The 121,896-nt window shown below is 41.5% G+C and overlaps 4 protein-coding genes and 1 non-coding gene across 6 annotated transcripts; 2 read left to right on the forward strand and 3 right to left on the reverse strand.

Moving 5' to 3' along the window:
• Window positions 1-15,858: 15,858 nt before the first annotated feature.
• Window positions 15,859-31,732, reverse strand: FASTKD2 (FAST kinase domains 2). 2 transcript variants are annotated; one of them, XM_037166023.2, is made up of 12 exons: window positions 31,527-31,729; window positions 30,012-30,834; window positions 27,913-28,016; window positions 27,130-27,238; window positions 26,720-26,843; window positions 26,280-26,419; window positions 24,993-25,165; window positions 20,366-20,529; window positions 19,298-19,510; window positions 18,811-18,895; window positions 17,072-17,186; window positions 15,859-16,069 (listed from the first exon to the last, which is right to left on the reverse strand). In XM_037166023.2, exons 2-12 carry the CDS (start codon window positions 30,729-30,731, stop codon window positions 15,950-15,952), a joined length of 2,067 nt encoding a protein of 688 aa, XP_037021918.2. In that variant the 5' UTR covers window positions 30,732-30,834; window positions 31,527-31,729; the 3' UTR covers window positions 15,859-15,949. The 2 variants fall into 2 exon arrangements, with proteins under 2 accessions (XP_037021918.2, XP_053512506.1); XM_053656531.1 differs by lacking the exons at window positions 15,859-16,069; window positions 17,072-17,186 and adding an exon at window positions 17,193-17,914 and having other exon boundaries at window positions 31,527-31,732.
• A 153-nt stretch (window positions 31,733-31,885) lies between these two features.
• MDH1B (malate dehydrogenase 1B) lies at window positions 31,886-49,559 on the forward strand. The gene is made up of 9 exons (XM_037165916.2): window positions 31,886-31,949; window positions 36,195-36,307; window positions 39,648-39,782; window positions 39,975-40,117; window positions 41,613-42,109; window positions 46,077-46,218; window positions 47,512-47,675; window positions 49,021-49,160; window positions 49,467-49,559. The coding sequence occupies exons 1-9, from the start codon at window positions 31,928-31,930 to the stop codon at window positions 49,557-49,559; spliced, it is 1,449 nt and encodes a 482-aa protein (XP_037021811.2). The 5' UTR covers window positions 31,886-31,927.
• An 11,164-nt stretch (window positions 49,560-60,723) lies between these two features.
• Window positions 60,724-60,860, reverse strand: LOC128626602 (U4 spliceosomal RNA). The gene has a single exon (XR_008390569.1). It is a non-coding gene; the product is annotated as a U4 spliceosomal RNA (small nuclear RNA).
• Window positions 60,861-62,412: 1,552 nt separating this feature from the next.
• Window positions 62,413-106,315, forward strand: DYTN (dystrotelin). The gene is made up of 12 exons (XM_037165888.2): window positions 62,413-62,431; window positions 69,223-69,297; window positions 71,888-72,089; window positions 73,835-73,920; window positions 74,422-74,522; window positions 80,176-80,247; window positions 80,499-80,662; window positions 84,062-84,173; window positions 85,660-85,808; window positions 100,511-100,670; window positions 102,703-103,207; window positions 106,212-106,315. The coding sequence occupies exons 1-12, from the start codon at window positions 62,413-62,415 to the stop codon at window positions 106,313-106,315; spliced, it is 1,749 nt and encodes a 582-aa protein (XP_037021783.2).
• A 2,950-nt stretch (window positions 106,316-109,265) lies between these two features.
• On the reverse strand, window positions 109,266-113,720 carry FAM237A (family with sequence similarity 237 member A). The gene is made up of 2 exons (XM_037165937.2): window positions 113,309-113,720; window positions 109,266-109,405 (listed from the first exon to the last, which is right to left on the reverse strand). The coding sequence occupies exons 1-2, from the start codon at window positions 113,718-113,720 to the stop codon at window positions 109,266-109,268; spliced, it is 552 nt and encodes a 183-aa protein (XP_037021832.1).
• Window positions 113,721-121,896: the final 8,176 nt, after the last annotated feature.

A 121,896-nucleotide genomic window follows, 5' to 3' on the forward strand; every position in this document is an offset into this window, starting at 1 on the left:
AAGATGTAAGCACGTCAGGAACCCGGATCGACATAAAACGATCACGTGCAGAATAATCAGAGAAGTATGGCGGAGAAGCTCCAAAAGGCCGAACTCTGCTTGGTTTCCAAGTCCTTTCTGTTTACTCATTTATTCCTTTATTTGTGCACTCAGCAAATATTTACTGAGAGCCAACTCTGCTCTGCTCAGAAAAATAAAGGAAAGCATCAGACATGTTTTCACTCATGAAGACCTCTCTGATTCACTGGTGAGGATTATACACCCCTCCTTTCTAGTCCTAACTGCATCTAAGGGCTATGGGAACACAGAAATGGCAAAGACTAACCACACATGGGGCAGCAACAGCCCAGGGAATGTGTTGTTTGAGCTGCACTGATTAGGAGCTTTCCAGATGGAGAAGAGGTGGCAGGAATTGTGCAGAGTAGAGAGCATGAGGAAAGGCTCAGAATGATGAGACTGGAATGTTGGTGATGGGCTCCAAATGAGCACAGCATGCCAAGAATGGGGACTAATGACCAAAGAATCTGGACAAATGGGTTCAGGGTTCAACTCACCAAGATGCCATGAGTGTATAAGCAATGAGGAGACCTGAACATTTTCAATAAGGGAGATCCGGGTTTTAGACAGGCCCCTTAAGGAGTAGCAGAGTTGACCAAAACAAGTACAAATGGTCAAAGTCACCGACATGTCCAACACAGCAGACCTGAAACCCTGTGGATTCAAGGGCATGGGACACCTGCAAAAGGAAGGCAGAATCCACCCGACTCCACAACTTCCTGAAGAGTGAGAAGAAACTGGAAAATTATCAGCATTACCTGAGAAGGTGAGCACACAGACTACATGGTATTCCTGCCTCCCCAGCTTGGCCATACTACAAAAATGTGGTCGATTCCCTCCACTCTGAGTAACTCACACCAGATGCTGATGCCCTTGTGCTCTTCCACAGCTTCAGCCCCCAAAATCATTTCTTTCCAGAGGTCAGGCATATGGAGCTCATTAAATCCCATACGCCAACATCTTAACTGTGTAAAACTTTATGTCTGCAGTGCGATTTAACGTTGAACTTGATTTACGAAGCATTGTGTATTTTTAGTCGTGGGATGACAGACGGCTCCTCCGTGAGCATAAAATATGCTTTGGGCCAATAAGGAGGACCTTTGACCAGAAGCTGGAATTGGAAATCTGGGCTTATGCTAATCATTTGTAAAGAGCCTCACATCCTAGAGAGGGTCTATCTGACCACCCTGTTCTACAGATGAGGAAACCAAGTCTCAGGGAGCTAAATGAGAGGCAGGAAATTGGGACTCCTGGTGTTCAGTCCAGTGACCTTTCTTCTCTTTCCCCTTTCTCCCTGAAGTTCAAAATACAAAAAATAAATAAATAAATAAAATAAAGAAAGGGGAAGGGGCCTTTCTCATACACGATGAAATCCCTTCAAATGTGAAAAAAATGACCCATGTATCATGTATTGGCACGTCTATCTCCCAGCAGAAAAATGAGAGAAAAAATGATGACATTTGTTTGAAGATTATTTGTCATCTGTTTGATTAGTATAAAGTTATCTAATATATTACACATGGCTCTGGGATCAGATCTGAAGGGCTGAATAACTCTTTCAAAGTCACATGGTGGGGACGTGTAAGTCGGTTGGGCCTCCTTCATCTGCAAAATGGGCACAATAATATGTAACTGAAAGCTGAGGTTTTACTTAATTAGCTGTTGAGAGAAATGCTTAAAAGACAGGGGCTATTATCATATTTTAGATATTTGGATTTGGAATCTATTAAAAATAGATTCCCTGGGAGACTCACCATATATTTTTTCTCATGATGATGTCATTGTTCAAAATATGTAGTGCATTTTTCTTTGGGAACTGCCTGCAGACCTGGTTTTACATTTTAGGAGAAAATTATCCCCTTGTGCCTCTCTTGTGTCCAGAAAGGGTGTGACTGAGTGTTATCAACTTCAGCACAGTTAGCTATGAAGCACTTTTGTCCATGCTTGGAAACAAAGACAAAAGCCCAAGTGTTGCGGTGACTGAGGATATTTAAAGGAATTTGCTTCCTCTAGTCGGGGGGCAGGGGGACACATTTTCTGCTGGCTGCGTCAGGCCCAGAAACCTTGGGAAAGTCCTAAGTCACGGACCCTAACTCGGTTCCAGAGTTGAGAAGACAGAAAATGGGGGCGTTGATGACGCAAGGTCAGCCCTTGGGAGGCTAGAATTTTCTGGACCTTTTGAGAGAGAAATACTGCCTCTCAGAAAAAATTACACATGGATTCTCACGGCCAGACCACTGTGTGCTGGTGATGTTTAGCTCTCATGCGGTGTGAGGGCTGGAAGGAGAAGGCTTGTGAGAGCCCTGAGCCCTCTCGCCCTTGAAAGCAAAGCAGCCTGCGGAAAAATAGAAGAGGAGCCCTGGGCCACTCCTAGCCCATCCTCACAGGAAATAAGGATTAACTTATCCCCTCCCTGGTCCCCTTGCCCCTAAGCCACACACACACACACTACACTCATACACACACACTACACACATACACACACACACTACACACATACACACACAGAGTAGCCTCCCTGCCCCCGAAATTTTCAGTCCAGGGTTAACATCTTGCCTGAAACAATGTGCACCTCAAACATGTTCACTCTTGGCGTTGTTATCATTATAATGCTATCATTACAATGCTGGTTAATCACAAATAAAACAATAAACAACGAAAAGCCTCCTTTCCCTGGTGAGCATGAATAATTGCAGATGAATGCACCTTGCTTGGGCCCCTCACCGTGTAACGTTACACGCTATTATAAGCAGTACTGGAGGATGTTTTATTGCGAGAGATAATTTTTCTAATTGTCATGCTTATTCCCTTCAGATTCCAACCTCATCCTGAAGGCCCAACACAGTCACCTACAGGGAGTTTGCAGCTCTTGCCTGCAGCAATAACCCTAAAGTGAAAATGAGGAACCAAGCAGGAGAGGGCAGGGATGTTTCTTTACCAGCTGCTGGGGGCGAAGGAGCAAGGGAAAGAAATCCCGGGGGTCCCCTGACAACGTAGTCTGCAGGTGGAGGCTCTTTCCCTCCAGGGGAAGTGCAGGGGGCTGGAAGCAGCTGGATTTTGTTCCCTCGCCTGCCCACCACCCCTCATGCAGCCACGATCTCCCAGGCATATACTGGAGCATTTTTTGGCCCCACTGGGCTATTAGAATAGCCTCGTATCAGGTACTGAAAAGTCTATCTACTGATATATTCTTGAAACAGTCATCTCTCACCCAGTATAAGGGTCGCTTCTCCATGCTCAGTCTCTTCCTTGGCTGTTGGTCTACCTTGTCCGTCTTGTCACTCATTCCCTGTGCTTGGTCTGATGCTAAGGGAATGAGGCCAGGATGGAGGGGCGGGGCAAGGGGTAAAGGGGCCAGGTCTATTCACTGGTGACCTTGTATTCTGTAAAGATGCCTTTTATGTGTAAGATGTGCAAATACTGGCTCCTTCTCACATGAAGGACCTGTGGGGGTTCCTAAGAGACCCCCAACTACTCACCCCCCTTCCACTAGCTGCAGCTCTCACACCAGTGTCTCTGCCCTGGCCCCCCGAAGTCCTCCCCCACCCCACGCAACGCACTCTCAGGCTGCCCGAGAAGACCCTACATGGCCTCTTTCTGCAGGTTTGGTAGGAGCAAGTCCTCTAGGGCGGTGCCTTTCAGGATGGCTCAAACTCGCCACCTCCTTTGTCATCCACTTAATCTGTGAGAGACCTTGTGCGTCCCTGCCTCCTGCCTCCCCGGCAAAGCCTGGCAGCCTGGAGCCCTCTTGTCCTGCCCTCTACGTTTGCTCTGCTCTCAGAAGCAGCTCTACGAAGCTGCCTGCCTTTGGGTTGTTCCAGGCCAGAGTCAGGATACTGTCTTCAGGTTCCACATGTTCAAACAGTTCACATCAAGCTCTCAGAACACTTTCGAGTTCAGGTTTCTGAGCGTTGTCGCTCCGTGAATTGCGGTGCTAGTCTCTGAGTGAACAATGACTCCAATCCAGCAGACCACCCTCCCCCGCCCCCCCCAGAGATGGAGCCACCCCCACCCTTCCTCCATACTCTGGCTGCCCTGCATGGCAGGTGGCTCTAGCTAGAATTACAGATCATGTTTTTCTTGAGACTGTATCAGCCTTTGACTCAACTAAAACTTTCAAGCATAGCATCCTCCTCTGTCATCATTTTAGGCAATCTGTGGAGATAAATTTATGATTTCATATCTATAGCACATTCAGTATGGATTTTAAGGTTAATTTGAATACAAAATTCTCACATGTACAAGTTTATACTCATAAACAGTATTTCCACAATACTCGAGTCAAAGATGGTTCCTATATATACGGCAAAATTCTTCTCTGATGAATTCAATTTAATCCTGAAAACTTTATCAACCATCCCCAGTGTATGATACCGAACACATTCACAAATTCTTATGCAATGAGTGAGTAGGTGGATGGATGGATAGATGGAGGGATGAGATGTTTTTAAAGCACCGAACTTAGGAAGGGAGCATGGAATTAGAGATGGAGTTGGTTTCTTGTTCTTCAGGATAATACCTGCGACCTTGGAAAATGCCATTTAACCTCTTTGTATCTCAATTTCCTCACCTGTAAATAGATCTACTAACCCCTGAGACCTGCTGTGAGCATCAGATGAGATCATCTTGGAACTCTGTCTCCACCTGCCACCCTGAGCAGAGGGAGGTGTGAGCGGGGCCGGGGCAGAGGCACTGCCGCCCCGCTGCTGCCCTGAACAATCTCCACGTTTCTGTGACTCACATTTACTACCTGCAAAATGGACATTGAAGGGCTTTTCCTCGTTTCCTCGGAAGGCAGTGCGTCAGGGCATATAGGAGGTCATTTGGTTTCAAGCAGCAGACCTAGCCAGCTGTACAACCGTGGAGCAGTCATGAAAACCTCTGTGCTGCAAATGATCGTGACTTCATGGGGTGGTTATGAGAATCGATGTCTTAAAGTAGGGCACTGCCTAGCACACAGACAATGGCACTCAGACTGTACAATCATTAGAGTCAACAGTGTCCAGTGAGTGTCCAGGGGAAAGTACCATGGGGTTACCTCTCCCTTTATTGCCTAGATTCAGTCATTTCTGAATAAGCTTAGTTGCTATGGTTACCTTCCAAAGACACCACATTTGAAAATGTGTTGGGAGATGGGGATTGATGGCAGAAGGCTTTAGCGGAGGACACAAAACAACTTCAGCAAGTGAGACATTTTAATACATGTGAACTCTTTCCCTTGGAAACCAAAGTCGCACTTTTGCCAAAATGGAAATGAACTCAGGACGTTTCAGAAGTTCCGCGTTTGGCCTGCCTCCTTCCCCCCTCACCAGGACCTCAAAGACAGGTACACCTGGCCCTGCACCAACTCCTGAGCATCGCAGTTTCCTCCCGCAGGAGGATCTGGCCATCTGAAGGATGTCGGTTGCCAGACAGAATTCATCAGATTCACTTCCCAGATGCTATCGCTTCTGATGCCGAAAGAAAAATAGGTTGCCCAGAAATTGAGGTTGGAAAGGACGAACATAGCTGAGAAATGCACAGTGACACACAAAACAATAAAGGACTATTCTTGTTAAACTCATTAGCATATATATTTGACTATTCCCGGCGTCTTTACATCCCTCAAATCCCATTCTCAGTCCCTGGAGGGGCCAGCACTAATATAATATCCCAGGCTAAACTGTCCCCCACAGCGGTGTTATAAATGGTATTCGATCTGTCAAAATCAGTCTATGGCTCCAACAGCGAATGAATACAAGTTGGCCTGAACCCGCTTCCTGTTTCCAACTACAGCAAACCCAATACCCGATGGGGCCTCACGGGCAAGAGTATTGTATACTCAGTCGTACTCAAAAGACTCTTTCTTCCTGGTCACTTTTTCCCAGACGTCCCAGGGAGCTGTCCTGCTCTTATTTGAAATTCAAACCAGAGGGAAGTCACCTCTAAAAATACTGGTTCCCACCTGCATTTTTCACGATGATGCAGCGCCACCTAGGGGACCTTTTTGTTCATTTCTCACTACTCCTACTACAAAACAGCTTTTAAAATGTTGCAGCGTCCCACCCCGCTAACAACCACCTCCCTGCATCAGCCTGAGAAAGTTACAGAAGCATCTGTGCACACCCTTTTCAAGATTCCGCTCCAGACTTACCCTCAGCTGAAAACCCTGGCTGATTAGCTTGTTACACAGTGTCCACTGCCAAGTGTTGTGCTTCACATTTACAACCGTCATGGAAATCTTGCTTTACTATTATAAGAACTACCAGTTACTAAGCACCTACTACACAACAGGGCATAAATACTCATTTCTAATGCACAAAATAGTCATTCAAATTGGATATTAGCATCCATGTTTTACAGACGAAGAAACCAAGGCTCTGGGATGTTGAGACTTACCCAAGATTTCAGAAGAGCTTTTCCACTGTAGAATGCTCTTTCTTTACACTCCGTTGCACCTATATACACACGAGGCTACTCGTTTTAATGACAGTAAGTCAGAACATTCAAATAAGTACCATCTTTCAAAGACGTCACTTTGAAGTCTACACTGGCGTTCCAAGGACTAATGCTCATAACATTTCTGAGTGTCTGTTGTGGGAACTTCCTGCGGAGCTGTAAGCCCAACACGGCCCTGTACTTTGGAGGCATGTGGTGTGTTCAACGAGAACATGGTGGAGGGGCCACAGTGTCGAGCAGTGTGATTTTTTTCAGACCCCTCCTCTGCAGATTTTGATTCAGAATATCTGGGACTGGGCCAGGAATTTGTGGTTTTGAGCACACAAGTGACTCTAAACACAGGGAAGTTTTAGAACTACTGTTGTCATTACACTCAGGAGTGAGGGGGTCAGAAGGACATAGGCTTATCTCACTCTGTCTTTTTTTTCTGATTGTACATCCCTAGGAAAGGCATTTAATGCCTCTGAATATGTTTCCTCCTCTATAAAATGAACATTAATATTTAATAGCCACAAAACTGTTGTGGTGAGGACTGGATGAGATTATGGGTGTGAAATGCTAGTACCGTGCCTGGCATATAGTAATAAATGGTCACTGCAATTGTTACTTCATCACCCCCTCAGTTTATCAGATTTGCCCTGTGTTGGTTTTTGCTATTTCCAAAAATTAAATACATGATGAAAGGATCTGAGGACATATAAGTATATACTACAGACATGTTCTTATTTTAAAAATAAACAACTCAAGACTCTTAGGAGAAGAGAAGATAGATAACAGATAAATAGATACAGAGATATAATTTTTAGGATAAAAAATATTGCAGAAATGAGAAACTAATTTTTAAAACAGTTTGACGCATAAGAGAATAACAAGTTTCTTGGGGGAAAAAAACACTCAGCACATTGACAGAAAAGGTGAAAGCAACCCAAATGCCCATGGATGACTGAGTGAATGAATAGAAAAATGTGGTATACACATTCAATAGGATATTATTCAGCTTTAAAAAGGAGGAAATCCTGCCATGCACTACAACGTGGATGAATCTGAGGTCAGCGAAAGACGCCATCGCACAAAAGGATGGACACTGTGTGATTCCACGGACACGAGGCACCTGGAGCGGTCACATTCACAGAGACAGAAAGTCGGTGGTGGTTGCAGGGGCTGGCACAGGGAGTGGTTGTTTACTGGGCACGATTTCAGTTTTGTAAGATGAAGAGAGCTCGGGGCTGGGCGCTGGCCATGGCCGTGGGACAAGGTTAGTGTGCTCAATATACTGAACTGTGCACTTAAAAAGTGGTTAAGGAGGGTGGTGAATTTTATGTGTATTTTTATCACACCTTCGAATTTCTAAATAAAGAACTCCCGCTGATATCAAAATCACAGGTAAATGTGAGTTGGAGAGATGTCCCACTGGGTTTGTGCTTTGAGGACAAAGAAAGCCACATGAGGCCCCAGGGCTCAGAAATCTGTGCAGCCTGTCCTTTTCTGAGCAAGTAAATTCAGGAGCACCTTTCCATCCACATTCCCCCAAATGTGGCCAGCACTGCCTTGGTCACCTCTGTTTTTCTTTAAAGCTATGTGTTCCCTGAAGATCACCCCAAAAGTACTGGAAACCTGTTCTGGTTGAACTCGCCTGGCCTGGGGGTGCGCTTGGAGAAAAACGGCTGTGACTCGGAGCGCCCTCAGGAGACACCGGGGGGGAGGGGCCGAGTACTCTCAAAACACTGCGCCCTGCGCAGAGTCCCGCACTGGGCACCTGGGTGGGCGTCGGAGGCACTGCCTGTGCATGGGACCCTGTGGGACCCGGTCCCAGCGGTGGCCTGCGGTGGCCGGGCAACAGCTGGGATTCTGCTTTTCTTGAGCCTCAACCTGGTGAAGAGGGCATCGCCCCTCTGTTTCCATTCTCTTTTGCGGATTTTCTTCGAGGCTGGCACTTGATAAGAGTAAAGAGATATTTTCTGATGAGTGTAAGCAACATCGAAGTACTTCAAAGTGTCCAAAATAGGAAAGTGTCAGCTTTTCGTCAAACTTAAAAGTTATGACAAAATTAAAGTTCTTGTATATTTAATAAATTCCATGTATTTCTCCACTCACTGCATTATTTTCCTAGTAAAAATCAATTTTATGAGACAATTGGACAAAGGTGTAATGCTATTCTCCTTTCTCTCTCCAGGATGAGGTGGGTCTTGGTGTAAAGACGTTGTGTGAGTTAGAACTGGCAGAGTCGCAAACGGGCAAGTGCAGTGCAAATGGGGAGCAAGGAGATCGGGCAGAACATAAAGGCGGGTGGGCTGGCTTTGTTCTACGCCCACCAGAAAGGCTGTGCTGCTGCACAGTTTCTCCCCGGAGAAACTTCCGGGGGAGGTTCGTGTGGAATCAGCTGACGGCGGGCACGGCTGTGCCTCGCGGTTCTTAGTAACACGATGTGAGTTTCTAACCCTGAGTGCAACTCTTTGGAGATAAATTCAGAAAGTTTTAGAGAAAGGTATCCTATTTTTTGGCTCCACAACATCAATAGATGATAGATAGATGGTAGATGATAGATAGATAGATAGATGTAGGTTATCTTCAACAATCAGTGGTCAGATAACAGAAACCCTGTGGTTTAAACAGAATGTGCTTGGAGGTTAACTTCTGGGCATCCACAGAAGCGCCTGCTCCCCTAGCCATTGGAAGGACTGAAGAAGCAGCCTGTAGTCTGAGGTCCAGAGATGATTCTCGGACCACCAGCACAGAACTGGCTGTCCAGCAGAGCAGCTATTTCTGCTTATACCTGGGAAACCCAAAAGTCGTGATAATGCTGCCCAGAGGCTGGTTCCAGAGCCACACTGCCTCAGCCACAATCGTCACTCACCAAACAAGTGCCCACCACACCACACCCAGGGACTTCTGTTATCGCTTTCAGAAAAACCAAATGTTGCATGATTGATGGCAGAATAGAAAAATATGGTCTCCATCTTAACTGGCCTTCTTAATCTCAAGCGCATACATCTGCTTGGAGGAAGCTAGGTCACACCTAGAATTCAAGCTGTAAGGGGGCTTGGGAAATGTAGAGACTTTAGTTTTCCGGGCCCACCAGCGAGCCAAAGCACAACCATGTGCCACAAATGGGTTGCAAGTGTGTCAAGAGATACCGACCTCCTCCTCCTTCTGGGCAGCGACACAGGCTGAGCAGCCAAAGCCAACCTGGCCAGTAACCTCCTCACCTAGCAGTCTCTAGAAAGTAACCCAGAGTGGGATCTGATGGTTCACCCCTCAGCTCCTGCTGAGGACTATGGGAAGCTGACCTTCGCTGCTCTGCTGTGATGTGTTGTGTGAAGCCAAGAAGGTACCCAGTCACCTGAGCAGCTACTTAAGAAACCTGCTGCTGAGCAAGCCCTGGACCATCAGGAAGAGGGACAATCTGACTGCTGAATAAGGTCATGATGAGGTGCGGCCAGCTGGGGCTTGGGGAAGGCCAGCCCCGCCCATGTGGAGCTCCAGGTAGTGGCCAGATCTGTCTTATGTGTACTTGTGTGTGTTTGCTCAGAGACAGCCAAGCTCTTCCAGCACAACACGACACACACACACACACACACATGCACACGCTCTATAAACTGGAACTTCATTATTATTTTAAATATTCCCTTGACATGAAAAATTTCAATCACCTTTGCGGAACCACTTGCATTGTCACAAACAACACCACCGTCACATTTGTCACTGACACAAGAAGGGCTGCTGGGCTCTAATTGCCACGCTGAATTTTTCAATGGTTTTAAAAAGTAGCATAAAATTGTTTTATCAGCTACTAATGTGTCAGCTTCTTGTCAATCATGGCTACTAAGAATATGAGCCCTGACCAGTGTGGCTCAGATGGTCTAGCATTGTCCCGCAACGTGAAAGGTCACTGGTTCAATTCCCATTCAGGGCACAAGTCTGGGTTGGGGCCAGTTCCCAGCTGAGGCTCATGCAAGAGGTAACCAATCCATGTGCCTCTCTTTCTCCCTCCATACCCCTCTCTCTAAAAATAAACAAATAAAATCTTTTTTAAAAAAATTGGAGAACCCATCATTAAACTGTTTTGATCAAAAACTGTACATTAGCCATTTTAAGCATATCACTTGATATTTAATACTTATGTCTAGAAAATAAGATCAAGCTTCTCATTAAGGAATATTTTAATGTACTTGTGAATTTTATACAAAATTAATATTTAAAATATTCTCTTACACTTTGTATTTAGCTAATTTTAGCTATTATATCATATAAAGAAAATATAATGTTTTGTTCTACTAAGCTCCAAATTAATATTTAAAATACTCTCCAGCTTAGTGCCATAAAAACACTATAATTTTCTATGTGCACCATGACATATAAAAAGTAGGGCTTGGAATGCAGTAGAATGGACCAATTTGCAAGATATAACACAGATGCTCATACACAACAACATATCATAGTAAATCTAAGCAAATCATTTACATCTCTACTTGTCCATTAACATTCTAAGCGAAGGATAAGGCTCTTGGCTCCTTTCCTTTTAAAATTAGGTTGTCAGCCCTGGCTGCTGTGGTTCAGTAGATTGAGTGCCAGCCTGAGAACCAAAGGGTTGCCAGTTCGATTCCCAGTCAGGGCACATGCGTGGGTTGCCGGCCAGGTCCCCAGTTGGGGTTGCACGAGAGGTACCACACACAGATGTTTCTCGCCATCTCTTTCTCCCTTCCACTCTCTCTAAAAATAAAGAAATACAATCTTTAAAAAATAAAATAAAATTATCAGAATTTAATTACATGCACCATCCACCACCACTATTGTTCCAGCCCATAAAAAAAAAGAAATAATTTTCAGATCATACATGCTCTCCCTTTGCATATTGTCAAATCGTGTCCGTCCTTCTCTGCACCACTCTGAAAACCCAGCCCCCCAGCCTCTTCTCTCTCCACCCTCCTCTTATCCTCTGCCTTGGGCCTTGTCACAGTCAGGGCTGTCTTCTGACGCAAAGTAATGACCTCTTATCTTGTAAGCAACCTGAGAAGCTCTCTGTCGTAACTTCTTTACAACACCGCCCCCTCCCCCAGGCCCCATCCCAGTTTTGCATGCTCATTAACCTCATAGAGGTTTTCCCTAACTGCTGAAACACTGTTCAGGGGATCAAACATTAGAAATGCCTTGTTTTCCAATTTTAAGTTTAATAGGTAGTAGTCATTCTTGAAAATATGAAAAATAAAATGTAAAGAAAGTGAAAATCCCTCGCAATTCCATTTTTCCAGAAATCCCACTCTCTACATTTTCATCCCTTCCTTTTTATTCACCTCTATGCACTCTTTAAACTGCACTTTTTACAAACAAACTTTGAATCCTAGTGGTTAGTGTTTGCTTTTCCATTTGATATGACTATAACGTTTTCCCGTGTCATTAAGTAAACTATGGCACATCCAGATTATATTTTACAAATATTAAAATTATTTCCTAGAACACTGCTTCTCAAATTTTAATGAGCAAACGAATCACCTGGGATACTATTAAAATACAGGTTCCATATCAGTAGGTCTGAGATGGGTCCCAAGATTCCATGTTGCTAGTATCTGTCCAGGATGAGACAGATACTGCTGGTCTGCAGACCACACTCTGCAGCATGGGCTTAGAAGACAGATACATTCCATTAGTGATGGACATTTAAACAGTTTTCAGTGTTTGGCTCTTACGTGGTGAAATGCCATCATTGGAGTGATAAGAACCCTTACACAGAATGTAGGAATAATACAAATATTTATCAAGTTATACTATGCATACAAAAATGATTAAAAATCTAATTACTGGTCAATGTGAATGGATATCAGTATTTTCAAGACACTGGATGCTCATAGACAAAGGACATTCCATAGGCACAGAAGGCAGATCGGTGGTTTCTGGGGAGCAAAAGGCAGAGAGGGAGGAAATTTGAGGAATGGTGTATTTGCTTATTGATTGTGATGATCTCTCCATATATATACATATATATGTACACACACATGTACACACATACATATATACACACAGGGTCAGGCAAAAGGAATGCCTGCTTGAGTGTGGTTGGCAAGTGATAATAGGGGTGTAATAATTTATAGTTTTAATTTGAACATTTCACCTAAAATGTCACATGGTGTGCTTGCGTGTGATATGGTTATGTTACAGAATCACATGCTTATGATTTCGTAATAAAAGGGGCATTATTTGTGCCATACCATCTATCTATAAAATTGGTGAAAACTTATCAAATTGTATACTTTAAATATATGCAGTTGACAATTATACTTCAATAAAGCTATTTTTTGAAAAGGGGACACAAGCCACAAAGTGCACTCCAGCAGGGTCGTGCTAATTTGCGCTCTGCCAACGGCATGTGTGAGCGCCTGCCTCATCACAACTCTGTTGGCACTGCGATTCTTAAAGAAAAAAAAACCCTGCTAATTTGAAAGGCAAAATCATCTCATGTTTGAGTGTGCGTGTCTTTGATTACTAGTAGACTGAAATTTTTTTCATGTTGATCAGCTCTTTGCTCATTTATCTTTTGCAATGTTTCTTATCAATAATAGGAGCTCTTTATTTAGACATGTCATAAGTATATCTCTTATTTCTCCCTTGACAGTTACCTTTGTGTGTACTTGATGTAATTATCATACACATTGACACTTTCAACAAGTTCAAGAATTGGAAAAATTCAACACTGCTCTAAATGTGTGTAAACAAAAAAAGCTTATTTAAGTAAAAGATAGAATTACACCCCAAAAATGTAATTCTTCTACAATCACCTAATTTCTTTCACAAAGTGGATGACTCAGTGTAAAACTACATCAGAAGCAAGCCATATACATGATCAATTAATATCTTTCGTATTCACTCTTTTGGTTGGTTAACATAGTAAAACTAAAAGGTTTCATCCTTTTGAAAATGGAGATAGTACTAAGATATACAATATTTGGTAATTTCAACAAGAGCAGTCAGAACTTGGATTTATAAACTCCCACTTTTTGCTTACTTATTGCCTCGTGTGAGAAATGAATGCATAAAATCAAACTGGGTTTGTGTGGTTTGGGATTTTTTTTTAGTCAATTGAATAAATACCAGAAAAGGAATATATTTCCCTGTTCTCCTGAAGTGAGGAGTCAATCTTTATTTATGTTAGTAATCCCGAGAAGACATGTATTATTATTTAAACTGTGTTCTTGACTCTGCCCTTCCAGTCTCCGGGGACTCTCTTAGACCGGGAGCAATGAAGAGCACTAATCCCAGTGACACCGGGACAAGAGCAATGCTTTGGCTGGCAGGAATGCCCATTGGCACAAATTCAGGAAAACTACTTCCACGAAAGGTAGTTACAAGTATTCATAAACTGGTCCAGTCCTTAAAGTATGAGTCATAATTAGCCATTAGAAGAAACAGATGCAGGCTTAAAATTTAAAGAATGAATCTTAGTTTCTTTCTCCACAGAATATTTTCAACTCTTGTTCTGAAGTGGGTAAGGGTTAAATCACTTGGCCAAACTAGGTGATGTCCAGCCTGGAACCAGAATGCAGATTTCCTGAGACACAAGCCAAAGGGCAGTAGAGGGGGAAATGGAGCGGCCATGAGCGAGGTGGCTGAGGTTCCGGGAAACTAAAAGTCTTTGAATTTTAACTTCTGCATCGACAGACTGAGGGGGTGCACGGCATGACTGCTTTTTCCTTTCAGCACTAACCTTTGCCAAACTCAGGCTGGATATGCAGCTAAGACCTCTGACAGGCGCAGTCACGTTGCTGGAGGGTTTTTAGTGGGGACCCTCGACTACTTTTCTCCCTCATAAGCCCACGTCAGCTCAGGGTCACATGTTAGCCCTGCCCAACTATCTGTGTAGCAATGGCAAAGAACTTACCCACATATTAGAGATAAGGGAATGAGGGACCTAAGAGAATCAGAAGAGCAGCTCCATCTAAATGAGAATTCATTAAGATCATGAAAAGAGAGAATACATGTGACTACTTAGCAGTGCCTGGCACAGAGCAAGCTATCCAGTAATTGCATGTCTGCACGTTTGGGGTATTTTAGTCCATCCAGGCTGATATTAACAGAATACCACAAGATTGGGTGGTTTATAAACAACAGATTTACTTCTATAGCTATGGGAGTTAGAAAGTTCAAGGTCAAGGTTCTAGCAGATTTGGTGTCTGGTGAGGGCCCCCTTCCTGAGTCACAGGTGGTCACCTACTCACTCTGTCCTCACATGGCAGAAGAGGGAACTCCCTGAGTTCTTCTAATCCAATGCATGAGGGCTCCACCGTGTGAGCTAACCTTCTCCCAAAGCTCTCCCTCCAAATACCATCACACTGGGGGTTAGGTTTCAACATATGAACTCTGGGGGAGTGTAAATACCCCATCTTTTGCACGGGGATAAAATAATACTGACTTCATGGTGCCCGGGTTTCACAGGTGAAACTCGCTGCATCCCCAGTGAGCCAGACACAAGTCAGACAGTTGTACAGCAAACTCGGACATGTATTTCCCCGAGTGAGTGAACAAACATAACTGAAAATGAGTCCTCAAATCTGACACACAACACAGTCCAGCTATATATATATTTTAAAGATTTGTATTTATTTTTAGAGAGAGAGGAAAGGCGGGAGAAATGTGTGTGGTTGCCTCTCACATGCCCCCTATTGGGGACCTGGCCTGCAACCCAGGCAGGTGTCTGACTGGGAATCGAACCGGGAACCATTCAGTTTGCAGGCTGGCACTCAGTCCACTGAGCCACACCAGCCAGGGCCACATAGATCATTTAGAATAGGGGGCCCCTGCCCCTGGGCCACAACCTGTACAGGTCCATGGTCTGTTAGGAAATGCCTCTTGATGCCCTCAACCCCACCCAAGTTTCGCCTCCTGAACCACATCCCCCCATACCCCACGCCGTGGAAACCAGTCCCTGGTGCCAAAAAGGTTGGGGACCCGTGGTTTAAAAGACTTTACGAAGTAGCAGGAAGGGGAAAGAGGAAGAAAGAGAAAGGAATGACCTCAATAACGGCAGGAGTTCTGGGGCTAGCAGCCCACAGCCTATGAGTTTCAATAAACTCGGACTCTTTGCCATCTTGTTACCTCACCTGTGTTTCTCCTAGTGTGGCCCACAAACCACCTCCGCCTGGAACCTGACAAATGCAGATGCCCGATCCTCACCCACTTCTAACCTGCTACCTCACTGATTCTTACAGTCTGCAATCTGAGAACCTGGTCAACTGCTATGTGGCCACTGCTTGAAACGTGGTCAGTGTCCTCGAACAGCCCAGATGATAACATCTGCCAGTGATAACATTTCTTCCACTCTTAAAATTAATTTTAATAGGGAAATAACACTTTTTGTTATGGTGAGCAGTCAAGTAAACCCCATTTACAGTTGAACTGTAGTCTTTATTAAAATTATTTTACAAACTTACATCTGTTTCCTAATATAAAAACGTTGTTTGTTACTTTAACATGTGCTTTGAAAATTAACATCAGCAGTAGAAGGGGCTTCAGTTGAATAGATTTCAGACTTCAAAGATGTTACTGCGTCCTTCATCTCTAGTTTTTCCATCTCCCAGTTGTTGACCTTGCCAAAGAAAGAGGGAAATAATCAGTTCACAAGAAAATGATGACACATAAAATAAAATCTAGTTTCTAAATCCAAACATATTAAAGTAACATCAAGCTGACTGCTTTTTAAAAGCAAATGTTATAATTACACACATCTTAAAGGCTTCGTTAGACTGTACTAGGGTAGAAGAAGGCTCTAATGCTGAAAATTATAAAAACTTGAAAGGTCCTCTAAAGAATACAAAAATTCCTTTCTTGGGGTAATTATCCCTAGAATATATATTAACAGTCAATATGAAAAAAAGGTGTTAAATGGCCGCCCAATAAGAGAAAGGGGCAGTCTTAACCCCAGAATGCACGGTGATCCCTTTCTGAACACTCAGGTACCACGATGAGGATCAGAGTGTTTATGCTTCACACTGTGTACAGGACCGAGTGGCCTGTGGACAGATCCCAACATTAACATGAACATAAATTTCCTCGAGAAGTTCTGGCTCCGTGCATCTGGAGGGGCTGTACAAGAAAAGCGAACAGGGAGGACTCACGGACACAGACAGCAGTGTGGGGGCTGCTCGGGGGAGAGGGGAGGTAAGGAGACTAAATGGTAATGGTAAAAAAATACAATAAAGATTAAATCAAGGAAAAAAAGGAAGAGAAAAGCCGCGGTGCTCGGAATCAAAATGAAGCACACGGGGACGAGGAAGACCCATCCTCTTGTGCCTGCCCAGCTTTTTCCGGGGCTGAACACCCTAGAGCAGCCTCACACTGGCCCGCAAAAACAAAACTTTAACAAAAAGTACTAAAGTGACCAAGGCTAGCATTTATAACCCCCTTAGGAAACGACAGTAATCGTTTAAGTAGAAGCCCAATCATGTACCAGGACACGATAACTGAAACACGTATTTCGACACTACCGACAATTCCTCTGAGATCCTGGTAATCAACTTCAACTTCAACTCCTAGCAGAACACACGTCAACGTGTCACTGAAGGATCTGCCATTTGCACTTTTTTCTTACCAAGATCACATGAAAGCCCATTGCTTTCAAATGGCGCATTTTCATAGCAAGGAACCCTCTGGGGTGGGTTAAATCCAAACAGTAAGTAGATCTAGGAACACAGAGTACAGCTAACCTGAAAATAAAAACACACAGCATGCCAACAGTTACTAATGGGATCACCATTCACGGTCCTGCCTACTGCTGTTCCTCGGAGACTTCCGGGTTTCGCTCTGCACTGACCGCCGCCCTCGCCGTTCCCCACTGTCTTAGTCCTTTCCTTCCTTGTCACTGGGCTTCTGGAGACACTCCACCAGTACATGAGCACTGCTTCAGGAATCAAAAGCTTGTAAAAATGCTTCACACACCTATCCCTCAATCATCTTTTAGGGTGTCTATGGTCCTGATAAGGAAAAATTTCAAATATGAAAGCATCCATTTTAAGGTTTTGCTAATCTCTGAGTAAATATAATTATTTACACCACTAGTAGAAATACTGGTGTAGATAATACCAAATGGTAAATGCTCTTCTTGTACAGACTGTCTCCCAGAGAGACAGCACGTAAAGACGGAACAGGCAGACCGAATACACAAATGAAAACACTAAAAGACAAGCCTGAGAGAGATACAATCTGCACGTGTAACAGAAATGTGGGATATGTAATGTGATGTTGTCACTGTTCTTGGCCTTTGGGGAAAAGACATTTGCATCCCCACTGCCTCTGTTACACTCTGGCTGTTATCTGAGATAACAGATAAGAGGAAAAAAATTATATTTTTAAAGGGATGCTCAGATTCCTCACTTCTCAGTACCTCAGGCTGCAAGCTACTATGTTACGTTATTCTGCCAAACCAGAGCAGGCCCTGAAAGAGAAAAATGACCCTTCAGCGGCAAAGCCTTCGTGGGAGGGGAGACGGCACCACGCCCGCCCGGGAAGAGGGCGGGTGAGTGAGTCGGGACGCCCGGCCGGGGGCAGAAAGGAGCGCTCGAGAGCTGCCTGGGAGCGCAGGGGGGCGGGCAGAGGAGGGTGGGAATCCTCCCAGATTTTCTCTGTACCTCTCTCTGCCGTGTGCAGGAGCATGTCCTACAAAGCCATACGGGACATGAGTGCGCTGGGGTCGGGGCCCACGTCTGACTCACGTTTGTTGACCCACACGTGTCCCACAGGGCCCAGCGGAACCTTTCCACGAAGGCTGCTGACCACCGGCCAGGCCCAACACGAGCGCATGCACCTGCTTCACAGGACTCTCCCATTGCCCCAGAGACGCCCGATTTGCAGTGTGTGGGTCAAGGAGACAACAGAGGACTGACTTCGACACGGCTCGACCCGTATACAACACAGCCTGATGAAAAGGCCCAAGTTCCTCTATCTTCACAAAAGTCTTCGTGGCAGAGAAAATATTTACTGGGCACCTGATTTTTGCAGATGCCTGAATTCTTTATAATCACCATTGCATTCTTGTCAAAAGTTTGCACTGATAGTTTCAATTGTGTGAACACTTGTTTTGAACTGTTTAGCTTTGAAACTTAATTCATAAAATTTGCCTATTTCATTAAGTGGCCCATCTCCAGACCAGTCTTCAGCCACCGTGCCCACACTTAACACCTAAGGAGCAGATCAGTGGTGAGAGGTCTCTTGGTGTGTTACAAGCTCCACAGAAACACAAAGTCTTAGCATTGTTACGGCTATTTAACAGGAAGTCTTTGAGAATTAAGATTTAAAATAGGAAAGCTCAGCAAATGAACAGATGTACGCGACCTTTGAATATCTGTAGAAGTTACCACATTCACATCAGAAAGTGGAAGCACTTGACTCCTGTTGGAATCCATTATGATCTCAAAATCTGAAAGAAAACAACTGATATTAATTTTTCAAACATTACTCAAAGTGATTTTCTATTTCAAAAAACCCTCCTACTACCAATAACGATGACGGCAGCAGCTAAAGCAGAGTGAGCTGACCAAGTGCCAGACCCCGGCCTGGATTCTACATGTGCAATCCCACTGACTGGTCACAGGAACCCCGGGGGGTGGGTACTGCTGTTAGTGCCATTTTACACTCCAGGAAAGGGAGGCTGGAAGTGGCTGAAGCCACAGCACGGGCAGTGTGAGAACCCAAGCCCAGCAGTCCACCTCCAGAGCCCACCTGCACCACACTGAAATGCCACGGACAACGCCTCATCTTTGTCAGAAAGAGAAGAAAACAAACAAAATAAAACGGCTGGAAATCGTATCAAGTCCCATACCGATGTAATAGTTATGCGGCAACTGTACATTTTCTGAGAAGTACCCCCTTCCCAGGAGGCTACTCAGCACCTCGGCAACCTTTGCATTTGGGTGCAACGGTGTGGACGGCGACGATGGCAGTGCTAAGTCTGCGGCCTTCTGGTAAGGAACGTCATCAAGCTTTAGACAGGCGGCCAAAATGTGAAGCTTGTGAATGTTCCTCTCCTTGTTATCTACAAGAGAGAAACGTGTACTTAAGAAAAAGCAGTGATGCCACGATTAGGAAATGGTACAAGTGCACCTGCGTTCCCGTGCCCTGAGTACCAGGAGGGACCACTCTGCATCCCCTAGCTCCTGCAGTGTCCAGATCAACGCTCTGTGTTTGATCGTGGTTTAAGGTCTAACATATCTTTCCAGGTGACTCAGTCTAAACCCTTCCCTGAGGAGATGAAGAAATGCCCAGAAGGTTAAGACAGCTCACGGTCAACTAAAGGCGAAGTCCCCACCAGAATCCAGGTCTCCTGTGTTCCACAGTGTGCACCCCCCAACTGGATAATCTGAAAAATCTAAATGTGGTGCTCCTTCTTCTAAATTCAACTTCGTAATTTCAAACACTGTCTTTGAAAGAACTTAAACTAGTGTATTCTCAGACACACTGAATTTTGTACTTACAGCCTGTTAATGCTTTTCCTTGTTCAAAATCAACAATTTGGTTCCTACAGTAAATAATTCACTACTTAAGTAACTGGCTGGTTAACTGATCTAACAGACTGTGCCTTTAGTACAGGCCGTAAAAAACAACATATTTATAATTGAGAGAGTTGCCTTAATTTGGCTTCAGAGGTGGCACCCGAGGGTGAGGAAGTACAAACACCTCAGCTCAAGGCATAAGGTGTAAAGGAAAGGAACGATGATGATGTGTTTCTTGCTGCTGCTTCTGCACGACCTCGGACTTCGCCGCCACTGCTGCTTCCCCCAGCAGACTCTGTTCTGCACATTCTAACACTGCGCCAACTCAGCCCCATTCAGAGTCACACAGGAGCCAGGGGACTGCTCATTTCAGGCACCGTCGGGCACTCACACCCCACCTGACATCAGCAGCTCGTCGACAAGGTCCTGTTGGAGAAGCTGATGAATAGGAGCCAAGGGAAAATGGTTCATCAAGCAAAATGAACACACAGCACTCAACAGGTTTTCCGAGGAGATGTGGTGGAGACAGCCAGTCAGAGCGCTGGCTGTGACGTTGAGGAACCTTCAGGGCAACAAAGAGAAGTCAGCTTTCAAGTGAAAAGGGGAGACATGGTCATGGTAGAGCTGGTGAGGTGCCACAGCACCAATGGCTTTGAGTCCAAAAAAAAAAAAAGATTCAAAACCAGGCTTGAAATAACTATTCACACATTTTTTAGGTCAGGTGGCTGTATCATAATATATGTGTCTCAATAAAAGTTAGCTATCATTGTCTTGCACAGGGTAAATGTTTTACCCATTCAATTCCTATTAAAACTCTACAGGGTATGTATTATTACCCTCATAATAAAGATGAGAATGCAGGCTCAGAGAGGTTGAGTAACTTCTCTGAGAAAACACAGCCAGGAAGTAGCAAGGACAGCACTGCGACCCAGGCTGTCAGGCTCCAGAGCCTCCAACCATCGGGCTAGACTTTTATCATGAGCGCACCCACAAGGCCTGGACCACCACTGTGGTTTTATAACCAGTTCATATCTTCCAGCTGTCAATATTCCGATCTTCAAAACACCCTGTCTAATCCTATCACCTAGTGCAACAAAGCCATTACGTACAAAGAGAGGAAGGAGCAAAATTAGGGAAGGTCACTCGTCCGGGGTGACACTGCTCCACTGCTCATAAACGGCACCGATACCCCTGGAAACCAGGCCTGCCTGGCTCTCAAGGCATAAGCCGCACGTCCTCGTGGAAGACAAGCCTGAGCACATGCAAAGTGCTGTGGTCGTGCAAGGACAGGAAGTAAACAGCTAGCTTTGGGGTAAGGAGGATTTCAGTAAGTGGCAAAGACCAGGAAAGGGAAATCATGTGAAAGTAAGCAAAGAACCTGAGAGCTGAGAGCGCACACTTTTGTCCTGTGGGGATTAAACAGCTAGGCTGAAGCGCAGACAGGTGACTCGACAGCAGGGCCCAGTGGGCCCTGAAGGCAGCCCTTACTAACAATGAGGCAGTAAATGATGGTGTCTGAGATCAACTGGGAGGTCTGTGGGTGGGAGCAATGGGTGAGCGGGCTGGGGCAGAGGCAGGCTAAGTAGGACTTGGGGGCGGGGGTTAACAATGTGACTGCTCTGGAGATACCAAAGGGGCAACACCTACTAACAGGACGATTGAATTTGCAACAAGAAAGGCTGCAGGTGGCTAAGTCTGGAGCCCCCGTGGTGACCACCTCTTCCAGCCCCTCTCACTCTGCTCCCGATGCCTCAGCAACACCAAACCACGTGTTGTTCTCTGCACGTGGTCTGCTGTCTCTTTCCTCCCTGACTCGAACATGGAGTCCTTCTACTGAGAAGTTCTTTTCTGCTTATCTTCTAGGATCTGCTCAGGTACCTTCTCCTCCAGGCAGCACTACTGGGCATCCACCTGGACCCCGCACTTTACCACGCTAGCTTCTGGGCACTTCCCTCCTCCGTGTCCCTATGTCTGGAACAAAACCCTAGAACTCCAACTACCTGTCTGCACTACCAATTACACAGGATCCTCGGGCAAGAAGGTATGTCTTATTCGTCTTTGCACCTGAGCGCTCGGCACACGCTGTCTGACTAAATGAACAAATAAACTTAGATGAGGACAGGAGGAGAATGAGTCAAAAATGATGATCTAGAAACTCACCAACTTGTACACATTAAATAAGTACATTTTTTTACACATTAATAATACTTCAATAAAGTGATAAAAAAAATCACTTTGCATGGTGGTTGGTAAATAGTAAATAACTGACCAAAAAAAGGAGCTGACTTGCAGGGTCACTGACCATGAGACACCTGTGGGACCCAGAGACCACTGCAGTCCACAGGGTGCCAGGTCCAGGAGCACACGAACCACCGGAGATAAGCCCCGATCAAGAGAAACCAAAGGACTGAAATAACAGAGTTAAAATGTTAAAGGCTTTCTCCCTTAGGTTTGAAACCTGGAAGATACTCTGGATTTAACATGCCTTCCTTCCCCAAATCCATCATATATCTAAATGATTCATGCACAACATGTGGACATACAATGTGTTCCACCAAATTTTCTACCAACTTCCTAGCTAATGCATTTGGCTAGTCAACTCACTCCCTGATGCTCTGAACCACCCTGCTTTTAAAACCTTTGCCATTCCAGCCTGAGGTCCCTCCTCCCTCCTCCTCAAAGCATCGGCTACCTGCCACTTCCCGCCCTCCTCAAGATGTGCAACACTTGCCTCCTTAACTGGACAAGGACGGAGAGGGGACACAAACTTCCTTTCTTCAAACAGTCTCCAGAATACCAAATTCAAGCAACTGCATGTTCATGGGCATTCAGAAAATTCTGACTGATCAGTCTTGACCTGAGTGGTAAGTATAGGGCTACCAAAAGGGGAAGAGGAAGAGAAACAAGTAGAAAACTTATTTGAACAAATAATAAAGGAGAACTTTCCCAATCTGGAAAAGGAAATAGACTTCCCGGAAATCCAGGAAGCTCAGAGAGTCCCAAAGAAGTTGGACCCAAGGAGAAACACACAAAGGCACATCATCATTACATTAGCCAAGATTAAAATGAAGGAGAGAATCCTAGAAGCAGCAAGAGATAAGGGGACAGTCACCTACAAAGGAGTTCCTATCAGACTGTCAGCTGATTTCTCAAAAGAGACCTTACAGGCAAGAAGGGGCTGAAAAGAAGTATTCAAAGTCATGAAAGGCAAGGATCTGCATCCAAGATTGCTCTATCCAGCAAAGCTTTCACTTAGAATGGAAGGGCAGATAAAGTGCTTCTCAGATAAGGTCGAATTCAAGGAGTTTATCATCACCAACCCCTTATTGTATGAAATGTTAAAGGGAATTATCTAAGAAAAAGAAGATAAAAAACATGAATAGTAAAAAGACAGCAAACTCACAGTTATTAACAACCACACCTAAAACAAAAACAAAGCAAAAAACTAGAACAGGAACAGAACCACAGAAATGGAGATCACATGGAGGGTTAGCAACAGGGGAGTGAGAGGAGAGAGGGGGGAAAGGTACAGAGAATAAGTAGCATAGATGGTAGGTAGAAAATAGACAGGGGGAGGCCAAGAGTAGTGTGGGAAATGTAGAAGCTAAAGAACTTGCGACACATGGACATGAACTACAGAGGGGGAATATGGGTGGGAGGGGGTGTACAGGGTGGAGGGGAAAGGAGGGAAGGAATGGGACAACTGTAATAGCATAATTAATAAAATATATTAAAAAATAAAGAATAAAGGGTAAATTGCTGCTCAGGTTGACAGTATTAGTCAAGAAAGTATTGGAAGAACATGGAAGGCAGCCCCATAAGAACCAAGCTAGGGAGCAGAGGCAGGTCAACTTTGGGGACTCTGGTCCATCTTTATTACTGTACATGCCTATCCTGTGCCAGATTCCATGCTAAGTCCAGAAGTAACAGAACCTGGGTCTGCCGCAATAGAGTTTTCCAACCGAGGAGCAGAGGCAGACTTGCTGACGAAGGATTACAGCCGAAGTCAAGGCTTCGCTGGGGACTTGGATATGACAAGCCCAGGGGCTCTGACGAGACAGTTGGGGGGCACAAGAAACGCAGTATGAACGGAGTGTTTCTCTCCCATGGAGAGAGATGGCCTGCTGCAAAGGGACAGGCATGTGACCCAAACTCAGTCAGATTTCCTCTTTGAGAAACCTGAATCTTGAGGGAAAGCCATGGGGACAGAAAATAGTTGAAGTCAAGTCACATGAGGGCAAAGAGAAGGCGGCGGTGGGGCTCCTGCCACGGAGGCTCTCAGAACTGCCACTGTTGGGCCCATCTGGCCTCTGCGGCCTGTACTTTTCTTTTTTTTAACATCTAACAATTACCGCATGCCAGGAATTGTTTGAAGAACCTGACGCAGGTTAACTCACTTAATCCTCACAACAACCCAACGTGATTTAGAAAGAAGTCTTTATTTCTTATCCCCATCAAACAGATGAAGAAACCGAGACAGAGATAAGTAACTTGCCAAAAATGAAGTAGCTCAGGAATGGCAGAGCTAAGCAAGATGCCTCCACTCTTCTAACAAATGACACTGCACACGCATTTCTCGTTTCTAACAAACCCTAACTGACCTAGAGAGGGAGGGACGAGGTACTGGGCAGTATGTTTGGGGAACTGCTGCATTTAATAGCAGAAATGCATGGCTAGGGGTAAACATGAAAACAGAAAGCAACAGTTTGGCACCAAATGAATCGTTAGGTTCAAAACTGAACTGTGAACTCAGGAGCTGAGGGAATAAGCTGGGAAAGTTTGAAATGATGACTCCCATTCATTATATCATAAATGTATCAGAAAGAACAAAGGAATAAGCAAGAGAGAGAAGAAAAATAACACTCTGTGTAACTTCATAAATAAAAATACTGTTTTCATCCATGACATGGGCAATGGCCATGGATGTATTTACCTGTAATAACTCACTGACCTTGTGATGATTTGTAATCTTTTCTACAAACACGTTATGGGGCAATAAAGAAGTGAAAAAAGAGCAGTACGTACTCTTGGGTCTGGGACCTGTGGAGGTGATTCAGAGAAGAATACACATGAAGAATAGAGACAAGGCTCTTCACGTTCAGAAAGCCGGGTTTATCCACTACTTTCTTCATAAATAAGTCCATCAAACCAGCATGCCGAAAGGCAAGGTTTTCAAATAAAATGAGGAGAAAGAGAACCTTAAAAAAATGAATTGAGGAAGAACTTTGTAATAATTACAGTATGCTAGTAGGAATTTATTTAGATCTCAAAAAATTTAAACAGCAATAGAATTGGCCTAAGAGAATATTCCCTAAAAAAGGAACAATTATCTTTTTTTTTTTTCTCACAAAATCTGTTTCAGTCATTTTTGAGTCAGGTATTAAGTTAATAAGCAACCTCTTTTTATAAGCAGAAAGCCAGAGGATACAGTGGCTTCTGTGTTTCCATTTCATTAAAAATAGAACCTATCCTACAGGCTTTTCATTTAATACACCCGAAGACTACTCTACATGTACCTTCTCTGAAGTTTGTTAAAGTGACCAACTCAGTAGTGAACTGCTCCTCCTTCCAAACCTAGACACTTCCTGGAGTCTAGCATCTAAGTGGTAACTGCAAACTTTCTATATTCAATATGAATTTCTGTAAATGAGAACAGAGATCAAATAATATGATTAAATTGAAATTTTCAGTTTACTTCTCATTTCCCTCTTGGTCCTTCTCATGATTAGTACTACTCTTTCCAAAATCATTGTCTATGGCAAACTCAGTACGTTTCTTACCCTCCAAAGTAAACTAAACCTACTGACCTAACGGTTACCATGGCTTCACCGCAAGAGGAAGTTTTTACCACTGCTTCATTCATGTTCATATTACTAACACGGCACCTGAATTTAAAGGCCCTTCCTCTAGAGGAAATAAGCAAACACCCCATAAATAGAAAACGGACATGATCGTGGAGTAATGGCCTTTTATGCTTCAAAAAGCGAAGTCTGTCACATCACCCAGATTTATTATTCTACATCTAGCAACAAAATAAGGAGAAAGACAGAACTAATTCTAATTATGCAAAGTACAATACAACCTTTTAAATAACAAATAGAAGAGCAAACACTGAACAATATAATTTTTATTTCAGACAGAAATAGTCAAAAGGTTGATTGGCACATTAACGAGTAACGCCCCAAAATGATAAGGAGCTAATTTTTCAAAAGTCAACTTGGCATTGGAACATTCTGGCATCTAATGCTAAATAAATAAATACGCTTTTTGAATTCGTTTCTGAGGCTTATTCTAACCTATTAACATACTTACATGTTTCAACTTGCAGATGTCAAAAGTTGCAGCCACATAATCTGCTATCCCATTGAAAAGGTCCAAATTATGGTATCGGAGGTCTCTGCAAGACTGCACTATGTTGATCAACATTTTAATAGGACACCCATGGATATTACCTTTACGAATGAGTTAAATAAACAAACAAAAATACCAGACAGTTTGTAACGGAAGATCCAAGATACTCAATACTCGATACTTGTGTTTCATTTTTTTAAATAGCACAATAATGTGTAGAAAAGAAGAAAATTACAGGCAAAAATAAAATTTAGATAGAGTCAGATATTTACATACATCAGAAAATTTATATACATCAGATATTTTTCATATGTAATAGCAAAGTTCCTAAAACAAGAAAAACAAATCTAGTCCAGAGCAGTAGGTGAGATGCAAAAACTCACGAGAGGAAGTCCCCTTACCTATGACCGTCTTGCTGCACTCATTCAGAAGGGCAACAGAACGGTGATCCATCGAGGCCAGCGCCTCGAACATGTGCTGGCTATTCAACACAGAAAAGTTGTCTAATTCCCTCACAGCTTTCATCTGAAGAAAAACAAGATTAAATTTATCATTTGTGGTAAAATAACTTAAACATTTATATTTAAATAAAAAAGATAAAAGTTCAAGCAAAATGACTCAAATAGGTATTCAGATTAAATATATATTTATATACCCAGATAAATATAAATCTACTTCTATTATTTCACTTTAACAAAGTTATACAAAAGCGTAACAATGTCCTCCTAAAAACTGACAGTAGGAAGTAAAGGCAGATCACAAGAAATATTTTTTGCAAATCTCATCCACTAGAGAAAATTCAGGTCTTTACCTCCAGTTTCCTTTTAAGAGAAAATGGTGCATCTTTTCCAATACTTTTCATCACAGTTTGTAACGTGAAGACACGTTCTATTTTCCAAATTTGTTGATCAACTAGTATCCTGTAATCAAACACAGTAACTATCGCAGACCTAGAATCTTAAAACCAGAAGAGAAATAATCCCAAAAGTCGTTTGGCCCAGCTCCTACTTCTAGGCATGAAATATGAAGCCCATAGACATGATCTACCTGCTCAAGATAGTAAGTAGTTAGTGAAAGATCCATTAGCACTATTTTCCCTTCTGCTACTGTTATGAATGAACAAATCACATCAGATTATAGTAAGATATCCCAATGCACACTCAGTGAAAAAAGGAATTAAGTATTATTTTCACTGGCCTATGACATTACATCAGTTTTGTCAATTTTATAAATTACAAAACTCAAGCTCCTTTCTGAGCCAGGCCAGTGTCACGGACCCCCACACAGTGCCCACATAACCATTAAGAATCGAATGCGTGTCAACTCGCTCCCAGCTCATACCAGGACCATATCTTAAACTTAGGTATCAGTGTTACCCATACCTTTGTTCCTTATGGTGGACCTTAAAAGCAGCACTATTCCCACTTTTACCTGATCCAGAGTCAGAATTTTAATAAGGTTTTAAAGACTATAACTACCATCAAAGTTTCCCCCAAATTAAAAAAAAAAAAGCAGTTCACTTTCAGCTGGGTTTCATTTGAAAACTTAGAGAAACAGAGGTTGCCACATGAAGGAAGCATGAGAAAGTCCTCACCTCAATCCTGCTCGGAGAACATCCACATTCTTGCACGGCTCCATTGCCTCTAAAATAGTTGACAAAACTGAAAGACATTTCTCATCACACTCATTGATACGTTCCTATGGAAACACAATTACAAAAACACTACAGATGATGAACCCACAGTAGATTACTGTTCCCACGCAAAACCACTGAACCAACGCTTTCCATTAAGGGGTCAAATATGAAACAAACAATTCATACAGAGTCAGTCCTAAATAAACAGCATCTTTGGGAAATAAAATGTCAGAGTGAATTTTCCAAATAATTTATACATACTCTTCTACACATCAAAACTCTTAACATTCACCATTATCACTGAATATTCATTTGATATTGATTATATTCCTCTGCTTCTGAAATAACTTTCATCAAACATTACTTTTAGCTCTTCTTAGGACTCCAGATAATCATGAAGACAACAAGTGCTTAAAAATAAACTATTTAGTTATTATCATTGAGTTTAGAAGTCTGAGATGTTCACTCTCAAAAGGCAAAGGATCACTTTCATAAGTGATCCCTCGCTCATCATACCTGGTGTAGTTTCGGTGACATCAAACAGGACACTGACTCCCGTGCTCAAAGCAAAAAGTGGCTCCCCACCAATTTTACCCTCCTTCCGATCCACTCTCCACTCATAGTGATCTACAACATAAATTTGAGCACCCCAACCCTTTGCTTAAAATACTTCAATGGATCCTCACTGCCTATAGGATAAATCCAAACGCCTTAGCTAGACATGCAAGGGGGAATCAAAGAATTCCCCCTCTTTTCAGCCTCATGTCTTGTCACCTCCCCACACCCCTTTCTCCATGACCACCACATTCACAATTTCCTCCCCATCCCCTCCAACACACAACCCCAACATTCTGTGTTTTGGCCACACTGGCTACTTTCTGCTCCCCAAACTTGCCAAACTTTTGCTCTGGGATGAACATGCAATCTTCTCTGCTTGAGAAACCATCCCATTCACTCTCAACCTCTCACAAACTGGGATTCAGCTTAGACATCATCCCCTACTGGACTTGAATCCTAGTTCCACAATGAACTAGGTGTCTGTTCACTCATTCAGGATACATTTATCAAGTACTACAAAAAGTGACATTAACAAATATATGACCTTGGGCAAGTTTTTTAACCTCTATAAGCCTCTGTTTCCTTACTCATTGGTAAAATGAGAGTAACAGCACCTATTTTAAAAGGCTATACTGAGGATTACATGAGGCAATTCTGTTTTCAAACACATCTCTGCCTCAAACACTAGTCCTGTACCCTCCTCCCCCTCTCCCTGCCATCCTGAAGGTCTTCCCCTGACTAGACTGGAAGCCCATTATACACTCTTACAAGATTCCATATTTTTGTTTCATTGCACCGAAAGGTCTATGTGGCCAACTTTGTTCACAATCATAATCTCTGGTGCTCAGTACAATGCCTACAACATGCTTGATATGTGACTCAAATGAATGTTGGTTATTTTTGTAATTGCCTACAAAATATCCATATTCCCTCTAGAATGTAAGGGCAAGAATCTCTATCTTCCTACACTTAGAGGTAAGTACAGTAACTGACACATAGTTGACACCCCATAAGTGTTTACAGCATGAATGAATCCACCAGTTGTATGACGTTAGCAAATTTGCTTAACACCACCAAGTTCATTTCCCCACCTGCAAAACTTAGGTAACATCAACTTCGCAAAGCTGTTGAAAGGGTTCAATACAATTATATAAGTAAAAGGTGTAATAAATCAATAAATATTAGTTCCCTTCCTTTTTCTCCTTACATCAACCAACAACATTCCTTATATATTTTATATCTCTTCTCATTTTAGCTTGTTACTATTACTCAACTCTGGAGAAGAAAAATGAGACAAGCTTTCATAATTTCCATAGCAAAAGGAAAGACCTAGCTCACTGAAGGACTCTAAATCATATACATACAAACAAATATAAAGGAAACCACCATTCCCCCGATAGTCTCTACTGCCCCTCATTATTTCAACATATGCCCAAACTACATTTCTATTTCCCTCCCTTCTTTCAAGATATGCAAACTGAGTCTCCTTTTGAATTTACCTGGGCCACCCTCAGCAAAGTCTGCACCAACAGCGTGTTCTGGGGAACACCGAGCTTCACTATGGCATGAAGACTGAACAGCACATGGTCATAGTAGATGATCTTGGCTTCCCTCATCATTTGTTCACACAGCTGGGTAAATGCAGGGTGGTTAAACATCAGTTGTTTCTCAAAGCGTTTCTGGTCTTCGGACATCCTTTTGGCAATTGTCCACATTGCTGAGAAATAGTTACTACTAGGAAATGTTGGTGTTTCTGAAAACGTATCTAACACATCACTCAGGGAATTACACTCCTGAGACAGTTTTCTCCAGCTGACAGGGGTGGGTTTTGTTTCCTTGGTGCGAACAACTTCAACGGAGGCCTCATGATGAAAGTTTATTTTCTTCAGTCCATCGTCACAGACAGGAGAGTGTTTTGAGTCAAAGGATAGTCTTCTAGGACAAAGCAGCCCACTAACTCTAAGGGCTGTTATAGCACCTAAACTCTTTGTTTGAGAGTCATCTCCTGACTTAAAGAACAAGGCATTCTGAAAGAGATTTCTAACAGATGATTGCACTTGATCATCAAAGTGATTTAAGAGGTGTCTTGGGCTCCCGTTTGAATAAACAATTTTTGATCTGCAAAATTCCAAAGGATACAGCCTCACAACTCTGCTTGTTGGAGCTAAAGCACTGAATTGCCTGAGGTTCCATATAAAGGAACCTGCTCGGTTATTCATTTTGCTATCCACTGAAACCCGTCCCAATGGCTTTAAAGTTGGCAATATGACACAAACATCGCTCCCATCAGTGAATAACACATGCCGTTGTTGTTTTTTTTCCCTGTAGGAGAAGAGATTATGAAAGGAATGAAAAGTGAAGCAAAACTTTTACCTAAATAAATGAGATGCATTCAACAGACTAAATGGGACCTATGGAGACATGAAGGACTTACACGAAAATGGTAAAACTCTTCTACTATGGGCTTCCTCCATTTCTACCACAATGAGTACATTCTCTAAGGGACCGGGTTACTTGAGAAGTAGTCGTCGTATATACGAGCTTAGCTTTTCTTTCTTTCTTTTTTTAAATAAGAAGTGGATTTCTGGTTGCAAAGTATCCCCACAAAGCTTCCTCTGCACGGACGGATTTTATGTTACCACTGCCTTGGACATGTCTTCAAAGAAAGTTAAGGGTTTAACGGTGATGGATACTTTCTAACATGAGAAGATTTAGCACGACCGAAGCCGGGCAGTTAAGAAGAATATGAACAAAGTAGACCGACTCGGGAGGAAGCAGCAAACCAAACTGATGTTTGCTTGTGGCCTGCCTTGGTCAGACTGGCTGACACACCAACCAGTCTCACCAAGTTTCAGAAAGTGCCAGGAGTCCGTCCTTTCGTAACCAGGCCATCCACTACTAACCCGCCTCCCTAAAATTAATGTCTGGTTCATTCCTGAGACTGCCTCCAAAAAGCAATTAAGTCTTAAGTGGACCTCGGCCAAGGGCTCCGCCTATGAACGTCCCCCACTCACCTGAGAGATCTGGACCCCTAGGTTATATTCAGCACAGCTGAGACCGCGTCTCCGCGAGCTGCTCGTATCGCGAGATGTGAAGGATCCTTCGTAGGTCCAAAAGTGCTCATTCCCAGTGATCTGCGGATTCACTTAGTGATACGAAAGCCTACCGAAGGATAATACTAGTTTTCCTATATGCGGGGTTAGGACCGGGGGGGAGCACGCAGAACTTTTAAAGGCAACGTATGATCGTGTACCCCAACATTTAATTTTTTCCGCTGAGGCACCAGACCCCTCCCCCCCCCCCCCCCCCCGCCCCGCGCTCAGCTACAGAGTGCGCCTGCGCTTAGTCCAGGCGGTGCGGTTGCCAGGAAACCGCGAAGACGCGGTTCCTGCCCAGGGAATCACACAGCCTCTCCATGGCCAAATTCGTGCTTGCGGGTGAGTGATCGCTGCGTGAGCCGGCAGATCGCTCAAAAGAGCGAAAATTGCTTGCCTCCTCTGGCCGCTTGGCAATGATCTTCTTAACTGGTTTCTGTTGTAGCAACTTCAGCCTCTCCATGGACCACCTCAGACTTTCTCATGCATGCATTCAAAGATATTTATTGGGCGATGACCCTGTGTAAAGTACTACCGGACACTGGAGATGGAGTTGGGAAAGATGCGACCCTGCCTCAAGAGCTTTCAGTCTAATGGGGTACAGAAGCACGTGAACAAGTAATTTTAGTACAGTGTGATTAATGCAATGAGAGAGAGGTACACAGGACTTGGGGGTAGGGGCGTGACAGGAGTCCATTTGTCAAAGTTTAGAACAGGGAGTCCATGCCAGATAAAGACACAGAGGCTGCAAATTTCATGGCCTAATAAACGATATGGGTATGGAAGAAGTGAGTGGACCTGGGGCTAGATCGGGAGCTGGAGCAGGATCCCCAAGTGCACCAAGCAAAGGTGTTTGAACTGAATCATGAACGCGATAAGGAGCCATCGAAAAATTTTAAACAGGAGAATTTCCTTGTCAGCAATGGAGAGGAAGGATTGGAAATGACGACTGGCACCAAGAAAAGCACTGAAGAGGCTTTTACTACAGTTCTGTCATGCCTGCCTCCTTCCCTTCTCAGCAAGTTTCTTAAGAGAGTAGACTGCTCTTCTATCTCTAGGTTCTTCTTGCACTCAGTCTGGCTTCTACATCTGCCTCCTTTCCAAACTAATCCTCACGAAAGTCACCGATGACTTCAGAGAAGCTGTCCTGTCCTTGTCTTATTTGACCTCTTTGACAAAGTAACACAATTGGCACCTCTCTGAAAATCTTTTGTTTGCTTCTTTATTTATTCAGAGGAATATTTCTGAGCACCGACTGACTGTATGGTGGGCAGACAGTGGTAGATGTGCAGGGACTGTGGCATTGGGGCAGGGTTTGATAGCGGCTATGGTGGAGGGCCTTATTTCGTCAGGGGGCTTCCCAGAGGGAGATTTTTTAAGCAAAAACCTGAAAAAGATGAGAAAGAACTGCTTAGCAGAGAGGAGGTAAGAGGGAACAGAGTAATTTAGGCGAGAGTAGTCAGACGTGAGGTCGGAAGGAGGAAAGTGAGCTTGATGATGATAGAGTATACAAGCAGTAGGAAATTGAAATATTTTAGTAGGATTGGACCAAAGAGTACAAGGAACAGAGTATCATAGCCTGAGGTCAGAGTTAGGTAATGTAGATTCTTGTGAACCATGCTCATTATTTTAAACTTTACCCAAAGTACGTGGAAGGTTTTTGGAAGGGGAGACATAATCAAATTTGCATTTTATTTGAGTGTTATCTCTGCAGTGTGAGAAGAGAAAGACTGGATGCCTAGAGCCTGGGGAGGGGCTACAGTGCAGTGAGGGGATAATGGTGGCCTGACCTAGGCTGGTAGACAACAGAAATGGAAAGAAGGAAGTGTATTGAAACAATGTTCAGAAGGCAGAATCCATAGAACTAGTTGTCTAATTGGGTGGAGGAAGACAGGTGAGGGAAAAGAAAGAGTTCAAATTATTCCCAAGCAGTGGTTTGGATAACTGGGTAGATGAGAGCTTATTGCAAAAAGTAGAAGAGCAGACTTACTACTCTGGATACTCTTAATACTCTTAGATAACTGGGTAAATGAACATAAAGAATTTAAGAGAAAGAGCAGATTTAGTGGGGAAGTGGTGGCAAAATTTGTCATAGATAAGCTGAGTGTCTATGGGGCATTACAGGAGATGGAAAAAATACAGGAAGATACGGATGGGATAAGGAGATAGGTCGGAATTGGAAATAGATTGCTGCTTGAGATCAGGAGAGTGGAGGAGATTGGCCAGCAAAGGCTGGTAGGGTATGGAGATAAGATAAGAAGCCTTGCAGAATGCTTACCTTTTGATGGATTGATAAAGGAATAAGACCTACAAAGTACAGTGAGGAGTGGCCAGAAAAGTAGAAGGAAGTCCTGGAGAACGCCCAAGCCTAATGGGTGCTTCAAAAGTGTAGGAGGGGGACAAATTCTGCCATGGGTCAATAAGAAAAGGATCAAAAAGTATCCATTAGTCCTGGCTGGTGTGGCTCAAAGGATTGAGTGCCCGCCCGCTAACCGAAGGGCTGCCAGTTGGATTCCCAATCAGGGCACGTGCCCGGGTTGCAGGCCAGGTCAGGTCCCCCAGTAGGGGGCGTGTGAGAGGCAACCACACATTGATGTTTCCCTCTCCCTCCTTTACCCTTTTTCTAAAATAAATAAGCAAAAAAAATTTTTTTTAAGTATCCATTGGAGCTCTGGCTGGTGTGGCTCAGTTGGTTAGAGCGTCATCCCATAGACCAAAAGGTCATGGGTATGATCCCCGGTCAGGGCACATATCCCAGCTGCAGGTTTGATCCCTACCTGGGCACATACCAGAAGACAATCAGTCAATGTCTGTCTGTCTGTCTGTCTCTCTCTCTCTCAGCAATGAAAAAATAATCCATGGGTGAGGATTAAAAAAAAAAGAAGAGAAAGTACCCATTAGATTTAGTGAGAACAAAAATGGAAAGAAGGAAGTGGAGGTCCTTGGTGACCTTCTAGACAATTACGGGAAAAGCCAGATTGCTGCAGGGTGAGAAATACATGGGAGAACTGAGGATGGCAAGTTAGAGAACTCTTCCGACTTTTAAATAAAAAAAGAAACGTTTTAATAGAAAAGGTCACATGGAAAACAACAGAATAACTACAGAGGGCATGGGCTTTTTGTTTTTTTAGTAAAAAAGCAACTTAAATATAATGAGTATATTTAAATACAAAGGAAAATGGTCATTAGAAACAGAGATAAGATGCCAGAAAGAAGGTATAACCAACTGAGCAGAATCGGGGGAAACTCTGAAGGCAGAAGAGGGTAGTATTCAGAGCATAAGTGTTAAGACTGGACCTGGACCAAGGAGGCAGGACTCCTCTTCCATTGAACGGGAGGAAGAAGGAAAGGATGAGTCCAAATGCAGACAGGCTTGCACATGTGATGGCCGGGGGTTGTGGGATTTCCCAACTGATGCCTTTTTCTATGAATTGCCTTTATTTTTGTAAAGTAGAGGGCAAGGTTGTCTCTTGGAAAGAAGGAAGAGTTTTGAAGGAAGTGGACAAAGTCTGGAACAGCAATTGTGGAGAAGAGAGCATTGCTAAGGGAAGCCAATCTCTAGGCAGATTTGAGGGACGGTTGAGGTTGGTGACCATGAATTTAATGGTGCCTCTCTGCTCAGTTCTGCCACAGTCCTCCAGGGTGCCTAGCAGACCTCAGCACAGAAAAGGCAGGTGAAGGGCTGTTAATCAGGCTGGTTTGTCAGAGCAGAGTGGCACAAGATAATTTAAGTCATAAGCCAGAGAGTGGTTTGAATTCATGAACTATGAGTTTGAACTAGACAGGGAGGCTACTAGACAGGAGGAGATTGAGAGGGGTTGATGACTTAGAAGTCTCTGTGAGGTTGAAGGACTAGTGACTGGGGAAAAATGCTATCGAAAGACTTCTGCACTTGGCTCCTGCCTATTAGACACCCACTTCCATGCACATTGGTAGCTTTAGTTTCCTGTGTCTTGATGGCTGCAAAAATGTACATCTTAAGCTCTTATATGGGACTTGCACTTCACATGTATACATGCAGCTACATGCTGGTTACGTCCACTCAGATACACTACAGATACCTCCAACAGCATGTGTCTATAGTTAATCTCACCTGTGATTTCTCTCTACCAAGCCCCAGGTCATCCACACAAGCCAGAAAGTAGAAATTTTTCCAGACTCTTCTCTCTTCCTCAGCTTCTCCTTCCCCCAATACTCCCTGCCACATACATCAAATCCACATGTGATTCTACCACTCCTCACCTCACACTTTGCCTATTCATGGCTACCAATGAATAGTTCATTGTTGGCAGTTCATGCTTAATTAGTAGCGGGGAAAACTCTGAGAGGAAGTGAATGCTAACATAATACTGGAGGAGAGTGAATATTTAATAGTCTTTTTCCTTTCCACATTTTGTTACTTAAATTCTGACCTCCTTTTTTGTCAATACCATAAAAATCAAAAGTTTATGTGGTGGCAACTTATACTATAACTCTGTTATAAAATAGAACTCTACGATTAATTCTGTAATTACACAGCATATACTTATAATTACATGGTTATTTTTGTATGATAAAAGAAAGCATTCCTAATTTGAACTCTTCTAGGTAGAGCGGATTGCCCATTTTATGCTAAAGCAGAACTTCTAGCAGACTATTTACAGAAGAATCTTCCCGATTTTCAGATATATAAAATTACACAACATCCTCATGTTTGGGAGGTAAGAAGCCTTTATAATTTGTTAAGTTGTCTCTCTCACACACACAAATGTGTTCCAATTTGATTTATATTAGCTAGTATATCAGATAGGCTTCCAGTAACTAATGTGCACGTACTACTGATATTTTACTACTAAAAAATAAATCTTCACTTATCAGTCTCAATGCATTATTTTCCCCCTAACATCTAGTAGAACAAACAAGGCCCTAACCAATAAGTAGAATAAATTTGGCTATTCCCCCCCCCAAGAATCCAGGTAACTTATATTTGCAGTTTTAAACATTTCATCTATATTCATATTAGTTTCTAATGTGATGAGGTGCTTGTTATTTGAAATACCCTTCTTTGGGGCTGGGTTTCTCCGGAAACAGACTGACATGGAGATTTAGGTGAAGGAATTTCCTTTACTGGTGTGTGTGTGGGGTGCTCTTGGCAGCAACATCCTGGGAAGGAATAAGGGCAGCAGCAGCAGGCAATGGGGGGCATTGAATTGCCATCCACCTGCAACAGAGGGCTCAGCCTGCTATACGGGGGAATCTGAGTCTGGGTCGGCCCTTCAGCGATATCCCCCACAGGCGAGAGGGCTGGGCTTTTGTACTCCCCTAGTTAACAGTCAGTGGATGCTGGTTACCCAGGGAATGGATTTCACTTAAGGCGAGGGAGCTTCCTTGGGCCAAGATCATTTCCTGGAGGGAGACTCAGGGGAGGCATTGAGTGTCTTGGTCATGAAGGGGTAACCTGGGCTGCAAGGACAGGATCTGGTGCACTTCATCACAGTCAGGCCTGTGGGATCCATATGCTCTGTATAATAGGTTCTCATCATCCGCCGCAAAGAGCCCTTTGAAGATTCTGGTTGGCGACTCTCCCTAGGGAAACTTTATAAGGAAGTTAGTCAAATGAACTATAGTCTCCACTGCACATCTTCAGGGCCATAACCAGCACTCATCACCTTTCTTCTCTACCCTCCATTACAGATTCCCCTCACCCTCTGACGGTCGGGGTGCCTTATTAACTGTGGTGACCTACACCTGTGTTTTTAAAGGCCCCGAGCCTTAGTCTCCATTCCCTCTTTGGGATGGGACTGCTGCACGTGTCCATTTGCTCTCAGAGTTGAGCAAGATAGTGACAAAGATACCCCATAAATCATCTAGATAACAAATATTCTTTCCTGTCCGCATTGGGTAATAGCTGCCCTTTTTGCTCCTGGTCGTCAGGGCCAGTTATCTCTTTGGGGATGGTAACTCCCTTCTTGGCCTACTGGTCTCATTGGCGTAGGTGCTCAAAGTGACCAAGTGGCAGCCATAGCTCAAAGTTTAATGGGAGTCTCCTTGATAGAAGCATCCCCTACCTTGAGGTTTAGAGCTTGCAGACGCACAGAGTCTAGGGGAAGTGGGGTTTCGGAAGCACAAATTCCCCACGTGGGCGACTGGAAGTAATGGTAAGTAGGGTCACTCCTAATTTCACCCTTTGGTTCCTAGATTCACACATTCCACCTATTGGGGCAAAACACTGTATTTACTGCACACTGACAGATCGTGTCCCATCCTTGCGAGGCATCAGTCTCTAAGCCAGTGCCTGTCTCTTCAGTGGGCTGTTCCATCCATCTGTCAGGCGGCTGGGCGGTGTGATACATAATAGGGCTAGTGGACGCCTCGGTTATGTGGCCAGCAGCACACATCTTTTACACTGAAGTGAGCCCCTTAGTTCAAAGTGAAGTTATACAGGATCCCATTGGGCAAAGCCCTATAAGCAGGAAAGACAATTCTTTACCCAGAATATGGGTTGATCCAAATCCAGATGAATCACTGTCATGTTCAAGGTGGAAGGGGTCCAAATATAATCAACTTGCTACCAAATGGCTGGTTCACATCTCTGAGGGATAATGCCATTATGAGGGGGTCAGCCTTGGTCTCTGCTGCCACACATTGGACATTTAGTGGCAGCAAGACCTAAATCAGCTTTGGTGAGTGGCAGCTTGGTCTCTAGGGTCACTGCATAACCTCTCTGTCTTCATGAGCCCACTGTGCCTTCAGCTGTCTGTTATCTTCCCGCTGGTTTGTTTAGTGCTTCTTCCACAATAGACATGCTCTGGTGGGCACTGCCCCCTGGTCTCCTTTTCAAGAGTCTATCATCCCAATGGCCTGGAGTCCAGCTCTGTAAAAGCATGTCCTTTAACAGAGCCGCCCTGGCCTAGAATGAACAGCTACACAGGACTTCTCAGCAGTACTGAGACCCCTTTTGCCACGCATTCCTTATCACTTTGGTGAATGCAGTAACCCAAAGCCCTTCCAGAGTACGTGTTTATCTAAGTTTTTTGATCCCTTCTTCCATTGTCTTCCAAAGCAGTTCTGGTATTTCTATTTTATTTCACATGAGCCACCAACTTCTCCAAGCTTAGGAGAAGCAGGGTACACCCTCTTGAATTGAAGAGGAGTGATTCATATTGACACCTTCTCCGTTGTCCAACTCTCTTTTGATTCAGCACCCCAGCGGCCAGTCCTAGACATGCTCTTGTGGCTCTGCCAAAATATCAACATGCCCTTGATGCTGAAGGTCCTTTGAGGTCAAGTCCCTTTCTTCGATAGACAGCATTTCACTGGTCAGGCTGTGTTGTGAATAGAGAGATAATGGTGGAATCCTCACAGCAGCACTGTGTGCTTTAAGGTGGGATAGAGGCAGAGGGATTTCAACACCAGAAGGGAAATTAATTTCCAAGATTTTATTGGTAATGTAGCTTCATTACACATGCCTCCAAAGACAAGCATGCTATTGTTCACCCCTACGACGGTTGCTGTCTATCTCTACTCAGCTCTTGTCTTAGGAAGGTCTGATCTACACAAAGCAGACAATGATTTAAGATTTTTTGAATAAACATTATCAGAAATTCCCAGGTAACTTTTAGCTCATTAATTTAATCTGAATGATATAAACTATACTCAAAGATTTGGAAAGCAACATCAAATTTATATGGCCTTAAGACTGGAAATGTCTCATATAGACGAACAAAGGAGAAAACAGTTGAATTTTTTTTTTAAATCAGTTTAGTTGGGACACTTGGCTCCTCTTTAACATACACTCTCCAGGTCTTCTCAGCAAAGAGAGCAACTTTCTGTACTTTTATTTGGTCAGCAAATTTGAAGACTATTTTTTCTTATTTGATTAATTTGTCACTTAACTCATCACCATCTTCTACACTTACATTGTTACAGTTTAAGGTATTTAAAATTTACATACAAATAGTAAAAGTGAAAGCCAACCTAGTATTTTAGTATTTGAATTCTAAAATATTAAATATCGAGGCAGATTTACTGTGCGACTTCACTTGGAATATCATTTAATAGGAGTGGCTGAAAGATTTGTGTGAAAAGAATAAATGGAACCACAAAAATTCCCCCATCATCTGGAGAGAGCTGTTGGATCGTGGAGGAAAGGGTTTGCTTTTGGGAGGATACAATGAGTTTCTGGAGCATGCCCAGGTATATCAATTAAGTTGATTTAGCTGTTCGAAACGCTGTCATTCTCTCACATTATTTTCTTTTCCCAGTGTCTTGCTTTCTAAAGTATCCTCGCAGCTGTCCATTCTGGCTTTAAACAAGGCCTTTCCATTATAGCCATTGTCAGCTGATTGTCTTTTGTCTGCTGTTGACTTTTTCTTCTGCAATGTATAGCTTTACTACGGTGTCACCTCTAGTATGACGACTGAGATGATGAAAGTAGTTGCTGAAGAGAACCTGGAGGCACATATAAAAAATGAGCTGGAGAAAGAACCACAGAAAGACCTCACTGAACCCTTGCAGGTCTGGATCGCCAGGTGGGACAGTCAAACCCCAGGATGTGTGAGATAGGCTTGTTATATGTAGAAAGGAGGATGATGTGGGATTAATTTAATCTAAATTACATCCTTTCCCAAAATTGCCATTGCTTCATAGATAAGGGTTTGTCATACCAAAGAACTATGGTTCAAAGAAACTTGTTATTTCTTTATCTTTCTTTTTTTTTAATTTATTGAGTTATTTTTCAAGTACAATTTTCTTTTGTCAATTTCTCCCATCCCAACCCCCCCTCCGCCCCGTCTCCCCACCTCCCTCCCATCCCCCCCTCCCCACAGACCTCATCCCTGTGTCTTTCATACTTGTTCTTCAAAATCCCTACTCGTTTTTCCCCTTAAATTCCCTTCCCTCTCCCCTCTGGTCGCTGCCCACTTGTTCTCTATTTTAGTGTCTTTGTTTTTATTCTATTTGCTTGTTTATTTTGTTATTTAGCTTCCTGTTAAAGGTGAGATCATATGGTATTTGTCTTTCAACACCTGGCCTATTTCACTCAGCATAATGCTTTCCAGTTCCATCCATGTTGTTGCAAAAGGTAGTAGCTCCTTCTTTCTCTCTGTCTTTATCTTTCTTAGAGAAAATATAAGCATATAGTTAGAATAGTATGACTCAGTTCTCTGAAATTTTACTTTCTGCATATTCTATTTTAATATGAAAAGCCTTATGAACAGATACATTTCTTTTTTTGTATTTATTTAATTATTGTTCAAGTACAGTTTTCTGTCTTCTACTCCCATCCCAGCTCACCCTGCCAGTGCTCCCCACCTCCCTCCCATTTCCACCCCCTTAGTTTTCGTCCATGTGTCCTTTATACTTGTTCCTGTGCATCCTTCCCCTTTTCCCCTGAAATTCCCTCCCTTCTCCCCTCTGGTCACTGTCAGCCTGTTCTCTATTTCAGTGTCTTTGGTTATATTGTGCTTGCTTGTTTCTTTTGTTGTTTAGGTTCCTGTTAAAGGTGAGATCATATGGCATTTGTCTTTCACTGCCTGGCCTATTTCACTCAGCATAATGCTTTCCAGTTCCATCCATGTAAACAGATACATTTCTTATTTGGATGTTGTTTTCAGATGGTCAGGACAAGGGGTTGGTAGTGAGAATTTCATTGTTCTGCTTTTGAATTATAGCCTTCAAAATTGAGTGTTCTCATCAGAAAAGGGGTGTGTGTGTGAATATGTGAGGTAATGAACATGTTAATTAACCTGATGGGAAGAATCCCTTCACAATATATACATATACAAAATTATACACTTTAAATACCATACAATTTTATTTGTCAATTATACCTCTATAATGATAATTTTTTTAAAAAAAGAAGCAATAACATGTATAAAATATGGAGAAATGTTCATACAGCTGTGTACGCCTATTTAAAATTTTAAATCACCCTATTAACGCACCTGCAGAAATATCCATTATGGATAAAGGCTTAAAGGGACAAAAGATGTAACCATTCCTAATCAGGCTTTGCATTGTTCGCAGCGCCTCTGCCTCCGCCTGCTGCCACCTCATTCCCATCCTGACCAGCGGCGAAGTGTTCGGAATGCACACGCAAATTAGCCTAACTCTATTTGACAAAAAGCAGGCGGAAGAAACTCTCCAAATCCTTGCCACAGAGACGCGGCACCTGGTGTCACCCTTCCTGCAGAGCGTGGCCGTCTGCACAAGGGCAGAGGAGGCCTTCCGCCGGGCCCACGTGGTCATCATCCTGGACGACCCTGCGGACAAGGAGATACGCACGTTGGAGGAGTACATCCGCAGCAGGGTGCCGCTGTGCAGGCTCCTCGGGCACCTGATCGAGAAGAACGCTCACGAATCTGTCAGAGTGATCGTAGGAGGGAAAACCTTCGTCAACCTTAAAACGGTGTTGCTGATTAGATACGCCCCAAAGGTGGCGCACAATATCATCGCTGTGGCGCTGGGGGTGGAAGGGCAAGCGAAAGCAGCTCTGGCCCGAAAACTGAGAACAACGCCCTCCTGTGAGTGAGCTCCTGTTTCTGGGTCTGGTTCTAAACACCATGATTTCAAACCAGCTAGGAAGAACACTGTACCTTCTGGGGGCCATTCCGGAATCTGGATTAGAAGGCCCCAGGCAGATACAAAGCCCTCGCTGTATGATTTGACTACTCTGCCAGTATTTTTTAACTGGCTTTCATGACTACCTGGCTTTGTCCATCATTATAAAAATTAATAACCAAATATAATATAAGGTTTCTTTAGACTCTTCCAGTAGTAATTTGAAACCTAATATTCCATTTTCTCCCTGATAACAGTTAACTAAGGTAATCAGTGTTTTTTTAAAAATAATTGAGCCCTGGTTGGTGTAGCTCAGTGGATTGAGCAGGGGCCTGTGAACCAGACAATCAAGGTTCAATTCCCAGTCAGGGCACATGCCTGGGTTGCAGGCCACTTCAACCCAGCAGGGGATGCATGAGAGGCAACCATACATTGATATTTCTCTCCCTCTCTCCTTCCCTTCCCCTCTAAAGATAAATAAATAAAATCTTTAAAAAATAATTGAGATCAGTGTACCAGCTGCTATTGTTGTGAGGGGAAAAATAATGAAAAAATATTTGTAATGAAGCCCTGTGTTAAAGTGGCTGCACCCACTTCCTAATTGTGTGACTTTGGGCAATTACTTAACCTGGCTGTGCCTCAGTGTCCTCACTTGTAAGATGAGAATGTTAGTAGCACCTAGAATTGATGTGAGGATTTAATGCAATAATATTTCTAAAGTGTTTAGAAGAACACCTGGCATGTGGTCATCATATGCAAGGGTATTATACGTGCCCATTGGTTATGGTACCTGTTTAGTTTCTGCTCCTGTTAACCTTTGAACTAATAGACATCGGAATCATACGAGGATGAGACTGGAACAGAAAATGCATTGTCGTATTTAAAAGGAGGTTGCTATATTTAAAAAAAATATTTGTTGCCCTGGCTGGTGTAGCTCAGTGCATTGAGTGCAGGCCTGTGAACCAAAGGATTGCAGTTCTATTCCCAGTCAGGGCACATGCCTGGGTTGCAGGCCAGTTCCCAGCGGGGGACACAGGAGAAGCAACCACACATTGATATTTCTCTCCCTCTCTTCTCCCCTTACCCTCTAAAGATAAGTAAATAAAATCTTTTTAAAAAATAAAATAAAATAAAAATATTTGTCGTACTTGACAAATCTTAGCTATTTGTGGCCTTAGATGGAGCAGGCAGAGCAGAGTCCTTGGAGAATGCAAGGACGTACAGGCATTCCCTCCAGCAGTTGGGAAGATGCTGAGCTATGAGCCCAGAGTGCTCCGAGTGGGCTATAACGGACCTCAGTGAGTCCCTGGTACATTATAGCAAGAGCTGAATTATCCATTTCTTTACAGTGAAGCCCTGGAACCATAACTTGGTATTCTTGCATAAACACAGATCTCTAGTGTCTTATGCCCAGGGTCAGTGCTTACCTCAGCCAAATTGATTACAGAATCAGTCAGTAGGAGAGCAAAACATTTCCTAATCATTTTATCTTTGTTGCCAACCAACCTCACATGCATATGTGCAGACAGTGATTTATCACAAAAGATCTATGATCCACTGATGAAAATGTCAAGAAAAAGCAGTGACACAAAATATAAAATGACGTGAGGGGCTTTCAACCAGAAGGCTGCTCTCCTGTGGGTCTGCCGGTGCCATATTCTAAGCCCTGCTGTACTCTAAGACAAACATGTGAGGAGCAGAAAAGAGAAAAACAATCAAAAGTTGGGAAAAGGAAAGAGAGACATAAAAGGGACAGTAGTAAAAGTAGAATTGTCAGTGGAGCGGTGTGGCAAGGAGAAGGTCAGCAACGACAGAGACAGAGTTGATCGAAATGACGTGAAACACAAAAACCGTCAAGGAGAGTCACTCGGGGAAAAATCCAGATGCCAAGAGAGTAGCAGACCTTTCCAGGGTATCCCATGAGTTCACTTCACACATAATTTGGTCTCTCAGACTAGGTGCTTTTGCTTAATTGGGACTCTTTCTGTTGCAGGTGACAGGACATCCGCTCAAGTGACTAAAGTCAGACAGAGAACTATTTCACGTAACTAAAAAATGCAGGAGGTGGTTCTGATTTCAGGCACAGCTGGATGCTGGGGCTCAAATGAGGATGTCACGACTGGCTTGTCCTCTCTCTCTCGGCCTATGGCTCAGCTCCGCTTTCCTCAGCATTGGCTTGACTCGCAGGCAGGCTCTCTAAGGAGTACCAAAATGATCCCTGGCACCCCTACTCTAACAGGTTTATAGCTTAGCTCCCCCAGTGGAAAGAGGGCACTCTCTCACAATTCTTCAAAGCAGCAGGATAATACCTCATGGGCCAGGCCTGGACCACAGGCCCATCTTCGAGATCAGTCATTGTGAGGAAGAATCTAGAATTTTGGTTTCATGCCTATTGATAGACCTAAGAGGTGAGGACAGCCTCACTCAAACCACGTGGACTGGAGTTGGGGAACAATGATTATTTAAAGAAAAACCAGGATGCTGTTGAAGAGAAAAAGTAAGAAGAGATGCTGGGAGGGAAAAAAGCAGCTGTCTGATATAATTTAGGGCAACTGAGCCTGCAAGCTGATAAGAAAAATAATACCCATTGAGATTTAAAGGCTTTTGTAGACTTTAGAAACGAAGTATTCTTACTTCATGAGTCATTTTGATGAGGGAATCTCTGAGGAGCTTGGGAGGCGAGATCCATTTCTCACCCTCTTCTTCCCCTGCCCTGTCTCTTGCTATCAAGTTTCAAAAAGACACTCAGTTTTTCACCTTCTCTAGCATCTTGGGGTGGTCAAGTGATGTAGTCTACTTAAAGTCACTTGGAAAAGATATTTCACTCCCTGAGAAGGCAAAAGAGGAAGCCTCTATCTTGTCCTCTCCCCAGTTGCCTGCCTTTGAACACAACTGTGAGAGTGCAACACTTGAGCTGCTGCAGCCATTTTAGCACCATGAGGGGAAGGCCAAGAGAATAGCAACTGGGACCTTCTGAACAAGCACCAGTATCACTACCTACCTTGACATTTTGTTATCTGAGAAAAGAGAATCCCTTCTACTTAAGCCAAGTCAGCAAGATATCCTGTTACTCAAAGCCAATGGCAATCTTACCTCATACAGGAGACTAGGAAACAATGTCATCTTTAGTATAGGAAGTGGTGTGGCCTTATAAGAGAATTGAATTTTGAAGCAAATATACAAGTTAATAAATAATCAGTAAAAGTACTTATTTTCACTTTGGATATAGTAGTCCTAGAAAATTTACAATTACAGAATCATAATACCAATCCTTATTTCTCTCTAACTCCATCCTCTTATTTTTCTTTAAGGTCCACATCACTTTGTACAGTAGTTGCTTTCACGCTCACCCCCCCGCCACCCTGAGAAGGCTGTAGGAATTTCTGCTGATTGACCTTCTTTTGAGCCTACCACCTAGAAGTGCCTCACCCATAGAAGCTAATTCGCTAGCTGTGCATTGATTAAAATGCTCCTCAGGGCCCTCTTATTATAATACTCTCATCCTGCAGCAAACAAAACCCACCCAGGGAGTTAAGTGATTTGCCCAAATTTTTACTCCAGTCTGGAATCAAGGACTTTTTTTTTTTTGTAAGAATCAAAGAGGATAAAGAGTTCTGTTACAACAGGCAGAGTGGGGAAATTAGGACCAAGGCCAGTGGTATTTTCAGTACCGGTTCTTCAGGGAGCATTCAGTGCTCCTTGATGTCAACTGCATGCCCGCACCATTCGCTGAGCACTAAGGACTGCCAGCCCCTGATGCAGGAGATGATCAATCTGCATCCCTCGCGCACTTTCAGGCCCCGTACACTTCCATCTGTTTTACAGCAAAAGGACCGATCCTAAAACAAACACAGAAACAAAAAATAGGCTGCAGGCATTTTTTATGTTAACGTTCATTATTATGTTAATTTGTATTTCTTTTCTTCACAGGCATCAAAGATGTGATAGTTTGGGGTAACATTAGTGGATGTGGCTACATCGATCTGAGAAAGGCCAAGGTTCACAACTACGACAGCGCTGTCTGGGGACCTCCTCACTTTGCACGCCCTGTTTTAAGTTTGATTTTTGATAGGTACTGTGTATTTCTAAGTGAAGCGTACTAACGATATTGAGTATACATCTAATAGTCATGATCTTTTAAAGGACCTGGGAAGTCTATGAGCAAAAATAACCTGACATTGTTCACACTCGCATTTGTTCGAGTTCTCTGTGGAAGAAACAGACATGTCCACAGGATTTCAACTAGTCAGCCCCCACCTCAAATTTATTTGCTTTTGAGATGAATGTTTATATTTCAGATTATCCTAAAGTGGCTCACATATTCCATTAAAGATACCTCTAAAGCAAGCGCACGTAAAGTGACTCTTACTAACTTGAAGCCTGAGATATGTATCCCGGTTGAAATGAGTTGAACATTTTCACGAACGGGCAGTGGACTTGGGGGGTGCTCTGTCCCAGGTGAGGCAGAATGGAGGAGTGTGAGGGGCACAGCCTCCTGAGCCGAGATTCTCACCGAGCCAATACCACTCGACACGATACTTCCCCTCTCTATTGCCCCATGTTTTCACCTACAAAGTAGAACTGGTAACTTAGTAGGGGCCTTCTAGGGCCCCTGGGAAGGCTAAATGCATTAATGTTACAGGTCGAGCCCTGAGAACTTTGCCCATCCCACCACCATCAACACCACCCCTGTGCGCAGGCAGAGGAGAGAAAGGGGCAGGGGCGCCTTTGAAGCACTTTCCTAACTTGGCGGCACCTCTCTTTCCTCCCTCAGACCTCAGGAACTCGGCCCATCCCTAGAAAGCACGGGTCTCCAGGTGTACCCTCTCGGAGCGTGGCTCCCCTGCTCTGGCCGCAGGGTCCGCACGGGCCCCGCGGAGCTGCGTCAGGGTGGCTGGGCAGGGCGGCGGTTCAGGGCTCACTCTAGTCCAGCTGGACGCGTCCCTGGATCTACACTTCAGATTACAAAACATCATTATTTCCCAAGGTCTCAACGTGAATAACTCATGTTTCATGATGTTATTTTATTGATGAAGTGTACCACTGGTTCCAAGACAGTACCTACATAGCACACATTCTCTCTAACAGAGCCATTTCGTCCCAGCAGCCTTTGACCACTTTGCTGGGGTCCATACGTATAGCATCATGTTTTCAGTTTGAAACGTGAGGATTTCTTTCTGCTCTGTTGTATCACTTCTCAGTTGACTTTTTATGGGATTGAAGAAGCTTGAGAAAAGACCCAGGAAGTCATACCTCTATTCTGTGGAGATGATTTCTCGTGCTCAGATTCCCTGACCCAGGAACACAGTCTTCGTCATTTCCATTTCTACCTCCACTGAAAAATGTTTTCCTTCTCTCCTTGTAGTGAGTGGGTGAACAGAGAGTTTGTGGCAACTCTTAACGAGTGGATCGCCACAGGAAAACAGTTTCGAGGCATCCTAGCCGCACACAGTATAGCCACTACGTTGAAATACTGGTACCACGGCTCACCACCTGGGGAGATGGTGTCGCTAGGAGTATTGAGTGGAGGTAAACCTGGTCTTTCACACCGTGCAATAGTGAAAAACCTGCATGTGTGCCTTGTACTCCTACTTCTGTGTCCCCACCTATTATCTCTTAACACGACCGTAAGTTGTCTACATTTTCCCAATTTCGTAATTGTGTTCCTTGTATTTCTTGATTGTTAGTGGAACCACCGTCCTCCCCAAATCAAGGAAATCTCCCCAATTCCCCCAAGCCAGGTTAATCTCTGCCTGTCCTCCGCACTCCTAGGGCAGTACATTCCTCGTCCCTCCATCAGAAAGCTCCGGCCTTCACTGAGGGTGTGGTTAGTAGCGGGTGTTCCCTACAGCAGAGCGCACACAGGGCTTTGCCTGGCTCTTCTCGAGGCTCCTTCACAGGTAGATGCACAAGGAATCTCGTGTGAATTCAAATCAGTATGTTTCCCTTTTAGTGAAACCGACATTTTAAACCTTATCTTCATTTGTAGAAAATGTAACTGATCTCTTTAGGAATTCATCAATAATCAACACAATATTGGGGAAGAGGAGCCAGTGCTCATTGTCTGCTGTAGGTAAACTCTCATGTGTTGTCCACCGGTAAAGCTGGCTCTTTGCAGAGGAAACAGATAGAAAGTGAACAAATAGAGGACCTGGGATCCCCTCTGAGGACAAGTTTTTTGGATCCTAATTTCTGACAACCTGCACTGTGTGCATGTGCGCGTGTGCCCTGGTGGCAATGTTTTGATGACTAGCATGACAAGCAAAATTTTCTTTTTTGATTGAGGTACAAAATGGGGGCAACTTTATCTGAACATTGCTCAGTCGGTACCAAGTATTGCCAATCTTTTTATCTGGAGCACACCCAAACTGGGAACTGGGGGCTGGGTCGAAGTCACCCACCTTCCTGCTCCCTGTCTTCCCTTCCCAACCCTCATACTTTAGCTCTGCCATAGTCCCCTAAAGAGCAGAAGGACAGATTGGACAAAGGTCTGGGGCTCGTGGGCTACATAGGGGCACATGGAAAAGCCTTGAATAGTAGACAGAAGAAGTCAAACAAGATGGAGGAGACAGACCGCAGCAGCCCTCCAGGCAGAAGTGGAGAGTCTGAACCCGGGACAAAGGGGGTGAAGAAGAGGGAACGGTGGCGCTCCCTTCCAAGAGCAACACAGAAGGGGGACTGTCAGCTTGGACAGATGCCCAATCAATGTTTCTAGAATGTTTCCATTCTTCCTGGGGAGGAATCGCCAGAAGTTTACTTCTGCTGTTATAACTACAAATCATGTACTAAGTCTGTTCCACAATTCTCAGTAGGCATTTATGACTCTTTTTCTGAGTGTTTTTTGTTTTCCTTTGCTTTGTGTTGTGCACCGCAGGCCAGTTTGGTATTGCTGAAGGGGTCGTCTTCTCCATGCCTGCGAAGTGTGAGAATGGAACATGGGTGGTTCTCACAGATCTGGAAGACATTGAACTAGATAAACAAATACTGACCAGAATAACAAGAGACCTGATTCAGGTAATATCAGAACAGGTACAAGGCAACTGACTTGGCTGATCACCTTAAACCCATTCCTTTATGCCAAGGCATACATTTGTTTTGGGGGGGTTCAGTTCGACTCTTATTCCTAAAAACAATAAGGAACCAACACAAATTTGAAAAAAATCAGCAGACATACTCTGCACATGTGGTTACATAATTTCTACCATGTTAAAAAACGTGTTGGTTATTTAAAAATCAACAATCAAAGTGTTTTTCTATTAAAGAATGATTAAGTTTATAATTATGGTCCTTTACTTCTCTGATTATAAAATTTTTCAACAGGAGATACTTGTTGCATTTGGAGATGTAAGATATTTTCAGCCGTATCAATCAGGTAATTTTTTTAGATGTGATGTTTTATTGGGCTGCTCTTAAAAGGGTATTAAAATATTTGTTGAAACTGAGTCACTTTAATATTAATAAATATAATCCATATCTCATCGTCTTTAAACCAGATTACTGATGAAACTGCCAAGTTTATTGTGTCCTTTGAAATAAAACATCTCATAAGAATGCTAAAGAAATAATATCTTGAAAACATTACGACCTTATAAATTTGGGGCATACAATACATACTAGTTTCCTAGGGCTGCTATAGCAAATTACAACTGGCTGGATGGCTTAAAACAACAGACATGTATTTCCGCTCATGCCCCTGGAGACTCAAAGACCTAAATCAAGGTGTGGGCAGGGGGATGCTTCCTCTGAAGGCTCATGGGGAGATCCCTCCCTTGCCTCTTCTCGCATCCAGTGGCTGTGCTTGGCATCCCTGGTTTGCGGCTGCATCACTCAAATCTCAGCCTCTGTTTTCACATGTCTGTCTTCCCCTGTGTGTGTCTGTGTTTCCAAATTCAAGGACGCCAGTCATAGCATTTAGGGCCCACCCTAATCCAGCATGACCTTATCTCAACTTGATTACATCTGCTTAAACCCTGTTTCCAAAGAAGATCACATTCACAAGTACCAGGGATTAGGACTTTAAAATGTCTTTTGGGGAACACAGTTGAACCCCACGACACTACATGTATTGTGGAGAGCTTTTAAAAAATAATTTCTATGGGCTTATTTTTCTTACTTGGATTTTCTCTAATTATAAACTCACAAGGAAATGCTATTAGCTTTCTTTCTTTGCCTTAAGGAAAATATTATCTTACATATGGAAATAGGAACATAAAAATAAATTAATTTCTGCAAAGAGCTTTAATTAAATGCATTTGAAAGCCCATCATTCTTTCCTTCTACTAGTATTTATGATATGCCAACTACAAGCCAGTTTCAGCAGCTACAAACTTGGGGTGAATAAGGTAAACCCCTTCTTGCCCTTTTGGAACCCACAGTCCATCAAGCATCACAAATTATACAGTGACTGCAGATGTAGTGAGTCTCAGGCATGAGAAGTACGGGGTGCTGTGTGGTGAGAGCTTATGCCTGAGAGTATAAGGAAAGAACTTGAGGCAGGAAAGCATCTATCAACTTATTCGAAAAACTAAAGTACAGTTTGTGTGACCAAAGCATGAAGACATGAAGCTGAGAGACAGCGGCTTGAAAAGCAGATTCGAGAGTGACAGCGGCTCCTGCATGGAGAGTGACCTGGTCAGGTTTGCCATCAGTTTGGAAAACAGGTTGCAACAAGGCTAGACTATTTGCAGAAAGGCTAATAGGATGGGGACATGGAGTGACACCGGGAAGAGATGGTGGCAGCAGAGGCTAGAGGTGGTAGAGTTTGGAGAGATGTTTGGGAGGTGGAATCATCCAGACTTGATGACAGATTGACTCTGGGGATGAACAGAGGACTCAGGCTTCTTCTGGTTGAGCAAGGGACGGATTTGCTGATGTGGGGGTGGGGGAGGGGAATAGCAATAGAACGTTACTTGAGAAAGAGGGAATATATGTGTGTATTGGGTGGCAGAGGAGGGCACAGTGTCAGAGTAGAAGAAGAATGAGTTTAATTTAACCATTATGATTCTGAGTTATCATTGGGATATCTAAAATGGAAATACATGGTAGAGAACTGCGTACTTCCTGGAGCTCAGAAAGATCTGGACTGCTCTTGTCAAACTGAGAGTTGTTACTGCATGAATAGAAATGAAGGCATGAGCGTGGTGGGTATTGTCCAGAGAGAGTGTGTGAGGGGCAGGCCTGGAGGGACTTAGTCTTGATCAAGTAGAAAGATGGACTGGGAGAAAGGCATGGTCACAAAGAAAGGACATCCTCTGGAATCTGATGTCTTGGGAGACCTAAGGGCAGAGAGTGTTTCAGCAACGAGGGTCAGTCTGTACTGCCAGGCCTGAAAAATACCCCGTGGATTCATGGCATAGAGGTCATGTGCAACTTTGATGAGAGCAACTGTGTGGAATGGAGAGGGCGGAGATGAGACCACAGTGGGAGGGGAGGACCCTAGCCTCAGGGGCCACAGTCTGGCTGTGGAGCTGATGTGCTCGGTGCTGTGGGCCAGAAAACTGTGCTGGGTGCTGAGAACATGGGAAGGCCAGTGACATGGACTTTCTGGAGGAGGTGACATCTGAACCCAGTCACAAGAGAAAAGAAAACATTGGCTAAGCTAAATGGGAGGGGATTCTATTCAGAGGGAGCAACACATACAAAGGCACAGAAATAAGAACTTTTTACAAACTGCCCACTTATTTTATCTGGAAAGTAAATTGAGTTTAGAAGTGTCAGGAGCCAGAGAGGTCACTTCTCTTGGTGAAAGCAATGCAACACTTTAGGCAGTGAAGGGTCAAGGGCAGATTCTAAGTTCAGAATGATCACTCTGTTCATAATGGCAGGAATGAACTGGGGTTGGGGGGGGAGAAATCAAAAGCAGTTGAGGGCAGTTCTTTCGCAGGGAGAGAAATAATAAGGGCCTTAACCAAGAAGCAGCCACGGGACTGCAAAGGAGGGGCTAGATTTGAAGGCAATAATATTGTAAGAATCTGAAGAGGATGTGCGAGCCCCAGGAAGTCAAGAATGCCCTGATGTTTGGACACATGGTAGTGTCATTCCCTGAGACAACTTCCCAAGCAGTCAGCTACAGATGGGTGGGGTGTGTGGAGCCGTTGATCTCCTTGGCCCCAGAGTCTGAGTCTGGGGCAGCTGGAGTCCCCAGGTTGGTTGTCTCTATTGTCCTTGTTATTAGCCATGCATACCAAGTCATGAAAAAGGTGAGAAAGCTGTGATTAAGGTAAGGAATATAGGAGGAGCAGATATTCAAGAGGCACCTAAGAGCAAATGTCTTGGGTGACAAATGTCTGGTGGATGATGGGCACATGTCCCTGGTTAATGTTCAACAACCATTGAAGAAGGAGAGGATGAAGCCAGAGGGGAGTGAGGAGAAAGATCCTTAGCCCAGCATTAGTAAACAAGCTCCGGAACAGGGGATCAGCTTCAAACAGGAAGTGTCTCCCTGTGAAGGCCCAAGCAAAGGGAAGAGGTAGATGCAGGGAAGCATGCTGGATTGGGGGAAGGGGTATTCCTCCGATCCGACACCCCACCCCCAATCCAACATGGCAACCAAGACCAGATCCCCAAGACTAGGGGAAAGGCTAGCATTAGAAGGGAAGAGGTGAAGGTTTGAAATAACTGTTCAAAGGAAAGGAAAAGAGGACAATGGAAAAACACAGAATTTTTTTTATCTGAGGGCTCAGTAGAAGTTAGAAACCATGAATTTGTAGCAGCTCCAGTGTAGGGCTGTGTGATTTCCTATTAAGATGCTCATCTACCTGGATGCAGGTATGGAAACCCAGATGCAGGATTTGTAGTAAGATCTGAATTATCAGAGGGTACTGCCGCCCCTGCAATCAGAATAATGCAATTAAAATAAAAAGAGCACTACACTGTATTCCAACAAAATTCTGAATGTTTACTTGATGCCTTTATTTGGAATATCAAATCATTATTTTTCTCATATATTTATCTCAACTTTCTCTTGTTTTTTTGGCAACCTAAATGGGTGCTAAACTAATTTGGTCATTGGCATTGGACATAGAAATGGAAAATAAGCAGTTTTGACATTTTACGTACCATTTTGGAAGGAAGGAGGTGAGTCAAAGAAGTTCAGGATAATTGCAAGAAAGCCATGAAATGATGAACTATAGGGGTCTAGATTGGATAAGAAGGAAGTAATAAATAGAAATAAAATTAAAAGCCCCAGGTGGGAATGGTATTGAAAGTATTTAACAACTTGTATCATATAAATTTCAACCGATTAAAACAGTGGCTCCCTTTCAGGATGGATTAACTGGTTAGAACAAAAACTGGCAAGAGACAGGACAACTGCTGCCCTGGGTCCAGACCAGAGAGCGTTTAGGGAGGTCAAAGGTCAAAGTACTGAAGTGGGAGGAAGGGCAGAGAGACTGCAGGGACGAGAGATTATGGCAGAGGGTGGGCTTGGGAGACTCAGTCTCAGTCTGGCTGGTGGGCGGGTCACCAGGAGTGGGCGGGTCACCAGGAGTGGGCTGAACCAAACAAAGCCCAGAGGCAGTGCAGAGACTGAGGGTGTGGGCATGAAAGTCTGATGAGCAGTTGACTTAAAGGCAAAAGCTTTTATTCTCAGAATTTAGAAGCCCTCTGTGTGGCTTCCTTCATTAGGTTGACTTCTAAAGCTGTAAATTCCTTTCATGATAATGGGCTATAAAGCAGCCATTCTAAATCTGACTCCATCGACTGGTAGTTAGTCCTAAATTTCCCATAATACTTGCATTACAGAGGGTTTTGTGAAAGAAAATGACCTGATTTTATGCTGTTTTTATTAACAAAGGTTAAGGTGTATATGGAGTTGACTGATCTCAACTCAGTCATCACTGGACTTTGCCCAAAGCACTGTTCCAGGGATTCCAAGATTAGAGCTTTGAAAATAATCAGAACTTTGCAGAGTTTGGGCAGCTCTGCTTATTGCCATGTCAATGAGACGATTCATATAGGAGAATTGTTTAATCTTTTCAATTAAGTTAATACTTAATTTTCTGACTTTCAGAAACTAAAAAGACCACCTCCGCTGACAAGAAAGACAACCAGGAAAATCAGCAAGTCTCAGATGGTAGGTATATCAATTGGAGTCATATTTAAAATCTATTAAATCTTTGGAGGAAATTACCAGACATTCATTGAGCACCTCCTATGTGCTAGTCACTATGAGAGACAGTGAGGGACACAGTAAGGGGATGGAGGCCACACAAACACATCTCGGGGACAGGAGCCATGAGAACATATAAAGGTAGATGCTAAGATATGCAATGAATTAAAAAGCTCAATGAAACTGAGGTCAAGACAGGTCAAAATGAAAGAACATTTATAATAAGTAATCTAGGAACTTATAAGGAAAGGAAAGATTCTTCTATTGTATGAAGGAGGAAATTTAATAATATCTTGAAATCTAGTTGTGACCTGAGATGGCTAAAGATAGTCAACGGGGCTTTTATTCAGAAACTGTAGCAGTTCATTCATACAGTATGAAAAACTTCTAGAGATCTACTGTACAATGTGCATGTGGTTAAAAATACTAGATTGTACACTTAAAATGTTGTTAACAGGTCGAGTTCATGTTACATATTTTTACTACAATAAAAAAACTGTGGTAGGTGCCAGGGACATAAACATAAATCAAACATTGGTCTTGTCCTCCAAGTGCTCACCATCTAACATGGGAAATAGCAAGACTACCTTACTGAGAAGTGTAACGATCCAGAGAGGCCCCGTGTGTGATGGGACCACAGAGGAGGCCTCCTGATGCAGACTGGGAGTGGGATGGAAGGCTTTCAGGAAGAAGTGAAATGGGAGCCGAGTCTGGAAGAATGAGTAGGAATTACTCACGTAATTTAGTGAAAAGGAAGTATTCAAGTGGAGGATTGGCTTGGAAAGAGGTTGTGAAAGTTATCCCACCAGAGAAAAAAACATGGGCAAAGGAGACCTTTCAGGTGATCAAGGCCTGGCCAGAAATACGAACCTGAGACAGTGTAAAATTGTATTCAGAAGACAGTAAGTAAGCTGGGTAGCTGAGCGAGAGCAGAAGATCCAAACAGGATGAGTACAGCTGAAAAGGGTAGGTAGGGGACATCTGCTGTTGGGTCGTGTGGTTGGTTGGGAGCTCAGCGATGTGGTGGGTGGGTGGCAGGACAAAGCATAATAGAGAGGGAGATCAGGCTTAGAGGGCTAATCTGCTTTATCACTCGCCCTCCAGAGCATGATCATGCAGCCCAAACCACTGTCCAGAGGAGCGTGGTGCACTCCGTCTCGGACAAACTAGAGATCTTAAGAGCCTACTCAGATAGACAGTATCTCTAGGCATCAGGGTGGCAGCACCACTGTGCCGGCGGGCCTAACTGGTGTTCTCCTCAGTAGACAGGTGCACTCTCAGGGAAGGATGGAGGGCACTAAGGCTGTGGTGGGAGAGCCAAGAACACTGGGAGACCTGTCAGGAAGAGGGCGACCGGCAGCTGCCCAGGACACAGGGAGACAAGCCAAATTGTAGAGTATGTGTTCCCTAGTTTCTGCATTGGAACAATTTAGGTCATTAATTAACATTTTGGGTTCTTAGACCCTCTAACAAATAATCATATGCAGATGAAAGAAATTTAGTGGTGATAAAGTGGAGATGATGGGGTTGATTTCAGTTTGTTTGGAGGCTATAGGTTGATGAGCATTAGAATGAAATAAAGCATCATACATCCCATACTATGGGTTAAGTGGGCTGTGAAAAAACTTAAGTGAGTCATGAAATAAGTTTAATAACTAGCATTTGTTTTGAACTAGAATAAAATTGATAATAAAGTGGTAAGGAGACCAGAATGTTTTCCCAATGAACTAGAATTAAATAGACAGAAAAAGGTAAGTGGAGAAGATAAGAAAGGGCTGAGAAGTTGGAAGAGGGAAAAGCTTGTGTCCCGTAGGTTTTTGTTTTATTCTCTGCACACAAGTGCACGTATGAGACTAGAAACATGTAAAATGCATTATTTTTTTTTACTGCGAGTCATGGTCAACAAAGTTTGAAAATACTGACTTAAAACATCTCACAGATTGTTGATTATATTCAAACCCAGCATGTTTTATCTTGTTTTGGTTAGAACACCCAGCTAGCTCTCATTCTGATCTAAACCAAGAGGACCAAAAAGTTTTCGTTATGCTTCATGGTAAGTCCATCGAGTTAGAAGCCGTCTCTAGGGCTGAGTGAGAGTCACGCCTCAAGTGGCTTGGTCTTAGCGATGTCGTGGTCAGAAGAACATAGTTCAGTAACAAGTAATTTTGTAATAAATTCATTTCTTCTTGTACACTTCATAAATGCTTTGAAGGATTGATATAAATATCAACAAATTTTTCAATTTAACTAGTTTAATTTTTTTATTAGTTCTAGAGGGAGAGGAAGGGAGGGAGAAAGAGGGAGAGAAACATGGATGTGAGAGAGAAAGTCACCTTGGTAAGTCACTGTCGTGGGCTGAGGCTCCATCTCAAAGTGACCTACCTGGCTGCTTGCAACTCCTGAACAGAGCCAGGCATTCAGAGGGACTTGGACAGGAAGGAACAGCAGCAGGAAAACTGAGGATAACTGCAAAAATCAATGTGCTTTAAATACTAAAAACTTTGTTCTTTTAATTCTCTATTTACCTCAGTGGATTTTTCAGATCTGATTCCTAAAATCAACTCTGAAAAACCCTTCACTTGAGTATCCATAAATGGTAGGTAGTAGACAAAACATTCAATAGTCTTTTCTTACTCCATAAATGGAACTGGGTAGAAGAGATCAGGTCCCCGTGTCAGGGTTCTTTCCAAACGCTCCCACCTCCCACGTCCCCAGGGTCAGCCTTGCTGACTCTCCTAGAACCCAGCTTCCTGCTTTTATAACCAGGACCATGAAAGCGACAACCCAGTCCTTCCGTCGGAGTGAATGGGTAAGGAAATGAACACGGAAACATCTGCAGACCCAGATTTTCAAAGTAGATAACTGAGCTGTCCCCATACTTAAGGAAAGCAAAGTTGATGTAGGTTTCTGTGTGGTCAACTAATCAGGATATTTACTCACATCTAATTTTTATTTGAATATCTAATCAAATGAACTAATCTAGAGCACCTTCCATTCGGAAAATGAACAGTAAAGTGGGCTTTGGAGGGGGGCTCACTGTGGGGAATTAGAGTTCACGGGCAGAGGAGAAGCAGGACCAAGAGAGGGAATGGAACTGACGGTGTCACTGCGAACAAAATTCAGAACGAGAGGCGGAGGAGCCAGAGAGGCTAAACATAATGGGAATAAACTGAGATCAGCAAAGAGGGCAGAATGTAATTTTGTTCGATGAAGATAGCTAATGATGGTCTTATGGTTTATTTCCCTCTTAGGATCCCCCTCACACACACACCCCCACAGGTTCTGACTCAGATTGAAACAGAAATCCGGAAAACAGAAGGAAAGGGGAGCACATAAAAGCTTATAAAAACAGATGTTACTAGTGTATTTTTTAAATTGTTACATGTTTTCCTTTTTTCTTCCTTTTACAGACTATGAAGGCAGAACTTCGAAACAGTAATAGATCAAATTAGGCCAACTGTGGAAGTATTTGGTGTCATCATAAATACACACAGACCCATGATGTCTGTGCTTAGGGAAGAATAATTTGGAAGATTTACTTTAGTGTTAGGTAATATTGTGCTCAACAATTAAATAACATTTTGACAGTACACACACACAAAGGTCAAAGTTCAATTTGCCAATCCACTCACAGGTTCGTTTACTATTAATTTCTCACAAATAGTTTGGTGTCCATTGTTTTTTGAACTACAATAAAATAATTTGTCCCTCGTTATGCCCTTGCCTGTTCATCCTTCAGAGAGAACTGCTTCCTCCTGAAGGCTGGACCCAAGACATGGGCCTAGGTGGCCACCTTTGCTCAGATTTTCTTACCATGTTCGCCTCAACTGATTAGGCCCAAATAGACACACCTCACTCAAGGAGAACCAATCAGATTTTCTCTTGCTCTTAAAGAAAAACTGAACTGAGAAAAATGGGTAAGTTGGAGTGTGAGTGAGGGTGATGTGAACTGAAGGCCACAGTGTTCGGCCTGTTCAGCCCTGCGAGCTGGTCGGGTTCGCCACCTGGGTAAGACCCAGGGTGTGTTGTCTTTCCTTGGATTTCCCTGGTTTAGTTATCTTCATAATAAATCACAGTTTCACTTTAGCATAGGTTGAATTGGTTTCTGTTTCGTGACACCAGATGTGGCCTGAATTTTAAAAGAAAAGCCCACTATTTTTACCATATCATTACATGGTTTAAGGAAAAAGTACAGTCTTTTTTATTTAAAGCAGCAGTAGTCAAACCAATATGTTCAATATTTTCAACTTAACGGGACACTTTACAAATGTCAATTAGGAACTTTTGAAAGCCCAGGAGTTACGTTAAAAACAGCTGATATCTGTGCTTTCCCTGTAGTTTTAAATAGTTCTTAAGATACAACTTACTTTCTGAAAATTCAGTGAAATTTCAAATGCTGCTGCATTGCTTTTGACTACCACGATTCAAAACCATGACTAACATTTGCTTCTTTTCATTCAATGTTATTGTGAAGAAATCTTAACGACTGTCTGTGTTGAGGACTTTGGGTGAGGTTTTGGGCCCTAATCCTACTATTTCCCCTGCCTCACCTGTGGGGACCTCAACCAAAGGAGTGTGACCACAAGAACGGGGCAGGAAGACACCTGGTGCTCTGTGCACAGCGGGGCATATGGTGGTCGCCCCTCAATCAGCAGGGCTTCTTGGGGCTGTTGTAGCATTGAGCTAGACGGGAAAACGTGACTCAGACGGAGAAATCGCAGTGGAGCGCCCGGTTCTGTTCCCCGTGAATGAGGCAGGCCAATCACTTGTCAGCAGGACCCAGGTGAAAAAAACTGGAACAGAGAACACAGCCATGAACACACATCACCTTTCAAGGCAGTGGCTTCGCTGCTTAGAGATATTCTTCACAGTAGATGTCAAACTCTGACCAATCAGGTAAGCAGCTGCCTCTGCAGTAGGCGAACATCTAGGAAGAGAGACGCGGGCAGACGCTCTTCTCTGTAGGGACTGTGGGAAACAGTGAGCCCATCCGCAGCGGGCTGTACTTTTCAGGATGTATAAAAACTGCCATACCTTTGAACCTCTACGGGATGATCGGATTGCTCTAGCAAACACTCCCTGCTGGAGAACAGAGCAAACTGATTTAATCACTATACCTACTACCACACCTTTGTTCCAGGTTAATATAAAATACAGAATTACACGTGGAGGACAGAGCAGTCGTCCCCCGCATCCAGTTTAGTTTTCCAAAGTTTCAGTTACCTGTGGTTGACGCAATCCGAAAGTATTAAAAGAAAAAACTCCAGAAACACACCATAGAGCCTGAGCTTTAAATTGCATGCTGTTCTGAGAAGCATGATGAAATCTCAAACCGTCCTGCTCTGTCCCCTGAGGACATAAATTATTCGGTTTTCCACGGTCTTCACCCTGTATGCACACTGCCCCTCCACCCCCTACCCTTGGTCACTTAGCAGTTTCTCATTTATCAGATCAGCTGTGGAAGTGTCACAGTGCTTGTGTTCAAGTAACCCTCATTTTACTTAACAATGCCCCAAATTATTGCAGGAGTAGTGATGTGGATGGGCCACAGAGAAGCTGTCAAGTACTTCCTTTAAGTAAAAAGATGAGTAGAGAGTAAACTACAATAAGATATTTGCTGGGGGGCGAGTGGCAAGAGAGAGAGAGAGAGAGAGAGAGAGAGAGAGAGACCATATGCACATAATTATTATTATAATTGTTCTATTATTTTTAGTATCGGGATTCTTGATCCACATAATTAATCAATCCCTAAAATATGCTCGCCTCTGCACACAGCAGCATTCAGGAGCACATTCTGATCACCCTCTGTTGCCAGCACCTCCGCTCCGTCTGGTGTGGATGTGACGGAATATAAAACTTCTAAATTCGATTTCAACTTTGAGCTGCAGCACTCGGGCATACGTTCCATGGGAGACAGTCTTGCTCTCTTCCTACATTGCTTTATCCACTCCCAGAAAAATCAATAGATTTATACAGAGAAAAACAATGGATTGTTTTGCCCCGTCCACTTGACCCCAATTTTTGCCCCATTACTAATCAATTTTTTTTAAGTCCCAAGTTTCGGTTTCTAAGATACCAATACTGTGATGCCAATACTCTTCAAAAGTGAGGAACGGATTGCCCATGTTTGGATGTTGTACTCACTTTTCAAAGTAGAGTTTTGGTATAGGGCATGTGGATTGGTGACCGTCTATGACAATTGTGTTCCTGCCCCGCCCCCACCCCGGGACCGCAGCCTCCCAGACTTTCCGGCTCTCCGCACTGCTCACGCCCGGGCTTTGCGCTCTAACTTCTATTAAAATCGACTCCCTACCTCCCTGGCAGCCTAAACACCTTATTGTTGGAGTTCTGATACATTTGGTTCATGGGGCAAGTTTTTCTTTTTTAACCCTATTAGGATTAGAATGTCCTTATTTTTAATCCAAGTTTCTCTAAAAGCATATTATCAAATTACACTCAAAATTTAAGAGGAAGTGTGCCTTTGTAGAAAATTATTATTATCCTCTTGAAGGATAATAATTTTGCATGATATTTGGTGCTTTTATTAGCAATAATCGCGCCTCGGATAAACCTCATTGGCTACGATACTGCCACTGCGCAAAGCTTATTTGGTGCTTTTAAAAATATGTGTCCCTACCTCTGTATTTGTAAAAGAATTAATCAAATAAATTCGATGCCAGTCTGAGTGCTTGCCTGGAAGGTCAGGAAGGTGGCTGCTACCTGGCACGCAGGGCTCCTCTGGCCGTCTGCTCACCTCCACGCTCACTGCTGCTCTTCAGAGTTCCGAGAAGACGTTTTACGTGCCTCGCCTGCACTTGAAATTAATACGGAAATAGCCCCTTGCAACAGAGAGGTTGGAGTAGCCATACATTATTCAAGATCTTTATTACTAATGAATGCACTCGGTGAGCCCTTAAAAACGGTGCAGCTTTGCGTGCAGTGGCTGGGCAGTAGGACAAGACACCCACGCTCCTTAGGAATGCCACATCTGGAAATCTGCTGTGACTCAGCTCTACCTCTTCCAAAACTGCTGAGTAACTTATGCAGAAGGTTTGCCTAAATGCTTCTCCAAGGAAACTAAGAAAGGTAAGGCCCCCGGTGGAGGCCACAGTCGTGTCTCCTGCTGTACTGCTGATGGGGCAAGAGGCCGGACCCTCTGCTCCTGCCCAGGGACTTTGGGAAGATCTGGGGGAGCGTTTGTACACCCACAGTTCTTCCCTGATTTCACTGAATACGACTTTCAAAACAAATCCTCAGTATATTTGAAACCTTCCTAGTGCTGGCAAATCTGCAACCATTATTACTACCATGATTTTAAAGAACTAATGTAACCAGTTTCACCATTAGCTTCTCTTTTTTGTAAAATACTACTTACCTGCCCAATAATTTGTCCTTAATTTATTCATTAGAAGGGAAGAGAGTACTATTTAAATTTAATTATCATGTTACTTTTTAAAAACAGTTTTCAACTGCATATGATAAGAAATGTGTTTTTCTAAGAACTATGTAATGTTTTCTTACAGCATAACCCATTTTTGTTAAAAGCAAACATATATGTATATATATTGAGTTTGAACAATAGTTGCAATGTGAAATGACAGGTAGCTAATGTATTACTCTTTTCAAAATAAATATTAAATGAATTCTATATACAAATTTGTGTGTAATGAGGTGTTTAAATGGAATAGTATTTGTCAGAAATTTAATATGTAGAATTGTTTAGCATAGTGGTGTTAGAAATTTAAGCACTGAAAAAAATTAAAGCATTGAGAGATTCAAATTTTGTCTTTTAAAATTCAAGCAAAATTACATTTTCTTGAAATAAGAATCCAGTTCACTCTTAAAATTATAATGCCTCAAAAGTTCTAAGCAGTCATGGTTTTAGTTTCAGGAGACAGTCTCTGTTTCGGAGATACAGATCTAAATTCCCAGAAGTGTAAAAAGCTTCTACCCCTACGTTCTTTCATTTTACCCTCCCAAGAGCCTGCAGAGTCTCCCCAAACACCTCACATTCTTGCTCCACGGGTGAAATGACATTTAGTTGCCTTTTGGTCCCCCACTCCCTTTCTTCTGCTGTAAAACTTTCTGCTTAAGAGACCGGTTCATTTTCTGCCAGGAGGACCGTCTTGCCATCTGCCCTGCCAGGAAATTCCTGAAATGGACCCAGACAAACAAGGTGGGTATTTTTGTCAAGTTTCTGAGCACAGTTTGTAAGCAAAAACTTAGGTACATGTGTTGTATTTTTCAAACTTCTGAATTGAAGCAGAGTGGATATTTGGTGAACTTTTGGCCAAAAAAAACAAAAAAAGCCTATTGGGTGATTTAAAAGACTTTTTCTTCTAAACAGAAATTTATGTAAGAGTATTTGGTCCATGGTCTCCAAAGCACCAGAATAATTTAGCAGAAGATTTGGTCTCAATATTAATTACATTTTAATTACAAGAAGTAGCTTACTTTTAAATTATTTTCATAATTTACTGCTAAAATGACATCACTGTAGATAGTTGAATGTCAGGGGTGAAGTTCACAGTAAATGTGGGCCCAAAGTTGGAAGAGAGATCTCACAGCAGTTGTTATATGAGTATTTAATAAATGGGTGTGAGGGAACCAATTTCCCTTTCTTCTGACACATCTGAGTACCAGTGTGGGCCCAGAACTGGTCTATGCCATTTTTATTGCTGGATCTAGTTGCAGCCTTATTCCCCTAGCTAAAATCTAGATTGTTAACTGTACTTGTTCTATATAAAACTCTGTAACAACTCAAGTTATTGATCTAAAACATTATGAGTAATTCATAATGTTTGGGTTTCCCAAATTTGGAACCTCCTATTAATAACCTTAGCACACGACACTAGATAACACAGTTGAAGCCCAATTTTCTCTCCCTAAAGGTATGGCTTTCAAATTTAGTGTGAGTCAGAATCACCTGCAGACTTTGTTAAAGTGCCAGGCTTCACCTCCAGTGTTTGTGGCTCTGCTGGCCAAGGGCAGGGCCCCAGACTGTGCATTTCTACCAAGTTCACAAGCAACACCAAAGCCCTTGCCTTCACACCACACTTTGACAACCAATGGCCTAAAACATCTATTTCTGGGTCATCAAACTAGATGGTGGACAGTTGAAAGAGATTTTATTACATTCTTCATATCTGTAGAAAATGACTCACATGGATTTGGCTAAAACAAAATTAAGAGTCATTTAAAGAGAAACATGTTTCCTAGTCAAAATGCTCCCAGGAACAAGACCAGATGTTGCGTGTGTTATTATTTCTTTACACATCTAAAGCTTCTTTGTTCATAGCTTTGGGCCTGTTACAGCCTGCAATTTCTTCCTTTCTTGCATTATGTCCCACCAGCAGGAAAAATAAAAAAGGACCTTGAGGAAGCAGGGTTGGGGGTGAATTGCCTGGGACGCACACTCATTTTGCATGCTGCCCTGCATCACAGCTTGCCGTGTTCTGCTGCACAAGTTCCTCAGATGACGCTGCAAACATAATTTGACAAGATGGTGACAGGCCAGGTGGTAGGGCAGCAGCTGGGAACCTGCCGAGTCCCCAGTTTGCTGATTCTCTGTGTTCATTTGATACATCTGAGAGGAACCAGGGCACAGAAATGGGCCGATTTCCAGAAGAAAGAAAAGGAATGGGCATTACACTTCTGTGAATTGTTACCAGACTAGTATCCTTATTCTCAATTTTATTTGCTCAGGGCATCGGGCAGAGGTGTCTCTGGCTTCTCCCATACCCTAACTTTGAACTCTTATCTGAGAAGGATTATTTTTTTTACAAATAAGGAGATACTCAATAACAAAAGATTTAGGACAAATTGTAGGGTTTTTGATGTACTTGTTCAAAAAAGAAAAACATGTGGAGGTTTTAAACAAGATTTCTTGTCTGGTGGCATTTGTATGCAAAGCCCACATTCACTTGAGGTGGATGCTTCACTGTAGAGTCATACGTTGGTCCTGGAATGGGTACTTGTTCAGGGAGAGGCCTCTGCTGTGGTCCGACTCCTCCAGGAGGGGCCCACATCCAGCGCTGGTTGGTTCAGCGCTGCCATCCAACCTGGAGTTAGCATAGCACCTGGCACTCAGCAGTTAGGACTTCACCCCACAATATTCGAGGCCAAGAAGCATTCCTTTCCAAACCAAAAATACTTATCACATCACTGCTTGGTATGAAATTTACAATGAGTTCAGTCTGAGAAGAAGCCATCCCTCTGAGACAGACAGAAACCTCTACGGTTTTTATCCTGAACATCTGGTTTAAAATGTCATTGTGACCACCCCTTGCCAGGCTCTGTGTCTTTGGCTGTGGGGGCCACTTGAAGACGTGGGGCTCCCTCTCAAGACTGGGCACGGAAATCCTTGCCAAGGCTCGTGTCTGGTCTCCAAAGTTACAACGTGCAGTCATTCTCTCCACTCAGGAAACTGCCAGGAAGGGCAGCCCTGGGAACAGCCCCAACACCCCGTCTCCAGACAGACCTCTCCCAACATCCCATCCCAGCATCGGCCTCTCTCTGCCTCCAGGAAACAGACAGATCCACAGCTGGAACAACGCTGAAATCAAAGCGATTGTCAAAGGCAAGGGAGAGTCCGGCATGTACACATGGGCCAGGGACGAGGAGCCAGGAGATTCGATGAGGCAGAGGATTCAGGAAGTGGGGGATCCAGGTGGTACCCGAGGTGCCACAGACCCTCTCAGCGGGAAGCTGTTACTCTGGCCACCCAGCACCGTTCACCTTCCTTCTGATGAACCAGTGCCTCCATGTTGCTTCAGAAGAACAACTTCCCCCCGAATTTAGTCCACGAAATTCTAGCAGTGCTGATTCCAACGCTCCCATTTCCATGGGTGGCATTGATTATTTGTCGGCTTTTTATGTGGAGGCCTAAGTAGCGTTGGTGTCAGGTGGCCCCTCAGACACAGAGAAGCTGCTAAATATCTGAAGGGTGTAAAAGAAACGTAGATCTTGGAACACACACGGGAATGGATATCAAAACACTGCCTTTTCATTCTTTCAATTCTCCCACTGCTGCAAGAACAAGGAAGTCAGTAATGTGCCATAAGTTATCCTGCTGCACATGTTCAAACCAATAAAATCCACAGGGTAGTCTATTATTCATTGTTCTCAGGGCCTGCTTAGCAAAGGCTAAAGAGCTGACTGTGTTTCTCATCACAAATACTTCTGGAGCACACATACTACTCACTCCCAATGTTTTGAGTTTTATGAGTAATCAGATGACACTAAACTTGAAAATAGTTTTATTTTCTTCAAGACATCTTTCCTGCAGCATAAATACAAGTAAGTCCTGGGCTTAAAACTTGCTTGGGTGTAAAACCTTGCCTCCAAGTAAGCGTTAGGCAAATAAACTCTTATTTAATTGAGATTTGTTATCACAAGATATACTGGAGATGCAAAGTTGCTCGGCAGCTCTTTCCGCAGTTTGTGACTGGTCCCTTCTCTCACTTCCTGTTGTAACAATTTCAGATCTTCATCCTTGCTTCAGTAGTCTACTCTACCACCTCTCACTACTCACTCTGTGTGAGCTTGGCCCCAGCTTCATGCAGAAAACAGAAGGCTTCAGACAAGCCCTCTTCCCCACACCCGCTCTCCCGTCCTTTTATTCTTTCTGGCAGGGATGGGCTGCTTGCCAAAGCTAATTCCTTCACCTGCGCATCTTCCCCATCCATTCTCTCTACCCCAGGGATCGCACCAGTTAGCAATTCTTCAGTTGCTTGTGATAGCAAGCAACTCAAAAAGCAACTCAAAGGGCCTATATTATCTTATATTATTAATTACCCAAAGGAAGACTAGCTCGCCCTTGGCCCAGATAATGTAACTAAGGTGTGGTTCCTTTACATCTCCAAGTTTATCTCTGCTCCCCTTTGGATGCTGCTTTCATTCTTAAGCTACACGCCCTGACTAGACAGGAATTGCTGCTCTCATCTATGGTTCCGAGTTTAAGTCAACGGGAAAAAATAAGTTTTCTGCCCTGATAACTGAACAAAGAGTGCCTGATTCAAGTTTCATCGGTGTATTCTTTGCTTGACCTTGGTTCTGTGCCCATGTCTAGGGAGGGAGATAACGCTCTCACTGATTGGCTAGGCCTGGGCCACGCATCCTCAATGGAAATTGGAGAGATGGAGTTAACACTACTAGAAGTCCACGGACTAAGATTGGGGAGAGGTGGTTCACCAGAAGAAAGGTGAATGGATGCTGGGTGGCTAAAGGAACAGGTTCCCAATGAAAAGGACTTTATTATACCCAGTACTACCTAGATCCCCACTTCTCGCATCCTCAGCCTATTCTTTCTCCTGGCTCTTCCTCCCTGACCCATACATACATTCTGGAATCTCTCTTTCTTTGAAAAAGAATTTTGATTTTATGTGTTGTTCTATTTACGGCTCTCTCGTCTGCTCTTCCGATTAGAGATCTTGAGAGTGTCCTCTTCTATGTTTTTCTTCCCCTTACATTTATTGGTTGATCCTGTGTAGTTTGGTTTTGACCTTCGTGACCACACTAAAATTGCTTTTGCAAAGCCTTTAATAAACAAGTTAATCATAAAAAAAGTAAAGACTATATTTAGCCCATAGTTGATCTCCTTGTGGCTTTCAGATACTGAAGTATTGGCTTGTCTTGACCTTCTGAAACTCACCTTCCTTGGGCTTTTTACCATTTGGCATCTCTGGTTTCTTTGGCTTTCTATTCTCCTTCTTTCTCTTAAGTTTCTCTTCCTCCTCTGTTACTTAAATATTATGTTCTTCAAAAGTTCTGTCACTTAGCCCAATTTTCTCTTCACCTACAGCATTGTACTTAGACAATCTAATAGATGGATATGGTTTGGCCCAAATCCAACACTAATGACCAAATCTCTATCCCATCCCCAGGAATGACCCTAACCTCCAGATGCATAATCAAAAGTTGGGGCAAGATGCTCTCTGAACTCAGACCAACTTACCTTCTGTCCTCTCTCCCCAGAGTCTCTTACACATTCCAGCAAACTGACCTCTATAGCCCTCATACCCTGTGCCGTTGAACATGCTCTTCCCTACACTGATGACCTTATTTCCCCAAACCTTTCATTCCACTTAATCCCCTGAAAGTTTCCCACTTCTCCTTCAAGAGCCGGCTCCTACTTCATCTCCCCTGGGAAATCTTCAGTATGCAGCCCCCCGTGTTTAGCCCAGGGAGCTTGTCTCTCCCTCGACACTGAGAAACTCCTGACTCACCTTCGTGTCCTCAGGACCCAGCACAGTTCCTGGAACCTAATGTGCACTCAAGTCTTGGGTGGGGTGTGTGTATGTGTAATTACTGAATAAATTAACACATATGAAAAGCTACTTTATGATGACTTCAATACAAACCTCTCTAGAAGCAATGCCTGGTATTGTAGGAACTCAAGAGATATTTCCTAAACCTGCAGTTCTGAGAATTTTAAGCCTAGATAATGAAAGTCATGTGAGCTCCAAGGTCCATGGCATTCTTTTGAATTTTACTTTTTCTGGATAGGAAGACTAATCATTTCCATCTTAGTCAATGAAAAACTCTTCTGTGAGATTGTGACAAATCTCTTAAACTAAATTAAAATCAAATTTGGAGGATCAATGAAACAAATTTAAATTGTGGGAAATTCAGGGAAGAGAAATAATTTAGTAAGTATATTGTCTACATTTTCTTTTTTGAATCGTGAAAATACCCTTGAAGAATGTATTATAACTCCTATTTATCTGATAAAGAGACTGAAGATCATAAAAGTAAATTAAGCCCTGGCTGGGTAGCTCAGTTGGGTAGAGCATTATCCTGATACACCAAGGTTGCAGGTTCAATCCCCAGTCAGAGCACACACAAGAATCAACCGATGAATGCATAAATAAGTGAAGCAACAAATCAATGTTTCTCTCCTTCCATCCCTCTGAAATCAATGAAAAGTAAACTAATTTCTCCAAAAGAAAAAGGAACGGGGTGTGGCTCCAGAGCTTTCTCTTTTCCTCACACTGTGAAATGGGCAAGTCGGCACTCAGTGCCTGGTAAGTGCTCAGAAATGTTAGCCATTGTTGCAGTGATGTCGGCAGTAGAAGCCCTCAAAAGAAGAAATGTTAATAATTCTTTCTTGATTATAAAAATAACATATGCTCTGTGTTAAACATGTCGGTAATATCAACAAGTAGAAAAAATCACTATGAACACTAAGAATGTAAGCACTTGGAATCCCCACTCTTACCAGCTTGGCAAACGCCACCAGAAGTCCAGCGCCCCGGGGCGGGGATTCCTCTCTGTTTTGTTAACTGCTATATTTCAAGGGCCAGGGATCATGCCAGGGCCATATTGCAAAAGCCCGATAAATATCTGCTGAGTGAATGAATAGATGGATAGCTCTTGAGTTGCTTTTTATATACATACAAATATATGTGTGTATAGATGACTAGCATATATTAACAAAATTGAGCTTATATTCTGAGTTTTTTATTGTTTCTTTAATAAGGCTGTTTTATTTTTGTATAAAAAAGTGGGCAAATTTGTGGACGGATTCTAACTTTTCGGTGGGTTCCTTAGTTTGGTGGACTCAGAGGGTGTGTCCAGTGTCCCCTGCAACCTAAGATTCTGCCAAGGGCGTCCAACCTTTTGGCACCTGTGAGCCACACAGGAAGAAGGGTTGTCTTGGGCCACACATTAAATACACCAAGACACGCAATCACAAAAAACCCTCATAATGTTTTAAGTAAGTTTACAATTTCTTGTTGGGCCGCATTCCCAGCCACCCTGAGCGGCAAGCTGCCTACAGGCCGCAGGTTGGACACCCTGATTCAGAGCATTACCATTTGTTCCCAGAAAGAAAAGAGAACTCTATCCAGACACTCATTTCCACACCTGCAAAATCAAGTGCAGCTACACGACCTCTACTCCCTTCCAGTATGTGGGGTTTATCTAAGGAGACGGTCATTTATCCATTATTCCATGTTATTTTTGCAGATGCTCTTAACAGTACTGAGAATTCCATTTATAGAACAGCCTTCAAATTACGGTCTGTGCAAACCATGTGTCAATGTAAGTAGAACTCTCTGAAACACTTGAAATAATCTGATCCTGAGTGCGGTGGAAAAGCACAAAGAAAACAAAAACTCATGTAAGTGAGTGAGTGTCAGACTCCAGAGGTGGATTTGCTCGTTTCCTCCATTTGTAACAGAAGACAAAGGTGGGTATGAGGGTGGGGGAGGGGAATGCTGTGTGCGGTCAACCTAAGGGCAGCTTCATTGACTGAAATAGAGAATCATTTTTGGATGAAGATTTAAAATTTTTTTCTATTTGGTTTCTGTAAAAAAAAGTTTCCTTTTCAGGACACAAAGCAAAATAAAATTACAAAGTGAGTTTAGAATCTGTACTTGTAGATTTCAGTTTAAAAACTTTAAATTTCCTCTACCGTACCAGGTTTTCATTTTTAAATTGTACTTCTTATCTCTCTGAACACGCAGAAGTAGGTTCAGATGAATAATCCTTGGGCCATAAGTTTTAAAACTATGTTGAGAATTCCCTGCAAACTGCTCTTTTGTGTTAAATTTATATTGAATTGAAAGCTCTAGTTTTCTTTTCCTATACTGTTATCTAAGCAAAATAAACGCTATAACATTTACCCTGTCAAATTTTTCTAGCATGAAATAAATTGGGTCCTGGCTGCAGAAAACGACAGGCATTCTGCATATTTACAATTATTGATTTCTAATGTCTGTATTATACTTTCAAAAAATCACTTAATGTGAAATGACTTATCATATCAGACAAGAAAAAACCTGTGTTATATATACATAACATTTTTCGTAAAGGTTAATTCTTTTATATTTTGCTTTCTGCTAGTCAGTGAGATAGACCAAGGAATTTTGAACTGTGCTCATGTGTGTGCGTGTGTGATGTGGGACACAAAACGTGGCAAAGGAAGAAGAGGCAAGACCAGAGAACTCAAAAACCCTCTCCTCACCCAGAACAACTCTGTGTTTCTCCGTTCTCCATGCTGCCTTGTCTTCTGAAGCGGGAATTCTTGACTTAAAAAAAAAACTTTAAAAGATTACTAATATAGACAAATAAACTGACTTGTAACTGTTATTCCGGGGATCAACAAAAGGCCAAGTAGGCACACTAAACTACCCACCCTCAGTTATGCTGTTTTCCTGGAGAATTTCTCCCATTGAAGTGAGCAGCGAATGTTTACATAAGCCTCTCACTCGGCCTGGGTGCAAACAAACAATGTTACCTGAGGGTGTACCTTCTTGTATTTTTTATTAACCCTGGCATCAGAAAAAGTGAATATAAATAATACTCATGGGATATATGAATAAGAGATAAAACTAGTAGTTGCAAAGTTCTACCCAGAAAAGCCATCCAAATAAAAATTTGAAACCAAAAAGTCCCATAGGCAGAGGTAAAGCATACTGTGAGTCTCAGGCAGCAGGATCTGGTGAGCATCGCCGCATAAATCTTGTGGTGAGATTAATGGATACCAGTATTATCTGCTTTGCTGTAATACAGAACTCTCAGCAGAAGTCACGAATGCCCTGAGTGCAGCATGCCAGGCCAAGATGATAGATTTTGCGATTGAGGAACGATAAAAGACCCGGCAGCCTCCGCCACCTGCAGCCAGGTTTTTATTAAAGTCACATCCCGGAACCTACTCCTCACTTCTTTAGACTCTCCCCTTAAAAGCAGTATCAGAGAACAAATAAAAATTTGTATTATACTTGCTAGATTTCTTATCTGCGAGATTGATTTATGAAGTAGAGAGAAGTACAGGGTTTCATCGTTGCCCAGGCTGAAGCGTTTTAAATGCCAGCAGCTCCTGGTGCCGTTGACATCCCATCATTCACACGACACAACTGGGTGTTTATTAATTTTGTCTGTCATCCTCCGTCTGTAAGAAGCCATAGGGTGAGTTCTATTTCATTCTTCCTCATATTCATTGCCTTGTAAAATGTTTAGTAAGTGGTAAAAAACAGATAGGAAATAAGCCATTATTTTTTTGTAAGCAACTTTGGTTTTATTTAGTGCCTTCCTCAGAAAATAATACTAATGGAACCAAGGTCGAAAAAAGAAATATTACTAAGGCAAAGGTGGGACCTAGAGAGCCTGATATTAAATTCAGTAACTGCTCTTGTAGAGAGATCACTGGGTTTTTTAACTAAGACAATTGCATTTTGACACACAGTATTGCTTCTGTAGCCAGGCTGCAGACAGGAAAAGCAATATTTGAACATGAACAGTAAATTTGCTCAATCAACTTAAAGAATATAAAAATGTTCTCCCCAACCTTTCACCAGAGTGCCTTCAATTCCTTGCAAGGCTATTTTTCACTTTTTCTCCTTTCAATTTCATTCTATAAAACAACATCCTAGAGGTTATACTGAAAATAACATTACAACTATGTTTTACTAACAGCTGCGCTTTTCCAGAATCAAATCGGCTGCCAGAATAGTAACATCTGAATTATACACAAGATATATGTATCCAAACAGAGGTCATATCTAATTTTCTTTGAAAGAAATGTCTGCCATGAAAAAAGACTTATTAAACTTAAAATACTTGTTTTATTTGAAGCCTTTTGTTCCCAGCAGAAAATCAGACTCATCTCTTCTTCACTTGCTTCCTACAGTGGACTTGATTGACAGCTCTCAGGTTCAGCACGTCCTACTGCGTCAGAGTTTCTGGGAAGCAAAAGAGAGCCCCCTCTCCGTAAAGCATCTTTCCCAGGCCATCCAGGAGCTATTCCAGGGAGTCAGGGTGGAAGCGCCAGGACAGGTGCACCCCAGAGCCTCGGAACTCACTCTGAGCCTTCTCACGATGATATATGACAGGTGAGGCCATAGAGGGGGCACTACAACCCCCGTGGCAGTGTTTTGTTGCCACCAGTCATTGACCATTTGGTGTTGTGTAACGACTGCTTACGGTTGGATATATAAGGTGGCTTCTTTGTTTTCCACAAATGCATTATTCATTCAGGAGGGGAGTGAAGAAGATATGTTTATTAGCTTCACTAATATAAAGGACTCATGGATTGCAAAAACGGAAAAAAGTTTCACATTACTTTTTTCTGTACAAACTCATTTCCAGTAGAGACCACACACACCTTTAGCTATGGCAATTATACATCTATGGTTGAGAAAATGTACACTTCTCTCTTGAGTCCCTAGTAGCTTATTTCCTTGCTTATTTCTTTGTAACCAATTATTCACTTTGTTTTGTTTTGTTTTGTTTCATATGTGAAGTTTGAATGACCTATGAGTGGATGGGTAACCTGTTGTCTTAGTCTGTTTGAGCTACTACAACATAAATTACCTAGACTAGGTGGCTTGAACAACAAACATTTATTTCCCACCGTTTCCAAGGCTGGGAAGTCCAAGGCCAAGGTGCTGGCCAGTGCCCGGCAAGGACCTGCTTCCTGTATCATAGAAGACCACCTACTTCTGTGTCCTCAAATGGTGAAAGGCGCTGTGAGGTTCCTTTTATGAGATCCGTAACCTAACTCATGAGGATGCTGTCCTTGTGATCTAATTACCGCCCAATGTCCCGCCTCCGAATTCCATCACACTGAGGGTTACGATTTCAACATAAGAATTGGAAGGCAGCAAACATTCAGTTCATCACACCTACAAACTGGTTTAGACCATGTCAAAGGCTTGATTGTGCGTGCCCTGGAGTCAATGGTGCGTGCGTGCGTGCGTGAGCGTGTGCGTGCATGTGTGTGCGTTTCTCAGGGTGTCTTGCTGGCTCTGGGGCTTACCAGTCTTCTGTCTCCTTTCATTCTGTTTACCTCATGTGCCTTGACCCAGCCAGCCTCATTCTCTAGAATGGGCTTTTAAAAATTCATAGTGAATATAATACATTTGAAAAGTACAGGAAAGAGTACAGAAGAAGGAATGTCACCTAAAAGCCTGCCTCGCAGAGGCAAGCATAGTTTAACTGACAAATTCCTTGCAGTATTTCCTTTTCTAGTTTATTGTTTGTTTTTTTAACTGCACAGATAACATATGACTATGTTCCCACGTTATCTTTTGATGACTTTAGCCTCCTTAAACATTAAGCTTTTGACGGTCATGCCTGATATCAGTGCCTGGCCTCGAAATACCCTCGCTTTTAATACATTGTTTTGTAGGGGTGAAACCTGCACAACCAGTGGGCAAAGGGTGGCGAGGCTCCAACCGAGGGCCTGTGATTTCTTCATGTATAAGCGTTTGTCCCTTTTGCATGCCTTTTGGTCCTTGTCTCTGTTGTTTGTTTTCCAGGCATGTGAGTCCTAAGGAAGTGAGACCACCCACTCTATGAAGACTGGGTGGAGCCCTCTGTCCCCAGTGCCTAGCACAGTGCTTAGCAGAGAGAAGGCACCTAACAAATATGAGCTGCACACATAAATGAGTGATGAAATATTTTAATGCAGTTATTAGTCCTGTCAAATCCTAGAGAGAGGAAAACAGACCACAAGAAGCTTGAACTTGTAACACCATGTCAGAAATGTCCATCAACAGTTATGCTTTTTAGAACCACTTCACCAAGAGTAACCCTGCCTTTCCCATTCCTGTCTCTGTGCTTTGTTGCCATGTAGCATGGGAACGGGTTTTCTCAAGCTCGCACCTGCGGCCGCTGCCCTGATTGCTCTCTCAGGGGACAGCCCTCTTACAAAATACAGAGGTAAGAGATGCAGGAGTTTTGAGAAATGCAATGGCTTCTAAATCTCTAATGCATTATCTTCCTCACTCAGCCCTATATCCCAGCCATGTGGCTCTTATTCAGCATATACTCAGCGTGACTTGGAATTTTCCAAGATGTTGAGTTATGCTTTCTTCTTATTCACAACGTGGTTATCCAGTGTAAGGATTGTTTAGGCTCCAGTGGTTATTATTCCTCTACAGGCTGGGACTCTCCTTCCATTGCTGTTTACAAACCTCTTGGTCTTCATTACCAATGTGCTGAATTATCAGGGGGCTGAAATGGGAATTGGGTCTTCCGTAGCTATCAAATTATCTATTTTGGAAATCCTTCACAATAGAAAGCAAAGAATTAAGTGGAGAACATTCTGTTTCCTTTCCTTTATACCCACAAATACGCTGTTTAGAATTCAAAGCCTATCCTCCTCAAAGGTACATTGTAAGAATTTAATTTAAAGATTTCTTTTCTCCCTTATGTGTCTAGCTCTTTTTCAGCTCTATGCGGAAAATAACAGGGGAGGTTATGATTCTGGGGCACGCATGACTCGAAGGGTTTTGAGAAACCTACTAACAGATCTACAGCAGGTAAATCTCTAACACTTAAGAGTTCTTAATTTGTTCCAGCTATTAGCCACATTTGTTATTAAAGACTCTAATTTTCACAGTGTCAATTATACATTAATATAATTCGCCATGCAATGCCTCTGCTCCGTAGCCACTGCTATTATCTGAATATTGGTCTGATCTATTGCAATCACTTCCTAATTGGTTTTCTCAACTCAAGCCTCTTCCCTCTCCAGCTGTTCCTCTGCAGTGCAGCCAGTGACTTTTCCAAAATGCACATGTCACCCTATTCCTAAAATTCCTCGCTGGCCATTCACATCTACAGAATAAAGCCCAAGTCCTTAGCATCACAAGCAAACTTGCATAATTCGAACCAATCCTCCTCTTTTCAAAAAGAGGTAAAATCATGATTCTCATGCAAATATCAAATAAACATGTGTCCAAAAATTTATTTAACTTATTAATTAAAAGGAGGCACTAGTAAAAATATTATAGCTAGTTGAAATAAATACCAAAAAAACCAGCCACACTAAGGGATTACAAACATTAAAATGAATTTGAAGGCAATAGGAGACTGGCTTTGGGGAGAAGGGGAGGTTTGTTTTTGCTTACGACAGACTTTACATGCATGTTTATAGATAAGAATTCTTTGCATTGAGATAAGTTTTCTACAAGTTAACTTCAATCTCTGCAGAGTTGTAGAATAGCCTAAACAAAGACAATGATACTTAGGTCTGTAGATTCAGACAATCACCATTAAAAAAGATTACTAGTGGTTTCTTTTGCTTCTTCCATAGTGTTTCATTTTTCCTTACACTCATTCCATCCTTTTCATTTCTGCATTTCAAAATCCCTACCATGCCACCGTGCTCCAAGGTCTCCAGGTGTGACTTCAGGCAGTTCCATCTGTCCGCAACGCTGCTGCCTGTCCTTACACTTGACAAATACTGTTCATCTTTGAAGATCATTAAAATGTTAGTCATCTCCTCACTAGAAGCTTCTTTAACTCCCTGTGTATAACTTTGTTATAGTACTTGTCAATTTTTTTAAATTTATTTATTTTAATTGTTGTTTGAGTACAGTTTTTTTGTCTTTTATTCCCATCCCAGCTCACCTCCCTCAATGCTCCCCACCTCCCTCCCATTTCCACCCCCATAGTTTTTGTCAATGTGTCCTTTATACTTTTTCCTGTAAACCCTTCTTCCCCTTCTCTCCTGAGATTCCCTCCCCTCTCCCCTCTGGTCCTGTCAGCCTGTTCTCTATTTCAGTGTCTTTGGTTATATTTTGCTTGCTTGTTTATTTTGTTGTTTAGGTTCCTGTTAAAGGTGAGATCATATGGTATTTGTCTTTCACTGCCTGGCTTATTTCACTCAGCATAATGCTTTCCAGTTCCATCCATGTTGTTGCAAAGGGTAGGAGCTCTTTCTTTCTTTCTGCTGCATAGAATTCCATTGTACAAATGTACCATAGTTTTTGGATCCATTCATTTATTGATGAATGGATCCTAGGTTGCTTTCAGCACATGACACGAAAAATGTCATGTATATATGACATTTATATTGTAAATTGTGCTGCTATGAACATTGTGGTGCATAGGTTCTTTTAGATTGGTGTTTTAGGGTTCTTAGGCTATAATCCTAGCAGTGGAATTGCTGGGTCAAAAGGCAGGTCTATTTTTAGTTTTCTTAGAAAATTCCATACTGTTTTCCATAGTGGTTGGACCAGTCTGCAATCCCACCTACAATGAACTAGAGTCCCCTTTTCTCCACAACCTCCCCAACACTTGTTGTTAGTTGCTTTGTTTATGACGGCCATTCTGACATGTATAAAGTGGCATCTTATTGTGATTTTAATTTGCATCTCTCTGATAACTAGTGATATTGAGCATCTTTTCATGTGTCTCTGGATCTTTTGTATGTCCTCCTTGGGAAAGTGTCTGTTCAAGTCCTTTGCCCATTTTTTAATTGGGTTGCTTATCTTCTTGGAGCGGAGTCATGTAGGTTCTTTGTATATTTTGGAGATTAAACCCTTGTCTAAGGTATCATTTGGCAAATATGTTTTCCCACATGTTTGGTTCTCTTTTTATTTTAGTACTGTTTTCTTCAGCTATGCAGAAGCCTTTTATTTTGATGAAATCTTTGTTGTGATTTTTACCTAGACATATCCTTTCCCCACTAGACTGCTTCTTAAGGGCAAGGATTATAGCTCATTCATGTTTATTTAACCACTGGTTTGAAAAGTGCCTGGTGCTAGGCTTTCAACAAATGCTTAATGAAAGCATAAATAAAATGCAATGCAGAATACTCAAATAGTTAAGATTTCCATGATTTTCTTTGCTTTAAGATGTGTAATTTTAATATAGTTGTCTTTGTTGGGCAAGGAAATTCAACCTCCTTAAAGCAAATATGTTAATTAAATGTTAAAATTATGTACAATATTGTAGCCAAACAAGCATTTTTGCAAATAGGTTAAGTGGGCTCTGGATTGCCTTGTGCATATGTGGGGGCCATCCCACTCCACCTTTTACCCATTCGGAGCATGTCTCTATTCTTTGTCTAGTTCCTGTAACATCCCCACACTACACTTTCTGAACAGGTAAAGCCATACTAACTTTCTGTTATTTTTCTTCTGGATGTAGGCTATAGGAGAGGAAAAATGATCTTTTCTCCTCTATCCTTCTTAGGTTATCTGGCTTATGCCCTGTAAATTAGATGGACAAAAGACAGGTTAACAAGGGAAAAACAAACAAGTTTATTAACATGTGCATAGTGCATCACACTGGAGCACCCAGTGATGAGTAACTCAAAGAGATGGTTAGAACTCTGGCTTTCACACCATCTTATGCTAAATAAAAGAAAGGAGATTCTGAGCCTCCGACTGGGAGAGGAAAGTTATGAGAACGTGACCAGGAAAAGTATGATGAACAAGGGTTGTTTAGTAAGGTTTGTAATTCAGGTTGAAGCCGATTTCTTATCCAATAATAAGCATTGTTAAGAGTTCATCTCTTCCTAGTAGGGAGAGCGAGATATCTTTGGCACATGGAAATTCCCTTTAAAAATTACACTTTCTTTAGAAAGTAAAACTTTTGCCCTATTTTTAGAGTTTTTCCTGCATCTACTGGTTCTCAGTAGATGGCCTTTAGCTCAAATAATTCCTATGCCAAAGAGGCACATTTTGGGGTGGTATATTCTGGTACCGTGCAGGACCAGGGATCTGAACTGGGATAGTGGAGATGGGGTTAGGGAGTGGGTGTTGAGGACAGTTTTCAGAACTCTAGGACAGAGTGCATGTTTTGGCAAACCTACACAAAATTACCTCTGCTTTGCTTTGGTCTTAATATAAAATTTTATGTTCTTATTAATCACAATAATTAATGTTTAATTTATTCTAAAAATTCCAAACTATGTTTGAGATATTCATACTTCTTAAAAGTACAATAACTTTTTGTAAATCTGCCCTGGCTGGTGTAGCTCAGTAGATGGAGCGTGGGCCTGTGAAGCAAAGGGTCACGGTTCGATTTCCAGTCAGGGCACATGCCTGGGTTGCAGGCCAGTTCCCAGTGAAGGACACATGAGAGGAACCACACATTGATATTTCTCTCCCTCTCTCCTTTCCTTCCCCTCTCTCTGAAAATAAATAAATAAAATAAAAAAATTTTTAAAGTACAATAACTTTTGGTAAATCAATAAGGTTAAAACGTCAAGCGTTGTTATTCCAGAGCAATTCTGGCAGCTGTGGAAGCACGTGGATCTTAATGCCAGTTTTCTGCTGACTCCCAGGCACGTCTCAAGGAGCTTCTGCAGCAGAGGCGATGCTTCACAGTCCCCACATCTCAGGACCCAAGCTGGTGGGGAACCAGAGAGTGGGAAAATCTGTCCATTCATTTACACAATCAGGCTTCTAAAACGGGCCTGTGTAGATGCGCGTGATTAAAGAAGATGGAATGGGGGGCATTTTCCTTCTTCTGTAGAAATCCTGTTCTTGCCTACTGACTGCTGGCCTCAGGCTAACACCCCATCCCACAGGCCCAAAAAATCTGCCCTTGTTTCAGGCTCAGCTGAGGTCAATGAGCTGCTGAAACGGCAGCTCCCGCAGAGCACTGCCTTCCCCCAACGCATTATTATGCTCCTGAGAAAGCTGTTAGGAAGAAAGAAATTTGCATAGCAAATTATGATCCCATTGACTTCCATTAAGAACTTAGAGATGGAGTCCTATATAAAATTCCAGGTCTCACTCTGTGATTCAAACCCCTCCCCCAAGAACTCTAATTATCATCTCAAGTGGCATTCTGACTGTGCCAGTGTGTCATCTAGTCATGTTTAATTCTTCCCCAGAACACCTGAAAGAAATTAGTCAAATGGGCAATTAATCCACAAAATCTTTGTGCTCCCACTTAGAGCCAAAAATATAGGTTAAAACCCACTACAAAAGTGAATTTTCTCTTGACTGGTGTCTGAATCACAGAGATGGCAGGTCCATCCCATCTGAGACACTTCCCTCATTTCACAAATTAGTTAAACCCCTTTCCTACGGCTCAAGGACAATGTCTAACTAAGTGGTCCAGTTAGTTCACCAGCATTGGGTAATGAGCTATTTTTTTTTTCAGACAAAGGCTAAATAACATACAGAGTCGTTACTCCTGTTCAGCTGGTGATGGGGTTATTATCCATTTAAAGTACAAGCCATCTTGTCACTATTACGCAAATGTTTGTTGACTTCTGCCTGGCTAATTGTCAGCAAAGTGGTTCTAAGTGCCACTTTCCTGATTAGACGAATGTTTATTCGAGTTGATGGACTCAGCAGGAGGGTCTTGAAATTACTCCCGAGTTTACAGGCAGCGCCTGCTGACAGCCTGTGCTGTGGAAGACACCAGACACAAAATTAGGACCTGCGACAGAATGGGCGTAAACAGAGGTGACAGGTAAATGTAAATGTGCGTATAGATAATGTCAGATCCAAGTTCCTGGCCATCTTGGCGATGGGGAGGGTTCTCAGTCCCTTGGCTAACTTCCTTATGGTGAATGTGATTGAAAGGTGGAACCCGTGAGTGGGTGTAGACTGAGCCATTCGAGTACACATAGGGTTGGAGTGTGACTAAGCTTTGTGAGAGCCCCTCACGAGAGCGAGGAGTCTTGGAGAGAGATCTCAATTCTGTGGCTATAACTTTCTTTGTTTAACCTTGAGCAGAGAGTATCCAACCTCAATTGCCCCTTGTTTTAAACAAGGACAATGACTGACCCCTGCCCTACCCCAGAAATTGGCATTTGTTAATGTGAGATGATGTGAAAGTGTCTGAAAAGGTTTACCTTAAAGCTGCTCTGAACTTTCACACAGCATCATTATATGTACTGCATAGGCAAACAAGAGCAAAAAAGGGTTAAATAATTTGACTGAGATCATAAGCAACAATGAAAGCTGTCCCTGTATTGCCCAATGGCCAGACCTTCTTCTCACCCTCTTTTCTTCTCCCAGATCCACATCCTCCCACTTATTCTCCTATTGTCTCTTCATACATTGCACAAAACCTACACATTCTCATTTGCTTGCACTGAGACAGCGTACCCCATCCTGTGGCCCCATGGCTGTGTGCACCACCGATCAGGCACGCTGGTGTCAGTGTCCACGTATTTCTCCATCTCCTAACAGCTGACCTAGGGTTTCTTGCCTCTTGCAGATCCCAGCCGTCGTGGGCGAGAGTCGTGCTCTGGGCTCTGTGGAAAGGGCTGTACGCAGTTGCTTCCGAGGGGTGAGTGCCACGCAAATGTCCCTGGGGAAGAGAGGCTGGCACATTTGCTGGCCCGTTTAAATTACAGACCTGATACGCCATTCAGCCTCCCAGACAGACAACCTGCTTGAAGGGCTAGACTTGCCTCTGACTTTTCATGTGATGAACTTCTTTTGGCAGAGCTCACAGAGACAGAGCCAGAAGAGGAAAATATATTTTTCGCCTATCCCGTCGTTTCTAGAAACACATCCAGGTGTGCCATTGTGTTTCAGGTGCTGAGCCCAGCGATCAAAGAAGAGAAATTCCTATCTTGGTTACAGTCCGAGCCTCCCCTCCTCCTGTGGCTCCCGACCTGCCACCAGTTGTCAGCCGCTGAAACGGTCACTCATCCTGTTCGGTGTAGAATATGCAGGAACTTCCCAATCACGGGACGGAGGTACAGTGACTCACCAGTGTTACACGGACAGTCGTTCCCAGATGGGTCTAGAGCTGTAGCTGCGTCTCAGCAGATCCCTTCTGTGGTCCTTCTCGCACATCTGCGATTCAGTTAATTTGGGAGACAAATTACACTAATATCCTCCATGAAGGATCCCAGTTGATGATAAGTGTTTCATCTTCTATAATTAATGGAATATTAAATTCTTCCATTGACTTATACTCTAACCAGTAGACACTTTTATTCCCCTAAGGGAAAAAATATTTTCTGTTGTTGCACACACAAAAAAAAACCTTTTAAATATCTTGGAGCCATCCATAATATGAACAATAATAATGGTTTGCCTTTATTAAGTGTTGAGTAACTGTTAGGTTGTATGGTTCACATGGATTATTTCATTTACTCTTGTTCTAACTCTCTATAAAAGGTGGCATTATTATCCCTGACTTCAGAGAAGCTAAATAACTTGCTTAGGTTCACATGGTTAGCAAGCAGCAGAGGCTGGTGGTCTGAATCCGGAATCCTTGCTTTGCAACCATGATGCTCTGCTGCCTCCCTGTGGTGGCAACTGAGGATGTCCTTGGACCCTAAGAAATGAACAAGCTTTCTGGGAGCAGCCCACACCACGTCTCTTCTCTGCCTAGAGAGAGGGCGTATTTGAAAGCTAGGTTTGGAGGTAGAAGAGTCAGATCTTTGAGCAGGACAGCCAAGAATCCCATCTTAGGGAAAGGATGTTTTAGGCCTCCCATAAATAAAACAATAAGAAGTGAAATTAGAGTTATTAATAAAAAAAGAAACCAACAGACCCAGGCAAGGCATGAGGGACACCACTGTCCTGGTGAGTGAACACAGCAGGTACAGGGGAGGAGATGGGGAAGGGCAGATGAGCTGGGACTACCAGCTAGCTCTGGGAACAGAAAAATAATTTTTCTTCTACTTTTCTAAGTTCTTCCGGCTGAGCTAGTTAGTACTCAGATTAACATGAGACAGACTAACAGAAGAAAATAACCCAATTTATTTCAGTGGTACATATGGGGATTCCATAAGAATAAGAGATCCAAAGACACATTGGGCACTTGTGGCTTACGTGCCATTCTGGACCAGGGAGAGGGAGGCAGGGGTCTGAGGTTTCAAGGGGAAAGCAGGCGATTCACAGGCAGATGAGGAAGAGAAATATGTGGAAAGCAAATGCTTGGCCACCCAGAAACGGTGGGACGCACAGGGGAATCTAATAAACTTATTTGCTTGAATCCTCCGGGTCTTAATTCATGGGTTCGAAGGTGACTACGCTAAGGTTCCCTTCTTGAGGCAGGTTTTTCTATCTGAAATCCTTTAGGCAGGTAACAAGAAAGAAAACAAAACCTCCTGAAGCTTTAATTTTTTTAGCTCAAAATAGTCTGCGTGCCAGATTGATACATTCTAGGAGGGAGACTTATTCTGGGGCCCTGCATAGCCAAAAACAAGTCGAGGAGGGGCCCCCGGAGGGGCAGGAGGCGGAAGGAGTCAGGCCTGGCCCCTGCTCCCTCTGTTTCTCTTCTTCTCAGCACTTTGGGATTTTGATTAGCCCCAAATCTTAAACATGCTGGGCCCATTAAGAAACTGGGAAACTGGTTTTAATTTTGCTGAGAAAATAAATTGGGTTTGAAAAGAATTCTGGCACAGTGAAACTTCACTCATGAAAAGCTCTTTTCCCATAACTGAACTTAAAACAATAATATATATAAATGAACAAGACTGTTGAAAACCAAGTAAGCCACACCAAACAAATCTCCACATTACAATGAAAAATAAGCTCTTTTACTATTGGACAGTGGAGGAACATGCATATTATTAACTATGTTCTACGTGTATTATAATCCTTTAGCCAATAAATAAGTATTAATTCAGCAGTTCCTATGTGTCCCATACTGGAGCACATACAGAATTCACTTTGCAATGATATAAAACACAGCTATTACGTTGAACATTGTTTCAAAATCATTATGTGTAATGTATAGGAGATATAATTATTCCTATATTATGAAAGAGTTTCAAAGGGTTTGAATGGTTTTCTCCAGTCCAAAAACAGCAGAGGGAGAGGGCAGGCAGTGCCACCTGTTACGTTTTAGATAATCTCCTATCTCTTCAGAACAGAAGGGCCCCCGTGGGAACCGTCTCCTGGACATCCAAGGCCATGTTCAGTTCTCATACATGAGATAGCTGGGTGAGCTGGCCTCAGTTTCTGTGTAAGTAAAATAAGGAGGGGGTGTCAGAGGATGTCACAGGCCTCCTGGAGCTGTAGCCTGCATCTGTTAGAAACTGCTGGAATGTGTTACTGTCCTGACCTTGAGTGTTACTGTCCCGACCTTGCTCCTGTGTGTTTGGCTCTGCTGAACTCCAGCAATAGCCTCCGGGCTTTTTGTTTAGTGAGCTTAATAAAGCCATTTTCAGAGAAGTGTTATAGGATCTGGAGGTAGCAGGAAGAGGGTACGGGCCTTCTAAAGTAAGAGAAAGTACAAAAACTAAGGATTGTTCCTGAACCAGCTGTTAAACTTTCACAGTACATGTCACATTTATGCTCGTTAATAGTCATTGAAGGTTGAAATGAGTTTGGGAAAGAAATTTAGTTCTCTGTTGGTAAAGGCATCGGTGACAAACTAATCTCATTATGCACACTGCACCCCCTCCCATAAATCTGCTGGTTATTTCAGAGCATAGAGGAACTAATGCAACGTCAGGGTCCACATACTGTCCTAGGTGAGTTGACTGCAATCATGCATAATGCTGGATAAAGCAGCCAGTATGGGTGGCTTATCAAATAATCCTTATCAATATACTTTGTTATATTATACATTTCATGTAAAAAGTGAAAGCCTCCCCATTTAGGCATGCTGAATAATTTTCAAAGCTTTGTCAGCACCTTGCAAGGCTGAGTGGGCAGGGTTTACCAGTTCCATTTTCCTGGTGAAGAAACTGGCGTTCATTTGGCTTAATTCAACCAATGGTTATTGAAAATCTCAAACGGACCAGGCAGCCTCCAAAACAGTGAGTTTGCATTTCTGCTTCAAGGTCATTGGTAGTGGTGGTCTGAAGGGTCTGTCGTAAAGTTTGTAGCACACATTACCCTGCATTTGTAAATATTTGGGGGCAGGGATGAATGAGATGTTACACTACAGTTTGTTGGATAAAACTATATGAATATAATGCCATATTTTAAAAATATCATCAAAAGAGTTATTCAATTAGATAAACACATCAGAGCCATTCAGAATCCATCCCTGCAAAATTTGGGAGAAATGTCGCACTCACCTGGCAGCTCAGACATCTCCTGTGTGTTTCTGCTTGTTTTCCACCCGAATGTCATTTTCTGTGTTCACCTGCGAGTAGCAATGTCAGCTGTGCTTCCATTGTCATCTGCAGATACCGCTGTCTCAAGTGTCTCGACTTCGACATCTGCCAGCTGTGCTTCTTATCTGGCCTGCACAGCAAGTCCCACCAGAAGTCTCATCCTGTGAGTGAGCACCGCGTCCAGGTAACACTTCCCTTAACGCAGCAAACTGTTCACAAGTCGCATTAGTACCAGCTGCAGCAGTTTAAAAACTTTCCCTCCAGTAAAACCATGGATTCTGTTCCTTTCATGCTTGATAAATATCTAAGACTAAGGATGTGGCAAAGGAAACCTTAAATATCTCTCAATATAATTTTTTTACATTGTAAATTTTAGTTAAACTTTTGGAGACAGGAAAAGGCTGACCAAAGGTGAGTCAGAAGCCATCAGTCTTGGACTGTGTGGTAGAAAATGAGGTGTAAGGCGGGTGAGGCATGGGCAGTGGGCACGGATTTAAAGGGAAAGGCGAGGCAACAAGGCTTCTAGCTGCTAGTTCAGTGGGGGCGTTTTCCTTTTTAACATGACTTCTCCTGAGCCCAAGGCATCGGGTATTTTCTTCTCTAGGAAAAATCAAAGAAAAAGATAACTATCACCATCTTGAGTGGAACAGCACAAAACTAAAACTTTTCAAAGAAAGTTTGAATATTAAAACTTTTTTTGAAAAGTTTTAATATTCAACAAGAGAATTCAGGTCTTTCTAAGAAGAAAGAGAAATGGGATAGTGAATATTAAACAAAGAGTAGTTAAGTTTTTTCAGAAAGGACACTTTCTTCACGTCACAAAGTTTCCATGGACCAATCTCTCTGTACAGATGGCATCACCCTCAAGGACCGCAGTAGTGAGTGGACTGTCTTGATGAACTGGCTTCTCAGAGGACAGTTTTCTCTCATTCTCCCCTTTAGCGAGAGTGGTCCACAAAAGTCAAGTGCCTGCGTCTTGCCAAGTAATTCCCAGTGGGCATTGCTTTACTAAACTATATTATTAACCGAAATCCTCGGGTTCATTGGCACGTGATCTTCCCATTTCTAAAAGCCTGGGGAGAAACAGGGTTTATCGGTGTTAGACTGACACCGTGTGGTCACTTGTTGCACTTCAGGTTTCAAGTGCTGAAAATCCATACCAACTCCTTGTACTCCCTCTTTGCCTTTTTGGGGGTGTGGGGGACAAAATTTCTTAATGTGGGGTTGGTGGATGAACTTTAAATGGTCTGGGCATCCACTGAGATTTTATACAGAATTAAATATATGAGCATTTTCTTGGAGATAAATCCACAGGTGATCGCCCCATTCTCAAAAAAATCCACCACCCAAATGTTAACAACCATGAACTTACTCCTCTTTTCTTCCCCTGTTCTAGCTTTAAAATTCCACATCACTAGGTTGCTCCAAGGAAGAACAGTTATTGTAGAAGTTCAGGGGTATGTAATTTGGAAATGTATGCTGTGTGTGCACGTAGACAGAGAGGGCGTGAAGAAATCCAGGCAGTAAGAAAGCAAAATGATTTTTCTGAGGACGTAAATGTCAGTGAGGGAATTTCAGAACCTTTTGGGGCAGCCGGTCTGCCCGAGTAGGGGAAGAAGAGCATGTCGAGACTGATCGGACACCCTTTGCGCTGTTGGCCGTTCCAGGAGATGTCCGCAAAGGAGAACACGAAGCTCCTCCTCAGGGCCGTCAGAAACAACCTGGTCCACATGGGCTGTCGGAGGAAGCAAGCTGGGAGAAGGCAGTGGCTGCGGGACCGGGTGAATCCAAAGGACACGAGTGACCTCGCACAGGCCAGGTGAGCGCTGTGAGCGGCAGTCTGGGGGAGTGGCCGCCGGGGGCCTGGGCACAGAGCAGCAGCTCTGATAATGCTGGTGAGCCTGAGGGAGGCAGGAGGCCGGGGAGAAGGAGACCTGCTTTTCCCTTCCAGAAGTGCGTTTTCATCTAAAGTAGAACCAGAGGCAAAATCTCTTCAAGTGCTCCATCCCAATATTGAGAGTTATTGCAACTAAAGGCATCAGATGCAGACGATTTTTAAAAATTTATTTAATTATTTTTCAACTACAGTTTTCTGTAGAAGATTTTTAATATTAGAGTATTTGAATAACTTTGTGTTCTATCCCTACCTTTTTAGTTGGTTTGCTTTTAAAGTTTCATTTAGAATTAACACTTCATTTTTATAAAAAAAAGGAAAAGACACTCAGTATTCCATTGCTCACAGATGAATGCTACTCACATTTTAGTAATCCAAAAACGAATTATGCTCTGGATATAATTTTTTATTTTTCTTTTTATTTACATTAAATGAAGAGCATTTCCCATGTCATTCACTTCCAAAATGTCATTTTTTATGGCCTCCCTCTCATCCTGATAAGTGCCATAATTCACATGCAATCCCTTATCTCATTGAAAATTCTAGTTATCTTCAGATTTTGTGCCCCCTAAATTCTGTTTTTAATATCCCTACAACCTTTCCCATATTTTTAACATTTTATTAAGATAAATTTATTCAAGGAAAATCTTGGGTCAAAAGTTGTGAATTTTGCTAACCCTCAAAATTCAGAATGCCACGCTGCTCCGGAAGGTTGACCCGCAGCACATGGTGCCCATGGTGTATGAGACCCCGTCACACACCTGACCACAGTCTAAAGATGACTTCCAAAAAGTCTCTGTGACCTGAACTTTTGAAGTAACCCTTTCTTTATAATCTAAAATTTCACAAGGTAAAGAGAAGAGGTAGCATTTCCTACCTCTCATGATCATTAAACATTTGGGTCAGAAAAAAACAGAATAATTTATTTACTCCCATTGTAAAGGATCAGTTTACATTAGTATTAATTTCTTCTGGAATTCTCTAATCTTTTCTCAGACACCCACCAGTGTATTTCTCTCTCAATCCCAAGCCTTATTTCTGTGGTTATTTTGCCATTTTATTATTTGGTATAATTTAAAGATATTTATATAGCTCTTTAAATGAAAAAGTACATATCGGCTTCACAATTTGATGGCATTCATTATGTTTGTGTCACATTTGCTAGCAGGTTGACATCATTATATCCTTATAAAATTTGTGAGTCATTCAGGTGTTTGATACGAAAGCAAAAACATCAGGTTCTAATTTATCTGTCTTCTTCAATCCATTTATTGCACCTTTCCCTAGCAGAATAATAATAACATATGTCAGTTAGCCATCAGATTTATTGAATACTTGATATCTTGTCTAAATCCCTGCATTCTCATGGTTAGAACACAAAGATCTGTATTCTGATTTGCATTCCTTTTGACCGCTGAAGTTTGACTCAGTTTTTAAAAACACAAATATGATCACATTCCTCACATGCTCATCTCCCCCAAACTCCCACACCTTAAATTCCTCTGGTATCTTTCCATTGTTTTTAAGCTAAAAAGTAAAAATCATAGCATCACTCAGAAAAGTCCTACATATGTGAGCCCCCGATAACCTGCTCCACCTCCGTGCCCCAGCCCCACCTACACTCCCTCTGCTCCAGCCCTCATGCCTCCCTCTTCCCCTGAGGTTAAGCCTTCTCTTAAAACTTAAATATCTTCTTTAAAGAATTGGTACCCATAAGCCACCTCTCTGAATGGCTTGCCGCCTCACTTCCCAAAGATCCACAAAAGATCTTGGCTCACATGTTACCTTATTCTTAAGGCCTTTCCTGGTTACCCACTTAACATTTCAGCCCCTGTCTCCACTCGGGCACTGTCAATCCTCCTGCTTTGCTTTATTATTATTTTGTAAAGTATTTCACCAGCATCTGACGTCTCATATAATATGGGGCGTCAAACTCATTTTCACCGGGGGCCACATCAGCCCTCAAAGAGTGAATGTAAAGAACTGACTGTAACTTTAGGACTGTATAAATGTAACTACTCTTTAACAGTTAAACAAGAGCTCAGCCCTGCCGCCGGGTAGAAACAAGGTGCCAGGCCCAATAAAACAAGGTGGAGGGCCGGATTCGGCCCACAGGCCTTATGTTTGCCACCTGTGTTATACATGTTACTTTTTTTTGTTATAATGAAAGCTCCATGTAGGGAGAATCCTTTTATTGTTTTCAGTTGTATTTCCAGAATCTATAACGATGTCTGAATATGATGAATGAAAGTGTGCCAAGGAGGAGGGCATGCGTGGTCTACTGCTAGGTCAAGTAAAAACTGACCTTTGGATTGAGCAATAAGAAAATGACCAACGACCTCAAAAAGAGCGTTGTGGGCAATGGCAGTATAAAAAAAACAGACTAGAGGCAGTTTGAGAGAAAGTGGGAGATGAGGAATTGAAGATAATACATGATAAACTTTTTCAGAATTTTTTACTGTGCAGGAAGCAGAGAGATAGTCCAGGTGGTAGAGTGACTCATGTTAGGAGAAGGCTTTGTTATGATGGAAAAAGCGAAGCACAATGGTGTCCTGAAGAGAGTGAGTTTTTGGAGAGAAAATTATGATTTGCTGCAAAAGGGGAAAATTGGTGGAGCAAAGCCCCTCAGCAGCCGGGGTGGGGAGAATCTAGCGCTCATGTGCTCAAGTGGAAGGATCGACTATAGAAGACTGGGATGTACTCAATAAAAATATACACAAGATTTGGCCCTTAATCTACTTTTTGAACTCTGTCTTACAGGAATAAAAGCAACTCTACATAGTAAATAAAGATAAATATTGTGGCATTCGAGGGCAGGGTAACAAACCAGAAACAACCTCCTGGTCCAATGGTAGAAAAATGATGGAATATATGTGATACAGACATACAACAGAACACAATGAGTCTACTTAAGAACAACTTTTAGCACCTATTTATTATTCACCATCATACATTAAGAGAAAAAACATAAGTGGCCAAATATTGCATATAAAACAATGCCATTTTTATTTCAAAAACAAATTCAATATGTATTTTGATATTTGTGAATATTTGTATGAGTACAGAAAATGGTGTTGAATAGCTTCAAGGTACTGAACTGATCTCAGATGGGGTAGGAATAGAGTATGTCACTCACAAGATGTGTGACAAAGAAGTTACAGGTTGTCCTGCTTTTCTACCCCAAAATGCCCACTCCTGAACAAAATAATTCAATGTACTATAGAATAATCACATCCGTTCCTATACTCTCCTTGCATTCTGTAGTAAAAATCACATTATATCAAAAGATCATGATTGTGTATTTGTCTGATTATTAAATGTGAAGTCTCTGTGAACAGGGAGTTCCCTGCTTTCATTAACGATCCTTTTTTATCTGCAATAACTCAAGATGGTACGAGGCTTTAAATGGTTTTTGAATAACGGAATGAAACCAGATGGAATTACATACAATGGAACATACCTGACCTTAACCGGGTCTGCTCTATTCTGTGTTCTTTCCAATATGTCACAGTCAACCCACAGCTGCGCCGAGAACCCCCAGTCTTCAGCCAGGACACGGCAACCTGGGGGTTCCCTGCAGTTGTCCCTGACTTTCTTTGCATTCTCATTTCTAGGTTGTCAGGAAGAGGGGGATGGAATTTTCACGCCTATTATTGGCTAATTAATATCAGCCGAGTAGCGGGAAAAGAGCACAAAGAAAAAAAGTTGGCCTATCCTATTGCCACTGTTGGATATTAATTTTAATAACAGATTTAACATTTTCTAAGACTCCACTCAATGTCTTAGCTCATAATGGAAAATTATTACAATCTCTAAGAAAACTCTCCATTCAATACAATAGCTCTAAAGTGCCAATGTACAGAAGTCCATTTGGTCCAGGGGAAACAGCATCCACGCAGGCCTACAAAGGAATACGGCAAATGACACCTCAGGCTCCGCCAACCCGCGACAGCAGCCCATGTCCGCAGGTGAGTCCAGAAGGGAAAGGAACCATTATCGTCACAACCTGGGCCCTTTTGTAATGGTCCAGTAGGAGTTGGTGACTCATTCCTTAGTTTGCAGAATGTTGTCAAGATGTTAATGTGATCAACAAAGAATCTAGGCACATGTTTTAAAGTAACTTTTTAACTTCGGTCATAAAGTGCCATGTGTTTATTTTAGAAAAGTTGGAAAAGTCAGAAAGGAGCAAAGACCAAAATTAAAGGTATAATCAATCCATAATATAACCATTATTAACATTTTAATATACTTTCTTCCTGGTAACATTTTTAATGTATATAGTTTATATCATCCTGCAAAAGGTATTGATTACATAATTCTTTATCAATGTAAGTTACATTGTGAGCATTTCCATTGCCATTACAATTCTTCAATAACATCTTAATGGTCGTATAAATTTTATTTAAGTAGACTCTGTTATTAAATGTTTGGATTGTTTCTGATTTTTGCTATTATTTTAAATTTCCTATTGAAATTCTTGTACATTATTCTTTGTATGTGGTTGCCCAATTATTTCATCAGAATGTTTCTTAAAGTGAAATCATTAAATGAGAGGAGTGACATTTTTAAAACTCTCCTTACTTATTACAAAATTGATGTTTAGAAAAGATATATCAAATCAGACTCCCAGACAACTTAAGTAACTATCTCACTGATCCTTCCTAATATTGACTATTATTACCATATTTTTAATTTGGTTAATTTTATGAGCAGAATATATTGCATTTGCCTTAATTTTCATCTCTCTGATTAAGAGTCAGATGAAACTTCTTTTCCACACATAGTTTAGGGGGCAGCTGGTTTTTGGCTTCTGCCATTGTCATTTGCCAATTTTTACTGATGCATCTGTTTGATTTATTAATATATTTAAACTTTAAAAAAATGAAGGTTAACTATGGGAAGCCTGTCTTCATAATTATTTTCTTTAGGCTTATTTATAATTATAACTTATAATGTATTTCTAGCTAGACATTTCATTTCTTATGAAAATACTATCAGTCTTTTTCTCTCTTCTTGTATAGTTTTATGCTTGAAAAATGTTTGCCATTAAGAAATTAAATGACTCTTTAGCTGTATTTGCTTTCACATGGTTTAACTATTTGTAACACCCACCTTTTGTTTTGATGCCTGATAGGAAGTCAGGGGTCCCCCATACTTCTACTTTATACTTAAATAGACTATTTTCTCTAACCTTAAGTAAATAATTTTCTTTTTAAATTTCTGCGTAGTGGTTCCTTAAGTATATCCCAAAATGATCATCGTTTTAGAATGTCTTTCACTGCAATGTGGTCAGTCATCATTTTGGTACCAGGGACCAGAGTTTGGGAGACTATGTTTTACTGCTATCTATTTAGTTGCTTTTACTTTTATTTTTACATATGAATATTATTTTAATTATTGTAGCTTCATGGTACCATTAACATGTTATAGAACAACTTTTCTCTTCACTATTTTTTCTATTCAAACTATTTCAATATGATCTTCTACAGCATCAGCGTAGCTCATAGGGGATTATTTACAAAGTAATGCAATGTTGATAGTCTCCTTTATTGTTTTTTTTTTTTCTGAGACAAAATTTACATACCACATTAGATTAGTTTCAGGTATACAACACAATTTCACATTTGTATATATTGCAAAATGCTCACTGTAATAACTCTACTTAATATCCATTACTGCCCATAGTTACAATTTTTAAGATCTGCTCTATTAGCAACTTTCAAATACATAGTACAGTATCACTAATGATAGTCACCATCCCAAGAACCCATTTATTTTTTAAAGGGAAGTGCGTACCTTTTCACCACCTTCCCCAATTTCATCTCCCACACCCAAGTCACATCTCTTGCAACCACCAATATGCTCTCTGTTATCTGAGAGCTCAGTTTTTTGTTTTATTTGGTTTTGCTTTTTATTCCACATAAATGAGATTGTACAGTGTTTGTCTTTCTCTGTCTCAAATATTTCATTCAGCAAATGCCCTCAGAGTCCACCCACATTGTTGCAGCTTTCCTTCCTTTTCATGGCCAAGTAATAGTCCATTACAAATATGCTTCTACATCTTGGCTATTATAATAATGCTGCAATGAACACAGGGGTGAATATATATTTCTCAAGTTACTGTTCTTGCTTCCTTTACATAAATACCCAGAAGTGGGAATGCTGAATCATGATAGTTTGATTTTTGATTTTTTGAAGACCTTCCACACTGTTTTCCATAGTGGCTGCACAATTTACATTCCCACCAACAGTGCACAAGGGTTCCCTTTCCTCTACACCCTCACCAGCACTTGTTACTTCCTGTCTTTTTGATCATGGCCATTCTGGCAAGTGTGAGGTAGTTACTCATTGTGGTTTTGATTGCCTTCCCCGGTGATTAGGGATGTCGAGCATCTTTTCACGTACCTATTGGCCATTTGGATAAACTGTTTATTTAGACTTTCTGCTCATTTTTAAGACACATTATTCAGGGTTTTTTGCCATTGAGTTGTGGGGTGTGTGTGTGTGTGTGTGTTTCTGAATGAATTCTCAAACTTCAAGCCAGTTCTAACTGCCGTCTTTGTTCTCAGTGGCCCCAGGGCATCTCGAGCTCGGTGGGTCCCTTCAACATTCCAAGATTAGTTTACTTCCTATCATTCGGTGTTTCTCACTAAGACCTCCCTGGGCATCTCGTGTTCATTGTTGCTATCGTGAATAAAGGCCTTCTCATTTGTAACTTTTTCTTTATTGTGACTGCATATCAAAAAGTTATAGATCTTTGTATGTTTATCTTTTAAAGAGAAACCTTTTGGAACTCTCTCAATCATTTTAAATATTGGTTTAGTTTGAATGTCTTGTTTCTAGGTAGACAAATAGGTGGTCTAGGGAAAAGAGAAGGTATTCTCGTGTCCTTCTTTACAAGACTTAAACCTCTCATTTCTGTTTCATGTTTTCATTCCAGTAAGACTCCAGGTTTTTCAGAACAATATAAATAATGCAGGAGATGATGGGGCATCTTATTTTATCTTAAATAGGATTATATTTAAGGGAGGCATTGCCTTGGTGTTTCTCCATTAAATGTTATGGTGTTAATTGTTGGTTTGGGATCTTTTCGATGAGAAAGAAGTCATTTTCTTTTCCTATTTTTAAGTGTTTTGGTATTCAATCAGAAGTCATTGAATTTATTTACCTTAAATCCCTTTTTTAGCATCAGTTGAAATTATCCCATGTTTTCCTGTATTGAAAGCATTGCATTAACAAATAAGAGTCCCTGATAATAAATTTCCTTGTCATTGCTGGAATTAAACACTATGCTTGTTTGTAGTGGATTATGCTTTAAATCCATTTTCAATTTGATTCACTCATTTTTTTGTTTAGATTTGCATCATACGGATCAGAATTATCTTGTTCTCTCTCAATACTTCATCAGTTTTGAGCATTTGAGTTGTGGTGGTTCCATTAAGCATCTAGTTGTTTTTCATCTTCCCTGTCTTTAAAACAATTTAGCTTACACAAGTACTATTTATTTAACAATTCCCAGAATTCAAGAGTAAAATTTTAGGACACTGGACCCTTTATAATATTTAAATAAGTTTTTCTATTTCTCAAGTTTAATAGTCTCTTCATACTTTCTTCTGTTAACTTGGATAATTTAATTTTCTTGAGATAATTAAAGATTTTATCTACTTTAAGGTTTTTTAAAAATTAAAAAGTAAAAATTGTTTTATTCATTTAAAATATTTTAGAGCTCCAAATTTCTACTTAATTCAACTCAAATATGCTCACCTTTTCCTCCAAAAGAATAAAGTAACATTTGTATCAAAAGAATCAAACCAAATTTCTGTTAAGAAAATCTATAATATTCTGAAAACATAACCACCTGTCAATTTGGGGCCAATTTTGTATAATCAACTTCATAGTGTGTAAGGTGGATCAGCTTTACCTGCTGTTTGCAAGGGTAAAGTATGCTGGAAGTTTTCTGTTCAGCCAAGAACTGTGAATTAATGGCAACAGTAGTACACAGAATTAATTATAGTATAATCTATACTGTTCATTTAAGGCATGTTTTAGAAAACTCAGTAGTGACCTCCTTAAGGAGACACCTAACCTGGTCTCATGTACATGTAACTGAGCAACATAAATTTTCTCTTACCTGTTGCCCCCCAAAAGTGGGCAGTTCGAACCCCAACAACATATGCTACCTGTGATCCGCAACCCATGAACTGTATTGTTCACTCACTGCCTTAGTGGTCAAAGTTGAGCTTTGAGGGGATGGTTCCCAGGTCTATCTCCAAAAGGTAGATCGCTGCATGCCCCTTTGATATTTTCAAACCATTCCAGGGTCTGTAGATATGAAGGCTCTGCCCAAAACTTCTGAATAGAACTTCCAATAGAGTGGTAAAACACTCTTCTGTCCATGGGGTCTTTTTTTTTTAATTGTTTTATTGATGATGCTGTTACAGTTGTTCTATTCCCCCCTTCATTCCCCTCCACCCTACCCCCTATCCCCACCATTACCCCCCCTTTGGTTTATGACCATGTGTCTCAAGTCCTTTAGATTCTATATTTCCCATGCTATTCTTGCCCCCCCATTTTCTATCTACTGTCTATGCTACTTATTTTCTGTACCTTCTCCCCCCTTCTCCTCCTCCCACTCCCCTGTTGCTAACCCTCCTTGAGATCTTCATTTCTATGTTTCCACTCCTGATCTAGCTGTCCTTTTAGTTTGCTTTTGTTTTAGGTATGGTTGTTAATAACTGTGAGTTTGTTGTCCTTTCACTGTTCATGTTTCTTTAACTTCTTTTTCTTAGATAAGTCCCTTTAACATTTCATATAATAAGGGCTTGGTGATGATGAACTCCTTGAATTTGATCTTATCTGAGAAGCACCTTATCTGTCCTTCCATTCTAAATGAAAGTTTTGCTGGATAGAGCAATCTTGGTTGTAGGTCTTTGGATTTCATGACTTGGAATACCTCTTTCCAGCCCCTTCTTGCCCGTAAGGTCTCTTTTGAGAAATCTGCTGACAGTCTGATGAGGACTCCTTTGTAGGTGACTGTCCCCTTAGCTCTTGCTGCTTCTAGGATTCTCTCCTTCATTTTAATTTTGGCTAATGTAATAATGATGTGCCTTGGTGTGTTCCTTCTTGGGTCCAACTTCTTTGGGACTCTCTGAGCTTCCTGGATTTCTTGGAAGTCTATTTCCTTTGCCAGATTGGGGAAATTCTCCTTTATTATTTGTTCAAATAAGTTTTCCACTGGTGGCTGTGCCTTTCCCCCTTCTGGTACCCCTATAATTCGGATGTTGGAGCGTTTAAAGATGTCCTGGAGGTTCCTAAGACTCTCCTCATTTCTTTGAATTCTTGCTTCTTGACTCTTTTCTGTTTGGCCATTATTTGCTTTCTTCTGGTCCACTCCACTGATTTGAGTCCCAGTTTCCTTTTCATTGCTATTGGTATCCTGTGCAATTCCATTCATTTCAATTAGTTTCGCCTTCATATATTTGTCTAATTTGTCAGTATAATCAACCAGTTCTGTGAGGATCCTGATGACCAGTGTTTTAAACTGTGCGTCTGAGAGTTTTGCTATTTCTTCATCGCTTAGATCTATGGGCTCTGGGGCTTTGAGAACTTGCGACATTTTTGGTCTGTTCTGGCCCTTTAAGTGTGAGAAGCCTGTCCCTGGGGTCTTAACTTGACAACTGAATGCCATAACATCAAGATCTGATGTTACTAAAAAGCAAGGAAAAGGAGGAAAATTAGTTATCTATAGATAAGAAATTCAGGAATTTTACGAGGGCAGAGATGAGAGAGGAAGATGAAAGAAAAAATAAGAAAGTAAACAAAAAATCCCAATGAAATGTTTTCATTGAAGGTATCAGAAATATTTCTTGGCTGTTGGTTTCTTTTTTGTAAGTGAACGGTCTACAAATGCTTTATCATGTTTCCAACCCGTTGCTTTTTCGTCCACCCATGCACACCTGCCTCTCCCTCCATCACTGTAATAATCCATGCAGTCCATTCCTAAAGCAGGTCTTTAAGATGCGGTCATCTGCAATGCTCTCCAGTTATGCCAGAGAAATGGGAGTTCCCACATTGCAGTTGTTCTGGGGGGGTGGGTGTGGAGAGGAAGTCCTGTGACCACCCAGTAACCCGTGGCCTGGACCGCGGCCGTGGGGTGTTCCTTCTCATCTGTGCGCACTTCCACCGGTGATGGGAGCCACTTGGACACCCCTCCTTGAACAGCTAACTCTGCCTCGCACTCGAACTGGGGCCCTCGGCAGAGATGTAATTACGTGGGAGGACAGCTGAAAAGCTGCTCTATTTCCTGCCCCAAGGAAAGCCGTTTTCACAATGCACAGTGTTTTCTCCCTTTAACGTGTATTTGTTCTGAGGGAAGGAATTCAAAAGAGGTTTTGCTGTTTTGGCGTTCTTCCTTTATTTTACTTTCCTTTTACTCCCTCACGTCTTTTTCATTTTTAAAGTTGCTGCAGCCTATCCCATGTGGGTGGTACATTTCTTTCTCTGATTTAAAAGAAACAGATCAATAATAATATAAATAAGACCTGCATATATGACAAAGTATTTGTAGGATTTGTACAGTTTAAATAAACCAAGAAGCATTTCTAATCCCGTTACTGAAAAAAATTTCATTGGGAGAAGGCCACGGAGTACAGCCACAGTTGCTTAGAGGAGTAGAGTAAGGAAATTCAATCTCCCATCCAGATGTGTGGGAGGCAAAAGCTGGTACAAGGTGCCCCAGAAGCTGGAGCCAGGCTGGGTCAGTCAGGGTTTGCACCTGGGTTTCAGAGTGTGCTGTGAGAGACAAGATTTGGTGGGGAAATCCTGAGTAAGAGCTGAGAGGACTGTTATTAGTTCAAAGAGACTTGATGACTCTAAGTCCACATTTAAGTAGGCATCAATGGAAAGACAAGAAAGTTTAAGAAGATGGAAGGCAGAAGTGAAGGGTGTTTTGGGCCAAGAGAAAGAAAGTGACCCAATGCTTTTATAAATAATTTTTGAGGAAGGAGATGTTCTGGGCAGCAAATTAACTTGAGCAACAGACTATTGTAACTTAATTTTAGAATCTAAAGCTCTTTTGTATGTTTAAATGTCTCTAAAGAAAACTGTTATATAAAGATAAGATTACGTGACTGTACTCGAAGTGTATGAATGAACATTTAGATGCATCATGTATATGTGGACACAGACCCAAATATTAGTCACTTTTTGAAACAGGCTGGATCTTTTAAAATAGCATAATCATATTCTTAGGATGAATTTTTTAAAGTCTGGATTAAATTCAAACCCAAACTCATTTCCTCTCTTTCTGGCTTCTTTAGACCATCGTGGGCCTTCGGAGCGAGCTGGGGAGGACTCAAGAATGCATTAACGCTCTCCAGAGGGAGAGAAGGTGGGAACCACGTGTGTTCACGACTGCAGCAGAAACAAAGCAATGGCTTTTCTTTCTGCTTTTGTACAAAAAAATGTCTACAGAGATTTTTACCTTTTTTTAAAATTTAGAAGACATTTTTTAAACTGAGAAATCTTAGGATTCCAGAATGAAGGTACCATTTCTATTTAAAGAGTGACACGTAAGAAAAATCATCTGGCTAATTAAATTAGGTTTCAAGTTTTGACGGCATTCCTTGAAAATTGGTGAAGCATTTTCGGTGAAGTCTGATTCTGTGTGTGTCTCGTATGTGTGTTTTCCCTACTTCTAAAGAAACCAGTACACTTTCTCCCAAAGCGTCCAGCTTCCTACCAGGTTTATCAGGTTTGTCAGAACTGCCTCCCATCCTACTGTGTCTCGGGGGATTAAATATTTCTTCAGTTGCTGTCTCCTGTTGTCATTCCTTGAGAAGACAGAATTTCTGACCCTCAATAAGAAGATCCCCCGAGGGAAGACCTTATTTTAGGCACAATGATTCGTCTTTAGTAGATACCCGATAAATTATTTATTCTGTGTATATATGGATGATGAGATGTGCCTCCCAATATAAATGTAAAAAACATTTAGAAAACCTGTGATAATGCATGAAAATAAGGTTAACATTTTCAACGTAGCTTAGTGATTCAAATGTTAAAAGCAATTTTAATCTTTTTTATCACATATAAAAAAGAGATTAGACATAAGATTAAGGAAAAGTAGTATAGCAATAAAAAGGCAATTTTGAAATTTAAAATGTAGAAAATGAAAGGAAATTTTGAAATTTAATTCTTGAAAACTTAATTCCTAGAATGACTATTTCAAACTAATTATTTTAAATTATTCAATTATTTTCTTTGATGTAATTCATATCTACTACATGCATCTGTGGCTCCCTAGTCAGGTATTTAGCAACATAAAGTTTACTAACACGTGAGGCTGATTAGTGAATAAATGTATGTGAAGGGCTTATCCTTGTTTCTGTCTGCATTATTATTTTTATCAATGAATTGGATGAAATAGTAGAGGGCATGCACACACAAATGTGTGTGACATAATACGAAAGGCACAGACAATAAGCCGAAGGACAACCTTGGATCATTAAGATGTGAACAGTCTGGAACACTGGAGCAATGAACAAAGACCACCTTTTAAAGGCTCACATGCAGGTCCTGCAATGACAGGCCCAGGTTCAGAACGAATTGTGTGGAAAAGACCTGAGATACACAGTTTACTGTAGATTCAATAACAACCAAAATTGTGTCACTGATTATTTAGAAGGCAACTCAGACTACATGAGAAGGAAGAGTATCATTCGATCATTAGTTACCTACGGGTCACTCTGAAGTCTGCTGGGTGCTGACAAGGGAAAGAAATGCCTCAGCACCATTCACTGGGCTTGGAGTGTTCTCATTCTGTTTGAAGGCCCCAGCTCCTAAAGACCAGAAAGCAGAACTACAGATAAAGATTTTTCTTTAAGTTTAGAAAGGTGGATTTCAGATCATTGGAAAGGAATTATTTCTCAAGTAACCTGAATTATTTGTTAACAGTGGATGTTTGCCCAGAAAGTGCTGTGTCACAAGTTGCAGGAAATCTTTTATCACCGGCTATCACCTGTTATCAGGTGAATTATATTCACCTGAAACTTCGCAGGGGCGTTTCTCCCTAAAAAAAATAAAATAAAAACAGGGTCAGAAAAAAGAACTCTAGTTCCGATAGGGCTTTGGGAGAAAGAGAAACTAGTGCTCGTAACAAGTACGACACTTTAAGTGTAGAAAATAGTGTTAGAGAGGCTTCCGGACCAGGTTTAATCGTCTGAAATGTCAAGTCCCTGGGCCAACTTCTTTCTGGAAAACTCACCAGAAAGATATACTTGAAACTTAATTATGATTTAGGGTTTTAGAGTCAGACCCCTGCTTCTCCCAGGTGTGACTGTCTGGAAGTTTGAGGGCTGGCGGCCAGGAATGCCTGCTTCTGATGGAAGCCCAAACTAAATTCCAAGACCTCTCTGAGGTCTATAGCAATAAGAATTTCAAAGGCTCCAACGTGGAAAAATGTTGCATTTGCCACCAGAGAGCCTGTTTCTACAAATTCTACAAATATACCGGCAGCACTGATCACGGAGTGAGACTGTGCATCTGTCGGCCACTTTTAGTTGGGCACAGACTCTATAACAGGCACAATTTTAGGCCTTTGTTTGAGGATATGGCAACAAGCAAAAGAGAAAAAAAAGTGGCCAGAATAAAGAGACCATAAGCCCTTATTAAGTAATAAATTATATATAAGTAAAATAATAAGTAAAATTGATTGTATGTCATGTCATGCAACCATCCAGAAGTTTGAAGACTGGAGACTAAGTCAAAATCTAAGACACTGTAGCAGTTAGAGCTCACAAAAAGCCATGGAGACAAATAAGGTGGGGGAGGGGAGCTCTGCTTTGCTATTTCAAGTGGGGCAGTCAGGGAGGGCCTCTCCAAAAAACATGATGGGAGTGAAACAAGCAAGAACTTGGGGGAAAGGGTTCCAGGCAGAGGGGCCGAAAGAGCAGCGTCTGAGGGGAGAACGTGTCTAGTGTGTTCAAAGGGTGGCCGAGATCTCTGTGTGGCTGAAGGGCAGTGAGTGAGCTGGAGGAAGCAGAGAGGACGTCAAAGAGGGAAAGAGGGTCTTGACCATCTTGTCTGCCTCTGTAAGGCCTTTGCTTATTCTAAATAAGTAAGGGAATCACTGGAGGGCTTTGAGCAGAGTAGTGACATTATCTGCCTTATGCATTGCCCTGACTACTCGGTTCCTTCTTTAAACCGACAAACGACTAGATTTAGGAAGAGGAGCCAAAACAGACCCACAGTTCATGAATTGCATCATTGCTTGTCCCTGTGGTCTTGGTCAGCTGGTGGGTGTTTAGACACGACATGTACACTGTCTCTCTGCATGGAGTGTTTCTGGACAAAAGCACAATGAACCAAGGCAATAGCCAAATTTGAGTACATGGTAAAGGTATGCATGATGCGTTTTCTAAAACTCTGAAAGCCAGTGCAATTCTTCGTGGAATCCTGTAACAGACACAAAGGGCAGTTGTACATGGTGAACAAACAGGTTAAAGTAGGACTGGTCAATGTTTGATAATAGTGGACCTTCTACGCACATGTCTACTTAGTCTGCTCACCTCTACTTTGTCTGCTGGCTTTCTGTCTTTTCAACTCATGCAGACCTGTCCTCTTTCCAGGCTCCTCAAAAAACAGTTAAACCGACACAAAGACAAGCTGCGAGCCATATATGCCTCCCAAGAAGAAAAAAGTTGCAGGTTTGAAATAAAGATTCATGAACTCACAGCCAGCCAGCACAATCTGTGGACCAGGCTACAGCAAATGGGGCAGAATTTACAGGTATCAAAGGTGGGAGACCCTGGCCCTGTGGACCCTCAGGAAGCCTGACCTCGGATCCTCCGGCCAAGGGAGGGCTGCAGCCTGAAACTTCACATCTCACCTTGATCATCCTCTTCCCTTTCCCTCTCCTCTTCGTGTACCCCAGTCAACTCCCACTTTTATTCTCCACGCACTACGTCCTCCTGCTTTGTGAAGGTAGTGCCCCTGGGAGAGAACGGTATTGGTACCATTGAGAAACCATAGACCTGGGGCAAAGGGGTTCTTTACAACTTTGATTCTTAAAACTTTGGGTCTCAGTATCCCTTTTACATTCTTTAAAAAATTTGAGAATCTCGTGGAGCTTTTGTGGATGATAGCTTTCGCTATTCACTATAATCAAAATTAAATCTGAGACACGGTTTTAAAATAAATGGGTTAACTAATTTAAAAATGAAAATAATAATCTATTATATATGTAACATTTTTAATCAGTGACTACGTACTTTTTAAACTTAGAAGAGTGATATAATTTTATAATTTCTATAAATCTTTTTAAGATCTGCCTTAAGAGCTGGATTTTCATAGCTGCTTCAGCATTCAATCTTCTGCAAGATGTTTTGGTTGAAATATATGAGGAAATCTGACCTCACACTGACTTGCAGTTGAAAAGAGAGTATTTTAATGGATTTTCAGATAATTGGAGATCTTCTCTGATACTACACTGAAGCATGATAAAGGATTGCTTCTTAAATGATAGTTGCAATATTGAATTTGAAGCCATATATCTATTTTACACTCTGTTTTATTAAAACACAATGTTCTGTTCCCTTTGAATGAATCTTCTACCCATGCCCAATTCTGCAGCATCAGGCATTGGTCATTTGGAAGTTCATGGAGCTATGCTGAACTTTCTAATGTTCACCTATTTCATTATACAAGACCAAAAAAAATCCTCACTCATTAATATCACCACTAATCCCACCAAAAATGTCTTTAAGAATTGGAAAGCTAGCAAGCTCATGGTGGTGAATGCAAGTTTTCCAAAATTCTAATTTTTGCTTAAAATCTCAACAGCTAAAATTGACAATACATATTATTGTTTTTCTTACTGTGACAGTCACATTTTATTTATTTTTGAGATGTTTGCCAAATACCCAAGTCTGAATAACACAATATGTAAGTAGTTCTTCTGCACAGAGCCAGTTTTTGTTTTTCAGTAAACATCAGAAGTGTTTTATACATCCCATTTCATCACTGACAATATTAAAAAGACGTGTTTTATTATAAAGGGTATTCAAAAAGTTTTCCTGTACTCTCAATCATATTCTTAAGTGGAACTTGCTGTTTTGGTTTTTTTTTAAGGGCAAGTGCATGATGACAAATTCTATGATGACAAATACGATGATGACTAGCACTGTTCATCGATGCCACTTGGATTTCTGCCAAGGCACCCACAGCTTTAGCTTTACTTTACTCTTGATTTTGCACCTTCAGTGTAAATATCTACACAATGATCAGGCAAATAACATCTAAGTAGCACTGTGAAAGTAAGTTCAATCTCATGGTGCTCTTAAAGGGTCTCAGGATCCTCCAGGAATCTGTGGACCACACTTTGTAGGGAGCACACCCCCTATATTTCATACCTGTGGGTTATCATGAAACCACAATGTACCTACTTAGTATGTCATTATGAACATGTTTTTAACAAGAATTTGGATCTATTAACTCAATAGACTTTCTATCTATTAACTCGATAGGCTGATGTTTTCAGACATTCCTTATGATGTGTTTAGAACCTGAGCTTCTGGAACCTAGAATTTTTCAAACTTCTTGTGATTAATCCCTGTGATATTGTAATATCACAGCTGTTTTAACTTTTGTAGACAGTTTTAGGGTGACATTGAATTAACAGCATAAAATAAAATTGTGATGAATTTAGAGAGCATGAAAAAAACTTGCATCAAAATGTCTTCTTGGAACACTAAAATTTAATGCATTTATGAAAATAGGGTAAATGTTAATTTGTCCATAAATAAAGCTTTTTTTTCTCCAGGCAATGTTACAGCCACCCCATTCATCTTCTTCTTGTCAAAATATGGTTTCCAAGAGTGACCATGGAATGGGTGAATGGTTTGGGAAGGAAGAAGATTCTTCTGGGATCAAGAATGCCATTGAGGATGGCTCAGAATGGGAACCTCTTTCTAACCCCACTGTGGCTGACAGAAGTCAACAAAGTCAAACAAAAGTAGAGGATGCTTTACCAAAGTCAGAATCATCACAAGCCATTTTGCAGCCGTCTTCAATGCAAAGCACCAGGGCACAAAGCAAAACACGAGAGACCGCTAGGGAAATCTTTAGCTCCTCCCCCAGTTCCCAGGAGGGACCACTGCAGGACACCCTCCAGATTAATTCTGCTGAAATAAACAGTCCTAATCTGGCACCCATGGAAAGGAGAGAGACAGTTAACATCCAGGAGGAAAAGGATGAGCTGGAGGAGGAGGAACTGCAAGAATTGTTATCAGAACTTATGGATGCCTTCACTCTAGAAATGCCATCAGGTAAGATTTAAACAATCAATAGAAATAGCGATGGTCTTTTACCCTGCCTTTTAAAACACTTGATTTTATAACATTAGCTCAGCAGCTACAATTCATGTAGTAAGTACAATTCATCAACAGAGTCATGAATCTTTTGGATACCAGTAGCATCTCTGAACTTGATTTCTAGTATTGCCTAATTCATAGGGCTGCTGTGAGTATAAAATGCATGAGATTTTAGTATAGCACTGGCACTCACCATGAATTTAGTAAGGGCTCATTATCTTCCTCATAAGCTATGACTCACTGCTAAATTCTGAAGGCTCTCTGTCTAATCCTTTTTATTATAGTTATTTCTTCTGTTTTGTTATAACATCATCTTACTTATAGAGTGCCTTCTTATCTTAATATATTGATATTTATATCTACATCTATTTCTGTTTGAGAAAGGCTCAGATCTTTAATTATCTCGAGAGTTGTGATAGAACAGAAGATAACGTCCTTGTGTGTTCCTGAATCAAAGGAGGTCTCAAAATATTTCTGACTTGATATATTGGTTTGCTAGGGCTGCCATAACAAAGTACCACAGACTAGGTGGCTGCGATAGACACATAAATAAAATTTTTTTCTAAGAGTCCTGAAGCCTGAAATCTGAGATCAAGATGTCAACAACATCGGTGTTTTCTGAGGTCTCTCTCTAGTTTGTAGATAGATGGCTGTCTTCTCCTTGTGTTTTCACAATATTTTCTCTTGGTGCTTGTCCCTATTCAAATTTCCTTTTCTCATAAGGACAGTACATATATTGGATTAGGACCTACCCATATATCTTCATTTTACTTTAATTAACTCTTTAAACACTCTGTCTCTAAATAGAATCACATTTTGAGGTAGTGAGGGTTAGGACTTCAGTATATGAATTTGGAGAGGGAGACACAATATAGCCCATAACAGCTGGTAAACTGTAAAATGGGTACATAATGTCAGTTGGATATTGAACTTGGTAGAGTCAATGAATTCATTATTTGGTGATTCTAAAAATATCTCCTGCGGAAGGAGTTGGAGTTAAAATCCTTGCATCAGAGAAAAGAAGATCGCAAAGATCCCAGAAGCATGCTCAGACTGCCTGGGACCAAGATGGGTTGGGAACTCCTTGTGCCTGATTCTTAGGCTGACACAAGATTCCACCCACTGTATTTCCATCTAAATAAATATCAGCAGGATCATGATAAGCATTCAAAGAAAAGTCAGTATCCACTTGACCTTTTTAATAAAACTTCACATAAAAGTTTGGTTTTATTCTAGAAATTTATTCAGTATTTTAAATCTTTATCTCATGTTTATTTTTTGTTTTTGTTTCTCCAATTGAGCTTATGAAAGCTGCTGATTTCTAAAATGTCGTGTTATGTGACCCACCAACAATGTAGTTGACTGTCTTGCACAATTCAAATTCCTAATAAGAAGAGGTTTCCTACACATATTTGAAAGACAATATCTCAACACTATGTGCAGTTTGATACCTCAAGATGAAAGACTTATGCATATGTTAAGTGATTTTATCAAGGCTTACCATTAAAGGAAAATCATGAAAAAGTAAAGTTTGTTTCTCAATCAGATAATGTAATAATGTCTAAAGATGCAATTAGCATTATTCAATATTATAGAAAATATAAAAATACGTCTGAGTCTGAAAAAATTTCAGGGCAAAAATTATGCATACCAAACTTCTGTTTAGTAACTGCCAAATTGTAGGTCTTTCTACAGCACAATCCTTACAATGAATTATAGAGGACCGCCCAAACTATGAATTAATAATTATAGAGCCAGGGTTCTCAGAGTGCAGTTTCTGGACCAGCAGGATAACCTAGGAACTTACTAGAAATGCAATTTTTTGTGCTCCATTCTTGATATATCATAGGATATAATAGATAGATTGTTAGATAGATGGATGGATGGATAGATAGATAGATAGATATAGGTTTTGTTTCTTTAGTTGAGCTTAAGAAAGCTGCTAATTTCTAAAAATGTATTGTGTCAGTATATATATACACACACATACACACCACATATATATAGAAAGACATTTATTTTAAAGTGGCTCACATGATTATGGAGGCTGACAAGTCTCAACACCTGCCATATCAAGCTAGAGACCAAGAAGAGCCATTGAGTAGTTTCAATGCAAAGCTGGCAGACTCAAGACTTAGGAAGAGCTGGTGCTTCATTATGAGTTCAAAGGCAGAAGAAAACTGATGTCCCAGCTGGAAGGCAGTCAGACAGAAGAAGTGCTCTCACTCAGACTTTGTTCTATTCAAGCCTTCAGTTGACTGGATGAGGTCCATCCACATTAGGGAGGGCAATCTGCTTCATTCATTCTACTCATTCATTGTTAACCTCATTCAGAAACACCTGCACAGACACACCTGGAGTAATATTTGATCAAGTGTCTGAGCACCTTAGTGCCATCAAGCTGACACATTAAATTGACCATCATGTGTACCAGGGTGTCCAACCTTTTGGTGTCCCTGGGCCACACTGTAAGGAAAAGAGTTGTCTTGGGCCACACATTAAATACATTGCAACATATAATCACTCATAATATCTTAAGTAAATTTACAGTTTTGTGTTGGGCCACATTTATAGCCATCCTGGGCCACATGTACACATTGTACATTGAATCAGAACTCTCGGTAGAAACTAGCAGTGTTTTTTTTAACCCTCCCAGGCGATTCTAATGTACACCAGGATTTGGAAAGCACTGCTCTAGAGTGAGTGGGCTTTTTAACTCCTCAGATCTGCTTGGAGTCATGGGATAATGCCTTTTAAGAACAGACAACATGGTTGGATTAGAAACTGACCCTGGTAAACAAGAGTCATCTTATTTGCTAGCTGGTTTAGAGAAAGGGCATTGTCATCTGGAACTGAGGAGAGGTGGATTCTGTCCTTCCCTGTCCTAGAGCTTTATCATGATCAGCTTAAGAACCTACAGATACCTTCTCTGAAGGACTCCCCTGTTTGTTGATTTCAGACCCACAGTCTTCAGTAAATGTGGACCTGTATTGTGGAGCTGAGCGAGTAGGCAGGGCCTTCTCTGCCCTTGTTGATCAAATCACCCTGGCGAACTTGAAGTGAGAAGGAGTCCAGTCACAAAGGCCTTTTGGAGTGATGACAACACATATTTTCAAATCTGTACTGAATGAACTAAACCTTCTACGCTCTGTCTCAATAGTCTGGTGTGAAGCCTGAAGAAAAGTTTAAGTTTCAATCCCCTTACTCATGTGTCTCAGTTCTTCAGAGGAAAGCCTTTGGGAGTGAATGGTGGTTGAGGAAAATGGAAAGAAGACGCCAGGTCACATTCAGATGTGCTGGGTTTCCAGTAGAGAGCCATTCTTACTTTGAAAACCATGGAAGTCATACTCAAGTGTGTGATCTGTATGAATTTGTGCGACTACCTTCTTCAGTATAATTTAAATGACTTAATTAATGACCTAATTTTCTATCCAGTTGGTCTTGCTAGAGAATAAACTTACAAATACGCACACACACAATTGAGTGCATGCAGAACTGGCGAACTCTGAATAAACTGTGGATTGTACCAATTTTCTGGTTGTGTTATTATACTATAGTTTGCAAAAGGTTGTCATTGATGGAGACTGGATGCAGTATAGGATATCTCTGTATTATTTCTTACAACTGTCTATAAATCCACAATTATCTCAAATTTATTTTTAAAACATGAGTGTTTCTCATTAAGACCCCACATCCAATGAGTTTGGCCAAGGAACCTGTGTGCTTCCTTTCTCTCTATGAATTAGGGTATGTAATTAGGGTCTCTCTATGTATGTAATTAGATGCTTGACTTAATAATGTGCACAGTAATAGCTAATAGTTTTAGTGGTTAGAGCACTTTGTTCCTAAGCACCTTGTAAGTAGTAACTCATCTAATCCTCACAACAAATCTAACAAGTAGATATTTTATAAGAAAACTGAAGCACAAAGAGGATCAGCAACTTCTCCGAAGTTATTTGGTTGGTACTTAAAGAAGTTGAGATTCAAACCAGCTCCTGTGCCTTGTACTCTAAGCACTGCTCTGCACTTTCTGTCAATAAATACTGTTATGATTCCATTGTTTTACCTATTATCTTAATGTGCAGTCCATGTTATATTTAGAGAGGTTTTAGATTTTATTTATGTGATATACAGTTTCTAGTACTATTTCCAAAGTGAAATGATGTCCAATTGGGTAAGATTAGGACTAGGTTTTCTTTGTTCAATCTCATCCCAATAATTTTGAACTTGCTTTTCAATTTATCACAAATTTTTTATTTTAGTTTTGCTGCTCAGTGTGTTCCCTCTCCTTATTTCATCCTAGCTTGTTTCTTACAAGTTTGATAAGCATTCCCCAGAGCACTGGGCAGCAAGCTGCAGCCCATGAGCCACACCCTGCCCACTGCTGATTATATACAGGCTATGAGCTAAGAGTGGTTATTATGTTTTTTAATAATCAAAAATTTTTCAAAGAATAATTATTTTGTGACACTTGGCAATGATATGAATTCAAATGTCAGAGTTTGTAAGCAAAGTTTTATTGGAATACAGTCATGCTCGTACATTTATGTGTTGTCTACGTCATCTCTCATTCTACAAAGGCAGAATTGCTGGATGGCCCACAAGCATAGAATATTTACTATCTGACCCTTTGCAGAAAAAGTTGAGCAGCCTTTTTGTCATGTGAACCAAGGTGACACAGAAGCAAGGGGCAGGCGTTGTACAAGCACTGTAGAAAAGAGTAGCATCTTTTAAAATGATTTATAAGGGGTAATGAGTTTATGTGATTTTTTAAAAGAATATGATAAAAAAAACATTAGAGCAAGTAGCTTGAAAGCAAAAGAACAAGCCCACACAGAAACGGTAGCTGAACAGCGGCAGCCTCAGAGGTGCTCAGTCTCCTAACCAAGGAGAGCTGAGCCTGGGCCCCTCCCCAGTTCCTCCCCCTCTCCAGGCTTGCTTCCTTTATTGGGAGGCTTGACCAATCGTCAGAAGCAGTTGAGTCTTCTAATAATAACCCTTTAGATAATAATTTTAGTTTATGGAGGGCCCTAAGCCTTCAGTGAAAACATTTACCTAGGCTTCCTTTGGACCTGGAAAAAGAAAGGGGATTGCTACCACATCTGAAATTCAAAACTGGTGGTTAGTCATTGGTTCTATTGGAATGATTGGAGGAGAGTAACTATATAAGATAAAAAGAGCAATATGTCTGGAACACAAATACATTTGCTAACTGGACTTCTCTGCTATGAACCTCATTCAGGCCTGGTCATTTTAAAGGAAAAAATGTTATAGGTAATTTTCTTATAAAGCTGTTCATTTGACTTTTGGCTTGCTTTTCAATGCGAAGTGTAACCAATGACAAAGTTTTAATAGTTAATCAGACAGAAAATATGCTAATTTGGAAGGAACACCCAATGCTATTTTATTCGAGTTTTGATTATCATTCATGGTGACATTAAATACTGAAATAAAGAAACTTCAATAATATTACCTGGGATTCAGAGCTTTTTATTAATTTTGTTTCCATTAGAAGAACTCTTTATTTATTTTTGTTTCATTTTTTGTTTCATTCAGTTCAAAATATTCAAAAATATTCTTTCAAACAAGATTCAAGTGTAACAGGTCATCAGTAACTGGTAATTAATATAGTCGCTTATATGCTTGTGCATAAGCTGTCTAGCGGTTAATGGCCTGGAAGGCATGCAATGTCTTCACGTTGAATGTAGGACACTCTAGTTCAGCAACAACGTCCTGCATCTCAGGACACGTGACCAAAATGAATGCGAGGAAGCTGAGTATCCCACAACCCCCACTCATCTTCAAGAGCTCTTTGAACTCTTTCAGGCTGCGGGAGGGTCTGGCGGTGACGTCACAGGGGAAGGAGCACGCTTGCAGCTTTGGAGGACGAACCTAAGCACTCTGAAAGCGGATTAACATTTATCTCTGGACATTCCCACCCAGTACATAAATGATCAATAGTCAAGACAAAATAGACACTTTTTAAATTCCAAGATTTGAGTTAGCCCTGAGGTTATTTTCTCTTTATTTCCAGACCTCTGCTTACTTTTCCAGTGAGCTTAGCCCCACTCCTGCGCACGTACACGCTTAGCAAATCTTCAATCACCTTTTTCTTCTTCAGGGAAGGGATTCTGAGTTGCTGAGAATATGCACCTAGTAGAGAAAAGGAGCAAATCATTAAGTCACTAAAATTGTTTGAGGTTAATAAATATCAGTGTGTTGGTTTTAAAAGGAAGATCTGCTATATTTGCCCCTCTGCTATTAAAATTCTGTATAAATTTATTGCAGAGGTGTGTATGTAAGTTTGTGTTGATGAAAGTTTTGTATCCTATGATGTTTAGTTATATAATATAAATTAATTTAAATAAATACATTTCTTATTAACACATATTAAGATATCTTTCTAGTTAAAAAACAGAAATGGTCATTATATAATTTAATATAAAAATATAAAGAAAAAACTTGAAACTACCCTAAATATAATCTTCCAGAAATAACCATAGTTATATGCACACACACCTTATACCATGATCCCTATTATGGACATTTAAACTATTTTCAAATTTTCTGTTACTATAAATAATACTGTGGTGAATAGCCTCCTACCTCATCACTGGTTACATCTCTGAATGTCTCCTGAGAATAGATTTCTAGATGAGTAATTTCTGAATGTGTTTCTTAGGAAATTTCTTGAAGTGGAAAATCAATAATTTGTGAACCTTAATTATTTATATATCTGAAACATTGTTTTCTCTTCTGTTTAGTATTTTAAAAATTTGCCAGCTAGTTGGACACCAACTGTAAATATCATCCAATTATAAGTCTAAATTTTAATTGTTTTGTCATGGAGGAAAGCAAAGACTCACAATTTTTCAAAAACATACAAACGCCCCAGGCAGGCAGGTTTTTTTATTCTTCTCAGTGGCAGAGCAAGATTTTTTAAAGGAAAAGGCTGTCATTTTTGACACAAATGAGGATATACTTTAAAAATTCATTCAGTTGCACTGAAGTGTCTACTAATTCATAAATTAACCCCAACTCTGTTCTTTTCTATGGGGGAGTTGTCTTCAGGGTGTTCTTTTCCTAAATCAATTCATCTAGCATGTCTCTGCCTCTGATTCTATCTCTCCCCACCCCAACCCCCCACCTGCCTCTCCTCCTCTGCCTTCATGTAACCTATTATAATTTAGTAGGTAAGCCTTGGAACACTGTCCTCACACCTTCCAGACAGTTCAGCATTCAACTATTGGCTCATATCATTCCAGACTAAATAACAATGATCCCTGGAATTGTCTGTGTTTTTTTTTTCCAAGTGATATCCCCAGTATTGGGTTTTTGAGAATTCTCCTTTCATTTCTGAGCCTCCTCTGATCCTGCTTATCGTTGCTGTAAACAACCATGGCATCCAGGTCATCCATCCCCCAGGTCAGTGAGCTGTCCTTGGGGTAAAGCTCTTCAAGGTTCTCTCCAGAGTTAAATACATGCCTTTTGTACATTTCTCTTTAATGACTCAGAACATTAGAACAGAGAACATGCAGAGACTTCATGGGTCATCTAATTCTCTCCATACCCCTCTTTTTCAGATGAAGAAACTGAGAGATAAATAAGTTAATTAACTTGCCCAGGTACATAGCTATTTGATAGTTACTGTTTTTATATTTGTTAATCTATATTAACAAATGTGATATATTAACATACAAAATTACATGGGAGTTTTATGTTTTTAACAAAACATGATTTATAGCAACATTTCTCAACTATATGTGAACTATTTCATTCAAAGCCATTGCAGTAACAAGAACTTTTGCACATTGTGCAGGCACTTAATTTACCATAGTTTTCAGACCATAAGATGCACCTAGGTTTTAGAGGAAAATAGGGGAAAATTGAAGCAAAAATGTGGCAAAATATGTAATAACATAAATAACATACTATTTCACCAATGTAAATAGAAACAGAACTCGACAGCAGCATTAACAGCCATTTTTCCTCCCAAATTGGGGAGGGACAAGGGGTGGATGCATCTTATAATCTGAAAAATAGGGTAGTTCTTTCCTTCCATTCTGATTATGTGATTTCCCTGAGAACAATAGAGGCTAACACTTCTTCACCTTTACCCTATCCCAACCTGGTGGCATGTTAATCCTCCAAAGACAAAAGAAAAATTAGTGCAGAATTCGTGCAAGTACATCCTGGACCAGTTGAGCCACTAGAGATTTAATCAAGCCTCTTGAGATGAAATCTCAATGTTCCTGCCAAGACTGAACTTTCAGACACAGTGTCTTCTTGACCCAAGACCCTCTTTGACTGTAATTATACCAACCAAATGGAAATTCTTGTTTCCTGATCTGCAAATGATTGTTTATGTCAAATGTTAAAATAACTTCAATAAAGTGAAATATTTGCTCTTGCCACTTGCATAGCTAAAGTTTGCAGAACAGCTGGGTCAATATCAATTCTGTAGCAAGGCAAAGGAAGTGGCTTCCACAACTGAAGTTAAACGGAGGTAGAAATGCCATGTCAAAGTATGCTTCAAAAAATACTCTCCCCATTGAGAGCAAGCAAGCAAATCAAAAGCTGTTTCAGAGAAAGACTAGTTCAGCTGAGCACAAATATTGTTTTCATTTATTCCATGGAAACTTGAATACTTCAAAGTGAATGCAAAATACAAAAAAAAATTGAGTGCAACAACTAAATGTAAGAAAGGAAGAAAGGCCTCTACAGTGCAGAGGAAGAAAATATCCAGTCCTTAATGATGCTGATGTCTTGCCAGCTTCTGCTTAAAATGTTGTTTACATTTTGGTTACCAACATTTAACAACACTCATTTTGTGTTTCTACTTAAGTAGCTTAGCTGATGAAAGAACATTTCGTCTAAAAAAGAAAATTGGTTTAAGTGACAATAACACTTGCTCAAATAATAAATTTATCTATAAACAATATTAGTAAATTGTCTGGTGTTATGGATCAGGAAACCACGAGGATTTTTAGTTACTAAGGTTAAAACAAACTAAGTACATAAAAGCTCTACAATATCTTGGGAAAAGGTTGGTCTAAAATTAGTGTTGTTAATTGCTATTTTAATAGATTATGAAAATACATAAGAATGCTCACAATAAAACATACATATGCAAGAATTAATTATGATTTAGTTTTCCACAAACTATTGCTAAACTACATAAATAATTCTAAGAGTCACTACCACTGAAACAGCCCTTGCTGCAAGTGTTGGAAACTTATTAGTTGAAACACCACCAAAAAAGAACAAAAGCAATATGTATAGGGCTAAGGGATCTCTCAACTTATGGGCTAATTCTCCCACATACTAATTCTGTAAAAGATATTTCTTCTAGTGCCCCCAGAGAATACTTTATTTTAATATAATCTTTACTTAAGTAAAAACCTCTAAATTTGTAGGAAATTCCAAATTATTAAATTTTAATTATTCAGCTTGCTGGAAGTTAATTACTTAAGATTTGTTTAAAAAACAATGAGGAATCAATTTGCAAGCAGACAATTTTTCTATCCCTTACTTCACATCAATTAAGTACATCTCAAGGAGCCCTTCCATTAACATGAAAGCAATGTGTTTCAGTTTGTTTTTCTTCTATTATTTAAAAAGAGAAAGAGATTATGTGTTGTTAGTGTTCCCCAGGTTTATATTAAAATCTTCCCAATGCCATAGAAGAAGTAAACACAGATTATGACCTAATATTCAGGCTAGTGGTAAAAAATAGTGTTAATTTTGGGGCATCTGTTTATAACTTCATGTTGTATTTTGGGACTCATGTTTTCCCCTTCCTTGTCTTTCTGACTTTTCCTTGATGCTGTTCACATAAACTATAATAATGAGAAAAATATATTAATATAAAAAGCTACTATGAAATATAACAGGAAGTACTATCTGTCTTTCTATCATGTGTGTGCTTTGGGGGTTCACCCCTGAAAGGAATATATATGGCAGCAGATTTTTCTAAAGCCATTTCCCTCTTCCACACAATTCAGCACATTCATATTTGAGTGACCCTTCCAATATTTGGGACTTAGGCTTGACCACCTTGTTTGTCCCTCATGTGCTGTGGACGCCCTGCTGAGATCTTCTCTTCTTCTCCAGCCAATTGCCTCCTTCCTAAGCCATGGTTCCTGGAAAGGACACAGTCCACATAGATGTCCCAGAAGAGTTGGGCCAGATCCCAAAACAGTGCCCCATGCTTCAAGTTCCCAGATGACTTCAGGTAGATCATAAAATCCCAGAAACCTGACACAGTGTTGGAAATTCGAGGCTTCCGCATTTCCAGGAGGATCATTGAGGAGGACTCCCAGCACTGAGGATCAGCTTGGTTAAGAGCCAGCAGGTCTGTCTGGCTGTGACAGGAGAAAGGAGACACACAGCACATTCCCACAATGAGCAGGGAGCAGGTGAGGCTCAAGGGGCAGCAGATCCCTCCTCTGTTTCCAGGATCAGCCATGGCCCTGAAAATGCACATGATAGAAATATCTCATATGAGTCCCTGCTTTTGCTACACTCAGGAAAAAAATAATTATGCCTTTAAAAACCTTGGTGACCCCACTGTCTCTAGTAAAAGTCTTATTATTCCTTCCATATTATAAGCCCCATTCTACCTTAAATGTTTCATTGTTCACTTATGTAGTATAAAACCAAGATATATAGCCTAAGAAATATGTATTCCTAAGAATTATTCCTCCTGAGATGAATGAGTAAATGTTTTTCCTTAGCACAGAATAATGTAGTTTAAGAGAATTAAGTGAAAATTTAAAATCTTGTTGCATAGCTTTCATTATTCTACAATACTATACTAAATTCTACAATACTAAATTTAGCTTATTTATCTTAATCAAGGACTTCCATGCAATTAAGAATTTTAATATAATCTTACCTTTGGATGCCTTCCTATTCAGGGTGATTTTATTTTTTTAAAGGCATAAGAATTGTATGCTGTTGTAAATTAAAAAAACAAACACAAGATAGTGTGCTAAAAATATGTGGACCAAGGAACATATATTTTCCCCATTAGAGTGGACTCAGTAGACCTTTTACCAACACCAGAAATGTTCTCTAATTCTAATCTAAATTTTATAAATATGATGTTTTCTCATTTCTATATTTTTGTTATGTGTCAAGAATATCAATAAAAATAATTTGCCTCTCATTTAACTTTTATGGCTATCAAAGCCTGTTGCAATAATATCAAGGCATCCATATGCCACTTTGAAATTGTTACACTTCAGACAAGTACAATGAGAAATGATGTCCTTAAAGTAATAATAACCTAAATTTCCCCCAGAAAAAAATTTGTCATCTGGCTCTTCATACACTACATGAAATTGATATCATTTTACAACTCTAATGTAAAGGAAAAAGCAAGAGGACTTATACAGCTCACTTTCAGCTTGCTCTTATATTTCCAAATATTTAAAATGCTAGTATCATGAAGGAAAGCAGAGCTCAGCTCATGGGAATATATCTACTTTGAAATATTTAATAATGATTCTATAATGTGAAATCTTTTTCTTCTGGACAGCACAAGAACGTTCTGAGACTCCATGAAATTGTTATTTCATAAACCATCTTAGAACATGCCTGTTCCTCTTTGGAAGATATATGTTGAGATACAAGATAATTAAAAAAATGTTCGCTCTGTTTCGGATTATTTTCACAAGTCTCTACTTGAACAGAATTATACTCAATATGTCCTCTTCTAAACTGTAGACTATCAGAGTCAAGGGACCCAAAGGGTTTCTTTTTTTTTAGGGACAAGCCCTAGATAGAGGTAAGTTTAAGAGGGCGAGCGGGACTCTGTCCAGGGTGCTGAAGTCGGCGTTGTCTAGGTCTCCCTGCCTGCTCGTGGCCCCGTGCGCACTAGGGCTCCTTCAGGTTCCATGAGGAGGGTCCTCCTTGAGCTTGGAAGTTCCTCAGCCCTGGGCTCCTCCGTGCATCCCGCTATGAGTCCTGCACTGAGTTTGGAGTCGTCCCCGCACCTGTTCCACGGCCTCACCCACCTCAGAGAAAATCTTCCAGGGACCCTCTGTGTGCCCTTTGTGCCCCACTCGCCTTCTTACTCCACACCTTCCCTCCCAGGTGGCAGAAGGGCGCCCTCCGCGCTTACCTGCTCAGTCCTGCCTGGATCCCCGCAAGTGCGTGGAGAGAAAAGGCTCAGCCTGCTCCCAGATCGAGCGAAGGTCCCCAGCTTCAGCGTCCTGAAGTCTAAGGTGCCTGTTCTTAAGTAGTGGGAGTGCTCCTCGCCTCTTCAAGGTTACGTCAAAGCGCCGGGAAACTGCCGCCACCTCTCGCCCCCAAGTCCATCTCCCACACCCTCTTCCCTCCCTTCCTCCCTCCCTTGAAAATCTCACTTCAGGAAATAAGCAGGCTTAGCCATACACACCCTCATTGACCGTAACCCGCATCACCCCCACCCCAACTCAGCGGAATTGAGTCTTTGTGTGGTTTGGCTTTTCCGTCCAAACTGGAGAGTTGTGGCGCTGCAGGCAGGACCTGGAAAGTTGGCACCCAGCTCCGCGCCGAGGGGGATTCTCCAGACTCACAGTCTCCAGGCGTGTCTTGCTTGAGAATAAAGAGATGCCAGAGAACACCCGCGATTAAAGTCGGGCGAGGCACGTGGGCTCCGGGTACTTCCCGGATTCACCCTTGGTGTGAATTTTTCCTGCTTGCCTGCGATCTTGGTCTGGAAGAAGAAAAAACACCTCTGGGGCAAGGATCGTGTGGGTAGAGGCGAGACGCTGCTGGAAGCTCCCCCTGACTGGGAACAGTAGATGCTTTTATCTCCAGGACCTGTGGCCTCGGTAACCTCAGGTGCTTGGGTTGTTACTGGTGTCGCTTGAGTCAGCCCACCGCTCCAGATTCACAGCGGGGTCCCTGTTTTCCAAGAAGAAGAACCGGTTGGGATTGCCTTTGATTCTGAACTCACAGCTAGTGAATACCCTAGCTCCCGGCTAGAGTCCTATCAGCCCTTCGAGGTTCTGCTGACCACTAGCCTCCACCGTACCTGAAATATTCCCAGCTCAGACACCTGAGGCAAAAGTCGTACCTTTGCGAATGTTTCCAGGTTTTTGCTCCTTGCCTCAAAACCCTCTAAGCAGCCTGAAAAACATTTGTAGTATCTATTTAACTGTAGGCTTTTATACCAGCTCTATTGTATCCATGGTTACCTTCCAGAGGGGGCACAGGGAGGAACCAGACTTTTAACAGAGTTTACCAAAACACGGAGACCCCCACCCCTACTCAAGTGATAGAAAGACAGCTCTGGAGATGATTCCTTAAGGTTCTGGGTTTATTCTCCTGCCTCGAAACTAAAACTGGATGAAGTGTACTTCTATTCTCCATCTGTGATTTGGGCGTACTAAGTCCTGCTTTTTATTACACACTAATGGCGTGGGAAAAGATCACAGGTGAGGTTTTGGACTTGCTTCCTGAACTTCAACAAGGTCATTAGGGAAACAGTGCATGTGCACAAGGACAGAGTTTGGCATGGAAGAACCCCAAGAAAGAGAGGAAAAGGAGGGGACAACAAAACAATCTTTGAGAAGGTAACTGTCACAGCAGACCTTTTGAAGTGTCCCAAGACACTTCCACCTTACACAAGTGTCCCAAGGCCAAAAGGGAGGGGACCGTGTCCTCCAGACAGAGAATTCAGTATGAGGAAAGGCACAGAGGGAGCGCTCAAAAGAAAGGAGTGTAGAAAGAGAAGGGAGAATGGAGGTAAAGATGTGGGGGGTTAATTCTGGTTTTGAGCTTGTCAATGGTAACATTACTCTTGAAAACATGAGTATACAAATGTGCAGTGCCTACTTTATGTTTAAGTGTGTCTGTGCCAGCCACTATTCTAGATGTTGTGCATACAGAAGGAATAAAACAAAGTGCCAGTACTCATGGAGCTTACATCCTACTGGGGGTGGAGAAATAAAATGTATATTTTAATGTTAAAATTATATATGTATAATGATTTGTGTCTCTAGTTTTTATGTTGAACAGTGAGTTTACAGCTATGCATCAAAAATGAACAGGTAACTAGCTAATTATATAAGTAAATAGCAACATGCATGAGTCAATAATGAAAGTATATGTGTCATTCTGAAACTTGAAGAAAAATGTATGTGTAACATGGCAGGTGTAATATGAAAAAGCAAAGGATCACCAACAAAAAGTAAAGCAGGTTTAGGAAAGGATGATGGAGAAGAGTTATTTTATATGGAATAATGAGAGGCTTTTCCTGATGAGATATTTTAGTAAAGACCTATTAAAGTGAAAGAGTAATACATATACATGTGAAAAATGCTCCAGATAGGGCTGAGGGAAGCAGGCAACAAGCGTTTCTGTGAGAGGAGTATTTTAGGGTATAATGGTAAGAGATGAGATCAGAAAGGTGGTAAAAAAAAAAATCCATCCTGGCTGCTCAGTAGATAACAGACTGGAGGGGAGCAAAGGCAGAGGCAGGGAGTCCAGTTGGGAGCAGGTACAACAATCTCTATAAGATATGATGGTACATTAGATAAAGGTGTTAGCCATGAGGTCAGGGAAAGCGATCAGATTCTGGATATATTTTTATGGTAGAAAGGACAGGATTTATGGGTGAACTGGATGTAGGGTTCAAGAAAAAGGGAAATTGAAGATGACTCCAAGTTTCGGAGGCTAAGCAACTGGAAGTTTGGAATTACCACCAGCTAAGAGAAGAAAAATGTTTTGAGTAAGAGTTATGGGAAAGGCAAATCAACAATTTTTTGCAAGGTGGTAATTTAGTTTGAGCTGACTGACATCCACATGGAAATTTTGTATAGGCATAGAAAAAGTGGGAACTAAAGATAAACACTTGGGATACAGTGCACAGGAGTGAGGTCTAAATTTGGGGGTTAGATTTCTTTGTAGGCAATAGTTCAAACCCTTGTGGAAAGTATGTAGAGTGGGTACAACAGTAGCTGGAAAGTAGAAACTGAGAAATGACAACATTCACACAATCAAGAAATAGAGAGTTAAGAAGAATCAGGAGAGCTTGGTGCCTTGGAAACCAATAAGGTAGTTTCACAAAGAGGCAAGATATCAACCATATCACATAAATTCAGGAAAGGGGATCAATAAAATGAAAACAAAATTTTCTTGTTGTTTCTTAAAAATAGTAGTAAGCCAAGTTGCTTATTAAGATCAGTTTCATCTGAGTGTTAGGGGAGAGATGGTGGGCTGAGGCAGAAATGGAAAGTGAGAAAATTCACACAACCCCTGTAAAGCACTTTCCGTGGAGTTTAGAATAGGTTCGTGGTAGGGTCTTTGTCACGTGTACAGGCTGAGGGAAAGAAAACCTTAGAGAGGGAGGAGTTGAAATTCCAGAAAGAAGGACAACTATCTCAGATTAAACCAGAAGTAATAGGGATAAGAAAATAAGAACAGGCCAGCATTTAACAGAAAGGGGGCTAGCTTTCTCTCTGCAGAAGAGAGGCCATAAATGGATATTGATATGTCTGCAGACAGTATGGTGGGTCGGGGAACAGAGATTCAGGGAGATGATGACCAATGGTCTCAATTTTCTTAAGGAACAAAGATGCATAGGCGTCCACAAAAAGTGAATGAGGTAGAGGTGTTAAATAAAGAACTTAAGAATAGTGAAAACATTTGAAAAAGTCATTGAAGAAAACAAGTAAGAAAAAAGGATATAAGAGAGAAGAGAGAGAGAGAGAGACTAAAGAAAGTACTAAAAGCCCACACAAAGTTTGAGACCATAAATTGGTAACAAACCATTTGCATGCTTGTGTGGTTTTTATGAGGCAGAATAGCATAATGAAGACTGCCTGGGTTTGTACCATCTCTCTGTCACTTGTCATATTTCATTTTGTTTTCACATCTAACGTCACTGAAATCAGGATGTATCTATCAACTGATGGCACCTTGCAATTAGAATTGCAGCATTTTCTTTTGCTTTGTTAAAATAATGGGATGTCTACAATCAACTGTGTCTTTGATTTAATATAATGCTTTGGGCAGGTTACCCAAACTCACAAAACAGTTTTCTTGCACATAAATGGGCAGAAACCTTCCTTAGGGCTAGTGAGGATATAGTGAGGTCATCTACATGGAAAACACTTAGAATGGTGCTGCATTTCACAGGTACTTGATAAATGCTTGCTGTTATTTTACTCCTGCAGTGCTCATCTGACTAAGTGTAATAGAAAAGAATGGCCATTATCACATTGATTCAGTATTATTAGAGCTTTGTTGGGTGAATGCTGATGAAGGAGGATGCAAAGGAATCAAGGGTATATGCCGTTGAAAAAGAGAGAAGACTGGGAGTAGAAAGATGAAAGACTGGGAGGAAATGGAGGAAAGTGGAGGTCTCTTTAAAAAGGAGAAAACGCTCCCTGGCTGGTGTGGCTCAGTGGTTGAGTGCCAGCCTGTGAATCAAAGGGTCACTGATTCAACTCCCAGTCTAGGGCACATGCCTGGGTTGCAGGCCAGGTCCCCAGTGCGGGGCATGGGAGAGGCAACCACGCATTGATGTTTCTCTCCTTTTTCTCCTTCTCTTCCCCTCTCTAAAAGATAAATAAATAAATCCTTTTTAAAGAGGGGGGAGAGGTATAATAGGAGTAAAGAAAACAGGTACTAACAGGCAGAGAGGTTCAAGTCAGGGAGACGGATATTTAAGTTTCAGATTTCAGAGGTGGGAAAGCTCTGAATTCTGAGCACTGCTGATGTAGAGTGTAGGTAAAGGCCATGGCAGTAGGCCTTTCCCCTATCTTTGCCCTGTGTCTGAAGATAATGAATTGAGTTTGTCCTTCTTTATAGAAGCTGAAGGTGTATGATGCTGCTCTCCCAACCAGATGGCCCAGAACAGTTCTTGTCTGTTCAAAAAATGTAAAGGCTTTTCATTTCTTCAATGTAATTAATTGGGACTAGAAGTTTTCACCTTCAGTAAAACTTCTGTAGTGCCACACTGGAAAACAATGCCCTCAGTAGACATTTAAGGTAAGTACAATTTACCAACTTGCACTTGAAAATCAAGCAATCATCTTATTGAATATCTTTATTTGGAAGATTCTAGTGACTACATACTCTGTTATAACAGGTATGTAGTATTCCTTGGTTATTAGGACAATTTGAAAGTATCTTGGGAAGAATTGTGTGTGTTTTGTCTGAACGTTACTGTCAGCTTAGTAATTGCAGGAAGAAAGTGACATGATAATTCTTGCATTTAGATAAAAAGAAAGCTACTATAAAATTATTTGAAATATTTTACACACTACTGAATATATAAGAATGCTTGGTTTGATAGCCTATCCTGCGGTTTTATTTCCACAGACTAGACTCTCTCTAATGATGATACACATTTGACCAGTACCTACATTTTACAAAACATCATTTTCATATACATGGTCTTAGACCATATACATGGTCTAAGGAAATGCATTTTATCCTCCTCTTTCCTCCATTTTGCTCTTAAGGGATTTCACTTAGCTGGTAAGAGTTAGAACATGATTCTGTTTCCAGAACTCATTTTCACTCCATGTCATGTATCTGTTCTAAATAGTGTGCTTACACAAACACACTACTCTCTTCACTGTATAGTCTATCCTTATTCCCCCAACTTGCTCCTCCCAACATCTCAGAGGGAGCCTATGTCAGGTCAAACTTACAGAGAGAATAGTTTTACCACATCATATCTGAAATAAGTCTATCACATTATTCTGACTTGTTAAAAATATTCAGGACACTAATGGGTCATTTAAAGTTACATGATACTAAATAACTGGTTTGACTGGCATTTGTCATCCAAAAAGTTGTTTCAGTTTTATGACATTGCAGCCTATGGCGAAAGAATGTCTAGTTGAAAAGTAAATTGCAATTAGCTGAATGTGCCCCATGAATAGCTTTTCTGATTTTTGCCACTTGAAGCAATTCTCAAAGACATTAAAAAGGACTTCCGATTAATTTTAATGAAATTCAAGAGCCGTTACATAGATAGTTTGCATCTTCAGCAGTGCATTAATTTGCAAATGGTTGGGGCAGTCTTTAAGAATAGGGTGCTTCTTTAACATTTAGGATCAGATAGCCAAAATAATTACTTTTTCTCATTCTATTATGCTTTTCCATCATTTGAAGATGCCAATAAACAAGAGCAATTTCCTGGAATGCTCATTGGGGTAAGTGGATGAGTCATTAATTGTGATTAAATTTGTAAGGACAAGTTGCAGTGAAGTAGTCAGATGATATTAGGCATTGACTCTAAAATGTTCAGAAAAGGAAAGTTACTCAGGGATACAAAAAATAGTTCATTCATATTTTTCCTGCTTGTACAACTGAAGATACTGTAGCTGGGATCGTAGGAATAGTGGTGGTTCCTTTCCAGGATACTTCTCAAGATACATCCATCCTTGGCCATTCTTTTCAACAGGTAGCAAAACCCCTACACATTTTTATGGTTTTGTCAGGAGTTGAGTTTATCTCTTGCAATAACCCCAACATTTCAAGAGTGACCGTGATAAGTACTGGCTTTCAGAATTGTCCTGTTTGGGGGGGCTAATAATTTCCAAAGGAAACTACAATGCAGTGATTTGTTTTCAATTTGGTCTACATACCAAGGCAACAATGACAAAGGTCTAAGGTTTTAGTGTTACAGGACAAGA

Source organism: Artibeus jamaicensis, unplaced genomic scaffold, assembly GCF_021234435.1.
Source record: "Artibeus jamaicensis isolate MK-2021 breed Jamaican fruit bat unplaced genomic scaffold, CSHL_Jam_final contig_1015, whole genome shotgun sequence".
Lineage (NCBI taxonomy): Eukaryota > Metazoa > Chordata > Mammalia > Chiroptera > Phyllostomidae > Artibeus > Artibeus jamaicensis.

What these genes read in the sequence shown, in the direction of transcription:
- DYTN (XM_037165888.2), top strand. An exon ending in TGAGTGAGCACCGCGTCCAG is followed by an intron (nt 84,174 to 85,659) that starts GTAACACTTCCC and finishes CCGTTCCAGGAG; the next exon opens with ATGTCCGCAAAGGAGAACAC. An exon ending in AAATGGGGCAGAATTTACAG is followed by an intron (nt 100,671 to 102,702) that starts GTATCAAAGGTG and finishes TTTTTTCTCCAG; the next exon opens with GCAATGTTACAGCCACCCCA.
- FAM237A (XM_037165937.2), bottom strand. Translation starts at nt 113,720, where the DNA reads ATGGCTGATCCTGGAAACAGAGGAGGGATCTGCTGCCCCTTGAGCCTC. An exon ending in GCACATGAGGGACAAACAAG is followed by an intron (nt 109,406 to 113,308) that starts GTGGTCAAGCCT and finishes TTTCTCTACTAG; the next exon opens with GTGCATATTCTCAGCAACTC.
- MDH1B (XM_037165916.2), top strand. Translation starts at nt 31,928, where the DNA reads ATGGCCAAATTCGTGCTTGCGG. An exon ending in ACTGAGAACAACGCCCTCCT is followed by an intron (nt 42,110 to 46,076) that starts GTGAGTGAGCTC and finishes TTTTCTTCACAG; the next exon opens with GCATCAAAGATGTGATAGTT. An exon ending in GCTAGGAGTATTGAGTGGAG is followed by an intron (nt 47,676 to 49,020) that starts GTAAACCTGGTC and finishes TGTGCACCGCAG; the next exon opens with GCCAGTTTGGTATTGCTGAA.
- FASTKD2 (XM_037166023.2), bottom strand. Translation starts at nt 30,731, where the DNA reads ATGAATAACCGAGCAGGTTCCTTTATATGGAACCTCAGGCAATTCAGT. An exon ending in CTCTTAAAAGGAAACTGGAG is followed by an intron (nt 26,844 to 27,129) that starts GTAAAGACCTGA and finishes GTTTTTCTTCAG; the next exon opens with ATGAAAGCTGTGAGGGAATT. An exon ending in GTGCAGCAAGACGGTCATAG is followed by an intron (nt 26,420 to 26,719) that starts GTAAGGGGACTT and finishes TCATTCGTAAAG; the next exon opens with GTAATATCCATGGGTGTCCT.